The sequence below is a fragment of the Bufo bufo genome, chromosome 1 (assembly GCF_905171765.1).
Source record: "Bufo bufo chromosome 1, aBufBuf1.1, whole genome shotgun sequence".
NCBI classification, from domain to species: domain Eukaryota; kingdom Metazoa; phylum Chordata; class Amphibia; order Anura; family Bufonidae; genus Bufo; species Bufo bufo.
This window is the reverse complement of record NC_053389.1, coordinates 51,398,494-51,526,459: the sequence shown is the minus strand read 5'-3', so window position 1 is coordinate 51,526,459 and position 127,966 is coordinate 51,398,494. Positions and strand designations below refer to the sequence as shown.

The following is a 127,966-nucleotide window of genomic DNA, read 5'->3' as shown; positions in this document are numbered from 1 at the left end:
TTCTCCCAGCACTCAGGGCAGCTCTTGTATCCACTCCCTTCGCAGTGGCATTATACAGCTGGGACTTGTAGTCCTACACATACAACATGCTGCAGAGTCCCCCAGCAGGCAGACATGTCACTCAGGGCAGCTCTTGTATCCACTCCCTTAGCAGTGTCATTATACAGCTGGGACTTGTAGTCCTACACATACAACATGCTGCAGAGTCTCCCAGCAGGCAGACATGTCACTCAGGGCAACTCTTGTATCCACTCCCTTAGCAGTGTCATTATACAGCTGGGACTTGTAGTCCTACACATACAACATGCTGCAGAGTCTCCCAGCAGGCAGACATGTCACTCAGGGCAGCTCTTGTATCCACTCCCTTAGCAGTGTCATTATACAGCTGGGACTTGTAGTCCTACACATACAACATGCTGCAGAGTCTCCCAGCAGGCAGACATGTCACTCAGGGCAGGGGGAGGGGCAGAGATTGTTTTTATTGCATGTAAACAAAGGGCCAAAAAAGAACCAGGGAAATGAGGAAATATATATATATATATATATATTTTTTGCATAAAACTTGCTTAGCTCAGTTATATATCAGATATTCAGTGCTATATTATTTTTTTTCATAACTCGGATAACCCCTTTAATGAGAGCACTAAAATAGTTTTCTATTGGCTAACACGGTACCAGCCTTTTTTTTTCCTTTTTTTTTTGAATAAGTAGATTTTAATGGCACACTTTAAAGGGGTTGTCCGGGCTAAATTGCGCAGGGCACGGGCTCTTTTGTTTATCATAACACACTGACGGGCGGAAACTTCCGCCCGGCAGTGTGTTCGGTGACGTCACTGGCACTGATGGGTGGGCTTTAGCGCTGCCCTAGCCGTTTTACTGGCTAGGGCAGCGCTAAATCCTGCCCATCAGTGACTGTGACGTCACCGGGCTTCCTGGCAGCCCCACGGAGAGCCCCGGTACGTCACCGGATCTCCAGAAAATGCCTTTGCCCTGCGCGATTTAGGGCAGGGCAAAGGAGAGCATCGGACCATGAACTGCTCCGATGCTCAAGTCAGGGGGGCTGCCAGGAGGAAAATGGAGGTATGTCCGGGTTCAGCTCTGAACCTGGACAACCCCTTTAATTTACCATGTCTTTTATTGGAAAATCGGAAAAATTTATTTGTGGGGTGGAATTCTGCCAAGGTTTTTTTGGGTTTTGACATGATGTCCTTTTTCTGCAAGTCAATACAATTAAGGCGATACCAGATTTTGTTTTTATTTTGGTTTACTATTCTTAAAAAAAATAAAAACCTTTGAAAAAAAAAATCAAAATTTTCCTTGTGTCTCCGTTTTTTCTGAGAATTTTAAAAAATAATTTCTTTCCACAGAGCTGTATGAGGGCTGTTTTTTTTTTTTTTTAACAAAATTTTTTATTAAGATCTGGCATTTGGCAATATTGTACAGACATTAATATATTACATACAGTGGTCAGTACATTGCATCTAAATAGGGTTCGAAAAAGCAATAGAATGACAATTTAACATAAAGCAATGCATGTTGAAGAAGATTATGCCTAGATCTCTTTTTTTTTATTTTTAAACCCCCCCCCCCCTCCCTCCCTCCCCCCAGAAGAAAAAAATAATTAGAAAGAACAAGTCAAGTCCAGATCTGTAACATCCTGCATATGTTGGAATCTCTACAATGTAATTCTAAAAGATCTCAAGCATAAAGACGAGTGGTTTTGTTATACTTGACTTCCATTTTCCCATTCCCATTAAACAGTGTAAACCTTAGCACTACAGATAAGCTAAAACACCTCAGATTATACCAGTAGATCTCCCAAGCTACCTGCTACGAGGGCTTGTTTTTAGCGGAATAATCTAGTTTTTATTGGTTTAGGGGGCTAGAATTGTATAAATTGTATAAATACCACGGCACTCCATGGATCCACTGAATCTTGCAGTTCGCAGCACTGTGCGGGCCACTCATGTTCATGTGCATGAGCCCTGACAGATGGACTGACAGCACAGCGAACTACATGTTCAAAACCGCACTCCTGTTTTTCAGGAAGAGTAAAAATATTCCTCTTGGCACTTTTGAGGAGTATTTTTTAGCTGAGGAGAAGTAAATCTGGCATAAAGTACTCCATCACAGACTCAGCAAAACTGGGATAGATATATTGAACTGGTGTAAAAGAAAACTGGCTATGATTGCCCATAGCAACCAATCAGATTCCACCTTTCATTTTCCAAAGGACCTCTGGAAAATGAAAGGGGGAATCTGATTGGTTGCTATGGGCAACTGAGTTACTTTTCCCTTTTGCCCATAGCAACCAATCGGATTGATCCTTTAACCACCTCCCATCCGCCCATTAAATATAAACGTCCAGAGGTGGTCCTCCATCTCTGAATGGACGTTTTAAAACGTCCATTCAGAGATCGCAACTGCACGCTAATCGTGCAGCTGCTGATCGGGTTGCCCGCTGTCAGTGACAGCAGGGCAACCCTTAGAGAAGGCAGGGACAGTGCACTGCCCAGGTGTCCCTGCCTTCTAGATCGGTGAGCGCTGTGTATACAGAGCAGGAAGCGGGAGAGTGCAGGACCTGTGAGGTCTTTCACAGACCTCGATCAGCCCTGCTCTGAGGCTGTACAGTGCTGTATTGCGCTGTACAGCCTCTCTGGGGGGTGCATTTCTCCTGTAACTGGGGCTACTATGTCAGCCCCAGTTACAGGAGAAATCAACAGTGAAAAAAAAAGTAAATGTCCCCCAGAGGTCTTGTATGACCTGATGGGGGACGCAGTGTTAAAAAAAAAATAAAAAATTTTCACATGTAAAAAAAAAAAAAAAAAACCCCATCTAAGGAATAAAATATATATTTTTTAAAATAGAAAAAAAAGAATAAAATAGACATATTTGGTGTTGCCGCGTCTGTGAAGGTCGGCTCTATAAATATATAAATATATCACATGATCGACCCAGTCTGATAAACACCATAAAAAAAAAACTGTAAAAAAAAAAGCCATTTTTGTCACCTTACATCACAAAAAGTGCAACATCAAGTGATCAAAAAGGCGTATGTCCCACAAAATTGTACCAATAAAACAGTCACCTCATACCGGAAAAAATGAGCCCCAACATAAGAATATCTCTCAAAAAATAAAAAAAACTATAGCTCTCAAAACATGGATACATTAAAACATATTTTTTTTAGTTTTTTTTTGTTTCAAAAATGCTATTATTGTGTAAAACTTAAATAAATTAGAAAAAGTATACATATTAGGTATCGCCACGTCTCTAACGATCTGCTCTATAAACATGTCACTTGACCGAACCCCTCAGGTGAACGCTGTAAAAATAAACAAATAAAAACTGTGCTAAAACAACCAATTTTTTGGTCACCTTGCCCCACAAGTGTTATAATTAATGATCAAAAAATCCTATGTACCCAAAAATAGTACCAATAAAACTGCCACCTTTTCCCCTAGTTTCCAAAATGGGGTCACTTCTTGGGAGTTTCTACTGTAAGGGTGCATCAGGGGGGCTTCAAATGGGACATGGCATCTAAAAACCATGTGGCGCTCCTTTTCTTCTGCGCCCTGCCGTGTGCCCATACAGCAGTTTATGACCACATATGGGGTGTTTCTGTAAACATCAGAATCTGGGTAATAAATATTAAGTTTTGTTTGGCTGTTAACCATCGATGTGTTAAAGAAAAAATTGGATTAAAATGGAAAGTCTGCCACATTTAAAAATTTGATCTCCATTTTCCTTTAATTCTTGTGGAACGCCTAAAGGGTTAACAAAGTTTTGTAAAATCGGTTTTAAGTAACTTGAGGGGTGTAGTTTCTACAATGGGGTCATTTATGGGGGTATCCACTATGTAGGCCCCATATTGTGACTTCAGACCTAAACTGGTCCTTAAAAAGTGGGTTTTGGCAATTTTCTTAAAAATTTTAAGAATTGCTTCTAAACTTCTAAGCCTTCTAATGTCCTAAAAAAATAAAATGACATTTCCAAAATGATGCCAACATAAAGTAGACATATAGGGAATGTTAAGTAATAAATATTTTATGAGGTATCACTTTCTGTTTTAAAAGCAGAGAAATTTAAATTTAGAAAATTGCGAATTTTTCAAAAGTTTTGGTGAATTTGGGATTTTTTCATAAATAAAGGTGAAATATATTAACTCAAATTTATGACTATCAAGAAGTACAATGTGTCACGAGAAAACAATCTCTGAATGACTTGGATAAGTAAAAGCGTTCCAAAGTTATTACGACATGTCAGATTTGCAAAATTAGGCCTGGTCAGGAAGGGGGCAAATGGCCCAGATGTGAAGTGGTTAATTTTCCAAGAGAGCTCTGAAAAATGAAAGGTGGGATCTGACTGGTTGTTATAGGCAACTAAGCCAGTTTTTCTTTTTCACCATTTTTAATAAATCTACCCCACTGACTTCAAATATTCCCCTCATGATAAATTCCCCCCATATGTCAGAGCATAGTTACCAACTGTCCCTGATTGTCAGAGACAGCAAATTCGAAAGTCCTAGGCAGAGAATGGGCGGGGCTAACACAAACCCCTCCTATAAGGGCTGTTTCACACGAGCGGATGCCGTGCGTGACATCCGCTCCGTGAATGACAGCCAAGACCCGATGCGGACTGCAGAGGCACGGAGCATTACATGATTGATAATGCTCTGTGCCTCTCTGTGATCTCTTTACTACGAAATCACAGTAAAAAACTTTAGCTCACTGTGATTTCGTGGTAAAGAGATCACAGAGAGGCACAGAGCATTATCAATCATGTTAATGCTCCATGCTTCTGCTGTCCGCATCGGGTCTTGGCTGTCATTCACGGAGCGGATGTCACGCACGGCATCCGCTCGTGTGAAACAGCCCTAAGTGTTTGTTTCCGGACGGGGTCAGGGCGTTCCCAGGTGCGGGGCTTATAAACCCTGATTTTACCAACTTAAATGTTGATAAACATGTCAGAGGTGGGTCCTGAAAGCTGCTCCAATGACATGGTCCACGGCATTATAATGATTTACGACACTGGGGGTAATTTACATAAACCAGCATTTTTATGCTGGTTTTTTACTCCCCTTTTTAGCTGGCTTTGCTGGTGGAAGATGCGTCCAATTTATAATGAGGCGTGCGCTTTGTCATAAATTAGGTGAACCTTCAGCCGTCAGTGTGCCTGGCGGAAAAAAGATTTTCGCCAACATTTACACTTGTTTCCAGGTATAAATATTTGTAACTTTAAGTCCCTGGATGTACCCAGGCATGCCCCTGCCACAGCCTAGACACTCCTATCTATGAAACAAACATGGCGCAAAAACGCCTGTACGGCAAAATAGTGACGCACGTGTGTTCAAAAGGTCACAAAAGGGGATTATGCAACATTTTTACGACAAAAACTGGCGTAAAAATGTTTGTAATGACCCCCATTATGGGAGTACAAATCATAAGAATTGAGGTCAGGCAGAGACACGCATTTATCAAAACTGTCTAATCGGCAGCAACCAATCAGAGCTCATCTTTCATTTTTTCAGAACACTTTAAGAAATGAAAGATGAGCTCTGATTGGTTGCTATGGGCAACTAAGACAGGTTTCCCGTTTACTGATAAATCAGGCCCACAGAGAATATTTCTTTCATTGAATACGTTCGTGTGAAATTGGTCAAACCATGCTCTGCTGCAGTGCACCATGGGAAATGTAGATTTATCAAAACTGGTGTAAAGGAATACTGGCTCAGTTGCCCATAGCAACCAATCAGATTCCACCTTTCATTTTTCACGGCTCCTTTGGAAAATTAAATAATTAATCTGACTGGTTGCTATGGGCAACTATGTCAGTTTCCCTTTGCACCAGTTTTGATAAATCTCTCCCTACATGCACCCCCGTCAAACAAAAAATAAAAAATACAGCATATCCTATTCTTGTCCAATTTGCAGACAAGGATATGATATTTCCATAGAAGTGAAAATGGCGGCCGGGATCCGCACTGAAACCCCCCCAAAGTACAAGTGGGTGTCATCTACTCTCCCCTATAATCTGGACCAGCTGCCTATTTTATTTCTCAGGGGTCCTAGACGGCACCAACTGAAGTCCTGGCAGCCATCTTGTGGCCTTCTCCTGCCCTGCCATTGCATCAGTACTGAACAACTTCTCTTCCCTGCCTGAAAACACTGCATTATCAAGCATCGAGATGTTGACAGCTTCCTTAATAGATTGCACAAATTCCTATGCACCGAGCGCCCTCTAGTGGTGACTGCAGACAACTTTGTTAATAGAAAGAAGGAGATTTATCAATGTATTTTGCCAGTTGTCTGGTGGAAATACATTGAGAAATACAGTGCTCAGTATAAGGGCTCATGCACACGACAGTATGGCTTTTTCAGTGTTTTGCAGTCCGTTTTTTACGGATCCGCTGGTCCGTTTTTTGTTTCCGTTTGCTTTCCGTTTTTCCATATGCCATATACAGTATACAGTAATTACATAGAAAAAATCGGGCTGGGCATAACATTTTCAATAGATGGTTCAGCAAAAACAGAACGGATACGGAAGACATACGGATGCATTTCCGTATGTGTTCCGTTTTTTTTGCGGACCCATTGACTTGAATAGAGCCAAGCACCGTGATTTGCGGACAAGAATAGGACATGTTCTATCTTTTCACGGTACGGAAATACTGAAACGGAATGCACACGGAGACACTTCAGTATTTTTTGCTGAACCATTGAAATGAATGGTTCAGTATATGTACCGCATACTGAACTCAAAAAACGGCCAGTATACTGAACGCAAAATACTGTTGTGTGCATGAGCCCTAAGAGACATAATTTTGAAGCACCTGTTTCACTTTTTTGGTCTTGTTTGAAGTCCAAGCTTTCATACAAGACCAGTATGACAGCATTAGCACAATATTAGCGGGAGATATAGCTGATAGAAATCAAATCGGGAATAAAAGCGGCAAAACCTGCTTTTACTTTCACTTTCAGCTGCATTCACTGCATCCTGATTTTCTAACAATCATATCTTCCGATGTAGTGAAGATAACGCTGTGATTCTGGTATTGTTTAAAAAGCTTGGAATGCCAAATGAGCAGCTGCCCCCCCTCCTCTTCAGTCTGAACGAAGGGAGGGGGCAGTTGGTGAGCTGACAGCCTGCAGAAGGAAAGAAAAAAATATATATATACACTGCTCAAAAAAATAAAGGGAACACTTAAACAACACAATGTAACTCCAAGTCAATCACACTTCTGTGAAATCAAACTGTCCACTTAGGAAGCAACACAGAGTGACAATCAATTTCACATGCTGTTGTGCAAATGGGATAGACAACAGGTGGAAATTATAGGCAATTAGCAAGACACCCCCAATAAAGGAGTGGTTCTGCAGGTGGTGACCACAGACCACTTCTCAGTTCCTATGCTTCCTGGCTGATGTTTTGGTCACTTTTGAATGCTGGCGGTGCTTTCACTCTAGTGGTAGCATGAGACGGAGTCTACAACCCACACAAGTGGCTCAGGTAGTGCAGCTTATCCAGGATGGCACATCAATGCGAGCTGTGGCAAGAAGGTTTGCTGTGTCTGTCAGCGTAGTGTCCAGAGCATGGAGGCGCTACCAGGAGACAGGCCAGTACATCAGGAGACGTGAAGGAGGCCGTAGGAGGGCAACAACCCAGCAGCAGGACCGCTACCTCCGCCTTTGTGCAAGGAGGAACAGGAGGAGCACTGCCAGAGCCCTGCAAAATGACCTCCAGCAGGCCACAAATGTGCATGTGTCTGCTCAAACGGTCAGAAACAGACTCCATGAGGGTGATATGAGGGCCCGACGTCCACAGGTGGGGGTTGTGCTTACAGCCCAACACCGTGTAGGACGTTTGGCATTTGCCAGAGAACACCAAGATTGGCAAATTCGCCACTGGCGCCCTGTGCTCTTCACAGATGAAAGCAGGTTCACACTGAGCACATGTGACAGACGTGACAGAGTCTGGAGACGCCATGGAGAACGTTCTGCTGCCTGCAACATCCTCCAGTATGACTGGTTTGGCATTGGGTCAGTAATGGTGTGGGGTGGCATTTCTTTGGAGGTAGCCTGACTGCCATTAGGTACCGAGATGAGATCCTCAGACCCCGTGTGAGACCATATGCTGGTGCGGTTGGCCCTGGGTTCCTCCTAATGCAAGACAATGCTAGACCTCATGTGGCTGGAGTGTGTCAGCAGTTCCTGCAAGATGAAGGCATTGATGCTATGGACTGGCCCGCCCGTTCCCCAGACCTGAATCCAATTGAGCACATCTGGGACATCATGTCTCGCTCTATCCACGAATGTCACGTTGCACCACAGACTGTCCAGGAGTTGGCAGGTGCTTTAGTCCAGGTCTGGGAGGAGATCCCTCAGGAGACCGTCCGCCACCTCATCAGGAGCATGCACAGGCGTTGTAGGGAGGTCATACAGGCACGTGGAGGCCACACACACTACTGGGCCTCATTTTGACTTGTTTTAAGGACATTACATCAACGTTGGATCAGCCTGTAGTGTGTTTTTCCACTTTAATTTTGAGTGTGACTCCAAATCCAGACCTCCTTGGGTAAAAAAAAAATATTTGCATTTTTTTATTTTTGTGTGATTTTGTTGTCAGCACATTCAACTATGTAAAGAACAAAGTATTTCAGAAGAATATTTAATTAATTCAGATCTAGGATGTGTTATTTTTGTGTTCCCTTTATTTTTTTGAGCAGTGTATATAAATTTGGCCTTATCATTGTACTGACCCATATAATTAAAGTTTTTTATTAATACCACACAGTGAACTCCCTCTAAAAATAAAGTAATAAAAGTTATTTACTGCACTATATATACTTTTTTTAAGAATTTTTTTTACTGGTTCTTAGGCTACATGCACATGACAGTGAAAAACGGACATGTGATGAACATTTTTTTAACGGCCATCACATGTCCATTTTAAGACCAATGGTAGTCTATAGAGTTATTCACATGGCAGTTTTTTGACGGTCAGTGAAAAACGGACGTAAAAAAATAGAACATGTTCTACCTTGTCCCATACAATTGAATGGGTCAGTTTTAACATCCGTTTCTCAGGTCAGTCGTGTGCATGTACAAGTAGCCTTAGGGCTAATATTAGTTGTCTCTAAGGCTGGGTTCACACTTGAGCGCATTTTATATGCGCGTTTAACGCGTGTTTTTGTCGTGCGTTTTTATGCACGTTTTTTGCAATAGTAAACGCGCGTTTGTGTGATTGACTGCAGTGTCCTATGGCCACAAACGCGCGTCAAAACGCCCCAAAGAAGCTCAAGAACTTGTTTGAGCGTAGGGCGTTTTTCAGCGCGTTCAAACGCGCTGTAAAACGCTCAAGTGAGAACCAGGGCCATAGGGAAGCATTGGTTTTCATGTGTTGAGCGTTTTACAGCGCGTTTGAACGCGCTGTAAAACGCTCAAGTGTGAACCCAGCCTAAGGGTTTAAAAATGCAATTATGTCCCCAGAGTTGTGCACCAACAAGATTTACTTCAGACACATACAAAAAATCTGCAATAAAAAAGTCACATTTTTGGGAAGGTTTTTCCAATTTTAATGTAACTGTTATTAAATTAAGATTTATTCTGCAACATTAAAAAAAATTAAAAAAACAATGTAAATTTCGTCAGCAATCTGGGCGTTACTTGCTTTCTGCAGTGCCTGGGAATGACTGATGCATGCACTCTTGGAAACTGGGTGGGGAGGGGGTCTCATTCTAAGTTTTGGTATGGAGCCCCGTGAGATCTGTGCACGCCCCATTATTCTACAAGCAATACACAAGCAATTCCAAAGCATCTCTGGAGAATTAAACCAACAGCGTCACCAGGTGGTCAATTCATGTCATGACTATTAAGCTTGATTTTCTCGAATGTGTTCTACTGACTGTCCACACACTTGGTTGCTCTGTAGTGTGGGATGAGTGCCAAATTCTGACCTAATGTAACCTTGTGGATTTATCCTGCCTCCTCCTTTTTCTCCTGGTTTCATTCCCTCCTGGAATGGGCAAATATTTGCTCAATTGCTCCTCTGGTATGGTTAAAAGGGGAAAAGCATCGAAAAAAACCTACCTCATCATGAACAGGACTACCACCCAGATCCTCAACTAGAAAATTTGGGATTCCACAACGGTCCTCTCCAAGCTCCCCACAAATTATCCGACTTAGGTGCTACACCAGAATTTTCAAATCAATCCCAATCAGATTCTATTATTTCCTCAATGGAGGAGGACACATCTGCCACAAGAGGTCTCTCGACTTCTCATGCCATTGCTAGACAAATGTCTGGATCTTCATATTTCAATAATGTGGCATTGGCCCAGGTCACCAGCGATACCCTGAAAATCACTGAGCTTAAGACACGTAGAGAGGTAGGCCACAATTTCTACACTAACCAAAATAATTTTGGCCGTCCGTGATTTGGGATAAATTGTCTAGAAAAAAGAAAAATTCTGGTTGGCAAACGCCAATGTTTTTTTCTTTCTCTGTTCTCTTCATTCCCTCATGTTCTTCATGTTTTCAGTTATTGCATTTGTGATTTCACAGAATTCACTCGACTTACTGTATTATGTTTTTGTTTCTTTCCCTAACCCTTCTCTTCCCTTCCCTGTCCGTGAGTCCAGGAGTAATGGTTGCTCTCTTGTCTTAGTGGATCCAACTACTAGCTGGGATGGACCTCCCTTGCATCTTCTCATCTGAACTCCGCCACAGCATCCACTGGAGGAAGGATGAGTACTACTCTCTCAATAGGGGCTGACACACTTACCGCACCCTCTACAATTAGATTTGTGTTATGGAATGTGGCCGGCCTAAATTCACCAGTCAAGAGACACATCCAAAATGCCTCCCTCCTGATCTAGTGTTTCTTCAGGAAACTTACTGGAAGGCTGGAGATTGCCCATGCTTCGAGCATGGTGGATAGACACTTGTCTTGAGGCATTCTTTACATTCTCATTCGTAAGGACCTTCCACATTCCATCATCGACCATTACGCAGATCCGGAAGGGCACTTTTTGTGAGTGGACATTTTACTAGCAAACTCTACACTCTTCTAAATGTTTAGTACCCCTCAGTTCCCAACCATGAGTTTTATTCAGCCCTGTTGGAGTACCTTCTTACCAGACCAGGAGATCTTGATGTTCCTTTACAACCTAATATGGATAAATCCACTATGTCCACCATCCCCCCTTCGTCGCAGTCGGCTTTGCTAGCTCTACTCCAACAATTCTCACTCTGTGATCCATGGTGACTTCTTCACCCAGAAAACAGGGAATACACTTATTACTCACTTGTGCATGGCACCTATTCACGTATAGACTATTTACTAGCTTCTACCCCTTTGTTTGCCACCGTTGAGTATGGTGGAATACATCCCATGCTCATCATGCCACTATAACCTTGGATTTGAACCTGCTACCAGCCGCCCAGAGGAGTAAAATTTGGAGATATCCCTCCCATTTCTTGTCATTTCAAAACATTTAAAGCTATCTGGAGACCCAATGGGGTAATTTTATTGATGACATTATTGAACCTGTAGATGATGTTCCTCTTCTTTGGATGACTTTCAAGGCGGTAATTGGGGAGAGGTAGACATCTCAAAAAACACTATGCAACTCACTTTCAAGCTCTTCACAACAACGTTTGGACCACTCAACAAGCACACTAAGGCACTCCTTTAGAAGAAACCAAATGAAGGTATGAGGACACATGCTGCTTATTAACACGTTCTTGCAGGGCCAAGCAGAGCGGCATTATACAGCCACTCAGAACTGGTACTATTGCTTGGAGGAACAAGGTTGGCTCTTTATTTGCTTGACTTACCCATTCTATTAGGCCACAACACACCATAGTAAAGCTTCAGGATCCTGACACCAACAATGTACTCTTGTACTGAGCAGGATATACCTGACGTTATCTATAAGTCAATATATCATGCCCCACCGATGGACGTAAATGCCATTCATACTTTCCTGGGATCACGTTACCTGCCTGGCTTAACAGATAAGCAACGGGAGACTCTGGAATGAGATATAACAGAGGAGGAGGTTAGACAATCTATAAGACTTCTCCAAAAAACAAGACTCCAGGCACCGATGAGTTATCCACAAGCTGCATTCTTTAGAATTTATTAGATTGTATAATCTGGCACATAAGGATTCAATATTACCGCCCGGCTTTGATGATGCTCGTACTACTCCTTAAACCTGGCAGAGATCCAGGTCTCGCCCTCTCTCCATGCTTCTCAGCTTTGATATGAAAAAGGCGTTGACATGGTCTTGGTCTTTTCTCTATGCATCCTTGCCCAGGCTAAACTTTGGCTCAGTTTTCCCTTCTTATGTACGGTCGCTTAATGAATGAGCTAACGCTGTGCTAACGGTTAACGGTAAGAACTCCCTCCCAATAGATCTTATTTAGAGGCACCCGTCAGGGCGGTCCCCTTTCTCCCCTACTTTTCAACATTTCCATTGCCCCACGGCTTCACCATATAACATGTTCATCATTATACCAGGGGATAAAGGTGGAAAACCGGGAATTGAAAGCTATGGCATTCACAGATGATATCCTGCTTGTGCTTTCTGAACCCAGGAACACACTATTAGTCATTTTAACTGACCTTCAAGACATAGGGACTTTCTTGGGAAACACACTTTAGGCTACTTTCACACTTGCGTTAGGAGCGGATCCGTCTGATGTCTGCACAGACGGATCCGCTCCTATAATGCAAACGCTTGCATCCGTTCAGAACGGATCCGTTTGCATAAACATGAACAAAAAAAAAAAAAAAATTTTTTTTTTTTTTTTGTTCATGATAATGCAAACGGATCCGTTTTGACTTTACATTGAAAGTCAATGGGGGACGGATCCGTTTGAAAATTGAGCCATACTGTGTCATCTTCAAACGGATCCGTCCCCATTGACTTACATTGTAAGTCTGGACGGATCCGTTTGCCTCCGCACGGCCAGGCGGACACCCGAACGCTGCAAGCTGCGTTCAGGTGTCCGCCTGCTGAGCGGAGCGGAGGCTGAACGGAGCCAGACTGATGCATTCTGAGCGGATCCGCCTCCACTCACTATGCATTAGGGCTGGACGGATCCGTTCAGGGCCGCTTGTGAGAGCCTTCAAACGGAGCTCACGAGCGGACACCCGAACGCAGGTGTGAAAGTAGCCTAATTTGGACAAATGTCAAACTTTAGTGTTGAAGGGCCCATTAAAACTCTTTTGGGGCCGGAGTATACCAGTCTATTAGAGGGACCCTTCTTTGACATATTGGGGTGAAGAGGTCACTAGGTAAATTTGAGTCAATATGTTTTTATTATAAAAAAAAAATCCAAAAGTTTACGAAAATGTGAAAAAAATCACAGTTTTCTAAATTTGAATCTCTCTGCTTTTAAGACAGATAGTGATGCCTCATAAAATATTTATTTATGAACTTTCCCCATATGTCTACTTTATGTTGGCATCATTTTAGTAATGTAATAAAAAAAAATTAGGACGCTAGAAGGTTTAGAATTTTAGAAGCAATTTTTGAAATTTTTAAGAAAATTTCCAAAGTCAACTTTTTTAAGGACCAGTACAGTTCTGAAGTCACTTTGTGGTAGGGATCAACTGATTATCGGAGTTGGAGGCAGGGTGCCGGCTATGTGATTCTGCGCCGACACACCCTCCTCTTGTATTAACGTTAATTATCATTGGTGGCGCAGTGCGCCCTCCCCAGTATTAAAAACATTGGTGGCGCAGTGCGCCCTCCCGAGCACCCCCCAGTATTAAAAACATTGGTGGCGCAGTGCGCCCCCCAACCCCCCCCCCCAGTATTAAAATCGCTGGTGGCACTGGCCGCAGGGTGCCCTCCCCTCCTCTTCATTGGTGGTGGTGGCAGCTTCTGATTGGAGCCCCAGCAGTTTAATCCCGGGGCTCTGATCGGTTACCATGGCAGCCAGGATGCTACTGAAGCCCTGGCTGCCATGGTAAGCTCCCTGCTGCTGTGTGTACTATGCACAGGGCATCAGGGACAGTGTGAAGTCCTATTCACCCTAATAGAGCTCTATTAGGGTGAATAGGAAAAGAGATTAAAAGATCCCAGATTCTAGCCCCTAAGGGGGGAAATAGTTAATAAATAAAAAGTAAAAAATAAATTAAAAAAAAAGTTAAAAAAACACCTAAATATTAAGTATAAACCACCCCCTTTCCCAATTTTACATATATAATATATAAACAATAAATAAATAAACATATCACACATTGCCACGTCCGAAAAGTCCAAACTATTAAAATATAAAAAAAAAATCTATGTAGTGAACGCCGTAAGAGAAATGTTTTTTTTTTCAAAAATAAAAATGCACAGAAAATCGGTATAAGTTATCGGCTATCGGCCTGAAAGTTCACAGGTTATCGGTATTGGCTCTAAAAAATCTATATCGGTCGATCCCTACTTTGTGGTGCTTACATAATAGAACCAACCCATAAATGTCCCCATTTTAGAAATGGCACCCCTCAAACTATTCAAAACTGGTTTTAGAAATGTTTTTAACCCTTTAGGTATTCCACATGAATTAAAGCAAAATAGAGTTGAAATTTCAAAATGTCACTTTTTTTTATAATTTTTTTTCCTGGAACACATCAAGGGTTAACAACAAAACAAACCTCAATATTCATTACCTTGATTCTGCAGTTTGTAGAAACATGCCTTATGTTGCATTTCCTGAAGTAACCCCACAGTGAAAACCCCCAAAAAGTGACCACATTTTGTGAACTACACCACCCAAGGAATTTTTAAGTGGTGTAGCAAGCACTTCACTCAACAGCTGTTTCATAGAATGTTTAATACTTGGGTGTGAAAATGAAAAATTGCAATTTTTTTACACGAAAATTGTGCTTTAGGTCCAAACTTTCTTTTTCACAAAAGATAACAGGAGAATATCCCCCCCCCCCCCAATTTGCTACCCACTTTCTCCTGAATACAGTAACACCCCAATTGTGGTCGTAAACTGTTATTTGGGGATATGCCAGGGCTCAGAAGGGAGGGAGCGGCATCTGGATTTTCTAACATAACATTTTCTGTCATGATTTTTAAGAGCAATAACTTTTTTATTTTTTGTTGAATGAGCTGCGTGAGGGCTTATTTTGTGCAGCAGGGGCGGACACAGACAGCAGAGGGCCCCTGTGCAAAGAATGTGCCTGACGCCCCCCCCCCCCCCTCCCCCCCAAGCCAAATTCCCAACATAACCTATTCCGTCCTAACATTACTTATAGCAATACAAAACATACAGGGTAAGGAAACTTTCACACCTGCGGCTCTACGCTCCGGCCACCTGATCCGGCAGAGAATGCAAGGAATTGGCTGGACACAAAATCAGGCATGCAGCGGTTTGTGTCCCGCTGATTCTCTGCATTTTTGCCAGATTGTGGCCGGATCTCTGCCAGACTCCATTATAGTTAATGGGGCCGGCGGGCATTCTGTCTGCATCCAGCAGTGCAGGAGCATTCCAGCAGGCTGTTCTCTGCCCGAAGAGCCTGCCTACCAGAATCACTAACTCAGATGTGAAGGTAGCCTAATACAGGTCCACATACCTCTTACATCCAGTGACATCTCCTTTGATGTAGATGTTCTCTGTCCTCATCTTCTCCTTTCAGACCACACCGCCATGTTGATTTCTTAAAGCCATCTCTTTTCTCTGTAGAGTTTGACAGACAGACATCTTAGTTTCCTAGTTTTCCCATCATCCTCCCACCTTCTGAACATCTCATCCTGCCACCTCTAATATTGTGCCTGCTGTGCTCCCTATTCAAGTTACACACAGATAGTTCCTCTTCAATAATTATTGGCACACAGTGTCCTAAAAAATAACTGCGCCCAGGAAACAGTGTCCCAGACACTAATAGTGTAAACATATTGTTCCTCAAAAAAAATTGTGCTAAGCCGATACCGTGCCAGGGTGCCCCCCACAGTAACAGTGCTCCCCAAAGTCCCACCAATATAAATAACTATCTATCAGACAACATACAGTAGTAATAGTGCCCCTACAGTAATAATGTCCCCACTGGGTCTCAGAAGTAATAATGCTCCCATAGTGCTCATACTAGTATTCATGTTCCTCATAGTCCCTCGACTGTAATAAATCCCACCATAAAGCCCCCGGTAGTAATAATTCTCTTTATAATGTGCGCCAGTACATAAAAATGCCATGTTGTGCGGCAGTATAAAAAATACCTCCTCTTAGTGCCCTCTGTAGAGCCAATTTCCCCATAGTACCCTCCTAATGTGTGCCAATGCCCCCTTCTGTGTGCCCAAAAAACCCTCTTGGTGTCCCCCGTTGAGCCAAGGTCCCCATAGTGCCCTATAATTTGCGCCAGTATAAAATACTCCTATATCATGCACCAAAAGTGCGCCTCCCCTTGTCCCCATGGTGCCTGACAAAGTGCCAGTATAAAATGCCCCCATAATGTGTGCCAGTATGATGCACCTATATAATGACCCCAATAGTGCCAGTATATGGGGTCCAGTATATGGGGTCCATCTCCATAGTGGCCCCCATGTGTGCCAGTATATAAGACAGGGTCACTAGTGGATGCTAGTGCTCCCCCCTTCTCCATAGTGCTCCCCATGTGTGCTAGTATATAAGATAGGGCCCAAATAGTGCTCCTCCCCCTCCATAGTGCCCTCCATGTGTGCCAGTAAGTAAGATAGGGCCCCCCATAGTGCCCCAATGTGTGCAAGTAAATAAGATAGGGCCCCCCATAGTGCTTCTCCCCCTCCATAGTGCCCCCCATATGTGCCAGTATATAAAATAGGGCCCCAATAGTACTCCCCCCTCCATAGTGCCCCCCATTAGTGTCAGTATTTAAAATAGGGCCCCCACAGTGCTCCTCTTTCTCCATAGTGTCTCCCATGTGTGCCAGTACATAAGATAGGGCCCCCAGTAGATGCCCCCATAAGTGCCAGATAAGGCCCCTAGCAAAGTGTAAATAAAAAATAAATAAACACATATACGATATACTTACCTCCTTGCCGCTTTCAGCGATGTGATGCAGGCCTCTTCCGGCCTGTGTCCCGCGCTGTACGGCTGAGGCGACGCGATTACATCATTGACCGCCTGCGCCGGCCTCTGATAGGCTACAGGCACTAGGCCTGCAGCCTATGAGAGGACTAGGAAAGGGAGACGCCTCTCCCCTGCCCCACCGCAGCATACATCTGTATCGCCGTCCCAAAGACGGCGATACAGATGAATATAGAGAGATGAGCGCTTCCACAATGGAAGAGCTCACTCCCCCTGCCCGTAAGAAGGGGCCCCCTCCTGCACTAAGCCCCTGAGCAGCCGAACTGGCTGCTGGCACATAAGGGGGGCTACTGGCACATGATAAGTGGCGGCTACTGGCACATGATAAGGGGCGGCTACTGGCACATGATAAGGGGCGGCTACTGGCACATAAGGGGGGCTACTGGCACATAAGAGGGGCTACTGGCACATAAGGGGGGGCTACTGGCACATAAGGGGGGGCTACTGGCACATGATAAGGGGCGACTACTGGCACATGATAAGGGGCGGCGACTGGCACATGATAAGGGGCGGCTACTGGCACATGATAAGGGGGGCTACTGGCACATGATAGGGGGGCACTCTGGCTACTGGCACATGATATGGGGGGGCTCTGGCTACTGGCACATGATGGTGGGGGGGGCTCTTATTAATGGCACATGATTGGGGGCATCTATGGGGGCACATCTTATTGGCACATAATTGGGGGCATCTATTGGGGCACTTATTACTGGCAGATTATTGGGTGGCACTATAGGGGCATCTACTGAGGCTAAAAAGAAGGGGTATTTTATATGGGGGGCTCTGTATAGGGGCATTTTATACTGGGACACATTATGGTGGGTACTATGGGGAAGGGGGGGAGCACTATGGGGGACATCTACGGGGGCACTGAGAAGGGGTATTTTATATTGGCACATTATGGGAACATTAGCTCAACTGGGGGCATTACAAAGGGGTATGTTTTGCACATTTTAAGGAGAATTATTACTACTGGGGGGGGGGGGAAATTATGGTGGGCTTTATTACTCCCCCATGGTATGACCCCCTAGTAGCAGCACCATCCTCTCCCTGCTCTGCTATTCCTCTGCCCATTCTCCAAATCCTTATTATGAAATCTTTCTCATTAGGATAAAGCACAACATCAGCTCCACCGAGTGGTGTCGGAGAACCCCAAGGGCCAAGCCAAGTAACTGTAAGTTTTTATGTGAAAAATGTTTGTAGTTGATCTTTATTATCGATTTTACATTGCAGATTTTTTATTTTTTTTGCAGCATATGGGTGAGATTTTATAAATATTTGTATTATTTGGTCGAAAGGCTCATTGGGGGGGATTGTAACAGGACTGCCGTAGAATATCTAAAATAGCTGGTCAAGTAAAATGTTGCATGCAACAATCATTAAATAGGTGGCCAACAAAAAAGGGGCGGATCAAAGGGCGTGGTAAAACACTGTCTGAGCATGCTGAGAGTTGTAGTTTTGCAACAGTTGGAGGCATCCTGGTTGGGAAAACACTGTGATAATATGAACGATGGGGGTTCCACAAAAGAGCTATCGTGGGGCAAAGTTCATATTCGTGTTTACACACGTGTTTTAAAATGAACACTTTCTCCTATTATAAACAAGTAAATAATGACGCAATGCTGTGGGGCTGGTGTGCAACTTTTCCCAGGGCTGGTTTCTATCCCCAGTCCGGCCCTGCTCGGACTCTTGTCTCCACTGTGGTTCTCCAGGAGCATATACCGCTCATTGTCTGGTTTTGTGATGTTATTCAGCCTTTCTGGTCAAGGGTCCGGGACTTTACCCAACTCACACTTAAAGCAAATGTGTCATCAGAAAATGTCATATTCTTTAAATCACGCTTTTATGTTTAACATATTTTTTTTTTAAATTTGATGGTTATTTTTATATTTCCATTTCGGTTATGTTCAGTTCCGTTTTGTCCCCATTGACAATGAATGGGACAAAACGGAAGCATTTTTCTCCGGTTTTGGGATCCTCTGCCGGATCTCAATACCGGAAAAGAGAAATGCTAGTGTGAAAGTAGCCTTAGCCTAATAATAGGCTTATTGGTCTGTACAGATCACTTTACTGCAGTTATCTGCTTATCTGTCATTCTAATCCTGCCTGGAATGATATCACCTCTGTGTGTAGATAAGACAGGATCCTCTATTCACAATTCTTATCTATTCTCTCCTTGTACAACGACCTCTGCACAGGTCACAGAGCATGCCCAGAAAACTGTACCATAGAAGTCAGTGAGGTCCCCTTCAGTCTATATTGTATATATGAACCATGGGGCTGCCGTAAAGCATCTCTCTAAACGCTGTTAAGAACAGCCCAGGCAAGATAGCCGTCCCCATAATCATGCTCAGGAAATAGAAAATCTACGATCAGAAAATAAAAACAGAGGTGTTGCTATCTGGTTTTAACTGGCAGATCAAATTTCTTTTAACCCCTTAGTGTCCACTCATACATGTTTTTACGGCGGTCACTAAGGGGCCTTAGGCTGGTCTCCCGTGCAGTGGGGAACGGGGACCCGGCTCTCACATGAGAGCTGCGGCCCTGCTCTAACAGCCCGGACGGGCAGGAGTGCCGATCCGGGCTGTTTAACACTTTACATGCAGCAGGCAATGGCGCCCACCGCATGTAATGTGCTGACAGAGGGAGAAAACTCCCTCTGTCTCCCATCGGCACCCCGCAAATGCGATCGCGGGGTGCCAATGTGTGTGAAGGCTGCCTGGAGTCTGATGTAGGCCCCAGACCAGCCTTCAGTAATTTCCAGCAGGCTCTGGAATTTATTTGCATTTAATTACTTTTTTAACCATTTAATAGTCCCACAAAAAGGACTTTAATAGGCAATCATGTGATTGCTTCTATAATTCTCTGTATTGCATGTCAGTACTATACTGACAGTCACCAACAGGCTGCGGCAGAGAGCTAGGATATACTGCAGGCAGGGCTGGGGCCTTCATTAGGTCCCAGCCTGCCGTGCACGGACATCAGCACCCCGCATCTCATTCGTGGGGTGTAGACGGGAGACAGAGCAAGTTTGCTATTGAACATTGGCATCTAATGCCTCATTCACACGTCCGTGTCCAGGGTGAAATCAGTGGTCAGTGATGCATCAGTGAAGATGTCCGTGATTGGCCCGTGTGTCCGTTTTTTTGGCTCTCTGTGTGTCATCCATGTTTCATGGATACTGTACAGCTGAAAATTAGATTTTCATAGCATCTCCTCGTAATGGTCTGTGAAACAGGGATGAAACATGGATGGCATCCGTGTTTTTCACAGACCCATAGACTATAATAGGCGTGATGGATCCATGAACGCGGACAAAATAGAGCATGCTTTGCAATCTGCGCTAAAGCCATAAAACACTGATGTGTGAATACACACATTACAATGAGTGGGTGCGTGTGCTGTCACTGGAGAACACGTACAGCACACGTCTGTGAATCACTGACGCGTGAATGAGGCTTAGGGGGTTAAACGGACCGAATTGGCGCTTCTGCCGATCTGGGCTGTTAGAGCAGGAGCCCGACTCTCCGCTGCATGGGAGACCCATGCAGCGCCTATTCTAGGCTGCCGTAAAAAGGTGGCAAACTAGAATAAAGCCCATCAATGACCGCTGTAAAAACATGTATCGGCGGTCATTAAGGGGTTAATATGGATTGGGTTAACATAGAAACATAGAATGTGTCGGCAGATAAGAACCATTTGGCCCATCTAGTCTGCCCAATATACTGAATACTATGGATAGCCCCTGGCCCTATCTTATATGAAGGATAGCCTTATGCCTATCCCATGCATGCTTAAACTCCTTCACTGTATTTGCAGCTACCACTTCTGCAGGAAGGCTATTCCATGCATCCACTACTCTCTCAGTAAAGTAATACTTCCTGATATTACTTTTAAACCTTTGCCCCTCTAATTTAAAACTGTGTCCTCTTGTGGTAGTTTTTCTTCTTTTAAATCTTCTCTCCTCCTTTACCGAGTTGATTCCCTTTATGTATTTAAAAGTTTCTCTCATCTCCCCTCTGTCTCTTCTTTCTTCCAAGCTATACATATTAAGGTCCTTTAACCTTTCCTGGTAAGTTTTATCCTGCAATCCATGTACTAGTTTAGTAGCTCTTCTCTGAACTCTCTCTAGAGTATCTATATCCTTCTGGAGATGTGGCCTCCAGTACTGCGCACAATACTCCAAGTGAGGTCTCACCAGTGTTCTGTACAGCGGCATAAGCACTTCACTCTTTCTACTGCTTATACCTCTCCCTATACATCCAAGCATTCTGCTGGCATTTCGTGCTGCTCTATTACATTGTCTTCCCACCTTTAAGGCCTCTTTCACACTTGCGTTGTTGGGATCCGGCATGCACTTCCGTTGCCGGAGGTGCCTGCCGGATCCGGAAAAACGCAAGTGTACTGAAAGCATTTGAAGACGGAACCGTCTTCCAAATGCTTTCAGTGTTACTATGGCACCCAGGACGCTATTAAGGTCCTGGTTGCCATAGTAGTAGTGGGGAGCGGGGGAGCGGTATACTTACAGTCCGTGCGGCTCCCGGGGCGCTCCAGAATGACGTCAGGGCGCCCCATGCGCATGGATGACGTGTCCATGTGATCACATGATCCATGAGCTTGGGGCGCCCTGACGTCACTCTGGAGCGCCCGGGGAGCCGCACGGACGGTAAGTACACTGCTCCCCCGCTCCCCACTACACTTACCATGGCTGTCAGGACTTTAGCGTCCCGGCAGCCATGGTAACCACTCTGAAAAAGCTAAATGTCGGCTCCGGCAATGCGCCGAAACGACGTTTAGCTTAAGGCCGGATCCGGATCAATGCCTTCCAATGGGCATTAATTCCGGATCCGGCCTTGCGGCAAGTGTTCCGGATTTTTGGCCGGAGCAAAAAGCGCAGCATGCTGCGGTATTTTCTCCGGCCAACAAACGTTCCGTACCGGAACTGAAGACCTCCTGATGCATCCTGAACGGATTACTCTCCATTCAGAATGCATTAGGATAATCCTGATCAGGATTCTTCCGGCATAGAGCCCCGACGACGGAACTCTATGCCGGAAGACAAGAACGCAGGTGTGAAAGAGCCCTAAGTCTTCTGAAATAATTACTCCTAAATCCCTTTCCTCAGATACTGAGGTCAGGACTGTGTCAAATATTCTATATTCTGCCCTTGTGTTTTTACGCCCCAGGTGCATTATCTTGCACTTCTCCACATTAAATTTCAGTTTCCAGAGTTCTGACCATTCTTCTAGTTTTCCTAAATCCTTTTCCATTTGGCGTTTCCCTCCAGGAACATCAACCCTGCTGTTACATATCTTTGTGTCATCAGCAAAAAGACAAACCTTACCAGCGAGGCCTTTTGCAATATCACTTATGAAGATATTAAACAAAATTGGTCCCAGTACAGATCCCTGTGGAACCCCACTGGTAACATGACCTTGTTTTGAATGTTCTCCATTGACTACAACCCTCTGTTGTCTGTCACTCAGCCACTGCCTAATCCACTCAACAATATGGGAGTCCATGCTCAATGACTGCAGTTTATTGATAAGTCTTCTATGTGGGACAGTGTCAAAAGCCTTACTAAAATCTAGATATGCGATGTCTACTGCACCTCCACCGTCTATTATTTTATTCAACTTTATTCAACTGTTGAAACAACTGTTCATAAAGAAAGTTTTGTCAAATATGGGAACGTTTCATAACCACTCTCCATGACCGTAATCAAGTCCAAGATCCCTTCAGATATACTACTTGATACCCGTAAAGTGAATACAGGGCGAGCCTCCGATTTGAATCACTTTGCATGTTATACAGCGCCATTTATCGAAAGAGCAGCCTTGGACGCACGCGATTTCCCCCTTTTTCTTTGTAACGTTGCTTGTTCTCAGTATTAGGGCTCGTGCACACGACTGTATGTATTTTGCGGTTCGCAAAAAAACGTATCCGCAAAATATACGGATGACATCCGTGTGCATTCCGTATTTTTCAGGAACGGAACAGCCGGCCCCTAATAGAACAGTCCTATCCTTGTCCCTAATGCGGACAATAATAGGACATGTTCTATTTTTTTGCGGAACGGAAATACGGACATATGGAAACGGAATGCACACAGAGTAACTTCAGTTTTTTTTGCGGACCTATTGAAGTGGTCTTCAAAAAAACGGAACGGACACGGCAAGAAAATACGTTCTTAATGTAAATGGGACGGTGTTGCCTGACGTGTTGGATCACTGTTCCCGAGTGTTGTCCGAGCCTCCGCTGACCGGCGCCATCTTCTTCAGGTTGCACGACCCTGGGCTGTCATGTGATCATCCCAATCTTTACCTGCTTCAACTTCTCACATCTGCCTTACCCAAGACAAACTATTCCGCTTTGGTTGGTGGGCCGGAGACTGCGACAAATAACCCGCACCTCGATTTTGTGGGTTTTTTGATGGTTTAGTTTAGAGATGAGCAAAGCATTGAAAAATTGGATTTGGCTACATAGCCGAATTTTACAAAAACAATTTGCTTCGTGACAAATTACATCATCATGAAGCGCATTTCTTTCTAAGTAGTGGGTGCAATGACAGGGAACGGCGATCGCGGGGCCCTCCGTGATTGTACCGCTCAGATGGCGCGTTCATAGCGGATTGCGGCATTTAACAGTTATAACACAGTGCAATATGAAAGAAAAAAAATAAATACTTACCTCCTCTGTTTGATTGCGAAGAGCCAGCCGCCATCTTGCTTGAAGATCTAGCGTATCACGTCGACTGGTGTGGTGACGTCAGAAGTCAATCGCGTAGGGGATTTCGTGCAAAATCTTCAATCAAGATGGCGGCAGACGGCTCTTTGCGCTCAAATGGAGAAGGCAAGTATGATTTTTTTTTATTTTATTTTACTGCCATTCAGGGAAAAAACAATTCACAACCACGAAGCACGAGGAAATTCAGCTTTGCGGTGAATTGAATTTTCCCTGAAATTCGGATTGAAGTCCACTTTGTGGACTTCGATTCACTTAACACTAGTTTAGTTTAGAACAAATTGTTGAAAAAAATTGAATAAATACATTAAAAAAAAATGTGAATCCGTGCCACAGTCCATACAGTGCAGATTTTAACGTGGCGCAGATTTGGAATCCACGTCGTTGTGGGAAAAATGGTGAGCATGTCCATTTTTGCTGTGGTTTTCGCTCACGGATTAACATCATAGAATAAATGTAGGGGGGGGGGGAGTCTGTGGCTTGTAAACTGAAAAATCTGTGGCAGAAATCCGAAGGTCAGTCGTGGATTCCGTGGCAAAATCACATCTGCTCTTTTTACCACGTGAACTGAACACATCCTAATGTAACAGCAGAATTGGGACTGTAGCTCTCTGTGTGACTGGAGTATAAGATATGATGTAATGGCAAGATAGTGGCTGCAGCTCTAGATGTGACTGGAGTATAAGATATGATGTAATGGCAGGATAGTGGCTGCAACTCTGGATGTGACTGGAGTATAAGATATGATGTAATGGCAGGATAGTGGCTGCAGCTCTGGATGTGACTGGAGTATCATGTGATGTATTTCTGGATTATAAGCAATGACCTGACACTGGTCCGCACCTCCAGTGATGTTTTCTCAGAAATAAACATGAGATCTTTGTTGCAGCTTTAGACTACCAGCGCACGTTGCTGAATACATGTGGATTCTCGTGCAGAATAACCGCAGCGTCATACAGCACCAGCAAAGTGAATGGGATTAGACAAAAATCAAGCGCACTTAGATTTTTTCCTTAGGTGCAGAAATTGACCTGTGCAGATTTTAAAATCCACAGCCTGTCCATTGTTTGAGCGATTCCGTGCCTTCTGCAGAGTGCTTTCCCCATAGACTCCAATGAGTTTGTTTATATAAAAAGAAAAAAACGCAGAAAAAAAGCGCGTTTTTTTGCATACAAATCTGCACTGTGTGCATGTATCCTAAGGCCATTCCGCGCGGATGCGATGCGTGAGTTGAACGCATTGCACCCGCACTGAATCCCGACCCATTCATTTCTATGGGGCTGTTCACATGAGCTGTGATTTTCACACACGGTTGCTAGGAGACGATCGGGATGGAGACCCGATCATTATTATTTTCCCTTATAACATGGTTATAAGGGAAAATAATAGCATTCTGAATACAGAATGCATAGTAAAATAGCGCTGGAGGGGTTAAAAAATAAATAAATAATAATTAAACTCACCTTAATCCACTTGATCGCGCAGCCGGCATCTGTTCTGTCTTCATCTTAGCAGTGTGCAGGAAAAGGACCTGTGGTGACGTCACTCCGGTCATCACATGGTCCATCACATGATCCATCACCATGGTAAAAGATCATGTGATGGACCATGTGATGACCAGAGTGACGTCACCACAGGTCCTGTTCCTCCACACAGCTAAGATGAAGACAGAAGAGATGACGGCTCCTCGATCAAGTGGATTAAGGTGAGTTAAAAAAAAATTTAACCCCCTCCAGCGCTATTGTACTATGCATTCTGTATTCAGAATGCTATTATTTTCCCTTATAACCATATTATAAGGGAAAATAATACAATCTACAGAACACTGATCCCAAGCCCGAACTTCTGTGAAGAAGTTCGGGTTTGGGTACCAAACATGCGCGATTTTTCTCACGCGAGTGCAAAACGCATTACAATGTTTTGCACTCGCGCGGAAAAATCGCACGTGTTCCCGCAACGCACCCGCACATTTTCCCGCAACGCCCATGTGAAAGAGGCCTAATACACAGCGGTTTTTCTGCATGGGAATCCACACGTATTCCCCAACGTATGGAATACTGTTCACACGATGGCTTTTCCAGCATCATTTTGCCGTGGACAGCCACGTCCGCGTTCTTTCTGCCTCCCATACACCTCTATGGGTGGAAGCTCTGAGGATGGCAGAACGATGGCCTTGGCCGTGCCAAGAAGGGACATGTCCACTCTAAGCCTTAAGCTGCCGCTCCGCAATCCTCAGTTCTGCCTCACATTGAATTGAATGTGAGACAGAAAGGATGTGGCTGCTGGCAGGTTTTTGGCTATATTTCGTCATGGCTGTCTTCACCAAAACTGCACTGTAAAACACACCGTGTGAACAGGCCCTAAAGGTACATCCACACATTTGGGTTTCCAGATGAAGTTTTGGAAGCCAGAATCTTGAGTGGATCATTAGAAAACCTGACCGTGTGGCTGCACCCTTAGCTTGCTCACAGCCTAACACAGTCTATAAGAAATCAGATGGAAGCCTTGGCTTTCACATGTACTGCCCCCGTCTTGTCTATGGCCGTGTCTGGTATTACAGCTCATCTCCACTCAGATGGGAGAGTAGATGATTCTTCTAATCTCCTAGAATTACCCAGTGAGCATCACCACAACGCAGCACCCACAAGAGGAGTAGACCCCCCCGCCCCCCCTGTTTGGAAGTACAACTCCCCAGAGACACATGTTAGGCTACTTTCACACTTGCGGCAGAGTGATCCTGCAAAACGTATGCCAACTGATGGCATTTGTAAGGCCTCATGCACACGACCGTTGTTTTGGTCCGCATCCGAGCCGCATTTTTTGCGGCTCGGATGCAGACCCATTCACTTAAATGGGGCCGCAAAAGATGCGGACAGCACTCCGTGTGCTGTCCACATCCCTTGCTCCGTTCCGTAGCCCCGCAAAAAAAAAAATAACATGTCCTATTCTTGTCCGTTTTGCGGACAAGAATAGGCATTTCTACAATGGGCCGCCCGTTCCGTTGGAAGGCACACGGGCGGCTTCCGTTTTTTGCGGACCGCAAAAAACAGAACGGTCGTGTGCATGAGGCGTAAGACTGAACAGGACCCTGATCAGTCTTAAAAATGTCTGATCAGTCAGAAAAAAGCATTGAAATGCCGGATCCGTCTTTCCGGTGTCATCCAGCATTTATTTTTTTCACTTTTTTTTCGGTCTGCGCAACGGATCCGGCATTTTGAATGCCGGATCCAGCACTAATACATTTCTATGGGAAAAAATGTCGGATTCGGCATTCAGGCAAGTTTTTTGGCCGGAGATGAAACCGTAGCATGCTGCGGTTTTATCTCCGTCCTGATCAGTCAAAAAGACTGAACTGAAGACATCCTGATGCATCCTGAACGGATTGCTCTCCATTCAGAATGCATGGGGATAAAACTGATCAGTTATTTTCCGGCATTGAACCCTTTTGACGGAACTCAGTGCCGGAAAAGAAAAACGCTAGTGTGAAAGTACCCTAAGGAGATCAGAGCTCACCCCTCCGGTTACACAAAGAGCAGAGACTCCTGGGTATTATATGCTGCTGCTGCTGCTAATCAGTGTACAGGGCAGAGCATTGAGATCAGTGGACCACAGCATGGGTTAAATAATGGCACTGTGGGGGTGCTGGGTAATAGCAGGGGGCAGACCGAAAATGCAGCACGTATAAAGACCACCTGCACTGAAGCCCACCCCTCCTCCTGCAGTCATACATCAGAGGAGAGCGACTATTATACACATGTAACCCGTTTCCTAATCTCAGGAATGGGGGATGGTCAGCATCTCAGAAGTGCAGCCTCAGCATTCAATGCGTTTTTTTTCTCAATTTATTTCTTTTATCCCATAAATCTTTTATTTTATTTTTACAAATAATCTCTTTGCAGATAAATAATAATTTCTCTATTTTTTTTTCATTTACACAGAAAGACAATTACAGATCCAGACGTTATTTATGCCGAATGGAAAAATAGTGTTTTATCGTTCTTTGAAACGCGAGGACAAAGGACGGAGAACGGCGGTGACGTCATTACAACAAGAAGCCACAAGGGGGAGCTGGATGCTTCACCTACAAGTCCATAAAACAGACACCAAGCATGCTGACCACAGAGAGGGCACCCCATACCCCCCACCCTCGCTCGCTCCATGCCAACACACAGTTCTGCGGGTCAGTGCCGCTATAGTTATTCTTAAGGAATGACGTCAATGGAGTAGTTACCGATGATCCAGGCTGACGGGAGGTTGAGAGTAGTAGTGTCGTACCATGTAGTAATGTCTCGTACTGTATGACTTCACCCGCCATAAACGTGTTCTAAGATGATCACACGTGAAGTTATCGCGAACACACAGGGGAACACGCAGGACCACACGTGACATGCCGTAGACAATGCATAGAAGGGAGGGGGGTCGGGGGAGTTCAGGGTGCATTAACCCTTTCAGTTTCAATGTCCAGTCCGAGAACTTGTGCATTGATTGACATCCTGAGTTTGCATGAACTTTACGGCATCTGCAGATTATTTACATCACGGAGACCGCGCAGTATTCGCCAACGTCCAGGCCACAAGCGCCATATAAGTAGCGGTCATCCTTCAGCGGACCGCCACATGTCGTCTCATGGAGCTGCAGCTTCAGAACCCTCCCACCACTTGTTCATATCGCTGTGGGGCGGGGGGCGTGCAGCCTCCCTTATTATTAAGTGCTGGAGTCAGAGGGAGCGGCCGCAGGATCCGCTGTTCTTGTAGGAAACAAATGCGTAGAAGTCAGGTGGAAGGAGAAATCTGCAGGAGCCTGGGGGCGGCTTGGTCGCTCGTTTCAGAAGGGATCCGTCAGTCGCTGGGTCCTCAGGTGAATCAGTCACACTTGACTGAATCAAAGACTGGAGTTTGGCGCAAATCGCTCAGTTTTGGTCTTCTCTGCCACGGCTGAAGGGGGGAGAATCGAAAGAAAATATTTGAATATCTCATCCAGGAGCCCTACAGGTCTATCTATACCAGTAAGTCCACCTTCCCATAATTTCATGCTCTACAGCACTCTAGACCCTGCCCAATACTGATCTTCCTGGCTTGTGGATAAAATAAAATCATAGTAAAAAAAATAAAACAACAAGAGAAAAATAGGAGGCGGCACAGTTGCTAAACTCTGAACAGTCTCCACTGCAAACCAACTGGTCGATCCACCGCACGTCCGTGCCTCCAGTACAATATAGTGGTGCTCAAGCCCAACAGCAATAAATATAGTCCAATATGTAGAAAAAGATAAGGGCGGCACTCACCAATGTAGTAAAAAAAAAGAATAATCCTTTACTTTATCCGGGATAACATTCAGCAGAGCTCATAGGGTCGAGATGTCAGTTTCTCCAACATGATAGCGGCGATGGCCGTTTCGCGCGGCTTTGCGCTGCCTCAGGCTGAATGTTATCCCGGATAAAATAAAGGATTATTCTTTTTTTTTTTTTTTACTACATTGGTGATTGCCGCCCTTATCATTTTCTACATATTGGACTAAAATCCTAGTAAAGACTGACACAGGCACAGGGGGAATGTAACAATACAGCGTAATAGACCAGAGTCTGTGGAAAGTTGTGCAGTAAAGACCATTCATTAGTGGTTGTCACCCAAAGTAGGATGAGGATAATCATGAAATGGTGAGTGAGGAGGAGAACACAGGGTGGTGGGTACTGACCGTCGAAGACAGAGACTTATCCTTCAATGACTCGGGCGGGGGCTAGCAGCTCTGAGGAGCCATGAAAGAGAAGACAGGGTCAGTGCGCGGGAGGCAAAGGCATAGCCACACTGGCGCCATGTTTGAACGGCTCTCACCTGATTGGTTGCATTTGGATCATTTTCTTCCAGCTGGATTTTAATCTCCGGGTAGGCAGAGTCTCCACTCATTTTCCGAACGTCTGGGTGTGGGGAGCGCGGGAAACCTGGTGCACAAAGAATCACAATTACAGGAGGAACGGGGGCAAATAGTACTGCCTCTTCATGCTGTACAGACCTGTAAAGTCTGCTGTACAGTAGACTGAATTTTTATGCTGCACAGACTGCTCAACACTAGACTCCCACTCCATACTACACAGACTTGTATTATCTGATGTAGAATGCCTCTCATACTGCATTGACTTGTATCAGCTACTGTATAGTAGACTTCTCCTCTACGGTCTACAGAGTTGTATCATCCGCTTCACAGCAGACTGCCTCTCTTTGCTGCACCAACTTGTATTATATACTGTACTGTAAACTTCCTCTCTAGGTTCTACAGACGTATCATCTGCTGTAGCCTGCCTCTCCACACTGCATCGACTTGTATTCTCTACTATACAGTAGACTGTTCCTTATTGGTCTACAGGCTTGTATCATCATCTTTACAGTAGACTACCTCTTTCTGTTGCACAGACTTGTATTACCTGCTGAACAGCAGACTGCCTCTCTAGATTCTACAGACTTGTATCATCTGCTGTAGTCGGCCTCTCCATACTGCATCAACTTGTATCATCTACTGTACAGTAGACTGCTTCTGTACGCTCTACAGACTTGTATCATCCTATTTACAGTAGACAGCCTCTCTTTAGTGTACAGTAGACTGCCTTACTAGGCTCTACAGACCTCTTACTGCACCAACCTGTATCATCTGCTGTATAGTAGATTGCTCCTCTATGCTCTACAGACTTGTATTATCGCCTTTACAGCAGACTGCCTCTCCTTTCTGCACAGATTTGTATTACCTGCTTTACAGCAGACTTCCTCTCTAGGCTCTGCAGACTTATATCATCCTCTTTACAATAGACTACCTCAAATTGTTGCATGGACTAGTATTATCTGTTGTACAGCAGACTTATATCCTCCTTTTTACAGTAGAGTACCTCAAATTGCTGCACAGACTTGTATTATCTGCTCCTCCTTTTTCTTTTTAAAACATATATATAAAGAATGTAGATTGACTGCACCTGCGCTTCCTCCACTGGCTGTGCTTACGCTACTTGCGCTGTCCTCCAGCCACGTGCTGTAGATAAAGGAGTCTCGTTTGTGAGGAGTTCCTGAGGAAGAGACACTTTCCTGAAGACGAAAAAAAAAAGAAATCACATTTACGGCAGAGTCCGGGAAATGCACAAAAGTTGTGGTGTCAGCAAACTCAACGCCACCCCTCTCCACGCCCACCCCCAGTGGTGGGTTGTGGGTTATAGGAAGAGGCTGGAGCTCAACACTGGAGCCTCACACCTGTAAAACCCAGGGGTGGGGTTTTTACACAGAATACATTGGATTGGGTTGTCCATTACCATCCCGGTGTCCTCGTCATCCAATAGTTCGTTCTCCACCACCACGCTGGAAAAGCTGCTGGCGCTGGACGATGATCGAGAGAAATCTCTCTGGGCTTCTGGTCTAGACACTGAATCCATCCTGTGATGTAGAGATGAGCATTGAGACACGGGTTCTATGAGAAGCACATCCTCGCCACAGGACGCCTACCTGTTCTTTGTAGTGGGCATCTCCGGGGAGCTGTGATTGGACGAGTTCTCTGATTTGGGCTCCTGAGAGGCAGTGCCACTGTCGGGGGTTTTCAGGGGGCCGGTCGGACTTTCTCTGTATAACATGGCAGGAAAAAACCTATGTGGAATGACCATGAGTAAAGTCTCCCTCCTCCTCCAAAACGCAGCCCAGAACATCATCTCCACCAGAACAGTAGAAATCCTCCCGGAGGACCCACCTCTTCTCCTGCACCTCTTGGATGTTCTCGATTCCGATGGCACTGCTCCTGCGGGAGCTGAACGGACCAGACTTCTTCCTAGTTGGACTTTTTCCTGGTACGATCAGAGACTGGAAAAAATGTGGTTGTCTTTAATATAGGGCCACATTGCAGCATTTTTATAACTACACCCTGATCAGAATGAGATCTTCCAACAAATCAGTATGCACTTTCCACATTACTCTAGAGGGTTTGTTACAATGTGTCAGTGTAAGCAAACCTCTGCGAGCCAAACACTACAGGCTCATATCTGTTTTACCTGCACTGATACACTGTAACTAATTTTTAGCTGTGTGCAGGGCAAGGACAGGTTTGAAGCCCTTAATGTAAGCAATTGGCATTTCTATTCACTGACAGCAAGCACAGAAATTGTAAGTGGCGAGGAGTTAAAATAAAGTTGCAGAACAAAGGTTGAATATTTGACTGGAGGAAAGTGCATGTTACTTTATTAGCTATGGGAGATAAGTGGCTGCCCAATACCTCTGGTGCCACTCATCAAAGAACTGGACAGGAAATCCGGGTCTATCTGTGAGATTGGGTTATTGATCATCTTAACCATACCACACGTCATGTTATCCCCCCGGACTTGGGGAGGGTCACCTCCAGGGATGGGCAGTAATTATGTCAGTGCAAATCTGAACCCCAGTCATCATCACATACAGAAGGAGAAATTATCTACCTCTTCTATGGTTCCTATGCCTATGGCACTTCCGCGGCGTCCATGCCGACCGGGAGCTCTCCCTGGCACAAGCAATGACTAGTGAGCAGGAGGGAGCACGGCACAAAACATGGAGGCGGTGAGGATCATCACACCGAGGGCAGAGAAAGAACAAAGGAGCCAGGAGGAGAAGGTGCAAGAAATGTTCATGATACACAGAGAGAGGTAAGGGAACAATGGTTGGTTAATGATGGCGAGTCAGGAAGACAAGAGGGGACAGAAAGTAACAAGACGAGAAAAGCAAAGAAAAAAAAAAGAGAGAGAGAGAGAGAAGAAGTCATGCATAGAATGGACAGCTTGTATCAGAAATGGTTATCACAGAGCATGACCTCACTGGACTGTACTAATCCAATAGACTCGTCCTCACTGCACTCTGCCAACCCATCAGCTTCCTGGAGGACTTGTCACTGGACTTGACCAACTAATCAGCTTCCTGGAGGACTTGTCACTGGACTTGACCAACTAATCAGCTTCCTGGAGGACTTGTCACTGCACTCTGCCAACCCATCAGCTTCCTGGAGGACTCGTCCTCACTGGACTCTACCAATTTGACCAGTCTCCATGTATGTAATATAAGACTGCCCCTTCATATACAGTGGATCTAAAATGAGACAAAGATAAGTCATTTCAGAACTTTTTCCACCTTTAATGTGACCTATAAACTGTACCACTCCATCGAAAAACAAACTGAAATCTTTTAGGTGGAGGGAAGAAAAGAAAAAAAACAACCTAAAATAATGTGGTTGCAGAAGTGTGCACACCCTCTTATAACTGGGGATGTAGCTGTGTTCAGAATTAAGCAATCACATTCACAATCCTGTTAAATAGGAGTCAGCATACACCGGCCATCATGTAAAGGGCCTCTGATTAACCCAAAATAAAGTTCAGCTGCTCTAGTTGGTCTTTCCTGAAATTTTCTTAGTCGGATCCCACAGCAGAAGCCATGGTCCACAGAGAACTTCCAAAGCATCAGAGGGATCTCACTGTTAAAAGGTATCAGTCAGGAGAAGGGTACAAAAGAATTTCCAAGGCATTAGATAAACCATGGAACACAGTGAAGACAGTCACCATCAAGTGGAGAAAATATGGCACAACAGTGACATTACCAAGAACTGGACGTCCCTCCAAAATTGATGAAAAGACGAGAAGAAAACTGGTCTGGGAGGCGACCAAGAGGCCTACAGCAACATTAAAGGAGCTGCAGGAATATCTGACAAGTCCTGGCTGTGTGGTACATGTGACAACAATCTCCCGTATTCTTCATATGTCTGGGCTATGGGGTAGAGGGGCAAGACGAAAGCCTTTTCTTACGAAGAAAAACATCCAAGCCGGGATACATTTTGCAAAAACACATCTGAAGTCTCCCAAAAGCATGTGGGAAAAGGAGTTATGGTCTGATGAAACCGAGGTTGAACTTTTAGGCCATAATTCCAAAAGATATGTTTGATGCAAAAACAACACTGCACATCACCAAAAGAACCCCATCCCCACAGCGAAGCATGGTGGTGGCAGCATCATGCCAAGGGGCTGGTTTTCTTCAGCTGATACTGGGGCCTTAGTTAAGCTACAGGGAATTATGAACAGTCCCAAATACCAGTCAATATTGGCAGAAAACCTTCAGGCGTCTGCTAGAAAGCTGAACATGAAGAGGAACTTCATCTTTCAGCATGACAACGACCCAAAGCATACATCCAAATCAACAAAGGAATGGCTTCACCAGAAGAAGATTAAAGTTTTGGAATGGCCCAGCCAGAGCCCAGACCTGAATCCGATTGAAAATCTGTGGGGTGATCTGAAGAGGGCTGTGCCCAGGAGATGCCCTCGCAATCTGACAGATTTGGAGTGTTTTTGCAAAGAAGAGTCAAAATGTGCCATTCTGATAGACTCATACCCAAAAAGACTGAGTGCTGTAATAAAATCAAAAGGTGCTTCAACAAAGTATTAGTTTAAGGGTGTTCACACTTATGCAACCATATTATTTTATTTTTAATCTTCAATTGGGTGGTACAGTTTATAGGTCACATTAAAGGGAACCTGTCACCAGGATTTGGGGTATAGAGCTGAGGACATGGGTTTCTGAGGACATACCCAGTCCCCATAGCTCTGTGTGCTTTTATTGTGTAAAAAACCCCGATTTGATACATATGCAAATTAACCTGAGATGAGTCCTGTATGTGAGATGAGTCAGGGACAGGACACATCTCAGGTTAATTTGCATATGTATCAAATAGTTTTTTTTACACAATAAAAGCACACAGAGCTATGGGGACTGGGTATTGCGGTGATCTAGAAACCCATGTCCTCAGCTCTATACACAAAATCCAGGTGACAGGTTCCCTTTAAAGGTGGAAAAAGTTCTGAAATGATTTATCTTTGTCATTTTTTTTACATCACAGAAACCTGACATTTTAACAGGGGTGTGTAGACTTTTTATATCCACTGTAACTGTCCCTCAGCACAGTCTCTACCCAAAATTGCTGATTATGGGGGAGTGTATTGGCTGATAATATAATGTCTACGGTAGCTGCCAGGGGACAGAAGATCAGACATAATTGATTTCCCCACACAGTCCTGAAAAAAGGGACAGTGGGATCTGAAGGGGTTCAGAGGGGTCTGGAGAGGCTCATTGGGGTCTGGAGAGGCTCATTGGGGTCTGGAGAGGTATAGTGGGATCTGTAGAGGTTCAGAGGAGTCTGTGTAACCCTTCCAACCCAACAGCCTGGCACTGTCCTCATGGAACAAGACAAACTTTGCACCTCTATGACTTTTTGGTGTATTCTATATATCATCTCCCTACATCTGACGGTACCCGCTGACTTCTTTCGGGCTCTGCTGTCCATAGAGCCACCGTAGGGGGTGAGGTCTATGCCAGTGCGTTCAGCCTCAGAGCCCCCCCAACACCAGTAGGAGACACCCTAAATCTCCATACACTGCACCAGAGATCACATCTCATCTTCATAATTCTATTAGCTTTTCCCTCTATATCTATAAGTAAATTGCCATCTGTACCCACATAAATCTTCAATGCCCCCAACAACAAATCAGATCAGTCTGAATATATATATATATATATATATATATAGTGACACTTACTATTCCTGGTGGCTTAGGCATATCCTGATTGTTGTGCCCAAAGCTGCCACTGTGACTGGTGGACACTGTGTGTTGCTTCTTATTGCTGAGGCCCATAGCGTCCATGGATTGACTGCGGCTTCTGATTACTCTCTGCAAGGAAAAAAGTTGATGTTACTCTCTGTGTGACGATGCATCATGGGGTCTTTTCTAGGAGTAACCAGCCCTGTGTGATGGCGGCGCCTTATAATCTCCCAGACCATTATATAAAGTCAGTAAGAACCTCGCTAAAAGCTTCTGGTTGTGAGAACGGATGTAGTACTAACGTACAGCCACCGGGGGTCACTGCTGTCTTGGGAAATGATGGACACAGGGTTTATCTCTGTATATAAGGGGATTAGTGGGGGAAATCAGATATCCTGCTTCAGACATGGCTGCTGCTCAGATATAATCGGTGCGCCCCCATGTTATTAATATCTCACCTTAAAAGACTCAAAGAACCCACCACCACCGCCCCCATTCTCGATCTTATCGTCATCCCCACCGAGGCCCATCATGGACTGGCTGTTTATGTGCAGCTCCTCGTACAGCGTCTCCAGTAACGCGACGCGCGTCCGCTCCTGAGGGTGTTAAGAGGTAAGACATGCCAATCGAAGACGTGACTTGCGACATTTTGGGGTCACACAGCACTCACCTCCAGTTTGGCAAATTTTTCAGCTTTATAACAGGCGTATTCAGCATTGATCAGTTTAGTCAGGAGGAATTCATGAAACTCTGACCCCTGGGAAAATACAGAACATGTTCAGGACTGCTGGGCCTTGTAGTTCACTGGGCAACCACAGAGAGCGACACAGGGAAGGTACAGATCTAGAAAACATTCTCATCCTACCTTACGGAAAACAGCAGGGTCTGGAAGTGGTGGACCGAAGAAAGGCACGTCATCCCGGGCAGTGACCGAGACCTGAGAGAAGAGGATCACACATTATAAGGCCGGTACAGCGTCAATCACACGACCTGATATAATGAGCAGGTGAAGACGATGCAGCTATTGGAAAGACTCATCCGCCATCAGCGTAATAAGGTCTGACATGGGTGAGACCGGAGACCGTCTGCTGTCACTGCTGATCACCATCACCAGACGATGCAAGGAACTGATCCCCAAACACAGGGTTCACCGGGCACATGGAAGCAATAACCAGCGATCATCTTGGAACTGCACACCTAGGGATTATCAGGTACCTAGCAAAAGGGATTATCTGGTACCTCGCACCCAGGGATCATCAGGTACCTAGTGCCCAAGGATTATCTGGTAGCTTGCACCCAGGGATCATCAGGTACCGCGCGCCAAGGGATCATCAGGTACCGCGCGCCAAGGGATCATCAGGTACTGCGCGCCAAGGGATCATCAGGTACCTAGTGCCCAAGGATTATCTGGTAGCTTGCACCCAGGATCATCAGGTCCCGTGCACCAAGGGATCACCAGGTACCTAGTGCCCAAGGATTATCTGGTACCTAGTGCCCAGGGATCATCAGGTACCTCGTGCCCAGGGATCATCAGGTACCTCGTGCCCAGGGATCATCAGGTACCTAGCGCTCAAGGATTATCTGGTAGCTTTCACCCAGGGATCATCAGGTACCGCGCGCCAAGGGATCATCAGGTACTGCGCGCCAAGGGATCATCAGGTACCTAGTGCCCAAGGATTATCTGGTACCTCGTGCCCAGGGATCATCAGGTGCCTAGTGCCCAAGGATTATCTGGTACCTCGTGCCCAGGGATCATCAGGTGCCTAGCACCCAATGATCTAGCTTGCTCCAGGCCGGTCACCTTGTATGTAGCGGTAAATGACATTGCGTACCTTGTATACAGTGTTGTCGGTGCAGGCATTCTCCACTTGAATCACAATGTAAGCGTGCAGGAAGTTGGAAGCGATCATGTCCGGGACAAATGGCGTGTTCTCATCCTGGAACACTATGGCTACGATGTCATTGCCGATATGACGTTTACGCTGCAACTGAAAAAAATGAAGAATATGATAAGTGCAAGATGGGGGAGGGGCTGCAGAGGTGACAGGCGACAGCCAAGGTCAACTTTCCATCAGGCAAGGGTCTCTACAATGAGCATCAGGAGGAGGGCAGGGGTCTCTACACGAGGAGGAGGATGAAAGCCTTTGTACTAAGGATTAAACGGAGGGTGAGGATCGCTAAGCTGACCATTAGGTTAAGGGCAGGGGTTTCTATACTAAGTATTAAGCAGAGGGCAGGGGTTTCTATACTGAGTATTAAGCAGAGGGCAGGGGTCTCTATACTGAGTATTAAGCAGAGGGCAGGGGTCTCTATACTGAGTATTAAGCAGAGGGCAGGGGTCTCTATACTGAGTATTAAGCAGAGGGCAGGGGTCTCTATACTGAGTATTAAGCAGAGGGCAGGGGTCTCTATACTGAGTATTAAGAAGAGGGCAGGGGTCTCTATACTGAGTATTAAGAAGAGGGCAGGGGTCTCTATACTGAGTATTAAGCAGAGGGCAGGGGTCTCTATACTGAGTATTAAGCAGAGGGCAGGGGTCTCTATACTGAGTATTAAGCAGAGGGCAGGGGTCTCTATACTGAGTATTAGGCAGAGGGCAGGGGTCTCTATACTGAGTATTAAGCAGAGGGCAGGGGTCTCTATACTGAGTATTAAGCAGAGGGCAGGGGTCTCTATACTGAGTATTAAGCAGAGGGCAGGGGTCTCTATACTGAGTATTAAGCAGAGGGCAGGGGTCTCTATACTGAGTATTAAGCAGAGGGCAGGGGTCTCTATACTGAGTATTAAGAAGAGGGCAGGGGTCTCTATACTGAGTATTAAGAAGAGGGCAGGGGTCTCTATACTGAGTATTAAGCAGAGGGCAGGGGTCTCTATACTGAGTATTAAGCAGAGGGCAGGGGTCTCTATACTGAGTATTAAGCAGAGGGCAGGGGTCTCTATACCGAGTATTAAGCAGAGGGCAGGGGTCTCTATACTGAGTATTAAGCAGAGGGCAGGGGTCTCTATACTGAGTATTAAGCAGAGGGCAGGGGTCTCTATACCGAGTATTAAGCAGAGGGGGCAGGGGTCTCTACACTGAGCATTAATCATAGGTTGAGGGTCTCTATACTAAGCATTAGGTTGACAGCAGGAATCTCTACACTGAGCATTATGCAGAATGCAGGGGTCTCTATATTAAGCATTAGGTAGCATTAGACAGGGGGTCTCTATGCTAGACATTAGGCATAGAATGAGGGTCTCTAGACTGAGCATTAGGGGTGGCCAGGGAGCACTATATGGTGCATTAGGCAGAGGGTGAGAGTCTCTCTACTGAGCATATCTGGACATACTCCTCATAAGGACAGCACACCATCACTCCCATCATCTCTAGCCGCTATCTATTTCCTTTGACTGAACAAATAATGAATCTTCCCATGATCTCACAAACCCCAGTCTGCTGTAAAGCATCTGTTCCTGGGAAAGCTGGGTAACACCAATATGACATTAAAACTGTTATAGGGCATCTTATATAGTTTTAGGGGTAGGTAACTACCCTGTATGGTGGGTACAGGAGACGCCCGCTATACTACCTGTTGGGCATCGCCCTCTGTGTACGGCAGTTTGGTGGAGATGTGGAACATGATTTCTTTGCCTCGGAAGTTGCAGTAGACGGATTCGGTCCCTGTCTGTCCATGAGTTACGTCCAACCCTCCCCGAAATCTGTAAGCATCACATGTGTCATTAGTGTCAGACCATGAGATGAGGAGCGAACCTCCTACAAGACCCCAGACTCACCCCTTAAAATCCTGCAGGAGGACTCGCTCACCCAGCAGCTCCAGGAACTCCACAAAGGCTGCGCTCTCCTGTATGGTGCTGAATAATTCCTCCTCCGTGGTCTGAAAATGAGGGAAATGGACTATTAATAAAGACCCCAGGATCCGTGAGACAGATACCCCAATAATCTCAAAACAAAGACCCCAACTCTTCCAGACAGAGAACCCAAACCCTGAGACAGATACCCCAATAACTCCAAACAAAGCCAAACCTTTTCCCCACTGATGCCTGTTGTGAGGGTGCTTTATAGATTGTAAGCTCCTATGGTCAGGGCTCTCACCCAATGTATCTTGTCACTGTCACTTGTGTGATTGTTACAATGTGTCACCCGCATATTCTGTCATGTACAGCGCAACCGCAGCTGGTGGCGCCATGCACATAAGAGTAGTACTGACCTGCCCAGTTCTCTGGTAGATGACTCCAAATTTAAAGTTATTGCTGATGACGTGTTCATCAAAGGTGACGATGAGACGCGAAGCCTGTAAATATGAGAAGCCATCACCGTTATAAGAGGTCACCGCCATTATAAAGGAAAGCTGCTGTTACAAGAGTTTGTCACCACATGGCCGTGTGAACTGCGGACTCATTGCCTTCAATGGGCCAATGATCCGCAAGATACGGCAAAACATAGGACATTTCCTATTTTTGCGGAGCGAAGGCATGAAAGGGCTTCTGGGTCTGTGCCTCCACTCCGAAAAAATAGGAAATGTCCTGTCTTGTGCCGTATCTTGCGGGTTGCGGACCAATTGAAGGAAATGAGTCCGCACTGCGATGCAGAGTTCACACAGCCGGTGCCCGTCTCCTGTGGACCCGCCGTTCTGAGGTCCGCAACACGAACACGGCAGAACTACGGCGGTGTGAATGGGGCCTTAGGACGGTGACTTTCCTTTATAAGACGTTTTCACTGTAATAAAACGCCAGCACCATTGTGATAGAAAGTCGCCATTATAAAAGGTTGTCACTATTATAAAGCTGTATAAGCAGAGAAAAAGCAAGCACACCACCTTCTGGAATGTAGTTGAACACTTGGAAAATTTAATCAATGGTAAAATATCACACTTAAAAAGGCCAATACATAAAACATTCAATACAATAAAACAGTATATAAAAAATAAATAATAAATAAGGCACCACTATATCTACATTCAGCGAGAAACAAAAATAATTTTCAGCTGAATAAGTATATGAAGAAAGATGTGTATATAAAAAATATATGATGAACACTGTTTATAGATTGGGCCTTTTATAACAACTGAGAAAGTATATGGGAAAAAAACGCATAGGAATACATGTGTGCACTGAGACCGAATACTATGAAGGAATTATGCTAATACTAGTCACACTATAAATATCTTTTCGCGATTTTGGATATCTAGAGAGAAAAGAACAAAGAAGATATATATTTAGTTTGTGTGGTATAGAAAAATACTAGATATTTTGATATTTGTCTGTTTTTACGTTTGTCTCCATTCTATAATCCATTTCATGTTTTACTCGATTTCTTAACCTGACCTCAGGTTGCATCAATGATTTTAATTATTTTAATTGTGTACCCTATAAAACATTTGGAAAAGCGCAGTCTGGTAGCTACTGAGGAAGAGACAGGTAGTCTCGAAACGCGTCTAGCGGACTACGCAAATTTCCACATCTAGTACTGGTCCGGACCCCAAGTACAAAGGATTTCGTGGAGAAAGAAAATTATTCTTTGCAGCAGCTATCTGCCAACATAATCATTTGTTGCAGTATAGGACCTGGACCCATGCTATGCCATATTACCACTACGGTATAAGGACCTGTGCAGCACGTAATTGGGTGATTTGCACCAGCTGACCTGATCATCTGACTCAGCCACAGAGGATCACCTGACCTAGGTGTGCATCTTCTGAGCGGAGCGCTCGGCGTCTGGTGTTCAGTGTTTTTGTGGCCGCACCTTTCACCGGACCACCTGACTTGGCGTGCGTCTTCTGAGCTGAGCACTCAGCGTCCAGCGCTTTGGTGACTGCATCTATCACCGGTATGTGATTACTTATCCGGAACACGTCCTCCAAGCTGCACGCTTCTTACTTACCCAGCATCCAGGATCCAGAGTCCAGAGCTTTGGTGACTACATTCTTTCACCAATTCATGCAAGCAGACCATTCACTGATATCACCGATACTACTGAGTGGTAAGAGTCTCATGGAGACGATTTTATTTGGCAACAATTGACTGGTTGACTGCATATTTGCTACACTCTATCTCAAGAGACATTATCTCAGGAGACTATATAACAGTTTGACATCATTCAGAATACAGTCTCCAATTGGGATATATATTCATTCGATTTTATTTATTATTTATTATTATTTTTTATATACTGTTTTATTGTATTGGCCATTTTAAGTGTGATATTTTACCATTGATTAAATTTTCCAAGTGTTCAACTACATTCCAGAAGGTGGTGTGCTTGCTTTTTCTCTGCTTATACACTTTTATTCTTGATTGGGTGAGTGACCCAATTGGCAGTGAACCCACCGCTATCCGTTCATCAGGGTGTTGAGCCTCCCTATTTTGTTACTTTTACTATTATAAAGCTAAATCAACATTATAAGAGGTTGTTGCCGTTATAAGAGGTCACCATTATAAGAGGACATCACCATTATAAAGGGAAGTCACCATTATAAGAGGACATCACCATTAGAAGAGGACATCACCATTATAAAGGGAAGTCACCATTATAAGAGGACATCACCATTATAAAGAAATGTCACCATTATAAGAGGACGTCACCATTATAAAGGAATGTCACCATTATAAGAGGACATCACCATTATAAAGGGAAGTCACCATTATAAGAGGACATCACCATTAGAAGAGGACATCACCATTATAAAGGGAAGTCACCATTATAAGAGGACATCACCATTATAAAGAAATGTCACCATTATAAGAGGACGTCACCATTATAAAGGAATGTCACCATTATAAGAGGACATCACCATTATAAAGGAATGTCACCATTATAAGAGGACATCACCATTATAAGAGGACATCACCATTATAAGAAGACGTCACAGTTCTAAGAGGTTGTTGCCGTTATAAGCGGTCACCATTATTATATGAGGTTGTCACAATTATAAGAGGACTCCACCATTATAAGAAGACATCACCATTATAAGATGTCACCATTATAAGATGTCACCATTATAAGAGGACACCATTATACGAGGTTGTCCCAATTATAAAGGAAAGTCACCACTATAAGAGGACATCACCATTATAAAGGGAAGTCACCATTATAAGAGGACATCACTATTATAAAGGAAAGTCACCATTATAAGAGGACATCACCATTATAAAGGAATGTCACCATTATAAGAGGACTCCACCATTATAAGAAGATGTCACAGTTATAAGAGGTTGTTGCCGTTATAAGTGGTCACCATTATTATACGAGGTTGTCACAATTATAAAGGAAAGTCACCATTATAAGAAGACATCACCATTATAAGATGTTACCATTATAAGAGGACACCATTATAAGAGGACACCATTATAAGAGGAAACCATTATACGAGGTTGTCACAATTATAAAGGAAAGTCACCACTATAAGAGGACATGATCATTATGAGAGGACGTCACTGTTAGAAGAGGTCGTTATATAGTATATATCAGCTGACGCGGGGATTACGTGACTTATACGGGATGGAGCAGAACCCGGCCTGTAATGAATACAGACACGTTGCAGGGAGCGGCCGGTGTCCTGTGTCACATCGTGGATCACATGTGGCACTACTGAGCACTGCTACGGCTCATGTTACCCCCACTCACCTTTGGGTAGAGGACGGGGTGAAATCGATCCACGTTGACATCTTCACAGACCAGCTGGAAAACAACAAAATCGCTGGTTATGGGGGAGGGGTGGGTAGCAGAAAAAAACCAATATGGTGGCCATTAGAAAACCGTATGGTGCGGGGAACTAGAGCAGGGGTATGTAGAATCAAGCACAAAGCACAATGCCCCGATCAGCTGACCACAGGCGGTTCCGCTTACCTTGGCCATTTGCACCACGTTTGGGAACTCGGTGAGGCAGGATATGGGGATGACATCGTGGTACGTCTGGTTCTTTGTCCTGGAAGAACATGTAACAAACCATGAGCGGCCACAGGACACAAATCAGAGCGTTACCACCAGACCACCGCACCCCCCCATAATGCCATACAACGCTGCACTCCCCTATCTAAGAGGGACCTATTGTTGTGTTCAGCCTGAGCTTCCTGGTGTATGAATAAAATGACAGAACAGCAGTGAAGACGGACACGCAAGCAGGGGAACAGAAGAGCAGCAGGGATAAGCGTACTGATATATTGTCCAGGGTCTATAGAAAGCTGGGTGGTTATTACTCAGTATCAGTTCTGTGCAAGAGACCAGAACCATTTAGAAGTGGCTACACAGCGGATTATAACCCTCAACATCTGACACCTAAAGGGCTGTGGGATCACTCTCGGGCCTCTTCGCCCAGCACACACAGGATTGGGGAAGAGTAAATCTCACCGCAGCAGCAGGCGGAGGTGCTCTTGATCTCCGATGACGTCATACTTCAGCGAGAAAACCAAATGACCGAGAGCAGCGTCCAGAGAGTAATAGTTAAAGTGTTCCTGGAGTATAAGAAAACTGATGTCAGGTCCCGAAAAATGTCTGGTCGGTGTGTCTGCATATACCGGGGGTCGGTGTGTCTGCATATACCGGGGGTCGGTGTGTCTGTATATACCGGGGGTCGGTGTGTCTGCATATACCGGGGGTCGGTGTGTCTGCATATACCGGGGGTCGGTGTGTCTGCATATACCGGGGGTCGGTGTGTCTGCATATACCGGGGGTCGGTGTGTCTGCATATACCGGGGGTCGGTGTGTCTGCATATACCGGGGGTCGGTGTGTCTGTATATACCGGGGGTCGGTGTGTCTGCATATACCGGGGGTCGGTGTGTCTGTATATACCGGGGGTCGGTGTGTCTGCATATACCGGGGGTCGGTGTGTCTGCATATACCGGGGGTCGGTGTGTCTGCATATACCGGGGGTCGGTGTGTCTGCATATACAGGGGGTCGGTGTGTCTGTATATACCGGGGGTCGGTGTGTCTGCATATACCGGGGGTCGGTGTGTCTGCATATACCGGCGGGCGGTGTGTCTGCATATACCGGGGGTCGGTGTGTCTGCATATACCGGGGGTCGGTGTGTCTGCATATACCGGGGGTCGGTGTGTCTGCATATACCGGGGGTCGGTGTGTCTGCGTATACAGGGGGTCGGTCTGTCTGCATATACCGGGGGTCGGTGTCTCTGCATATACCGGGGGTCGGTGTGTCTGCATATACCGGGGGTCGGTGTGTCTGCATATACCGGGGGTCGGTGTGTCTGCGTATACCGGGGGTCGGTGTGTCTGCGTATACCGGGGGTCGGTGTGTCTGCGTATACCGGGGGTCGGTGTGTCTGCATATACCGGGGGTCGGTGTGTCTGCATATACCGGGGGTCGGTGTGTCTGCATATACCGGGGGTCGGTGTGTCTGCATATACCGGGGGTCGGTGTGTCTGCATATACCGGGGGTCGGTGTGTCTGTATATACCGGGGGGTCGGTGTGTCTGCATATACAGGGGTCGGTGTGTCTGCATATACCGGGGGTCAGTGTGTCTGCATATACCGGCGGGCGGTGTGTCTGCATATACCGGGGGTCGGTGTGTCTGCATATACCGGGGGTCGGTGTGTCTGCATATACCGGGGGTCGGTGTGTCTGCATATACCGGGGGTCGGTGTGTCTGCATATACCGGGGGTCGGTGTGTCTGCATATACCGGGGGTCGGTGTGTCTGCATATACCGGGGGTCGGTGTGTCTGCATATACCGGGGGTCGGTGTCTCTGCATATACAGGGGTCGGTGTGTCTGCATATACCGGGGGTCGGTGTGTCTGCATATACCGGGGTTCAGTTTCTGCATATACCGGGGGTCAGTGTCTGCATATACCGGGGGTCGGTGTGTCTGCATATACCGGGGGTCGGTGTGTCTGCATATACCGGGGGTCGGTGTGTCTGTATATACCGGGGGTCGGTGTGTCTGTATATACCGGGGGTCGGTGTGTCTGTATATACCGGGGGGTCGGTGTGTCTGCATATACCAGTATATAATATATATATACCAGCATGTCGATATATACTGGAGGGTGGTGTGTCGGTATATACCGGGGGTCAGTACAAGCTGTGTTCACTTTGCTGCCGTACACTTACCTTCCCCAGGAAGTGCTTGCGGTAGAGCCGCGCCGTGTGGTTACTCTCCAGCTTCACTTTGGCGCTCGGTGACTGGTTGTTCTCGGCGTCGAGGAGCGGTGAGAGGTTGTGGTTGTTTCCCTCAATCCAGTATCCCCCAAACTGAGGCAAAAGGATGAGGGGGAATGGCCCTTCCCTTCCCAGGACCTGCAGGACAGTGAACAGGATGGGACCCCCACAATTCTGGGGGTGCAGATGCAGTAATAAACGGCGCTCAGGTCTGTGCACTTACCTCGTGGACGCTGGGGTACGGGATATAATCCTCTTCTGTCTGTAGTAAGAAGTGACATCATTATATGGTGGCAATGAGGCGCAGTCCGAAACACTAATATCATTGGGGCCCCAACAGTGATAAGGCGAGAGCAGCGGGGGCCACAGGGCAGCTCCCCCTTACAGATTACATAACTTCTACTCCAGTCACATCCAGAGCTGCACTTACAACATGTCTTACAATCTTGTCACATCCAGAACTACAGTCACATCATGTCTTATACTCCAGTCACATCCAGAGGTGTAGTCATACGAGTCTTTTTCTCTAGTCACATCCAGAGCTGCAGTCGTGTATTATCCTCCAGTCACATCCAGAGCTGCAGTCATATCATGTTTAATTCTGTCGCATCCAGAACTGGAATCACATTACATTTTATACTCCAGCCACATCCAGAGCTGCAGTCACATCATGTCTTATACACCAGTCATATCCAGAGCTGAAGTCACATAATATGTTATGCTTTAGTGACATCCTGAGCAGCAGTCACATTATTTCTTATACTCCAGTCCCATCCAGAGCTGCAGTCACATCATGTCTTATACTGCAATCACAATCCTGCTTGTTTCCTATTAGCCCACATTTGACTCATGCCTCGTTGCTGCCCCCTGCTGGTTCAGTGTCTCTATGGAGCATGCCCTGCTGTGCTGCATTGTGGGGGTGCGTCCACCAAGCACCCTACGGTTCTGACGTCAGACCCCCTCCCTGCAGCGGGGCAGGACTGTACAGTTCATGGGACGCCGGGGATTTTACCTTGAGGGGGGGAGGGAGCGAGTATCTCTGTTCGTCCATTCTGCAGCCCTGTAAAGACAAAGCACATGGCTGAGCACTAGTGACTGCGCACGACAGACTCTGCTACATAACGCTCATCATCACAAGGGAAGAGACCTGTCCTGCTCACAAAGCTGGGTGTGTGCTACAATGTATCAGTGCAGGTCAGAGCCTGGCTTCCAGCACAGGAGAGAGATAGGCGCTGATAATGCGGAGGACGGCTTACGCTCCCACTGATACACTGTAACGAACCCTCAGCTGATCGATGTGGGCCCTGGGCACTCACCTGCATCTTCTCAATCATCGCAAACAAGTCTGAGTTCTAAAAGGGGAAAAAAGACACAAATTAGCGTCAACTCAAAAAGGACAGCGGGAAACGACATTACAAAGAACCAAAGCTGCAGCTCTGCTCAGTCACGTCTATCAGCGAGGCATATGGCGCCTCATGCCTCACAAGTGCTACTCACAGAACTGATATATATATATATATACTGGGATTGCACGCATCCATGTCTACGACATCGCGATGAGCATTAATACATGCCGGTTATTATAATCCCCCCCCCCGGAGGATTATACGGAGCAGCTGCAGCCAGATGAGACGTCTCCCCTGATAATGAGATCTGCGCAGAGATTTCCATATGGAAATGTGAATTAGCCTTGTGTCACTTACGATATGACAGGCGCCTCTGGCGGCAGCGACAGTCGGTCACAGGCGGTATATGTCACATGCTGCGGCCGGGGTAAGGGGGATTCCTGTGAGGTCCACCGCACCCCTAGACCGGCGCAGAGCGCCACAAATCACGGCAGCGGTGCGCCAACGCAACACTCACACATTATTGGAAGCAAAACGCTCTGCAACATTCAATTTCTCATCCGTATCATTGGGGGACACAGGCTTGACCATGGGTATAGCTGCTGCTGCCACTAGGAGGCGACACTAAGCACAAAGGTGTCAGCTCCTCCCTTCAGCTATACCCTTCCTACAGGGACTAAGCTACATCCGTTTTTAGCTTAGTGTCTGTAGGAGGCAGACCTCCCTGCTTTGCAGGTCTGCAATAATTTTTTTTCCTACAGGGTTTAACCTACCCCCCATCCCCCCATCCTCATTATGTCCGAACCCAGACCCCAGGCCCCAAAGCAGGCGGTCACTTGGGTGCACCATTTTGCTTGTGCGTCGTGTCGCTCAAAATTTCCATCCGGTCAGTCAGATCCCCTCTGCTCCACCGTCAAGTGGCCCTGCCCCTGACCCAATCGCCCCTACTGTCCAGCCTATGGTAGAGCCGGAGTGGGCGCGCTCCCCGTCAAGGACATCTCCCATACCAACAAAGCTATTGTGGAAATATTGGGGCGATTGTCAGCAAGGCCGTCCTCTGACCAGTTCGACTCTGGGGATCCTGGGGCTCATTCCAATCGCGGCCGTCCCGCTAAATGGGCCAGACCATCCTCGCCCAAAAGGGTGTCTGCGTCTCCCGTTTCCTCTACCTCCCCCCCCCCCCCCCCCACCTACCAGGGAGTCTCACTCCTCCGTGGAAGAGGCATGTTCCGAGGAGAGGTTTTCAGGTGAGCTTTTCTCTCTCCTGAGGGTCCACCTCCATGGTGGACAATCTTATTACAGCGGTGATAAGAGACTTTACAGGTTGAGGACCCCGCACCTTCATCGGCCGGCTCGGGTTTTTCCTTTAGGAGGTCCCGTCGCTCTTCCAAATGTTTCCCCAACTACCAGGATTTTGATTCCTCTCTTTCCAAGGAGTGGAGTTTTCCTGATAGACGTTTTATGTTGCCAAAACGCTTAAACGTCCTTTATCCATTTCCGGAGGATTTGACTAAGAAGTGGTCGCCCTCACCTATAGTGGACCCGCCCGTTTCCCGCTAGGCTAAACAAACTACCTTGCAAATGGCGGATGGGGCTTCTTTCTCTGATATCGGGGATAAAAAATTGGAAGCTTTTGCTAAATCTTTTGAAGCAGTGGGCACAGCACTGTGTTTGCCTCTACATGGGTGAGCAGAGCTATGAGTGGGCAAATAATTTACGTCAGGGTCTCTCTTCGGGGGTCCCCTCTGGGGAACTGGCCGATATTGCCTTGCAGTTCTCCAATGCCAGTACGTATATTTGTGAACCAGGGCAGCACCTGGCAGCCATGGCGGAAACAGCTCTGATCTTTTGCTGGGTGGAGAACCATGTTCCGGCGCTGTCGGCAGTCCACATCCCCGGCGTCAACAACTGGATCGCCGACTTCCTCAGCCGGGAGTGTCTCGATCCCGGCGAATGGGCTCTTCACCCGCAGAGTTTTCTAGCCATCTGCGAGCAATGGGGTCGGCCAGACGTGGATCTCATGGCCTTCCGCTTCAACCACAAGGTCGAGGACTTCGTCGCGCGGTCCAGGGATCCCATGGCGAGTGACGCTCTAGTGATTCCATGGAGTCAGTTCACGTTTCCTTACCATGTTCCCTCCTCTTCCTCTCATTCCGCGTCTCCTCTGGAAAATCAGGTACGAAGGTCTGCCAGTCATTCTCGTGGCCCCCGATTGGCCACGTCGAGTGCGGCACGTATCTCTGGTCACCCTCATTGCCGACGAACCCTGGCTTCGTCTTCCTCTTCGGGAGGACCTATTGTCGCAGGGAGCGATCTTCCACCCGAATTTAAGGTTGCTACACTTAACGACATGGCTGTTGAAGCCGCCGTACTAAGGGCTCGGGGTTTCTCGGATGCGGTTGTCCAGACCATGATTCGTGCCAGAAAGCAGTCGTCTTCCTGAATCTACCACCGGACCTGGAAGTACTACTTTAGTTGGTGTGAGCATCATCAGCTGTCTTCCGTTCGTTTCTCGTTGCCGAGACTCTTGTCTTTCCTGCAGTCGGGCATGGACTTGGGGCTGGCTCTGAGTTCCCTCAAAGGTCAAGTGTCGGCTCTCTCCATTCTTTTTTAGCGGAACTTGGCTTTGCTTTCTGCGGTTTGGACTTTTCTGCAGGGGGTTGCGCATGCTGCGCCCCCTTTCGGTCCTCCGTTGAATCCTTGGGATCTTAATCTAGTGCTCTGCGCTCCCAAGTCTTCACCGTTTGAGCCTTTGCAGCTTCCTGTCCTACAAGGTGGCCTTTTTGGTGGCAATCACTTCCATCCCTAGGGTGTCGGAACTCGCGGCTCTTTCCTGTCGGTTGCCTTTCCTGTTCCTCCATCAGGTTAAGTAGTCCTTCGCCCTGTCCAGTCGTTCCTTCCGAAGATCGTGTCGCATTCCATCTAAATGAAAAGATTATTCTCCCTTAATTTTGTCCTGACCCGTCTCATCCTCAGGAGCAGTCGCTCCACACTCTGGATTTGGTACGATCCGTTCGCATCTATTTCTCCCAGACGTCATTCTTCTGGCAAACGGATTCCCTGTTCGTCATTCCAGAGGGGCCGAGACGAGGGCTGGCTGCGTCTAAAATTTCCATTTCCCGATGGATTTGTTTGGCCATTGTGGAAACGTAACGCGTCAGTGACCGGGACTCGCCCTTCCGGGTGACTGCTCATTCTGCTCGGGCAGTGGGGGCCTCTTGGGCGGTGCATCACGGGGCTTCGGCCCTTCAGGTATGCAAGGCGGCTACCTGGTAGTCTTTGCACACTTTCGCCAAGGTTTACAGGGTGCACACCTTTGCATCTTCTGACGCTTCTCTGGGGCGTAGAGTTTTGCAGAAGGCGGTTCTCTGATTGGCAGGAGGTTTTCTGGTTATGCCCACCCTTGGAGACTGCTCTGTAACGTCCCAAGTACAAGCCTGTGTCCCCCAATGATACAGATGAGAAAACTAGATTTTTGTACTCACCGTAAAAATCTGTTTCTCTTCCGTTCATTGGGGGGGGGGGGGGAAGGGACAGCTCCCACCCATTGTCTTGTTTACGGGTCTTTTCTTGCCTGTGTGGTCCTGGGTTGGACATAGTTTGGTTTTCCTGTTTTTATCTTCCTTCTCCTACTGCTCTTGCCCTAACTGATTTAGCTGAGTCCCTGTAGGAAGGGTATAGCTGAAGGGAGGAGCTCACACCTTTGTGCTTAGTGTCGCCTCCTAGTGGCAACAGCTATACCCATGGTCAAGCCTGTGCCCCCCAATGAACGGAAGAGAAACAGATTTTACGGTAAGTACAAAAATCGACTTCCGCTTGCTGTCAATGAATGGAAGTTGTTTTAAAAAAACAAAAACATTTGGACCCCAAAACAGGCACTGGCCGAATCCTGTTCACACAGCTGTAGGTTTGTTACAATAGATACGGGCAGATAAGAGACCAGGACAGAGATTTGTGCTGCTACAGGTCACAGGACTCTCCGCTTGTGGTACCCATCCGGAAAGCTCCAGCGACTAACGGAAACTAAAAGGAAAGTTACAGCCACAAGATTTCAGCAGGAGGAAGAGTAGAGGAACATCTAGAATCCAGGACACCGGGGTGTGTGCGCTCATGGGGGCCTGCAGATAACAAGAGAGAAGCCCCCGATCCTGAGCAATCGCCGCAAATGGCGAACCACGTGTAACGTGTACGGAACGCCATACAGCCTGCTGCTGACAATACATGATCTAGGGGAGGGTCCCCTCACCTGATCTTATACCGGGGCCCCTCGCCCACCACCTGTTCTTATACCAGGGCCCCTCACCTTCTCTTATACTGGAGGCCCTTCACCCACCACTTGCTCTTATACCAGGGCCCCTCACCGACCACCCGCTCTTATACCGGGGCCCCTCACCCACCACCGGCTCTTATACCAGGGCCCCTCCCCTGCTCTTATACCAGGGCCCCTCACCTGCTCTTATACCAGGGCCCCTCACCTGCTCTTATACCGGGGGCCCCTCACCCACCACCTGCTCTTATACCGGAGCCCCTCGCCCCATCACCTGATCTTATACCGGGGCCCCTCGCCCCATCACCTGATCTTATACCGGGGCCCCTCGCCTTCTCTTATACAGGAGGCCCTTCACCCACCACCTGCTCTTATACCAGAGCCCCTCACCCACCACCTGCTCTTATACCGGGGCCCCTCACCCACCACCGGCTCTTATACCAGGGGCCCATCACCTGCTCTTATACCGGGGCCCCTCACCCACCACCTGCTCTTATACCAGGGCCCCTCACCCACCACCTGCTCTTATACCGGGGGCCCCTCCCCCATCACCTGCTCTTATACCGGGGGCCCCTCACCCACCACCTGCTCTTATACCGGGACCCCTCACCCATCACCTGCTCGTATACCGGGGCCCCTCACCCATCTTATTCTCTTATACCGGGAACCATCACTGATTCTTAAATTCATCTTACTCCCCCATCACCAATCCTTATAGTGGGGCTCCTCACCCATCACCTGCTCTCATCAGAGGGCCCCTCACCTGTTGGACGCCATTCTGGATCCTATGGCCCTGCTGTCTCCCAGCCTTGTGTTGGTTCACATGGGTTCTGCTCATCCTAGCTCCGCTGGCCATCCGGGTCACCACTGACTGGACTGTTGTCTGCGGTACATGTGATATACCTGACGGTAGGTGCTGCACATATAATTAGCCTTCAGTGATGTCACGTCATAAATCTGGGCGTGTGCCTCTGGAAATTGGTGCCTGCCATCAGGGGACAGCTCGTCCTGACAAACCTGCACTAGGCGCGTGACACCGAGGACAGCGGCCTAATCCAGGATCCAGGACGCTCCAATCACTGTGGCAATTACCAGCAGATCCTCCCTGGCCGAGACCCCCCTCCAAGACCAGAGCCCCCAACCTGGGGTGAGGGGACACCTCCGCTGCAACCGAAACGGCACAAGGTATCAGACAGGCGCAAACATGGCCGCTAATATAAGGTTGTCCAACTAGGGGCAAGGCAAATATCCTGAAAGTGATTAGAGTATCAGACAGGACATAATTGCAGGATTCTGACAGCAGCTCTGGATGTGACTGGAGTATAAGACATGATGTAACCACACGACTGGGACAGCAGCTCTGGATGTGACTAGAGCATAAGACAAGATGTAACCACAAGACTGTGACAGCAGCTCTGGATGTGACTGGACAATAAAATTATGTAACCACAAGACGGTGACAGCAGCTGTGGATGTGACTGGAGTATAAGACATGATGTAACGGCAAGACTGTGGCGGCATCTCTGGATGTGACTGGGGTATAAAACATGATGCCTGTCATCAGTAACTCGTGACATCAGCTCTGGATGTGACTAGAGTATGAGATATGACATAACAGCAGGTAAGTGACAGCAACTCTGGAAATGACTAGAGTATAATACATAACCACAGACTTGTGAAAGCAGCTCTGGCTGTGAGTAGAGTATAAGACAAGGCAGGTTTATAACAGCAGCTCTGGATGTGACTGGAGCATAAAACATGATGTATGTCACCAGTAACTTTGTCACCGGCGCTTAGAAGTGGAGTTCTCCTTTAAGGACGATGACCACCTATCAGTACGCTGGCTGCTGATGACACCAGGAATGTTGGCGGCTGTTCAGCTCGGAGATAAATCCAGTAGAGTTTGCCCCAGGTGTTTGCTCTGCGAAATTAGCGCCAATGCCCGGACTCCTGCCAAGAAAAACACTGGGCACAACTGTAAATGGTGTCTGCGACAGGTGAGGTAAAAGCTGCCTGGGTTGGAAGACCTGGCCAAGGGGACAAACCGGATCCAAGGGGGCAAGGCAGGAAGGATGATGAAACCGTCTGCATCACCATACACCTGAAATACTCTGTGCTGCTGCAGAATTATTTGGAGGGACAATGATCACAGGACGGGGTAACTTCAGTAGAGGATTTATCTGTGCCAATATCTAGATATTGCGAGGAGGAGGTGTTATTCATCATGTCTAGTAGGAGTAGTCACTATCCCCGGAGAGGGGATGTTGGGGATTACGGTCCCATCACATTCAGAGGTTCACCCTGTATATAATGTGATTGGGCTCTGACCCAAGACCCCGGTTATCCCACAAATCATGAGGAGCACTTGGGGCTGGAGACCCTGGAGAAGACGCAGCCCAGTATCTTGGTGGAGAAGCCCCCAGCCCGGGATCCTGCTGACCGCACTGACCCACTGCCTCCAGCTGGTAACATGGCGGCAGGAGATCCCACAGGTTCAGAAGGGAAGGCTGCAGCACCACAGACTCCTCTGTGTGCCCTCACATAAAGGGTACCGTCAGCAGGTGACCACACAGGGGCCACAGCTGTGTCCAATACAAGGGCCACACTAAGAAAGCAGGGCTGAGGTCACTGTTCGGGTGTCCAGAGGAAGACTGTATAAAGATCAAGTGTAAGAAAGCACTATGGCTGCCACCATTATGGGGGCACTGTGGCTGAAACTATTATGGGGGCAATGTGGCTGCCATTAAGGGGCATGTGCCATTGTTATGGGGGCCCTTTTTGTCGCCACTCTTGTGGGGACATTGTGGCTGTCACTGTTATGGGGGCACTGTGGCTACCATTTGTCATGGGGGCACTGTGGTTGTCACTGTTTTGGGGGCACTGTGAGTACCCTTAGATATAGGGGCACTTAGGCTAGCATTGTTACGGGGCACGGTGCTGTCTTTGTTATGGGGCACTGAGGCTGGCATTATAGAGAATAGCGCTGGCTTTGTTATGGGGGCACTGTGGCTGGCCTTGTTACTAGTGCACTGCAGCTGGTTTTGTTATGGGGGCACTGTAGCTGCCACTATGAGGGCACTGTGGGTGCTATTTGATATAAGGGCACTGAGGCTGGCGTTATGGGGCACAGTGCTGGTTTTGATATGGGGACACTTTGGCTGCCACGCTTGTGGGGGCATTGTGGCTATCACAGTTATGGGAGCACTGTGGCTGTCACAGTTATGGGGGCACTGTGAGTACCATAGGGGCACTTAGGTTAGCATCGTTACGGGGCACGGTGCTGTCTTTGTTATGGGGGCACTGTGGCTGGTCTTGTTGCTAGTGCGCTGCAGCTGGTTTTGTTATGGGGCACAGTGGCTGCCACTATGAGGGCACAGTGCTGGTTTTGTTATGGGGCACAGTGGCTGCCACTATGAGGGCACAGTGCTGGTTTTGTTATGGGGCACAGTGGCTGCCACTATGAGGGCACAGTGCTGGTTTTGTTATGAGGCACTGTGGCTGTCACTGTTAAGAGGGCACTGTGAGTGCCAACTGTTATGGTGGCACAGTGCCTGCCAATTTGTGTGTCTCGTCTCCATCTGGGGCAGATGTCAGCGGGCAGGAATGCGGTAGTGGAATGTGGTGATGGCAGCGGGCAGGTTGAACGACATTGTGATATCATAAATAATCTGCAACGTGTAATAATCTCCCAGGAACAACGCCTTAGGGGATGTGGAGATGGGGATAAGGTTAGGTTTACATGACTGGACGGATTGCATCGCCTCAATGGTAAGGGGGGGGGGGGGGGGGGGGTGGAATAGGGGCCTGATTGCTTGTATTCCGTTGTTTTTCAAGAAAAATGTTTAATAAAAATTATCCGATTTAAAAAAATAAGCAGCCTGATATCATGGGAACTGGTGCCTCCAGTTATACCAGCTGTCCTATATCGTAGCCATGGATGTTACATAAATGTTATATATACACTCCCCTAAAGAATTATTAGGAACACCATACTAATACGGTGTTGGACCCCCTTTTGCCTTCAGAACTGCCTTAATTCTACGTGGCATTGATTCCACAAGGTGCTGATAGCATTCTTTAGAAATGTTGGCCCATATTGATAGGATAGCGTCTTGCAGTTGATGGAGATTTGAGGGATGCACATCCAGGGCACGAAGCTCCCGTTCCACCACATCCCAAAGATGCTCTATTGGGTTGAGATCTGGTGACTGTGGGGGCCATTTTAGTGCAGTGAACTCATTGTCATGTTCAAGAAACCAATGTGAAATGATTGGAGCTTTGTGACATGGTGCATTATCCTGCTGGAAGTAGCCATCAGAGGATGGATACATGTTCTCATTCTGTTTACGCCAAATTCGGACTCTACCATTTGAATGTCTCAACAGAAATCGAGACTCATCAGACCAGGCAACATTTTTCCAGTCTTCAACAGTCCAATTTTGGTGAGCTCGTGCAAATTGTAGCCTCTTTTTCCTATTTGTAGTGGAGATGAGTGGTACCCGGTGGGGTCTTCTGCTGTTGTAGCCCATCCGCCTCAAGGTTGTGCGTGTTGTGGCTTCACAAATGCTTTGCTGCAGACCTCGGTTGTAACGAGTGGTTATTTCAGTCAACGTTGCTCTTCTATCAGCTTGAATCAGTCGGCCCATTCTCCTCTGACCTCTAGCATCCACAAGGCATTTTTGCCCACAGGACTGCCGCATACTGGATGTTTTTCCCTTTTCACACCATTCTTTGTAAACCCTAGAAATGGTTGTGCGTGAAAATCCCAGTAACTGAGCAGATTGTGAAATACTCCGACCGGCCCGTCTGGCACCAACAACCATGCCATGCTCAAAATTGCTTAAATCACCTTTCTTTCCCATTGTGACATTCAGTTTGGAGTTCAGGAGATTGTCTTGACCAGGAGCACCCCCCTAAATGCATTGAAGCAACTGCCATGTGATTGGTTGACTAGATAATTGCATTAATGAGAAATAGAACAGGTGTTCCTAATAATTCTTTAGGTGAGTGTATATACTGCGGGTGACACCAGCAGCAGCGGGCACCAGGTCAATCCCATAATATGACAGCTGTGCGGGCACTGCCAGCCCACCCTGCACATTATATATACGCTATATGGGATACTTCCACATGCCACCCACAGGGGCTTCTATGCCCTCCCATTCTAATTCCATAGGCTTTGCTCCTCTGGGAAAGCTTTGTACATGATTTTGGAAATTTTTGCCCGTTCACCCAGAAGAACATTGGCGAGGTTAGGCACTGACGTTGGACAAGAGGGTCTAAAGGGTCACACTCTCTGTTCTACGTCAGCCTAAAGGTGTTGGATAGGATTGAGGTCCGGGCGCTGTGTGGACCAGTCAAATTCTCTGAACCAAGCCTTTATGGACCTTGCTTTGTGCACTGGGGCACAGTCATGCTGGAACAGAAAAGGGTCTTCCCCAAACAGTTCCCACAAAGCTGGAAGCATACAATTGTCCAAAATTTATTGGTCTGCTGACGCATTAAAAGAGGTTTTCCGAGACTTTAAAGGGATATTCCGGTAGGTAAAAGATATCACCTATTCTACCATTGGGATCCCCACTGATCACAAGAATGGGGGCCACGTACCTCCTGCCCCATAGAAGTGAATGGGTCTGAGAGCGATACCAAGCACGGCCACTATACAATGTACGGCGCTGTGCTTAGTGAGTGCGGAGAAGGCCGCGGCGCTCACAGGAGCACCACTGCCTTCTTAAACAGCTGATCAGCGGGGGTCCTAGGTGTCGGACCCCCAAGATCAGATAATGATGATCTATACCAGGGATGCTCAACCTGGTCGGCCTCTGACCCTTAGTTCCAGTGAAGGTATATTTTAAAAGGGTTTTCTTTTCCAAGAGTTATATACTGATGACCAATGGATAGTATAGGGCAGGGATGCTCAACCTGCGGCCCTCCAGATGTTGAAAAACTACAACTCCCACCATGCCCTGCTGTAGGCTGATAGCTGTAGGCTGTCCAAGCATGCTGGGAGTTGTAGATTTGCAACAGCTGGAGGGCTACAGGTTGAGCATCCCTGCCCTATACTATCCATGGGTCCTCAGTATATTACTCTTGGAAAACCCTTTTAAGATATCCCTTCACTAGAACTAAGGGTCCGAGGCCGACCCCTGAAGACACCCCATAGCATTATCCCTCCTCCACCAGACTTTACAGTTGGCACAATGCAGTCAGGCAGGTAATGTTCTCCTGGCATTCACCAGACTTGTCCATCAGACATTAGATAGAGAAGTTTGATCCATCAATCCACAGAAGATATTTCCACCACTCCAGGGGCGACGTGCTTTACACCACTCCATTCCACACTTGGCATTGTGCTTGGTGATGTGACGCTTGCATGCTGCTCCTTGGGCATGGAAGCCCATGCCATGAAGCTCCTGGAGCACAGATTTTGTGCTGATGTTAATGGCAGAGGAGGTCTGGACGCTGCAGTTATGGAGTCAGCAGAGCGTTGGTGACTTAGGCACTATGCTCCTCAGCATGCGGCAACTCCGCTCTGTAACTTTACGTGGTCTCCACTTTGTGACCGGGTTGTTGTGGTTTCTAAACACTTCGACATTACAATAATGCCGCTCACAGGTGATGGCGAAATATCAAGGAGGGAAGAAATTTCAGGAAGAGAGTTGTGGCAGTGGTGACATCCTATTACAAGACAACGCTGGAATTCAGTGAGATCTTTACAATGAGCCTTTCCGTCACACATGTCTGTAATGGCAGACTGCATGCCTGGGGGCTGGATGTTATACACCTGTGGTAATGGCAGACTGCATGCCTGGGGGCTGGATGTTATACACCTGTAGTAATGGCAGACTGCATGGGTGGGGGCTGGATGTTATACACCTGTGGTAATGGCAGACTGCATGGGTGGGGGCTGGATGTTATACACCTGTGGTAATGGCAGACTGCATGGGTGGGGGCTGGATGTTATACACCTGTGGTAATGGCAGACTGCATGGGTGGGGGCTGGATGTTATACACCTGTGGTAATGGCAGACTGCATGGGTGGGGGCTGGATGTTATACACCTGTGGTAATGGCAGACTGCATGGGTGGGGGCTGGATGTTATACACCTGTGGTAATGGCAGACTGCATGGGTGGGGGCTGGATGTTATACACCTGTGGTAATGGCAGACTGCATGGGTGGGGGCTGGATGTTATACACCTGTGGTAATGGCAGACTGCATGGGTGGGGGCTGGATGTTATACACCTGTGGTAATGGCAGACTGCATGGGTGGGGGCTGGATGTTATACACCTGTGGTAATGGCAGACTGCATGGGTGGGGGCTGGATGTTATACACCTGTGGTAATGGCAGACTGCATGCCTGGGGGCTGGATGTTATACAGCTGTGGTAATGGCAGACTGCATGTCTGGGGGCTGGATGTTATACACCTGTGGTAATGGCAGACTGCATGGCCGGGGGCTGCATGTTATACACCTGTAGTAATGGCAGACTGCATGCCTGGGGGCTGGTTGTTATACACCTGTGGTAATGGCAGACTGCATGGTCGGGGGCTGGATGTTATACACCTGTGGTAATGGCAGACTGCATGGGTGGGAGCTGGATGTTAGACACCTGTGGTAATGGCAGACTGCACGGTCAGGAGCTGGATGTTATACACCTGTGGTAATGGCAGACTGCATGGGTGGGAGCTGGATGTTAGACACCTGTGGTAATGGCAGACAACATAGCTCAGGGATGTATGTTGTACAGACTGCATTGCTAGGGGCTGGATTTTATACACCTGTTTTACTGGCAGACTGCATCGCTAAGGGCTGGATTTTATACACCTGTGGTAATGGCAGCTGCATGGCTATGGGCTGGATGTTATACATCTGTGGCAATGGGACTGTAAGAAACGGCTGAATTCAATGGTAAAGAGCTGTGTCCCAATACTTTTCTCCATATGGTACCCAATGACCCATTCAGGTATGGACTTCAAGGTGTCTGGTAATATCTGGCACCAAGATGATAGCAGCAGATCCTCTAAGTCCTGTAAATTGCGACATGCGGCCTCCATGGATCGGACTTGCTTTCTTGAGAGTTTGGAGACAAGTCATCACTTTGCTCTCTTTATAATGTCCCTTATTCCTGGACAGTTTTTGCAGTTTGGCCAGGATATTATCCTGCGGAAAGACGGCCACTACCAACAGGGGGCACCGTTGGAGGTACTTGTTTGTACAGTGTTTAGGTATATGGTACGTGTCACATCCACATGTTGTCCGGACCCAAGGTTTCCAGCAGAACATTGCCTACAGCATCACACCGCCTCCACCGGCTTGTCTTCTTCTTATAGTGCATTCTGGTGCCATCTCTTCTCCAGGTAAGTGACGGACACGGACCTGGCCATCCACATGATGTAACCTGATTCATCAGACCAGGCCACCATCTTCCATTGCTCCAGTTCTGATGCTCATGTTTCCATTCTAGGCACTTTGGACTGTTGTCAGCATAGACGTTCTGAAGAGTCTGCAGCTAACCGATGCCCTGTGTGTCCTGACACCTTTCCATCATGGCCAGCAATAACATTTTCAGAAGTAGATCTTCCATGGGATTGGACCAAATGGGCTAGACACCCCCCTTCCCCCCATGCATCATAAATGAGTCTGGAGAGGACACTTTACCGGTTGTCCTTCCATAGACCACGTTTGGAAGGTACTAATCACTGCGTACCAGGTACACCCCACAAGACCTGCCATTTTGGAGATGCTCTGACCCAGTCATCTAGACATCAAAACTTAACCCTTCATGAAAGCTGCTCAGATCCTTACATTTGCCAATTTTTCTTGCTTCCAACATATTAAAGCCACGAACGGACTCCTCACTTGCTGCCTAATATATCCCACGAAGAAAAATAAACACAATGCAACATCGCTCTGCAAACCTAATAAAGTACAATAATGCCATAGTTATAGAAAATATTCTGGTGCTGATGCTACGCTTACTTTGTAAATTAGAGATTCTTGGCAAATACATTTTGTACAAAATTATTTGCGCCATTTTTGGTGCCATAATGGCCTCCATTAAATCCAGGGAATGCAGGTACCAACATGCATGCTTAGCGCACTCTATACCTTTCCTGGTGCCAGACGGCTTCCAATGAATGCAATGAGAGCATTTTCTGTGTGTTTCTAGCCATGGCGGCGTGCACCTGCGCATTGGGATGTGCTGACTGACCCCCATTTTTTGCACTAATATATCCCATCCCCGACAGGCGCAACTGAGGGAAGCAGGAAGTCTTACCAATAAATAATAGAGCAACAGGACTAGAGTAATGAAAGGACTGCGTACATAACAGGAGTGCGTACATAATAGGACTGCTTATATACTAGAGTAATAGAAGCACTGCGTATATAATAGAGCGAGGGCTCATGCACACTGCCGTTGCCCGACTGTGGCCACATTGCGTCCCGCATACAGCGGGTTCACAATACAAGGGCACCGGCAGTGTGCACCCCGCATCGCGGATGCGGACCCGTTCACTTGAATGGGTCCGCAATCCGGGAAATGCAGTGCGGAACAGAGGCACGGATCAGAAGCCCACGGAAGCACTACGGAATGCTTCCATGGGTTTTCTGTCTGTGCCTCTGCACAGGTACTAGAAGGACTGTGTATATAATAGTAATAGAAGGACTGCATATATAATAGAGTACTAGAAGTACTGCGTATATAATAGAGTACTAAAAGGACTATGAATATAAGAGTAATAGAAGGACTGCATATATAATAGAGTAATATAAGGACTGCATATATAATAGAGTACTAGAAGTAGTGCGTATATAATAGAGTACTAAAAGGACTATGAATATAAGAGTACTAAAAGGACTGCATATATAATAGAGTAATATAAGGACTGTGTATATAATGGAGTAATAGGAGGACTGTGTATATAATAGAGTAATAGAAGGACTGTGTATATAATAGAGTAATAGAAGGACTGTGTATATAATAGAGTACTAGAAGGACTGTGTATATAATAGAGTACTAGAAGGACTGTGCATATAATAGAGTACTAGAAGGACTGTATATATAATAGAGTACTAGAAGGACTGCATATATAATAGAGTAATAGAAGGACTGTGTGTATATATAGAGTACTAGAAGGACTGTGTATATAATAGAGTACTAGAAGGACTGTGTATATAATAGAGTAATAGAAGGACTGTGTGTATATATAGAGTACTAGAAGGACTGTGTATATAATAGAGTACTAGAAGGACTGTGTATATAATAGAGTACTAGAAGGACTGTATATATAATAGAGTACTAGAAGGACTGCATATATAATAGAGTACTAGAAGGACTGTGTATATAATAGAGTAATAGAAGGACTGCGTATATAATAGAGTAATAGAAGGACTGTGTGTATATATAGAGTACTAGAAGGACTGTGTATATATAGAGTACTAGAAGGACTGTGTGTATATATAGAGTACTAGAAGGACTGTGTGTATATATAGAGTACTAGAAGGACTGTGTATATATAGAGTACTAGAAGGACTGTGTATATATAGAGTACTAGAAGGACTGCACATATAATAGAGTACTAGAAGGACTGTGTATATATAGAGTACTAGAAGGACTGCACATATAATAGAGTACTAGAAGGACTGTGTATATATAGAGTACTAGAAGGACTGTGTATATATAGAGTACTAGAAGGACTGTGTGTATATATAGAGTACTAGAAGGACTGTGTGTATATATAGAGTACTAGAAGGACTGTGTATATATAGAGTACTAGAAGGACTGTGTATATATAGAGTACTAGAAGGACTGTGTATATATAGAGTACTAGAAGGACTGTGTATATATAGAGTACTAGAAGGACTGCACATATAATAGAGTACTAGAAGGACTGTGTATATATAGAGTACTAGAAGGACTGCACATATAATAGAGTACTAGAAGGACTGTGTATATATAGAGTACTAGAAGGACTGCACATATAATAGAGTACTAGAAGGACTGTGTATATATAGAGTACTAGAAGGACTGCACATATAATAGAGTAATAGAAGGACTGTGTATATAATAGAGTACTAGAAGGACTGCACATATAATAGAGTACTAGAAGGACTGCGTATAATAGCATCTTAGGTAAATACATAAAATCTAGATGCTCCCTGAAGAACTGAATATCTGCAATTCATAAAGTATATCCAAACTATATCTGTGTAGATGTAGCAGAGCTGAGTTTCTAATTTTACATAAATAATAGTTAAATCACTATATCATCTGTACAGTTATCACTGTGTTATCTACTGTGCTACACAGGACTGCAGGTGACATCTACTACATTATCTGTAATCAGAGAGTTCCCACTGTGTTTATCTGTGGTGTTACATAGGACTGCAGGTGACATCTACTACATTACCTGCAGTCGGATAGTTATCTCTGTGTTATTACACAGGACTGCAGGTAACATCTGGAGGGTACACGGTCTGTGCGCTGTGTCTGCCTCCTCTAGTCCCTGATAAAGCTGCAGGCTGGTGGTTACTCACACAGGACGCGTCCATGGCCAGTGAGGTGCCGTCCTCCTCCTCCTCCTCCCCCCGGCACACTCCGCCGCTGCTCCCGGCCATCCTGCAGCGCTCCCCGGATCCCGGCTGCAGTTTGTTCCGCTGCCCTCCTCCTCCTCCTCCCTCCGGATGGGCGGGGGCCGGGAGGAGGCAGGTACAGTGCGGGCACCCGGCTCACAGGGCGCCTCTCCGGGGCTGGATACCCAGCTTTCCGGGGTTCCTGGAGCTTACAGCCTAGCAGGGGATGGCCGTCGCTCACCTTGGCTTTTCTGCATCGGCTTGTGTGACTGCTGACGCCACAGAAACGATATCGGGCGATCAGATCGGACAGAATTCGCAGCAGACGGGCGATGCTGCTTTAATAGTTCGGCCTATGCAAGTCTTGGTCCCTAGTTGGGTGACATGTTGTCACTGATAACCACCCAAGGATACCCTGTGCCATGGTTGATTCTGTGCCTGGGAAAGTTGGGTGACATCAAATATGGCCGACATAGAGGTGTGCTCACACTTTCCCAGACTCCAGTATAATGTGGTCACCCAGCTTTTCTAGGAACAGGTGTGTGTGACCCTGGGACTGGTATTTCCTAGGGTCTGTGGTTTGGGGCGTAGGCGCAGAGGATCGGGTTCCCTCTCGGCTCAGGTGTCAGCGCGGCTCTTGTTCTAAGCTCCCATTGTACTTCCTGCGACAATAGAAGCGACAGATGAGCCCCCGCAGCCACTGATCACATGACAGACAGGGGGCGACAGCTGGGGGGATAGAATGGGCCAGCACCAGGGCGGGATGGTAGAGCGGGCCAGCACCAGGGCGGGATGGTAGAGCGGGCCAGCACCAGGGCGGGATGGTAGAGCAAACCAGAACCAGGGCGGGATGGTAGAGCGGACCAGAACCAGGGCGGGATGGTAGAGCGGGCCAGAACCAGGGCGGGATGGTAGAGCGGGCCAGAACCAGGGCGGGATGGTAGAGCGAACCAGAACCAGGGCGGGATGGTAGAGCGGACCAGAACCAGGGCGGGATGGTAGAGCGGGCCAGCACCAGGGCGGGATGGTAGAGCGAACCAGAACCAGGGCGGGATGGTAGAGCGGGCCAGAACCAGGGCGGGATGGTAGAGCGGGCCAGCACCAGGGCGGGATGGTAGAGCGGGCCAGAACCAGGGCGGGATGGTAGAGCGGGCCAGAACCAGGGCGGGATGGTAGAGCGGGCCAGAACCAGGGCGGGATGGTAGAGCGGGCCAGAACCAGGGCGGGATGGTAGAGCGGGCCAGAACCAGGGCGGGATGGTAGAGCGGCACAGAACCAGGGCGGGATGGTAGAGCGGCACAGAACCAGGGCGGGATGGTAGAGCGGGCCAGCACCAGGGCGGGATGGTAGAGTGGGCCAGCACCAGGGCGGGATGGTAGAGCGGGCCAGAACCAGGGCAGGATGGTAGAGAAGGCGAGAACCAGGGCGGGATGGTAGAGCGGACCAGAACCAGGGCGGGATGAAAGAGAAGGCCAGAACCAGGGCAGGATGGTAGAGAAGGCCAGAACCAGGGCAGGATGGTAGAGAAGGCCAGAACCAGGGCAGGATGGTAGAGAAGGCCAGAACCAGGGCGGGATGGTAGAGCGGACCAGAACCAGGGCGGGATGAAAGAGAAGGCCAGAACCAGGGTGGGATGGTAGAGCGGACCAGCACCAGGGCGGGATGGTAGAGTGGACCAGAACCAAGCCGGGGTGGCAATGTGTTCCAGGGCGGGATGGTAGAGCGGACCAGAAGCAGGGCGGGATGGTAGAGTGGGCCAGCACCAGGGCGGGATGGTAGAGCGGTCCAGAACCGGTCCGGGATGGAAGAGCGGGCCAGTACCAGTCTAGGATGGCAGTGTGTGCCAGGGTGGGATGGCAGAGTGGGCAGGCAAGGATAGCAGAGCCGTCGAACACTAGGGTGGGGTGGTAGAGTGGGCCAGCATCACCAGTCCAGGATGGCAGTGAGTGTGGGTCAGCACCAGTCCAGGATGAGAATTGGGTGAACCAACATGAGATGGGGGTACAGTCGGCCAGCACCAGTCTGGGATGGGGGGTTTTAGTGGACCAGCACTAGTCTTTGATGATGGGGGGGTTGGAATATAGTGGACCAGCACTGCTTGGGAATGGGGGAGGGGGGGTATAGTGGACCAGTGCTTGTCCGGGATGGGATTATAGTGGGCCAGGGATGGCGTTGACTCTTCCCCAGAGATGCCAGCGCAGGGGGAGAGGTTTCTTCCTCTTTGTGTCACTTGAGGCGATTTCTTAAAATACCGGATGGAAAAGTCACAATCACATCCATCTCGTCTGAGCAGAAATGAGGCGTGAAGGACGCAGAGCGAAGATGAGGCATCGAGGCGCAGGGTTCACAAAGGACACGATCCATGTGACCCCAGTTATACGCCAGGAGGGGAGCGTCCATTATTACAGATAGAGTCACCCAGCTTTCCCAGCCTCCTGAAGGGCACGTCTGCTCAGCATTGGGAGCCTCTGTGGGTGCTGCAGAGGTGGCCATATCGGTGGCGATAAAGAAGGGATCAGAGCTGCAGGGGCCAAATGACCATAACCGATCGCGTTGTTGCGGTGAGGACATCAAAAACGACAGGATGGGGTCCGAGCCCCACATTACAGGGCAGGCCCGAGGTTAATACCTTATGGCCTGACATCTTCCACTGGTTACCAGTCTGAAATCTTACTGGTTGCTACACAGTTCGACATTGTCTCTTTTGGGGCTTTTTTTTTACTCAGTGCAGACGTAACGATGCAGTGTTTAGTTGGCGGTTAGTGGTGAACTTTAGGCAGTTAGCGCAGTTAAGGCGACAGAACCTGATCGGCAGTAACAACACCTGTCAGCATGCAGTACTGTCTGTGCAAGCCAGGGGGCAGCATGCAGGGGTTCCTCTTACCTTAATATGAGGAGCACTTTCAAGGGGGGTGGAGTTGGCTCTGGATAGATCTAGGGTGTAAGAAATGAGCTGACTCTGCCCGTCATGACGCCTGGAAATGAAGAGGAGAGGAAAGAAGATGAGATCACAGGATGGAATGATGACATCATCAAGCCCCTCCCCCGCAGAGCGCAAAATAAAAGTCATAATACAGCAGATCAACAGAGCAGGGACTGTGCAAGGTCAGGGGGCAACGCTGCGAAGGGGACAACTCCCCAAGTGTAGGCCAGCTCCTTATCTTAACTTTGGAACAGTATGATGAGCAGTGCGGCACATGCAGGGTTAACCCCGAGCACATTCCGGGATTGGGGAACACTCCGCTGCTCCCGGATGTGGACATCCTGCTCGCTCTTGTAAAATGCGACTGGCAGGGAGTGTTGCCTGAGATTAGATAACAGGCCCCACACCTGAGCCAGCTGCAGCCAGTCCTGAACACGGCACTGAAAGTATGTGCCCCCCGAGAGGGGCGATATGGAGGACAAAGGAGGCTGGGGAGGTTCTAAACCGGGGCACTCTCTTGTGATGAAGGCTGCACGCACCCCCCACTGTCCCTTATGATGGAGGCTGCACCCCCCCCCCCACTGTCCCTTATGATGGAGGCTCCATGCACCCCCCACTGTCCCTTATGATGGAGGCTCCATGCACCCCCCACTGTCCCTTATGATGGAGGCTCCATGCACCCCCACTGTCCCTTATGATGGAGGCTGCACCCCCCCCCCCACTGTCCCCTATGATGGAGGCTGCCCCCCCCCCCACTGTCCCTTATAATGAAGGCTGGACGCACCCCCCACTGTCCCTTATGATGGAGGCTGCATGCACCCCCCCACTGTCCCCTATGATGGAGGCTGCACCCCCCCCCCCCCCCACTGTCCCTTATAATGAAGGCTGCACGCACCCCCCACTGTCCCTTATGATGGCGGCTGCATGCTCCCCCCACTGTCCCTTATGATGGAGGCTGCACCCCCCCCCCCCCACTGTCCCTTATGATGCAGGCTGCACGCACCCCCCACTGTCCTTTATGATGCAGGTTGCGTGTGCCCTGCACTCTCCTGTGAGGGAGGTTACACATGCAAGTTCTGCTCTCTCTCGCTCGTCAGGGGGGCCGTTTGCGTCCCATGCTATCTGTCTTGTGATGGTGGTTACACATGCCCCATAACCTGTGCCCCCATTTGTGATGGAGGCTGCATGCACCCCATGCTGTCTCGCTTATGATGGAGGCTGCACATGCCCTCTCTTGTGATAGAGGCTACACATGCCCCCTAGCCCTGGAGACTGTATGTGGCCTGTGCTCTCTCTTCTGTGATGGAGGCTGCATGCACCCTGTGCTCGCTCTTCTGTGATGGAGGCTGCATGCACCATGCACTCTTCTGTGATGGAGGCTGCATGCACCCTGCGCTCGCTCTTCTGTGATGGAGGCTGCATGCACCCTACGCTTGCTCTTCTGTGATGGAGGCTGCATGCACCCTGCACTCTCTTCTGTGATGGAGGCTGCATGCACCCTGTGCTCGCTCTTCTGTGATGGAGGCTGCATGCACCCTGCGCTCGCTCTTCTGTGATGGAGGCTGCATGCACCCTGCGCTCGCTCTTCTGTGATGGAGGCTGCATGCACCCTGCGCTCGCTCTTCTGTGATGGAGGCTGCATGCACCCTGCACTCTTCTGTGATTGAGGCTGCATGCACTCTGTGATGGAGGCTGCATGCACCCTGCGCTTGCTCTTCTGTGATGGAGGCTGCATGCACTCTGCACTCTCTTCTGTAATGGAGGCTGCATGCACCCTGCACTCTCTTCTGTAATGGAGGCTGCATGCACCCTGCGCTCGCTCTTCTGTGATGGAGGCTGCATGCACCCTGCGCTCGCTCTTCTGTGATGGAGGCTGCATGCACCCTGCGCTCGCTCTTCTGTGATGGAGGCTGCATGCACTCTCTTCTGTAATGGAGGCTGCATGCACCCTGCTCTTGCTCTTCTGTGATGGAGGCTGCATGCACCCTGCGCTCGCTCTTCTGTGATGAAGACTGCTTGCTCCTTCCACGATTGCTTTTGTGATGGCAGCTACACACTCGCTGCACGCTCCTCACTCTCTCTATTATGATGGAGGCTGCACGTTCCTCACTCTCTCTATTATGATGGAGGCTGCACGTTCCTCACTCTCTCGATTATGATGGAGGCTGCACGTTCCTCACTCTCTATTATGATGGAGGCTGCACGTTCCTCACTCTCTCTATTATGATGGAGGCTGCACGTTCCTCACTCTCTCTATTATGATGGAGGCTGCACGTTCCTCACTCTCTCTATTATGATGGAGGCTGCACGCTCCTCACTCTCTCTATTATGATGGAGGATGCACACTTAACACTCTCTCTATTATGATGGAGGCTTCACGTTCCTCACTCTCTCTATTATGATGGAGGCTTCACGTTCCTCACTCTCTCTATTATGATGGAGGCTGCACGTTCCTCACTCTCTATTATGATGGAGGCTGCACGCTCCTCACTCTCTCTATTATGATGGAGGCTTCACGCTCCTCACTCTCTCTATTATGATGGAGGCTTCACGTTCCTCACTCTCTCTATTATGATGGAGGCTTCACGTTCCTCACTCTCTCTATTATGATGGAGGCTTCACGTTCCTCACTCTCTCTATTATGATGGAGGCTGCACGTTCCTCACTCTCTATTATGATGGAGGCTGCACGCTCCTCACTCTCTCTATTATGATGGAGGCTTCACGCTCCTCACTCTCTCTATTATGATGGAGGCTTCACGTTCCTCACTCTCTCTATTATGATGGAGGCTTCACGTTCCTCACTCTCTATTATGATGGAGGCTGCACGCTCCTCACTCTCTCTATTATGATGGAGGCTGCACGCTCCTCACTCTCTCTATTATGATGGAGGATGCACACTTAACACTCTCTCTATTATGATGGAGGCTGCACGCTCCTCACTCTCTCTATTATGATGGAGGCTTCACGCTCCTCACTCTCTCTATTATGATGGAGGCTTCACGTTCCTCACTCTCTCTATTATGATGGAGGCTTCACGTTCCTCACTCTCTCTATTATGATGGAGGCTTCACGTTCCTCACTCTCTCTATTATGATGGAGGCTTCACGTTCCTCACTCTCTCTATTATGATGGAGGCTTCACGTTCCTCACTCTCTCTATTATGATGGAGGCTGCACGTTCCTCACTCTCTATTATGATGGAGGCTGCACGCTCCTCACTCTCTCTATTATGATGGAGGCTGCACGCTCCTCACTCTCTCTATTATGATGGAGGCTGCACGCTCCTCACTCTCTCTATTATGATGGAGGTTGCACGTTCCTCACTCTCTCTATTATGATGGAGGCTGCACGTTCCTCACTCTCTATTATGATGGAGGCTGCACGCTCCTCACTCTCTCTATTATGATGGAGGCTTCACGCTCCTCACTCTCTCTATTATGATGGAGGCTGCACGCTCCTCACTCTCTCTATTATGATGGAGGCTGCACGCTCCTCACTCTCTCTATTATGATGGAGGCTGCACGCTCCTCACTCTCTCTATTATGATGGAGGCTTCACGCTCCTCACTCTCTCTATTATGATGGAGGCTTCACGTTCCTCACTCTCTCTATTATGATGGAGGCTTCACGTTCCTCCCTCTCTCTATTATGATGGAGGCTGCACGTTCCTCACTCTCTATTATGATGGAGGCTGCACGCTCCTCACTCTCTCTATTATGATGGAGGCTGCACGCTCCTCACTCTCTCTATTATGATGGAGGCTGCACGCTCCTCACTCTCTCTATTATGATGGAGGCTGCACGCTTCTCACTCTCTCTATTATGATGGAGGCTGCACGCTCCTCACTCTCTCTATTATGATGGAGGCTGCACGCTCCTCACTCTCTCTATTATGATGGAGGTTGCACGTTCCTCACTCTCTATTATGATGGAGGCTGCACGTTCCTCACTCTCTCAATTATGATGGAGGCTGCACACTTCACGCTTTCTCTTGCGATGGAGGCTGCATGCTCCCTATGCACTTTTTCTTGTGACTGATGTTGCATGCTCTCCACGCTCTCTCTCGTCATGGAGGCTGTACCCTCCCCAATGCGTTCTTTTTTGTGATTGATGCTACATGTGCCCTGCGCTCGTGTGATGGAGGCTGCACGCTCCCCGCATTCTCTCATGATGCAGCCTCTGTGCCCACGTGTAGCTAGAGGCCTCCATATTTAGGCCACAGATTCAGCGGCTGATTTGTGTATTTGCCTTTTCCCGGATATTCCTTCCCTTTGTAAATAAACCTACATGCAAAGAGGCAGTGTGCGGAGCTGTGCACACTGAGCTCTGCTACATGCAAACTGCAGATTTCCTGCCAAGGTTCAGTACAGGAACATCTTCAATGACCAATATTGTAAGGAGGCTCGTCTGTAGCACTGGCTGTGCTGGGTGGCATCAGGAGGATACATGGGCATACAGAGTGATTAGCAGACATGTGGGGGGCACACAATGGGGAAGCCTGACCTAATGTGGGCATCAGTCACTGAACTAGAACCCACCCCAGCTCAAGTGAACCTCAGTCATCAGCTGCTCCCGCCTTACCCAATGTGGTCATAAAGGACCCACCGGGGACCAGCCCCAAATGTTGTTCTTCAATAACACCCTCCTGGGGCAAAACGTATGACGTTCAAATTGAGTGTACGGTTATTGAGCGTCTGCCCCTTGCCACCATCTTTTAAGGAATTATTACAAGAAGGTTATACAAGAATAGAAATCAAAATAGAAATTGGAATAAACTCCTCAAATAGAGCCAACTCTATACCACTGCACAATACCTACAAAAAGACACCGGAGTCTTTTACGGCTCAAATATAAAAAAAAAAATCTTTATTCAATGATTAAATATGATCTAACATGATTCTCAGAGATATAGAAACCACAAAAAAGAAAAGAGAAAAAGTGAGGGATGGTATGGCAGTATAATAGGGATATACATTAATATAATAGTAACAATAGACGTTGGTTGTCCTGTAGATCATAAGCACATACAGTTGTGTTCAAAATTATTCAACCCCCACTGAAATTGAGTGTTTTGGCCAGTTTGACATTGATTTTGATCATTTCAGTCATCTTGTTTACAATTAAATCAAAGAGGCACTTATAAGTCAGACAAATGTAACATAACATTTATAATGAAATAACCACAAATGTCTTTTCTGTGCTCACATCATTATCAGTTTTATTCAACCCCCAAGTGACATTCAATCTTAGTACTTAGTACAACATCCTTTTCCAGTTATAACAGCTTTTAAACGTGAAGCATAGCTTGACACAAGTGTCTTGCAGCGATCTATGGGTATCTTCGTCCATTCTTCATGGGCAAAAGCCTCCAGTTCAGTCACATTCTTAGGCAGTCTGGTGACTGCGATGGCCACTCCAAAATGTTCCAGCCTTTAATCTGCAACCATGCTCTAGTGGACTTGGAGGTATGCTTGGGACCATTGTCCTGTTGAAAGGTCCAACGTCTCCCAAGCCTCAGGTTTGTGACGGACTGCATCACATTTTCATCCAATATCTCCTGGTACTGAAGAGAATTCATGGTACCTTGCACACGCTGAAGCTTCCCTGTACCTGTAGAAGCAAAACAGCCCCAAAGCATGATTGACCCCCCGCCATGCTTCACAGTAGGCAAGGTGTTCTTTTCTTCATAGGCCTTGTTCTTCCTCCTCCAAACATAACGTTGATCCATGGGCCCAAACATTTCTAATTTTGTTTCATCAGTCTACAGAACACTTTAGTGGTTTGTCCACATGACTTTTGGCATACTGCAGTCGACTCTTCTTATTCTTTGGAGACAGCAAGGGGGTGCGCCTGGGAGTTCTGGCATGGAGGCCTTCATTACGCAGTGTGCGCCTTATTGTCTGAGCTGAAACTTCAGTACCCACATCTGACAAATCTTTTTTCAGTTCCTCAGCAGTCACACGGCGACTTTTCTCCACTTTGCGCTTCAGGTAGCGCACAGCAGTCGAAGTCAGCATCTTCTTTCTGCCACGACCAGGTAGCGTTTCAACAGTGCCCTTTGCCTTGAATTTGCGAATGATGCTTCCTATGGTGTCTCTTGGTATGTTTAACATCTTTGCAATCTTCTTATAGCCATTGCCCTTCCTGTGAAGAGAAATCGCCTCTTCTCTTGTCTTCCTGGACCATTCTCTTGACTTCACCATGTTTGTAAACACACCAGTACATGTCTAGAAGGAGCTGAGTATCACAGTCCTTTTACATCTGCCTAATTGGTGCTTATTATGCTTGATTGCTGCTCCTTGACATCCACAGGTGTTTTCAATACCTGATCGAAAACACTTGAATGAACCTCTGTTCTTAAGAGTGGTAGTCTTTAAGGGGTTGAATAATTGTGTCAATGAAGAAACCACAAAAAAAACATTTAATACTGTATTACAAAAACAATTGATGTCATTTTAGTTGCATTTGGTTCTTAAAAAAGTCCTTGTAAGATTTCATTCTGAACACAATTACAAATGTACACTAAATTCCCTAAAACCCTTTACAGCATTGGGGGTTGAATAATTTTGAACACAACTGTAAATACTAAATACTAATAAAGTTTATTAGTATTTAGTAGTATTAAAGATTTTTTCACCATCTTTTAAGACCTCACGGATGTAAAGAGGGGGGGGGGGTTCTAAGGAATAGGACAGGGGCATAAATTTTACGGCCCATGTGCCATTTACATTAGCACTGTCTTGTGATGTGGTAGTGGGGCCCAGGAGTGACTGCTACTTCTGCGTCCCAAACTGGCGTGGGGAGCAGGTACTGATATGACAGGAGGAGTGCTCTATCTATATAACAAGCCTTGAGGAGTCCTAGCTCCTGGTATTGAAGGCGTCAGGGCGCCACCTAGTGTAAGTGCAGGGACAGTGCAGGAAAAACTATGCATCCAAGCTGTGTCACCTGGTGGGAATGATGAAGCCAAGACAATGGGACATGCTAGGTCGGGTATGGAGACAAACCTCACTACGTGAGTGGTGAGACGACAACTCCCAGGATGCCCCGACACAGAGATCACTGTATACACAATAGATGCCTACACAAGCCTGTCAGAATAAATGTGGTATAGCGAGGGTACACAAAGACCAGCATGGCGTCTGGCTTAGCGATACGAGACTCCCCGACCAGCCTGACATCCGTCATTTGTCTCCATTACCAGAATGTCACCTATTACATAATATGAAGATCGTGAAAAAGAACATGCAGCGGCACCATAGACAAATAAGACCATGCGGCTATCCTGCGCCCACGCGTCTAACGGTAAATGCCCACAGACGACATAACCCGCGTGTAGATCCGCTCTATAACCAAAAGGAAAGAGGCCATCTCTCCATGGCGGACGCTCTACACATGGAAGATACGATGCAGGATCAATAGGAGAGGGAGTTGGGGTCTCTAGGACTTGCTACCTATAGATGATAACATTGTATAAGGGGCACTGACCTGGTCTTCTCCTGCAATCTGTCTCCCGCACATTATATCATGCCGTCGCTCAGCTCCTTGTTTTATACCAGTGTATGTTTTGCTAAAGTCTTAGCATCCCTGAGGAGCAGAGCAAGCAGCAAGGGCACCAGGGAGCAGCCAAGAGAGAAACTTCAGTGCATGGAAGCCATGCCAACAAGCCCAGAGGAGGATGACTTGTAACCAGGGGTGCACTCACTTATCTGGTGGTGTAGGTAGACCTGGCACTGCCATGTGGATTGCTGTCTTGCCTGCTATCTTCAATTATATAATCCTGCAGACTCTGGACCCCAAATTATAACCTGCACCTCAGTACTAGACGTTCTTAGTCAGCAGAGACATCGTTGGCACTGAGCATTCATGACTCGTGCCCTAGTTATGCCCGTTGCCCTGGATCGTCACCAAGTGTGGTGGAGCTCAGGAACCATTAAGCCCAGTCACCCACTTTTGTATGCCATGGGCCACTTTAGGCCTACAGAGTACAAAAGGGCACCCTTGTGTGCCATCTTGTGGGCCATTTTGGCTACAAGAGGCCCGTAGTCTGTATAGATGGGTGCAACATGCGAATAAAGTGGCCAAGTATTAGAATTTAAGTTTTTGGTGCAGGTATGCTCCATTGAGGGGGAAACTCTTATTATTTTGCGGGACACATTGGATCACTGTTATTATTGGGAGCATGCTGCTTTCTTTCTGGAGTACAATTATTTGGGGGGGGGGGGAACTATGGGTGCGCGAGGCTTTGCATAGGTATTTGGGGGGACATTTACACTATTACTGTTGAGGGTACTCTTATTTTGGGGACACTAGGTTGGCCCCTACTGCTGTGAGGACGCTTCTAGGAACAGTGACTGGTGCACTTATTATAGAGGCATTGCGTGGGCACTATTATTGTGAGGGGAACCATCTGCTTTGCCAAAGTGCATTTGTTCTTGTGGGCAGTGTTACTGATTGAGACTGTGGAACCATTACTATCAAGGGCAATATCTACTGGCCACCATCAGCAATATCTGCTTAGTACAAATATTATTGAGGGCCACTGTGTGGTACTAATTACTGTCAGGGGCACTGGGCAGTACAGCAGGCACGGTATTAGGGTCAGCAGCGGGAAGACACTGTTAGGACACCTGGATGAGGAGGAGGATGGAAAAGTGAAGTTGTGGTTGGAAGAAGTTGTCATGGTGGTCTGGGCTGAATGGAGAAAATGAGAAAAACAGACCACCAGAGAACTGTAAAATGTTTTTGTTTTTTTTCTTGTAGGACCTAGCAATGCCCCTGTCAGATGCTCCTGAACGTTTGTGGTACGCTCAGATTGTGTGGGTTCTGAAGTGAAACAATATGTCTCTGTTCCTCTGAGGGGCCCCTAACAGGCCAAGTTATATGGCCAATATTTTAATCCTATAGATGTAAATCAGGGTTTAACATTTACAAGGGGGGGGTTGTCATATGAAGACTGAATCAATCTATCCGCTGCTGGATCTCCGCATATACTCTACATGTGGTGTTGACCTGATCGTAACGTTGACCCCTGCACTCCAGGCTGCAGAGATGATGCGCTCAGTGCGCCGCGCTTCTCAGAATAATGCAGACACCGTGTTATTTCCAGAAGAAAGGAACGATCCGCTCACGCTTAACCCTCGCCTGCCCAACAATCAGTAATCACACGCCATCCCAGTGGGGAGGTTAAGAGCAGTGCAGCTGTTTGAAGTAAGATTCTTTTAAGTCCTTCCCCCTCCCCTCTCCGTATCATGAGACGTCGTGTTCCTCAAGTGATGAAAAAGACCAAGAAAAAAGGGAAGAAGATAAAAGAACCAAGTGGAGTCTGAGAGCGAAGACTGAGATTCCGCCAGTGAATAAGGAAGACCCACATCATGGGATCCTATATAGTCTATAAAGCCAAAGCTCCTACTACGGACCCATCTCACAACTCATCAGTATGTACCCAGAGCTCTGTCATAAATACAGCTCATATAATTCATATGTACCTATAGCTTCATCATAGCACCTTCTGAGATCAACCCCGGACCATGCAATCATGTGTATCACGTTATGGAGGACTCATGCTATTATGCCTGCAAGGGTAGATTCCTTCTGCAGAAGGCAGAGACACAACATCCATATAATGAGAATCTAATAGGATTCACCACAAGCATCAACCATAAATATTTCACAAGGTGCGAATCTGATTAACGGATTTATAGATGGAAGACATTAGAGCAACTAGAGGATAGAAAACTAGAGGCCAATAACAGGGAAGACATCTGCTACATCAAGCCCGAATCCTCAGAACAGTCTATAGAGGAAACATCTACCATACTAGGCCATAATCAGAGCAGTCCATACAGAAGATGTCTACCATATCGAGCCCAATCATCACAGTAGTCTACAGAGAAGACACATTCTATACTAGACCCTAATCATAACAGCAGTCTATAGAGGAGGTGTCTACCATACCAGGCCCCAGTCTTCAGAGGAGATATTACCATACCAAGCCTAACCATCAGAACAGTCTACAATGGAGACATGTACCATTCTAGGCACCAATGATCAGAGCAGTTTATAGTGCAAACATTTACTATACCAGACCTCGGTCATCAAAAGGAGTCTACAAAAGAGATCAGGCCGCAATCAGAGAAGTCTAGAGCCACTCTATAGAGGAGATGTCTACCTAACCAGGCCCCAGTCATCAGGGCAATCTATAAAGGAGACATCAACCATATAAAGTCCCGATCAGAGTAGTTTATAGAGAAGTCTCCAATACCAGGCCCCAATCATCAGAGTAGTCTATAGAGGAGACGTCTACCATAGCAGATCTCAATAATCACAGGCGTCTACAGAGCAGATGTCTACCATCTATGCCTCATTAATCAGAGCAGTCTATAGAGGAGATGTCTACCATACCAGGCCCAATCAAGAGATATCTACTTACCAGACCCCAATCATCAGGTCAGTCTAAATATGAGACATCTACCATACTGGCCCTCAGTCTTTAGTCCACAAAGCAAATGTCTACTGTACTGGGCCCTAACCACCAGATCAATCTAAAAGGAAATAAAAACATATACCATACAGGGCACATCAGCACTGTCCATAGAGGAGACATCTACCATACCATGCCCCTATGGTCAAAGCATTCCAGAGGAGCGACATCAGTCAACTTACAGGGACCGTCTATAAATTCAGAGATAATCAACGCTGGGATGTCCCAGTTTGAAATTTGCGTGGTTTATGTAAGCACCGCTCAGCAGTGGGTTCCAGCCAAGTTTTGGGTGTCCCGCCGGGGGTAGTTCTTAAAACATCCTGAATTTAACAACAAGAACGCTGGTAAATATGCCGACGGCTAGCCTCTATATCAGGACGTTGTCACAGCCCTGCCCCCCGTTACGGACATCTTTGAATATAATATATAGTCAAGACCTTTTGAGATGATCAACCAAACTTGTGAAACTGTCTTCTACGTTGTTTTAGAAGAAGCCAGTACATACAATAAGGGAATCTGTCAAAGAACGTTCTTTTCTAGATGGTTGGGTGGACTTCAGGAAAGGTTCCACTGTAATATAATTACATTGTGATCAGACGTCCATGAGCGCCACACACCTTATCCTCCTTTCTCCGTAATCACTTTCCCATCAAGTTCTACTGTCATTTATCATGTGATAATGGATGGAGCCGCTTCACACGACAGGACATGTAGCTCATTACACGGCTCTGGCTCTTTTGCAGTCATTATCTTCTCATTTTCTATCAGGCCCATAATCTACGGCATTATTGCATTTAATTAGACTATTTGATCAAATGCACTTAAAGGATTCTCGATTTACTGGAATGGCGGTGGATTATAGGACATAACACCCGTTAACTCCACTGATGGGCCCCAGAGTAAAGGTGGCCATACACCTAGCAAGAGATAAGGCTTATTCAGGTGAGTGATGTTAAACTAGTCTGGCCTGTGAACATGGACGCATTTTTTTATACAGACCACTTACAGAGGATGTCCGTATCCTGTTTTTCTTGCAGACCCACTCGAGTGAATGAATTTTTAGGGACAATCAGGGCTGGATGGTGCTTGCTATCATTTTTCCAATCATAGCATTCACAGTAAAAACCAGGTAAGTTTTCAAGAGTTTTTCTCAATACATGGCAAAAATCATTTTATGTAGCTACTGTATACCCTCAGGTCAATAGGCACGAATGAATAGGGGGTGTGAGAACTAAACGTGCCTAGGGCAGTATAAACCCGAAATACAACCCTGCCAGGATGAGCTGCTCCTTTGGATGGCAGGTGAGGGCGGCTCCATTTTATTTTTCTGGTACACTGTGTGCTATAAAGGACCCTCAAAGAAAGTGACTTATGGCTTCCGGCATCTATTCCTGACTGTGATATAAAAGGACTGACTTTATCTTATGTCTTGTTATCTGATTATTTTTCTTACATCCTTTTTTTTCTCTCATCTTGGGATGACATACTGAGGCTTTGGAACCAAGATCTGGTTTTCCATAGAGTTATGGACTCAAGTTACAATGGTTTCAACTTACAAAGGTTGTCCCGGAACCAATTAATATTGTAACTTGAGGGACCACTGCTCCTATGTACAAGAATATAACTACTATAATACTGCTCCTATGTACAAGAATATAACTACTATAATACTGCTCCTATGTACAATAATATAACTACTATAATACTGCCTCCTATGTAGAAGAATACAACTACTATAATACTGCTCCTATGTACAAGAATATAACTACTATAATACTGCTCCTATGTACAAGAATATAACTACTATAATACTGCTCCTATGTACAAGAATATAACTACTATAATACTGCTCCTATGTAGAAGAATACAACTACTATAATACTGCTCCTATGTAGAAGAATACAACTACTATAATACTGCCTCTATGTACAAGAATATAACTACTATAATACTGCTCCTATGTACAAGAATATAACTACTATAATACTGCTCCTATGTACAAGAATATAACTACTATAATACTGCTCCTATATACAAGAATATAACTACTATAATACTGCTCCTGTGTACAAGAATATAACTACTATAATACTGCCCCTATGTACAAGAATATAACTACTATAATACTGCTCCTATGTACAAGAATATAACTACTATAATACTGCCTCCTATGTACAAGAATATAACTACTATAATACTGCTCCTATGTACAAGAATATAACTACTATAATACTGCCTCCTATGTACAAGAATATAACTACTATAATACTGCTCCTATGTACAAGAATATAACTACTATAATACTGCCTCCTATGTACAAGAATATAACTACTATAATACTGCCTCCTATGTACAGGAATATAACTACTATAATACTGCTCCTATGTACAAGAATATAACTACTATAATACTGCCTTCTATGTACAAGAATATAACTACTATAATACTGCCCCCTATATACAAGGATGTACAAGAATATAGAGTGGCATGCAATGTTTGGGCACCCCTGTGAACAGTTAAAGGTGTTGTTAATATCAGTCCGGCACCCCCACCAATCAGCTATTTGAAGAGAAGGCCGCTCTCTTCTCTTCTGAGGATAGGTCATCAATATAAATAAAGCAGGCAACCCCTTTAAGAAAGTTAAGATTCAATAATCTCCAAAAGGCATAAAAGGTAAAGATAACACATTCCCTTTGTATTTTAAGCAAAAACAATTTTTCAATTCATCTTTTACATTTTCAAAATAAGTAAAAAGGAAAAGGGCTGAAGCAAAACTATGAGCACCCTGCATGGTTAGTACCTACAGTAGTAGCACCCACTTTGCGAAGTATCACAGCTCGTGAACAGTGATGGCCAGTTCGCAGACGAACACATGCGATCTGCCATCTTCACTCCCAAGCCCGGCGCTGCAGAGGTAAGTCCTTACCTGTGCCTGCGCCGTGAGCCGCTCTGAAATACATGCGGTCACCGGGAGCAGGCAGTTTCGAGAACAGCCTTCATCGGGCTGTTCTCGGAACTGCCTGCTCCAGGTGACCACATGTGTTTTAGAGCGGCTCAGGCACAGGTAAGGACTTACCTCTGCAGCGCCGGGCTTGGGAGTGAAGATGGCAGATCGCATGTGTTCGTCGGCGTACACTACGAACTGGCCATCACTGCTCGTGAACGCTTTTTGTAGCCAGCCAAGAGTCTTTCAATCCTTGTTTGAGAGATTTTCATCCATTCTTCCTTGCAGACGTCTTCCAGTTCTGTGAGATTCCTAGGCCGTCTTGCATGCACTGCTCTTTGGAGGTCTATCCACATATTTTCAATGATGTTCAGATCAGGAAACTGTGAGGGCCGTGGTAAAACCTTCAGCCTGTGCCCTTTGAGGTAGTCTATTGTGGATTTTGAGGTGTGTTTAGGATCATTATCCATTTGTGGAAGCATACTCTTTTCAACTTTTTTTTTTTTTTTTTTTTAACAGTTGGCGTTATATTTGCTTCCAGAATTTGCTGGAATTTCATTGAATCAATTCTTCCCACTACGTGTGAAAATGTTCCCTGTGCCATTGGCTGCAACACAAACCCAAAGCATGATTGATCCACCCCCATGCTTAATGGTTGGAGAGGTGTTCTTTTCATGAACTTCTGTGCCCTTTTTTCTCTAAACATACCTTTGCTCATTGTGGCCAAACAGTTCTATTTTAACCTCATCGGTCCACAGGACATTTTGTTCCAAAATTTTGTGACGAGGTCACAGGAGAGGTTTGCTTCTGATGACTCTTCCATGAAGGCCATATTTGTGCACGTGTCGCTGAACAGTAGAACAATGTACAACAACTCCAGATCTGCTAATTCTTCCTGAAGGTCTTTTACAGTCAAGCAGGGGTTCTGATTTGCCTTTCAAGCAATTATACAAGCGTCAGTCTCTAAAGTTTTTCTTGGTTTTCCAGACCTTCTCTTGACCTCCACTCTTTCCTGTTAACTACCATTTCTTAATTACATTTTAAACTGAGGAAATGGCAACCTGAAAACTCTTTTGTATCTTTTTACAGTGTTCTCCTGCTTTGTGAGCCTCAACTATTTTCATAGTGTTGGGCAGCGGCTTACCCATGGCTACTATTTTTTGGGACAAGGTTAGAAGAGTCTAGGTATGTATAAAGCTTTCAATTTGAATCACCTGGTCTTTCCTAACGATGATTGTGAACAAGCCTTAACCCTAACAGGCTATTTAACGTCTGAGACCTCGGGCAAAGTTATCTGAGCACTCAAATGTCCATGGGTCCCTATACTTTTGCAAGCTACTCCCTTCTTTTTTCACTTAAAATTGTACAAAACCAAAATAATACTTATTTTGCTTTAAAATGTTGAAAAGTGTGTATCATCTTTTGGAGATCATTTCATCTTCAACCGGGTTAACTGTTCACAGTAAATGTAATTTTGACCAGTGGTGCCCAAACCTTTGCATGCCACTGTAACTACTATAATACTACCCCTATGTACAAAAACTACTATAATACTGCCCCTATGTACAAAAACTCCTATAATACTGCCCCCCATGGTCAAGAATATATAACTAGTATAATAGTGCCCCCTACAGACAGGTAAATGAAGTTTGATCTCGGTCTGCTGTGCAGCGATCTGTAGTGAAGGACTTTCCACGTCCTTCTGTGTGACCTTAGAGCCTCTATAATGTCGCTGTACTTTATAAATTGCTGAGGCCGCACACTTGGGACTACAAGGTCACAGCTGCATCAGCTCAGAGTGTATTCAGCATTGGGTAGACATACAAGATGTAGTCACGTGTAACATTATATAAGTTATATTATATGGCACAAGTGTTCACCGACAGCTGAAGAGAGAATCCTGGTCCAGATCTACAGAAAGGTGGTACTGGTGCCAGTTCAGGCTACATGTGGGCAGGAGTGTCAGTGTCACCCATCATGCATATTACAAAGGGTTAAACAGGTTGTCGTCTTCATAAAACTATTTCCTAAAAGCAGTGTATTGTTGTGGCACATAAATGGGTAAACGTCCTCATGCGTCATCTCAGCTGCTCAGTAGAAGGTCCTCGGCTGTCAATTTACGGGCTGTTTTCTCTGTGTCCAGGGGATTGCTTTTTCAGCTGTCTCTCTCTCTGTGCAGGCGCTAAACAGTAAGTGAAACCCATCAGATGGATCCTTTATTTTCCAAAGGTGCACTAAAGAATGATAAAGCGCTCATGTGTGTAAATCACGAGACCTGCGTTCTGTGGACGACGAGACTAAAGCCTCTGCCTACCAAAGGGCCAGATATTTATAAAATGGTCAAACTTTCTAACCTGATGTAATGATTTTGGGCCAAGGAAGATGGGAGTGATACACGGTGTGTGCCGCATCACGGTATACCTTGCCGCTTTGTAATATAAAAAGACATTGAGGAAAGCTTGGTCTGATCTTCCTTCCAGTAAAAGGATCTGCCCCAATGCAGGTGGTGCAGCTTGCCAGACACCAGAGCTGGACCATACAATCATGTTCTATGGCCATACTTGAGGTCTAGAAGAAATTTTTCCTGTAATATTGGTTCATCGGTAACCACTTCATGGGAAGGGGGGGGGGGGGGGGGGGGGGGGGGGCGGGATGTTGCCTTCTTCTGGATCAACACAGTAGAATTATAGGTTGGATTTTATGGAACTGTGTCTTTTTCCAACCTCATTAACTATGGTGACATTTAGGAACCACAACCCAAATTATAAACAAACATACACTAACAGAAAAAAAAGAAGAAAAAAAACTCCTTCTAGGTGAAAATAAAAAGCCTATTTTACACTATGGCAGTGCTGGAGGCTGTTACATGTAGGGATCAAAGTTCCAAGATCCTTCCTTTTTGACTCCGTTAGGAGATTTGGTGTTCCAACCAGATAACATCCGTCTACACACTGCCCGTGCTACACAATGTGCTCTTCATGGTCTCCAGCAGCTACCCTGGCCAGCTTGATCCTCAGATCTCTCCCCCATTGGAGAATGTCTGGGACTGGATGGGGTGGCAGATTTCCCACACACAGAAGACAACAACCACCTTGTCTGAACCATGGGTCCAAGTTGAAAACACGACATACTACAGGAGTATTTACAACATCTGTATGATGGCACCATGTCACAGTGGCCACCTGTATCGCAGCAAGGGGAGATGCCACCCAGTATTAATGGGACCTCGTCCTACACCCTGCTGCAGAACCCAAAAGAAAGGGGTCACCACCTCAGTTGTGTGACCATTGACCGAGCTCCACTAGAAGGTTATACTTTGTCAGTCTCGACTCAATCACATTATGTGTTCCAGGTGTTCTTTACTCATTTTCCCCTAGTGTACAGTAGGTACAAAAAAATAAAAAAAGAAGGTCTCCTGCACCAAGACCCTGGCCGCGGGTCACATTAGAGGAACCTTCACATTTCAGTGGTAACAATTTGAGGCTTTTCTGGCCGTCTGGTTCGATCTGCATTGTAATGCAAATCATTTGTATGGATTTTCACCCTGGACTCGTGCCATCAGTGCAGCGTGCCCGTGTTTACGCCTGTCGGGGAATCTGGGGCTGCCAGAGCTCATTGTGCAAAAGCAGAAAATTGTAATGTGTTCTATGGCGCTGGCGGAGAGGAATTCTGACACCCAATGGCGCCAAGAAGCTGCTGCTCTGACTTACAGATTCCCTGCTTTAGTTTTAGGAACTGAACCACAGTCTGACACCTGGCAAAACCTCTCGTCTCCTCGGCGCATGACCTGAAGAGAAGTGGTCGAAGAGAGAATCCACCAACGAGAGTTTAGGTCTCTCAGACAAGGGTCAAAATCAGCTGCCGACTCCACAGAGGGGGGGCACGATTACAGAACAGGGGTGTCCCAGAGACCGCCATTTTTTCAGTTTTATAGACCACGCTTGAGTATAAATCAGTGACCCTCGATACTGGCGGTCAGACATGGAGGACCTTGTAATAGATACAGTATATTATAGCATCTTCTGGATTAAGCTAAATTCACATCTGCCTTCGAGGGACTTTACCGGAGATTTTGTCTAAAAACGAAAAACTCCTGCATGCAAGGCCACATTGTCGAGTAAAATGACGGACTCCTTAATGGAAACCTGACCCATAATAGACCATGGGGTCCATCTGGCGCCGTTAGTTTCTGCTATAACGGAAATCATTAGCGCCAATGTGAAAGCAGCCTAGGGTCTGAGCTGGAAATATGAGCTTGTCAATGGTGGGATCGATTGGACATGACATGGCATGGTCACCTATATGGTAAGACATGGTATCCAGTGCAGCCCCCCCCCCCCTATCGATGAAGTGTTAGCTCTTTGGCCACAGGACCAAAGCCGACACCTGGGAGTCCTGTCTGAAGGTGACATATACACAAAGAGAATCCTCTGCAGGATGCGGATGCTGCACTGGAAGGTCATACACACGGTGCAGAAAGACCGGCACCCCCGATCAATCAATGATGAATACCCCCCATGTAAATAGAACTCACCGGAGTCGGCGCGCTGTTAACCGTTACCGTCCCTGCTCCGCTGGATTATCCAGGCTCTGCTGACAATCAGACGCTGTTAACCATTGCTGTCCTGGTTCCAACACTGTCCCCACCTGACACAAAGCTTGCCCCGGAGAACAAGGATGAAGGGGGCTCACTGCGCCGGCGACAGACGCAGGAAGACTATTCCCAAATCTCCAGCCCCGCAGCCCTTACAATCCCAGCGAGACACCGAGCCAATCGCAGAGATCCAGGCGGCCTTCTCTGCAGCTGCACCGTACGGATGAGAGAGAGGGAGGAAAGCTGCCCTGATCCTACCCTCCCCCTCTATCCCACTCCTCCAGGGCTCCCAGCCGGCTTCTTACTGGGATTTCCAATCAGTTCAGGCTGGGAGAGGCGATGAACTGCACAGATCCCGTCCCCCTCGCCCTGGGGCTGATGGTGTTACATTATAGTATATTATAGTAGATTAACGCCCCTCCTCCCAAAAGACGAGACCCCAGAACTCTAAAACCTAAGTGGAATGAAAGGGTTAAGTGAGGTGGCCATACTGGTGACAACTGGAATCAATTTAACTTGCTCCCAATAATTGTCCCAACTCCGTTAACCCTTCCCCCTCATTTCACGTCACAATGTACCGGCCGCTTACGTCAGAGACCGATCCTCACCTGCAGGGCCATTCATTTCAATGGAGACGCAAAAGATGCGGACAGCACAACGTGTACTGTCCGCATCCGTATGTCCTTTCTGCGGACCCCTAGCCAAAATATAGAACATGTCCTAATCTTGTCCGTTTTAACAGAGGGCAGGACGTAGTAGCGATCTGTAAAATGCAGAACGCACACGGCCGGCATCCGCGTTTTGCGGTTCCGCAGACTGCAAAAAACGGCTATGGCCGTGTACATGAGGCCTAAGGGTGCATTCACAAAAAAAACGGATCACTTCCATTTTGCATCCATTATTTTGCCCACTGTAACAATGTCTATTCTTGTTGGCAAACGGACAAGAATAGGACATGTTCTATCTTTTTTGCGGGGCTGAGGAACCGACATATGGATGCGGATGTGCTGTCCGTTTTTTTTTTTATGGACCCATAGAAATGAATGGGTTCATGTGCGAACCTCAGATAATGTGGATCAGATAAGGACCCAAAATACGGTCGTGTGAATGGGGCCTAAAGGTCAAACCACAGGGAGCAGCCTGCAGCATTTTACCAGATCCCCATTGACTAATGAGGTCTGGCGGAATTTCTAGCTATACACAGATTTAATTTTTTCTCTTCCCGGCGGAAAGCATAACGGATAGGGTCAGTTCACGTGCAATGGCGGTTGTTCACAGTCGGAATGGGCAGAGCCTAAGTAGCGCAACATTTCTCAGACTAAAACTACTCAGACCTGTCCCGATGACGTGCGGTGGTGCAGTGGCGGCATCCGCGTCTCGTCTGCGTTTCTCCATATCATCCCGCTTTTTCAATAACCAAGGATTTTTGTCAAGTGTCTCCCCCTGGGGTGGGGGGAATTTACATGTTGTCATAGTAACCGGATTAAAGCCTCACAGAAGGAGCCGGCGATTACGAGCACAGCGGGGTGCCCGGCGCCGACTTCTTTGTACATTATGTGAAATAAAAAACAGGGAGCCTCCACTGCCCCCCGACAACAAGCCAAGGCGAGCGACGTGACCCCCCTCAGCTCCGGAGCCGCCTCAGTATCTCCAGGACGGTCATTTTCCCACCTTCAGGAGAAAGTGTGAAAATCTAATCCATAATGAAGATGAATCTTCTGACTGACAGGAAGGTATCAGTCTCTGCAGCAGAACGGCTGGACGCAGACACCGAGAGATCTGCCGACAAAGTGTCGTCAGAAGATCAAATATGGCGCCACTAGGAACGATAATGTGATGGGTAAAGATTTTTATGGAACCCAAAGACATAGTCCTCCATGTATTGAAAAAAATGCCTGGAGAATACCAGATGCTACCCAAAGCGTAAAGCCAAAAATAGATGGAGAACAATGGCAGATTCCGGATTCCTAGGCACTTAGATGGTCCAAATGTGCCTTCAAAGAGTAGTCATATGGGGACCACATTCTGACTAGTGTTACAAGTGGTGGACCCAGGGGTTTCTACTGGCACCATCACGGTTTATCCTGTTCATGAATGGTGCAGATGTTTGACTTTTTCTGTATTCACGGATGACAGATCTCCGAAGCTTTGCAGCATGGTGGCTCAGTGGTCAGCGCTGGGGTCCTCGAAGTTCGAATCTGACCAAGGGCAACATCTGCATGGAGTTTGTACATTCTCCCCGAGTTCGCGTGGGTTTCCATCGGGTTCTCCGGTTTCCTCCCACACTAAAGGGTGGGCGACCTAGATAAACTGGCAGCATGTCAGATGACGTTCAAGATTGACAAATGTAAGGTGAATCCCAATTGGGCGAGTCGACAATGGAGAAGGATTTGGGTGCAATCCTAGCATACAATGCCAGTCTGCTGCCTCAAAAGCCAGCAAGATATTGTCCGGTATTGGGAACGGAATGGCGTCTGGAGAAGAAAGTATTATTTTTCCCCTTCAGGGCGCTGCCACACTAAGGGGCAGGGAAAATATTATTGGCGCATGCCATTTTTCTAGAGTACAAATGTAGTAAATCTTGTTGCACGTGCTGTTCCCTTTTCTGCCACTTTGACACCTATGGCCCCCCTACCCATACTCTGCCCGCTTTTTGTAATTGTCACAAGATTTGCATAATGGCTCATTCAGACGGCCGTATGCAAAAATTCGGATCCTTTTTTTGCGGATTAGATGCTGACCCATTAACTTCTATAGGGCCCTTTTCTATTCCACGGTTCCGCAAAACAAATGAAACATGTCCTATACTCGTGAAAATCAGGACATGGCCCCATTGAAGTCTATGGGTCCGCAAAAATACTGAATGCTATCCGTTTTTTTTTGCGGATCCGCAAAAAAACTGATAGCATTTGGTATTTTTGCAGACAGCATACGGCCGTCTGAATGAGCCCTTAGAAAGGTTAATGTGGGGTGTCTGGATATTCAAGATGACTGCTCCCTCTCATCTGCCATCTTTCCATTCCCCTCTGATGATTTTTCTGTTCTTGCACCATTTCCCCTTAGGCCTCATGCACACGACCGTTGTTTTGGTCCGCATCCGAGCCGCAGTATTTGCGGCTTGGATGCGGACAGCACTCTGTGTGCTTTCCGCATCCGTTGCTCCGCAAAAAAAAATATAACCTGTCCTATTCTTGTCCATTTTGGGGACAAGAATAGGCAGTTATATTAATGGCTGTCCGCGCCGTTCCGCAAATTGTGGAACGGACGCCATCCGTGTTTTGGGGATCCGCAATTTGCAGAACGCAAAACACACAACGGTTGTGTGCATGAGGCCTTAGTCTGATTTCCATCACAATCCCCTCTACCTCCAGCAGAACATACCAGAGTGTGCATCACTTGGAGGTAGTCTACTGTACAGCAGATCATACGAGCCGGTGAGGCATGGAGAGGCAGTCTACTGTACAGCAGATCATACAAGCCCAGGCATCACTTGGAGGTAGTCTACTGTAGAGCAGATCATATGGGCCCATGCAGCATGGAGAGGCAGTCTAATGTACAGCAGACCATACAAGCCCATGCAGCATAGAGAGGCAGTCTACTGTACAGCAGATCCTACGAGTCCATGCAGCATGGAAAGGCAGTCTAATGTACAGCAGATCATACCAGCCTGTGCAGCATGGAAAGGCAGTCTACAGTACAGATGATCATAGGAGTCTGTGCAGCAGGAAGAGGCAGTCTACTGTAGTGCAGATCAATTAAGTTTGTGCAGCATGGAGAGGCAGTATATTGTACAGCAGATAATACCAGCCTGTGCAGCATCGAGAGGCAGTCTACTGTAGTGCAGATCAATTAAGTTTGTGCAGCATGGAGAGGCAGTATATTGTACAGCAGATCATACCAGCCTGTGGAGCATGTAGAGGTAGTCTACTGTACTGCATGGTGGGACACTATTGTACAGCAGATAGAACTTCCTGTGACCACTCTAGTACTTGTATGGCAGTCAAGTGGTCGCTAAGCATCCCGAATTCTCAAAATCTGCAAAATTCACTAATGGGAATGTTAGTATCTAAAAGCTGGCAACAAAACTCTCAGCCGGGATGTGTGGACCCCCCTCCAGTAACCCTCCCCTCCTCAAAGACGAAAATACACAAGCGATGTAAAAGTCCAAGAGTATCTAACCCTCTCCCTCTAATAAAGGGGGCAGGCTGCGGATCAGAGTATCCTGCACCGTGTGGAGCCCGGGATCCACAGAACTGGAGAAAACAGATCGTGCCAGCACGCGCCCCAAGGATCTCTCCCACATGATTTCCCATAATCCACCGGTGAACGCGGCTATGACTCCAAATTGAAATAACATTGTCAGGTGTCAGAAACTCTCTACATAGGCATTATAATCGACTGCACGACTCTACTAGGCAGCCCCCGTATTAACCCCTTCACAGCAGGAAACCTTATTAGGTGCCTTTCCTGCTCTCCTGTTTGTCCTCCCCAGATCAGCAGAGCTGCACATTACACCTCATCTCACCCTGGTACTAACAGCCCCATATCTGACACCCAGAGCTCCAGACCTTTCATACTATGCAGCCCCTGATCACCGTGCGCCACCTGGTGGTCACCGCATGTGAAGCGCCATGTAACAACAGGTGACACAGATACCACTGTGATAACTCTTAGTGCAGATGATGTAGTAGAGGTTACCTGCAGTCCCATGTAACACCACAGATAACACAGCGATATCTCTCTTAGTGCAGATAATGAAGTAGAGGTTACCTGCAGTCCTATGTAACACCACAGATAACTTACTCAGTACAGATGATGTAGTAGAGGTTACCTGCAGTCCTATGTAACACCACAGATAACACAGTGATAGCTCTCTGAGTACAGATAATGTAGTAGATGTCACCTGCAGTCCCATGTAACACCACAGATAACAGTGATAACTCTCTCAATACAGATATTGTAGTAGATGTTGCCTGCAGTCCCATGTAACACCACAGATAACACCGTGACAACTCTCTCAGTACAGATAATGCAGTAGATGTCACCTGCAGTCCTATGTAACGCCGCAGATAACACGATGATAGCTCTCTTAGTACAGATAATGTAGTAGATGTCACATGCAGTCCTATGTAACACCACAGAATATAAAAATGTTGTCTGTCCATGATTATCCCTCATTAACAGCCCAGCTGCCTGATGAACAGAGGAAAACCCAACTTTCCCAGACTTTTCTCCCTCACCCAGCTTTCCATGGGAGAGAGACAGCATTCCAGTGGCACCAGTATGTCACTATCCACTGCTACCCAGCCCCCGTACACTGATCCATCATGTTGTGCCCACCACACACACATACCCATTATGCTGTGCCCATCACATACCCATTAAACTGTGCCCATCACACACACATACCCATTAAACTGTGCCCATCACACACACATACCCATTATGCTGTGCCCACCACATACCCATTATGCTGTGCCCACCACACACACATACCCATTATGCTGTGCCCACCACAGACACATACCCATTATGCTGTGCCCACCACACACACATACCCATTATGCTGTGCCCACCAAACACACATGCCCATTATACTGTGGCAACCCACACACCCATCAGGCTAAGCTCGCCTTGCACCCAAATACCCATCACTCTGTGCCAGCCTCACACACATACCCATCATGCTTGCCAGCCTCCCACACACACATACCCATCACAATGTGCCATCCTCACACACATATCCATCATGCTTGCCAGCCTCACACAAACATACCCATCACTCTCTTCCAATCTGACACACATACCCATCACATTGTGCCATCCTCACACCCACTTACCCGTTACACAATTTTAATGAGTGTTAAGAGATGAGCTGCCATGCAATGTATTACATACAGATCTGCTGGGGCAGTCTACACAAACAGGACAGAAGATGACCCTCGCCATCCCTATAATGCGCTGGTGAGAGTATGTGAGGGTATTATACAACTCTCATCATCCACATGACTGCACCCATCAGCATCAGACTACACAATGTGGCGCACATCTCTATCCATGACTCCTATAAGCCTCACACACGGAGGTCTCTCCACCATCGCTGAGGGGACCCTGTTCCCCGATAGGTGCAGGTCCGCACCTTCAGAGCCCTCATCTATCATCCACATGTGCCCAGGAGTACCCCTTAACAAACTGAAGGTTTCTGTGGGAACACGAATCCATAAAAAAATGTTACGAAAATCTGGAAAAGAAAATTATGGACATGTGGATGGACCCTTAAAATCCCTTAGGCCCCTTGCACACAAGTGTTCCTCCCACAGCGATTCCATATCGCAGCACCCGGCCTGACCTTCACTTCAATGGGTCTGCGAATCCGGAGATGCGGAACTGAAGCACGGAACGGAACAATACGGAAGCACCACGGAGTGCTTTCTGGGGTTCTGTTCTGTGCCTCCGCGCCGCAAAAAGATAGAACTTGCTCTATCTTTTTGCGGAATGGACGGATCGCGGACCCAATCAAGTGAATGGGTCTGCGATCCCCATGCGGCTGCCCCATGGACAGTACCCATGCATTGCGGACCGCAGTTTGCGGTTCACAGCACGGGCACGGGCTTCACACGGTCGTGTGAACAAGCCCTTAGGGTTACATAGCATCATAAATCAATATAATGCTATGTGACCCCCGGCAGCGCTGGGAGGTCAGGCTGGGAGCTACTTGGCGGACTCTCTGCCGGAGGAACGCTCGTCTGCAAGGGGCCTTAGGCCTCGTGCACATGACTATATGCATTTTGCGGATCCACAAAATACGGTTACCGTCCGTGATGCCTTACTGACCTTGTCCTGATCCAGAACTCCATTAGGTCTTATACACCAGACACATCCAGAGCTGCATTCACTATTCTATTCTTACATCATGTCTTATATGCGAGTCACACCCACAGCTGCAGTCATTATTCTGCTCTTATATGGTGTCTGGTACTCTAGTCACATCCAGAGCTGCATTCAGAATACTGCTGTTACAGCATGCCCCATACTCCAATCACATTACAATTATTATTCTGATGCTACATAATCTTATACTCCAGTCACTTCCAGAGGTGCAATCACAATACTGTTGGAATATTATGTTTCATACTGCAGTCACTTCCAGAGCTGCAGCTACCTGTTGTCAGATCATGTCTAATACGCTAGACACATCCAGAGCTGCGGTCACAAGTCTGCTGTGAGACCATGTTTTCTACTCCAGTAACATATGTTGTGACATCATGGCTTGTACTCCAATCACATCCAGAGCCACAGTTCTGGTGGATTGTGCTGCAGTACATGTTGTTGGGTTTTTTGACTACTTTAATTTTAATTTAATGAACCATAGGAGAGCACACTCTGTACTGACACTGAACCTGCTGGGGGTAGTAGTGAAATATGAGGTTGTACAACCTGTGAGCTTGCACACACCAGTGCAGCTTTGGATGTGACTGGAGCATAAGACATCATATGATTCAACAATAGTATAGGATAGCATGGATTCTCACAGTAACATTTGGTAATCGTTTGTTTTCATGTTAAATTTTCCAAAATTTATAATAGACGCCCCAATGTTCTGCTGGATATGTCGTACCACAGTTACCAGAGGTGCCCAAATTTCCCTATTGGCTTATAATGTGGCCCATGAAAAGTCGCCTCGCAGCAAGAAGGGTCCCACTGTCCATATCAGAGATACAAGATCCCAAGCCTCTGATGGCTTCCCCGGACCACGAAACAGGAAAGCCTCCATGATGTTGGGGTTCACCCCGAGGTTATCTCTATAATACCGGCTCATCAGGTGGCACCCACGGACATCAATCTCCTTTGCAGATACCCATTATATGGTATTGAGAGCTAGCGGGGGCACCCGGTACTGACTACAATCTGAGGAACTGATCAAAGCCCCCACTTTAGGGATTAGATCATACCCCACCTGGGGAAACAGCTGAGAATCTGAGACTTGGGCTCTCCAACCGCAAGAACCTCTGTAGACACTTACAAAAGCCAAGATGTTTACTCAAGACAGAACCCAAGAACTTCATCAGTAGGGTTCACATCCTCAGAGGTCTTCAGAACCCTCAACAGAAGCCAAGAGCTACCTCATAAGACGTCTTCAGAAGCAATGTCTCACTGTATTGTGGTGGACCCCAAACCTCCAATAACAGGTCACCTCATCCCAAGACTTCACAGAAGCTTCCAGAAGCCAAATGCAATGACTTATAGAACCCAAATCGCTAAACTTACGACCCCCACCCCCCAGAGGGATACACAGAACCACAGCCTCAGGTTAAAAGTCCAAGACCAGGAGGTAGAGGGCCCTACAAACATGTATCATGCGTGATACTGACTGCCGAGGTGGTGTATCTAAGCCTATTGTGTGAGATACTATCGGCTGAGCCGCTGTCTGTATGTGTCATATTGTCTGATATATGCTTCTGTCTGCTGAGCTGTGTATCTAAGCCTATAGAGTGTGATACTGTCTGCTGAGCTGCTGTGTATCTAAGCCTGGTATTGCATGTGATTCTATGCGGAGCGGCTGCATCTTATCCTATAATGTGTGATACTGTTTGCTGTATCTAACCCTATTATGTCTGATACTGTCTACTCAGTTGTATCTGTCTACATTTATCATACTGTCTGCTGAGCCGTTGTATCCGATCCTATCATGTGTGATACTGTCTGCTGTATCCAATCCTATCATGTGTGATACTGTCTGCAGAGCCGCTGTATCTAACCTATCACGTGTGATACTATCTACTGAGCTTTGCATCTAAGCATCTCATGTCTGATACTGTCTGCTGTATCTAATCCTATCTCATCTGATATTGTTTGCTGTATCTAATCTTAGCATGTGTGATACTGTCTGCTGAGCCACGGTATCTAATCCTATCACATGTGATACTATCTACTGAGCCGTGTATCTAAAGACTGTATTACACCAGGGGATTGTCGGGCCAATCATTGCTAACGAAAGTTCGTATGAACTCTCGTTAGCAATGATCTGGCAGTGTAATACTGCCGCCGATTACCCGATGAATGAGCGAATGCTCGCTGATCGGGCAATCCAAATCTTTTGACAGGTTTAAAAATGATCGTTTGCCGGTGGCAGATCGTGGTGTCTAATCACAACTGGTCAGCATGGGGACGAGCGATGGTATAACTTCGCTCCTCCCCATGCTGTGGAGGAGATCGTTGCATGTAATAGCAGAGGTCTCCTCCACCAGCGAACAGGCGATTGCCAGGAAGGAGCACTTCCTTCCAGACAATCGCCGGCAGAATCGGGCTGTCTAATGCAGTCTTAAGCCTCTCATGCGTGATACAGTCTGCAGAATAGTTCAGCTCTCCATATAACATTACCATCTCTCATTATCTGTATATAATGTATGACGCAGATTTCCTTGGAGATTATAACCTTCTGCACGTTGTGTTATATAACCCTGCAGCTTTTTAACATAACAATGTCAACGACGACTACGATAATGACGGCAGCGATTAGGTGACTCACCGAAGGCGTCTCTGGGAGACAGCTGACTGATCCAGCCTGTGAGGAAGAAGAAGGGAAAGTGATCAGTCCAGGGTAACAAACACTAAACCCAAAGTGCACCCCCCACCCCAGATCTGCATCACATGGGGCAGATCAGATCGCCTGCACTCACACATCACATCAGGCATCAAAGCAATAACACAATGACCCTAAACCAGGTGATCCTGAGGCGGCCACTATCAGTCTGGATCCTCAGGGGAGGAAAAAATTATCAGACTGGATCCTCAGGGGAGGAGCTGCAAGGGGAGGAAAAATCTTAGCCAATCACAGTGAGAGGCTTTTTCATTGGTTGGTACAGTGGAGATTTCTGTAAATACTCTGGGGCATCATCAGTAATTTAGGGTCAGAACAAGTACTTAGAATGTCAGATCTGAATGTCTCTGTTGTCCACAGTGGAGATCTATGTCCAGTGGGATCCCTGGGGATCATTATCGTAAAGAGATCACCTGATCCCATATAGATAATCTCCAGCAGCTGCATAGCCAGGTGCAGATGACACTGGGAGACTGATTTCTTTTCCTGCCGCCTGTCTATTATCAAATGCATCATAATTCCCAGAATCAGATGAGTATCCAGGCAACTAATGTGCCGACGTCTCATTTATCTCCTTTACAGTTTAGGACGTCCTGGGCCAAGACTGCACACACACTCCTTGTGACAATATAATGTTATAATGGGGCAGCGGTTCCTGGATGTCACCATTAGGCTACATGCACACGACCGTATGTGTATTGTGGTCCGCAAATTGCGGATACGCTAAAAAAACTAAAAAAACGATGCCATCCGTTTTTTTTGTTGCAGATCCATTGTAACAATGCTTGAAACGGACAAGATTAGGACATGTTCTATTTTTTTGCGGGGCTACGGAACGGACATACTGATGCGGACAGCAAAATGAATGAAATAGATGGGTCCGCATCCTATCCGCAAAAAAAAAAACGGAACGGACACGGAAACAAATAACGTTCGTGTGCATGTAGCCTTATCAGAATAGATTTCACAGGAACGACTACCATTAAAATCTAAAGAAAACACAGAATAAACACGCATCTACGGAAAACAGGGGGGGGGGGGGGGCGCAGTGACAAAATTAGGAGGGGAAAGCCTATGGGGGACTTTGCCTAAAGCAGGGCTGATCACTCCAGGCTTAGAAGTCCAGTGGGTGGTCCTATCAGTGATTGTGCATGATTACAGAGATAGCTGCCAATTAAAGAGTAGGACCGCCCACTGGACTCCGAAGCCGACCATAAACATGAGATAATAGCTGGCCAACAACTAACTCAACTTATTGTGAAGGGAGAGGGGGGGAAAGCTGCTGCTAAACACCTGAAATCCAGCATGCCCAACCCTTCTGTTCTGAACAATCATTCGTCCGACAGCTATTGAATATATATGGGCGGCTTAAGACTTCAATTAAATAACCAGGGTTGGACCCGGTCCACCACCCTGGTAACCTAACCAATCTGTCAGTTTTGATCATTTATTGCTCATGCATTGCTATTAGCTATACATTGCGCATATAGAAATAAGGGCTTTAGCAAGCAATCACAACATTTAATTCAGCAACATTAAATTAACCCTTCTATCAGTAATTGACCCTTCGCAGTCATCCTCTGGGGCACTGCACTAATACTACAGTAGCAGCTATTCATCTACTGCCGACAACCAGGCTCTATATCATGTCTGAATAGTTGTCACAGCCCCGCCCCCTGTAGAAATCAGTGAAGCAGAGGGCCCAGATTACATAAATTGCTTGTTATGGAGATCACACTGTCCTCCGGAGCAGATATCCAGGGGCCTAGTATCCTCAGGGTATATTCAAATGATTAAAATCTGTCATAGAATCTGTTGCAGAATCCGCTATCAAAACGCCACCTATTGACGTCAATTTAAAAAAAAAAAAAAACGCCACAATATCCGCTTCAGAAGTGGCATGAGAGTGGTTTTTGCATTCAAATCAATGGGGAAACAGAAAAAAAAAAAACGTTGGCAGCGTTTCTGCCACCAAAAACGGTAGAAAAGCGCCAACAAAAACTCCTCCAAATCCTCAACCAAAAACTTCTAAAATGCTTTTAAAAACTCCTCTAAAACCACCACCCAATTAGAAATCTGCCACCAAAAATGACCTTATCTATCTGCCATGGATTTTGCTGTGTGAACATAGCCTCAGCCTGGTAGATGGTTGGCATCGGCTGTGGGTGCACTGTGGATTGGTGACATGCTAATGCATAGTTGCCAACTGTCCCTAATTTGCCAGTCCTAACAAATTCAACCTGTGCCGGGCTGAAAATGGTCAGGGATAACAATAGCCCCGCACGTAAGTGGTTGTTCCCGGATGGAGTTGGGGCATTCGTAGGGAAGGGTCTAGATGCCCCGAATTTACCAACTTGATGGGCATTTGTCAGCAGTTTTGTACCTATGACACTGGCTGACCTGTTACATGTGCGCTTGGCAGCTGAAGGCATCTGTGTTGGTCCCATGTTCATATCTGCCCGCATTGCTGAGAAAAATGATGTTTTAATATATGCAAATGAGCCTCTAGGAGCAACGGGGGCGTTGCCATTACACTTAGAGGCTCAGCTCTCTCTGCACCTGCCATGCCCTCTGTACTTTGATTGACAGGGCCAGGCAGTGAAAATGTCATCATGCCTGGTCCCATCAAAGTGCAGAAAAGTTGCAGAATGAATTGAACCTCTAGGTGTAACGGCAACGCCCCCGTTGCTCCTAGAGTCTAATTTGCATATATTAAAACATCCTTTTTCTCAGCAATGTGGGCACATATGAACATGGGACCAACACAGATGCCTTCAGCTGCCAAGCGCACATGTAACAGGTCAGCCAGGTACAAATCTGCTGACAGATGCCCTTTAAACCACCTGCAGCTGCGGAGGGATCAGGCAGGAGCGGGACTCCAAATTCACGTGACGCGCCGACCTTCTCACCAGGACATGCTGATAACAGAGAACAATTGTGCAACGGTCATCATTAGAGATGCCAACCGGTGCAGTCCCATGTAAACATAGCTTCCTCCATGAAGGAAAAGCCCTGCAACTTTCAGCTGGCCTGTGCCGTTTCGACAATCTCTGCTCGTTGTCAGTGAATGGAAACATTCAAATGGAAACTGGCCCTGACCTAGTCCTCCGCACAGCTGTGGGTTTGGTACAATCTCTCCAGTCTAGCTAATCCTCTGTGAGGGTAAAAGACTGATCCATTTTACCTGCACTGATACATTGTTACAAACGGGACAGGGGAGATGTGTTATCCTCACTGTGGATTGTCGGAACAGATATATTATAGCAAACTCGTGACGGTGAGAAGTTTAAGGTCACGGCAGGTTCCCCATTCACTGACAGCAAGCAGAGATATTGACAAGAGTGAGAAACTAAAACAAGAAGTGGATAAGAAAGTCGCAGAACTTTTGCACTTCATCTTGGCGAAGGCAGCACAGACCTGGACTACCCGCTTCCCCCCCCTCCCAGACTCACGTCTCTGCAGCTCCGCCACCCCGGCATGTCTCCCGAGCTGGATACGGCCAAGATTTTAATGGCGCAGCATAAAGCAACGGCAGGTGCCCGGGGCACAGGACAGATGTGGTGTAATGATGTCAGGGAGCTAGAGAAGGAAACAAATGCCCTGTGGTGCCCACACCGCTCCTGCCCTACTTTCCTAAGCCGTGCCCTGCTATGAGGAGAGTTAAGCCCAGTCTGCCACCGCGCTCATCATTAGAGGCCACGTCCGTGGGAGACTCGCTCGCTGATAAGACCCCCGGCTCGCTACTAATCCTTGTAATCTGGACAATGAATATGTTCACCCCCCTTAATGCTGGGTACATGGATATGATGAGAACAGCGACGGGCAATCACAAATGGCGTCTGAATAGCTAAATATACCATGCAGGAGCCCAGGAAAGCTGGGTGACAGAGCGGTAAGGGCAACCCGGGAATATGCCAGGTGAAATTGTTGCGTTCAGCCAACATTTATCTGATGTGTATGGCAGCCTTAAAGGGGTGAGGATTAGGTCCCATTCACACAACTGCATTTTTGTTCCGTATCCGATCCGCTTTTTTATTTTAGTGATAGAATTAACCCCTGAGTGACAACAATCTTTGCAATATACCATCAGTGTCTGAGATGAGCCAACCCCCTTTAAGGGTCCATTCACACGACCGCCTCCATATTACCGATCCGCAAAACACGGACAAGAGCAGCGTGTTTCCCACATTTTCCAGTCCTGCACATTCCACCCTGTGTTAGAAACGCAAAACATACAAGAATAGGCATTTCTAACACAGGGTGGAATGTGCAGGACTGGAAAATGTGGGAAACGCGCTGCTGTTGTCCGTGTTTTGTGGATGGTATATTGCAAGGATTGTTAGATAGGTGCGGGTCCCACCTCGAAATGAACGGAGAACAGAAGCGCATGCGCGACCACCCGATATTCACCGCCATAGGAGCTCCGAAAATAGACCAGCGCTGGTTGGGCGATTTCCTGTAGTCCCATATTGTTGAATGGAGCCGTGGCTCTACGTCTCTATTCACCGCTATGGGACTTCCGAAAAAACCCGAGCAGCATGCTCTTCTTCACTTTAGGGGCCCAGTTCTGGAGAAAGGAACGGGTCCTAGAGGAGGGACCCGCAGCTATCTGACATTGATGGCATATCCTAGCAATAAACCATCCATGTCTGAGGTGGGAATACCCCTTTATTCCTCACATTGTACTTGCTTTCTCCTGAGGCGGGGAGAGAGCAGTCTCCGGATGTCCCGTGCATTTTTAGACATTTTCCAGTTATCATGTTGTCACTCAGGGGTTAATTATCTGTATTAGACAGGAATGAACAGAAGATTTGAGGAGGAGAGCGAGAGATGTCTAGATGTTCCATAAAACTCCCAAAAATTTGAGAAGCGACAGAGGGAAGCTAAAAGCGGGATTTATGAAAGTGACAGAAAGTAAAGAGGCCTCTGTTGCCAGTAGCAACCAATCAGAGCCCAGGTTTCATTTCATATTCTGTGTTAGAAAAATGAAAGCTGTCCTGTGATTGGTTGCTGGGGTCACACACAGAGAGGATCATGGGAAATCTCCAGGTCTGAAGTCTGATTTCAGGACGTTCTGACTTCTCGCGCTTTCTTTTCTTGTCTATTTCACAAGTTCTGGATGAAGAAATAACCTGTTATGTCTAAATTCTAACTCTACCCCCCCCCCCCCCCCCCCCCACACACACACCATTAACAGATAAGAGCAACGTTCTGCAGACTCTGCAGAGGCCAGTGGTGTAATAATCTGCAGAATATATCACTATGTATCCGTCAGGAGGGAGAGAGGACAGAGCAATGCTCTGCAGATCTCTAGAGAGGTCACTGGTGTAATAATCTGCAGAATATATCACTATGTATCTGTCAGAAGGTAGAGGGGACAGAGCAATGTTCTGCAGACGCTAGAGAGGTCAGTGGTGTAATAATCTGCAGAATAGATAACTATGTATCTGTCAGGAGGTAGAGAGGACAGAGCGATGTTCTGCAGGTTTCTAGAGAGGTCATTGGTGTAATAATCTGCAGGATATTTGCACGTTATCCTGCAGATGCTCTGGTTCCTGAAGAGTTAATAGTCTTCGCTGTGGTCGGGGGTCTTGGCCACACTTACCCCGTGTAACCCCCAAACGTGAAGCTCCTCTTCCTGTGGTTCATGGTGGTGCTCGGTGGCGCTGCGCCCTGTGACTGAAGGCTCGCCCCAGCTCTGTGCTCGTCGCTGACAGCTGGGACCTCCCCCCCCCCCCCATCTCCTTCCTGTGGGTCCAGCTGTGTGTGGGGGGGGGGGGGGACGACAGAGCGTCGCTCCCCAGATTCCTCCAGCACTGATTATTGATCAGGCGATTAGTTTGGTTCAGGCTGCGTTCACACACGGCGGCGGAAGACATGCGGCGGACGCTGTCAGCGCAGTGCGTTGTGGTTTTTGCGGGGAGCCCCCTACCCTAGAATAACCAGCGTAGGACCGAGCACACACCCCAACATGCAGCTACACCTCTAGCAACAAGTTGTATGATGGCTGATAACAGGGAGCAATAGCACGTGCTCCCGTCTGCAATGGATTTGGGTGATGGGGATCGCAGCAAGCGAAATTAACCCATTCTTCTAAGTGCACAAATGTCAGATGGTCATGTGACTGCGCGGAAATTGCGGCACAGAGGGGGCAGTGTGAACGAGGCTTTGGAATTTAGTGTCACTACAGTCGCTTTGTGTCTCCGGCTCCGGGGGCTGACTCCACAGACCGGGGGCGACTGAATGACCCCATTGTCCGCTCACAAGCTCCACAAACGCCACATCCCGCTACAGAGCACCATTCAATAGAGCGCCGTGCTGGGGTGTGTGGGGGGGAGGAGCTTACAGATACCCCATTGTTACTGACCGCAGGGTTATTATCTATCATGGATTTATCTTATTTATAGTCACTGTGTCCTCTCCTACGTGGGAGGAACCTTTCTGTTTCATGAATAGAATGCCAGAACGACGGTGAAGACTGACACTTACACAGTGCTTTAGAGTCCATCTGTCAGCAGTTTTGTACCTATGACACTGGCTGACCTGTTACATGTGCGCTTGGCAGCTGAAGGCATCTGTGTTGGTCCTATGTTCATATGTGCCCACATTGCTGAGAAAAATGATGTTTTAATATTTTTAATATATGCAAAGGGACCTCTAGGAGCAACGGGGGCGTTGCCGTTACACCTATGGTCTCAATTCTCTCTGCACTTTGAGAGGGCCAGGCATGATGATGTTTTCATTGCCTATCCCTGTCAATCAAAGTGCAGAGGGTGCAGCAGTTGCAGAGAGAGCTGAGCCTCTAGGTGTAACGCCAACGCCCCGTTGCTCCTAGAGGCTCACTTGCATATATTAAAACTTAATATTTCTCAGCAATGCGGGCAGATATGAACATGGGACCAACACAGATGCCTTCAGCTGCCAAGCGCACATGGAACAGGTCAGGCAGTGTCACAGATGCCCTTTAAATAATAATGTCATTCAGGTGACAACCACTATGGACAGTGTAATCATGGCCATCTATGGTTGTCAGCTTCTGCTGTTACAGCTAGAGGGGGCACTGGGAGTGAGGGGCTATGTTCATCTGGCTGCTGTGGGTTGGATATATTACACACGAGCGCCCCCTGCCTGTGGCTCTATGTCACTCCAAGGTCGGTGTAGCGTCTCCCCTGTCACCTCGGCTCAGAGAGGACCGTGAAACCGTCCAGCCCCGTATAACATAATGTCATTGCCTGGGATGTGTGGCGGCCTCTAGTGGTAGATCCCTGTAATGACATGATTCAGCACCAGAGACAGGGCTCGTTGTCTATTCCCCCAATATGTTACAATATTCAGGGAGAGGATGGGCATCATTTCAGGGTATAATATTTGGGTTATCGCTGCCCCTCGCACCACAGTACCCATCAACGCGATACATCAACCATGCAAGTCAATGGATGGCTGAGCTGTGTGGTGGCCCTCTTCCCTGCACTGATCAATGGGGGTCACAAGTTAGAGGAGCTGATGAATGGTGGACCCCAAAAAAGCATTGAAAGGGGGAGGCCAGAGAACAAAGTGCTGACAGGGCAGCAGCACAGGTTCCAGTATTGTGCTAGACTGGATACAACTGTAACAAACCCCCAGCTGTAAGCAGGTCTGTAGAGTTACAGTCTTTGGATGTAAAGAAGGATGTTCTTTCTCATTGACAGCAAGCAGAGATCTTGAAAATGGTGAGGAGTTGGAGCACAAAGGCTTTTAGAAAGTTGAAGAGACCATGGTTGTCGACCATGGAAAATAGAAGTGATTATTTCTCTGATTGGCTGATGGAAGGACGAATGGATGGATGGACAGACGGTCGGATGGATGTATGGATAGACGGACGGATGGATGGACGGGTTGATGGACAGATGGATGAATGGTTGGACAAATAGTTGGATGGTTGGATGAATATATGTCTGTATGGACAGATGGATGACTGGATGGACATACCCATGGATGAATGGATGGACGGACAGATGGATGGAGGGATAGATGAATGGATGGATGAACAGATGGATGACTGGATGGACAGACACATGGATGAATGGATGGGAGGACAGATGGATGGGTGGCAGGATGGGCAGAAACATGGATAGATAGATGGATGGATGGATCAATGGATATACATAAATGGATGGAAGGATGGACAGACAAATGGATGGATGGACAGATGGATGGATAATTGGACAGATGGATGAATGGATGGAAGGACAGATGGATGAATGGATGGATGAATGGATGGATGAATGAATGGTCGGATGAATGTATAGGCAGACAGATGGATGAATGGATAGATGGACTAAGTGACGAGTGGACAGACAGACAGATGGACGTAGAAAAGGATGAATGGATCCACATCTGGCTTTGAGTTTCTGTGTTTAGAATTCGGCTCAGGCTGGGCTCAATCATATATTCAGCCTCACACACACTGGGCACAGCTGGCACTTTCCCTGGGCACAGCGAATAAAAGTCGCACTCGCCGCATGGTGCTCACCTCAATGTAAGTAAACAACATCTGCCGCTCTGCAGCGGTTAACCCTCCGCCTCCTGGCCCCACTTGTGCAGCTCATATCAAACCTGCAGGAGACTGGCAGTGCCCGCTATGGCTGCCCCGATGTGAACTTGCCCCTGAAGATACTTGATTGATTTCCAATTGTAAACTCTTAGGTGGACAACTCTCATCTTCCCTCTCACTCCTGACAGCCCCTCTGTCTAAGGTCTCTTGCACACGAACGGTGTGTGCCCGTGGCCGTATTGCGGCCGCATACGGCGGGTCTGCAATACATGGGCACCGGCTTGTGTGCACTCCGTATCACGGATGTGGACCCATTCACTTGAATGGGTCCGCAATCGCGGAGATGCGGAACGGAAGCACGGTTCGGAACCACACGGAAGCACAACGACCCAAGTTAAATGGGTCTCGATCCGTCCCGGGCGCCACACGGACGTTGCCCGTGCACTGGGGACAGTAAATTGCGGTCCCCAATGCATGGCACGGATGTACAACTTTCGTGTGCAAGAGGCCTAAGGGTGAGTTTTTCATGCAAGAGCGGCACTTGGAAGGTCTGGGGGTCTTAAGAGAGAATGATGATGATGGTGGTGGTGGTGGGAATCCCAGATCAGGAAGCTGGCATCTGCTCCCTTTAAACTCTAGTTTTGGTATCGCGCCTGTGGTCTACGGCTACGAGGGATAAGCGCGAGAGATCTTCCAGCGCCGCATCCATGTTTATTCTCAAAATCCAAAAAACAAACACAATTTGCTGAGATCGTGGCACCTCTCCCAGGGACCGGCTCCTTCCATCTGTTCAGTGTATATGTGGCGGCTCTTTCGTGAGGCAGAGGGTGTCTGTCTCTCATACAGGGGGCTCACGAAACATGATGGTGACTACGGCCTCTTTAATATCAGGGGTTTGGGTTATTCCTCCCCCATTACTTGCCCCATGGTAAGAAGTCCCCATAATAATCCCAGGTCCTAAGAGTTATATTGCTATAGGAGGCATATAATAATGTCACAAGGAGGTCACCTGCCCGACACACACGAGAAGCAGAAACTGCAGCACCAGCACATGTTATGTAAGCTGTGCATCGCTGGCATCTGCAGCCGAATGTTCCCCGGGGCGACAATATGTGCCACATCTACAGCTGGATCCACAAGTCACAGCACTGAGGCAGCATCCTCCTCCTCCTCCATGACAGGGATCATCATCATCTCCTGATACTGGAGTCATCATCCTCTGGGACAAGGAATATCATCATCCTCTAGGAAAAAGATGATCATTATCCCCTGCAACTGACTGAAATTATCATCATCCTCTAGCACACATAGTCATAGAAATACTGTGTCATAGAAATCATGATCAATCGGAATAAGGATTATCATGATCCACTAGGACTAATATTATCATCATCCTCCAGGATAAGGATTATCATGCTCCAGGACAAGAATAATCACCACCTTCTGAGAAAAGGATCATCATTATCATCTAGGACAGGAATGATCATCATCCTTTGGGACAGGAATCATCATCCTCCAAGAGAAGGATCATCATCCTCCATAGCAGGGATCATTATCTGGGAGAGGAATGATCATCCTCAAGGACAGGGATCATCATCATCATCCCATGGGACTGGTATCAATCATTCATGGTCACAACAATCATCATCCACCAGGACAAGGATCATCATCCTCCAGCATAGGGATCTTCATAAGCCTCTGAGGCAGGAATCATCATCATCCTCTGGGACAGGAATCATCCTCCTCCAAGACAAGGATCATCATCCTCTAGGACAGAAATCATCCTCATCCTTGGGGACATGAATCATCATTATCCTCTGGGACAAGACTCATCATCTTCCAGGACAAGGATCATCGTCCTCCAAGACAAGCATCACCATCCTCTAGGACAGGGATCATGATCCTCCAAGACAAGGATCATCGCCCTCTAGGACAGAGATCATCATCCTCAAGGACAAGATCATCTTCATCCTCTGGGACAGGAATGATCATCTTCCAGGACAGGGCTTATTATCCCATCCTTCTCCACCAGAGAATTCATACCACTCAGAATGAGCCCTAGACTGGGAGCACAGTAAAGTGGTCATAACCTAAAAGTCAAAAGACAAGAAAATGCAGGAGAAGATACGGGGCAGGTGTGTGGCCCCCGACCCCCTTGATGCCGATAGAGTAGTGATAGAATCATGTTACGTGTGTACATGGCTCTCAGGGGTTACTGCTTTACCTTGCAGAGACCAGCAGAAGTCATAGGGACTCTTACAGTCGATGGATCCTGGAAAAGTTATGCAAATTAGCTCTCCTCTAGAAGAAAGAAAATTGTCTCTCTAGGGCGATGCACGGGTAGCTACCCTGTAGGTCAATGCCATGAAAGATGACTGGAGATTTTATCCAAACCAGAGGTTCTCCAAAAGGAAGAGACATCCATCTGTGTACATATGCATGCTTATCCTGGGCCTCCTGATTCACGTACACAGGCAGAGCAGGCGTGATGATACACAGAATAATGGCGGCCAGTAGTGGCCAATGCAGAGGAGACGACAGAGGGGCTGCGATTATAATAACGAATCTCCATTCAGTCACCAGCCCCCCATAACACCTGAACCCCATCTTGTAGCAGTTTATTGGGGGCTTTATTGGGGGTTGAGCCCTCGCCGTCTGCAGCACATTCACTAATAAGGTCACTGACTGTTAATAATCAGCCTCTTAGCTACAATTAACAGAATCAATTGTTCTCGGATTGTAGACTCAGCGTCACACGCACCGCAGCCCGCCACGTGCAGAGCATCACCAGAATGGCAATTAGCCGTGTCTGCAGAGCATTGCTCTATCTTCTCTACCTCCTCCACACGTAGTGCTATATTCTGCAGATTATTACACCACTGACTTTTGCTGCAAAACATTGTTCTGTCCTCTCTACCTGCTGACAGATACATAGTGATATATTCTGCAGATTATTACACCATTGACCTCTCTATATATATGCAGAACATTGCTCTGTCCTCTCTACATCCTGACAGATACATAGTGGTATATTCTGCAGATTATTACACCCCTGACCTTTCTAGAGATCTGCAGAACATTGCTCTGTTCTACCTCCTGATACATAGAGATGTATTCTGCAGATTCTTCGCTGCGCTTCCTGTCACTCATCCCATTGAAGAACACTACAGCCTCTCCCGGCATGACCTGCCTGATAACAGGGAACAATAGACTGTACTGAGCATGGAGAGAATACACACTGCAGCTGGGTCAGGGTTAGCAAGACACGTCATATATCTTGTCATTGTACCCCTAGTGCAGACGCGAGGGGTGTCAGGGGGTGACAGACAGTACATGCTGGGGACATATTGGGGTGTGGGGTCCACTATAGATTGGGGCGGGGTGCTGGTGGTGGGTGGGAGGCACAGACTATACACATATATATATATAACTGCACAGACAATAGAGGGAGGATACATTGTAACGCTGGCAGGCTGTGAACATTGACCCTGGGGTGAGAGCCAAGCCATTGCAGTGATCAGACATGACTTGGGCCCAAGAGCTGACAGTCTAAGAAGTGATAGCTGACACCAGAGACCTTATATATATCATCCCCGCCCACCGTACAGTATATTTGGTTTTACCTGAGCTGCCATATACATACATACACACACACATATATATATATATATATATATATATACATATATATATATATATATATATATATATAGTAGATAGATTAGACAGATGTTAGCTAGATATGAGATAGATGGATAGTAGATGTGAAAGAGAGATAGATAGATATGAGCTAGATATAACAGTATAATACACATAGCATACACACACACTGATATATATATACACACACCTATAGGTATCTCTGGATATACGTGCCCCGTACTCACCGCACTCCGAGGACACACAGATTTTCTCCTTAACACAGAGCGCTCAACATGTTCATCTCCTTCTGTCTATCCCATGTCTGAGAATCACTGCAAGGCAATCTGGGAATGCTGGGAGAGGATGAGGCAGGTGCTGTATTTAGTGATGATGAGACAGGTTGTGAAAATGGTAAGAGTGCTGGAGATGTTGAAGATGGGGCAGGTCCTGGAGATCATGAGGTGCTGACTCTAGTGATCATGTGACAGGTTCTGGACATATGGGGTGGATGGGGTGCTAGAGTTGATAAAGCAGGTTTCTGAGATATTGGGCTACTGGATCTTGTAATAGTGGGGTGGATTCTGGAGATGTTGGGATGCTGGAGATGATGAGGGTTCCGTGGGTAATGGGCTTCTGGATCTAAAGGTAATGAAGCAGTTTTTGGAGATAATGGGGCATTGGATCAAGTGATTATAAGAAAAACTCTGGAGATTATGGGGTGATGGATCTAGTGATGTTGAGGCTTGTTCTTGAGATGATGAACTGCTGGATTCAATGATGATTAGGCAGGTTCTAGAGATGGAGCACTAGACCTAGTGATGATGGAGCAGATTCTGGAGATGTTAGGGGACTGGAGATGATGACGAGACTGGTTCTAGAGATAATGGGGGGCTGGATCTAGTGATGATGAGGCAGGTTTTGGAGAATGGGGTGCTAGATCAAGAGATAATAAGGGAAATTCTGGGCATGATCAGGAGCTAGATCTATTGATGATCTGGAGCTAACGGATTGCCGGATCTGATGATGATTAAGCAAGTTCTAGAGATGCGGTGCTGGATCTAGTAATTATAAAGGCAGGTTTTGGATCTGATCTGTTGCTGGATTTAGCAATGATGAGGCAGGTTGTGGGGAGACGATGTGGTGCTGGATCTGATGATGATTCTCCAGGTTCTATAGTTTATGAAGTGCTGGATCTAATGATGATTGGGCAAGTTCTGGAAATGTTGCGGTGCTGGAGATGATGAGGCTGTTTCTGGAAATGATGCAGCGCTTGGATCTAGTGATTATGGAGCAGATTCTGGAGATGATGTGGTGCTGGATCTTGCAATGATTAGACAGATTTTGGAGATGATGGGTTACTGGAGATGTGGCAGGTTCTGGAGATAATGGGACAGGTTCTGAAGATGATGAGATGCTGGGTCTGGTGATAACAAGGCAGATCGTAGAAAATACAGGGTGTAAGTTCTGGAGGTGTTAGGACAGGTTCTGAAGATGACGAGACGCAATGTCTATAATGAGGTGGTAGAACTACCTAAGATAAGGTCAAGTTTTTAGTTTATAATGGGACACAGGTCAAAGTAATTAGGGAAGAGGGTTTCGGATGGGTGGGGTACAGCAGAAAACAATGGGTTAAATATGTTAGAGGTGGTGGGCTGGACTTTGTGGAGATTTCTTGAAGTGATGGGGTCCAGTTGGAGATGATGGGGGCAGGTTCTGCAGAAGATGGGTACAGGTTGTGGAAATGATGGGGTTCAAGTTATGGAGATGATGGAAGTACAGGTTATGCAGATGACAGAGGTGCAGATATGGGTGCAGATTCTGAGGATTATATGGTATAGCTGGGGGAGATAAAGTAGATTTTGGAAAAGATGGGGGTACAGATGATGATGAGGTGTTCTTCTAACAACAAGTGATGTGAAAGGCTCCAGCTTTGCAGGTGGTGAATGTTTTTTTAGCTGATTTTAGGTCTCAGTCTGGAGAAGGGAACCCTTGAGATGAAGATTTGGGAAGTATTTTGTCCTGGCAATGCCCGCTCTCTACATCTACACTGCTGGTTGATGGGAGGATAGAGCAGAATTGTATGGGATGAGGAGGGATGTCTGAGGCTTCTTATAAGGTCGGTGTCGCTGAAGCCTGCTGGGTGATCCTCAGTGCCAGGGAGGGGGAACAGATGCAGCTTTAGAGATGCTCAGTTCATGTCTGGAATGAGAGACGAGTAATCCAGAGATTCTCCGGAGATGCCAGCCTGTGGGGCAGATAGAAGGCCGTCCTTAGATGCCAGGCGGGGGGAGGGTGGCAGAGATGCCAGTCTGTTAGATTGGGGGGGGGGGGGGGAGAAATGAGCCACAGGGGGGGATTCCAGGCTGCCACAGACATAGACGAGTCTGAGCAGATAGAAGGAGCAGCAAAGAGTCACATGGTGCTTCTAGCACAGCCTCAGCTTCTCCACTGGAACAGATTTACCCAGGATTAACCCTTTCATGCACGTACAAGAACAGAGAACACTATGCACCAGAGGATGCGCTGTCCAAGGGATGAGCCATAGTTATCAGTGTATTGTGCCAACCTGCAAACATTCTGATGCGAGGAATGACACCTGTGACACCAGCTCCAATCATGTTGAAAGACATTATCATCCCCTGTGGGAGCTGTAGTGCAATCTACTATATAGCATATAATACAAACCTTCGGACCATGCTGAAGTAGTCTGTTATACAGCAGGTAGTACAAACCTGTACAGTATTGAGAAGCAATCTATCGTACATTAGATAAAACAAACCAGTGCATCATGGAGAGGCAGTCTATTATATGGCAAGAAATGCAAACCTGTGCAGTATGGAGAGACCGTCTATTGTACAGCAGGAATGGCAAACCAGTGCAGCATGGAGAGGCAGTCTATTATACAGCAAGAAATGAAAACCAGTGCAGCATGGAGAGGCAGTCTATTATATGGCAAAAAATGCAAACCTGTGCAGCATGGAGAGGCAGTCTATTATACAGCAAGAAATGAAAACCTGTGCAGCATGGAGAGGCAGTCTATTATATGGCAAGAAATGCAAACCTGTGCAGTATGGAGAGGCAGTCTATTGTACAGCAGGAATGGCAAACCAGTGCAGCATGGAGAGGCAGTCTATTATACGGCAAGAAATGCAAACCTGTGCAGCATGGAGAGGCAGTCTATTATACGGCAAGAAATGCAAACCTGTGCAGCATGGAGAGGCAGTCTATTATACGGCAAGAAATGCAAACCTGTGCAGCATGGAGAGGCAGTCTATTATATGGCAAAAAATGCAAACCTGTGCACTATGGAGAGGCAGTCTATTATATGGCAAGAAATGCAAACCTGTGCAGCATAGAGAGGCAGTCTATTATACAGCAAGAAATGAAAACCAGTGCAGCATGGAGAGGCAGTCTATTATATGGCAAGAAATGCAAACCTGTGCAGCATGGAGAGGCAGTTTATTATATGGCAAGAAATGCAAATCTGTGCAGCATGGAGAGGCAGTCTATTATATGGCAAGAAATGCAAACCTGTGCAGCATGGAGAGGCAGTCTATTATACAGCAAGAAATGAAAACCAGTGCAGCATGGAGAGGCAGTCTATTATATGGCAAGAAATGCAAACCTGTGCAGTATGGAGAGGCAGTCTATTGTACAGCAGGAATGGCAAACCAGTGCAGCATGGAGAGGCAGTCTATTATATGGCAAGAAATGCAAACCTGTGCAGCATTGAGAGGCAGTCTATTATACGGCAAGAAATGCAAACCTGTGCAGCATGGAGAGGCAGTCTATTATACAGCAAGAAATGAAAACCAGTGCAGCATGGAGAGACAGTCTATTATATGGCAAGAAATGCAAACCTGTGCAGCATGGAGAGGCAGTCTATTATAAGGCAAGAAATGCAAACCTGTGCAGTATGGAGAGACCGTCTATTATATGGCAAGAAATGCAAACTTGTGCAGCATGGAGAGGCAGTTTATTATATGGCAAGAAATGCAAACCTGTGCAGCATGGAGAGGCAGTCTATTGTACAGCGTGAATGGAAAACCAGTGCAGCATGGAGAGGCAGTCTATTATACGGCAAGAAATGCAAACCTGTGCAGCATGGAGAGGCAGTCTATTATACATCAAGAAATGGAAACCAGTGCAGCATGGAGAGGCAGTCTATTATATGGCAAGAAATGTAAACCTGTGCAGCATGGAGAGGGAGTCGTTTATACAGCAGGAAATGCAAACCAGTGCAGCATGGAGAGGCAGTCTATTATATGGCAAGAAATGCAAACCTGTGCAGCATGGAGAGACAGTCTATTATATGACAAGAAATGCAAACCTGTGCAGCATGGAGAGGCAGTCTATTATATGGCAAGAAATGCAAATTTGTGCAGCATGGAGAGGCAGTCTATTATATGGCAAGAAATGCAAACCTGTGCAGCATGGAGAGGCAGTCTATTATACAGCAAGAAATGCAAACCTGTGCAGCATGGAGAGGCAGTCTATTATACAGCAAGAAATGCAAACCTGTGCAGCATAGAGAGGCAGTCTATTATACAGCAAGAAATGAAAACCAGTGCAGCATGGAGAGGCAGTCTATTATATGGCAAGAAATGCAAACCTGTGCAGCATGGAGAGACAGTCTATTATATGGCAAGAAATGCAAACCTGTGCAGCATGGAGAGGCAGTCTATTATATGGCAAGAAATGCAAATCTGTGCAGCATGGAGAAGCAGTCTAATATACAGCAAGAAATGAAAACCAGTGCAGCATGGAGAGGCAGTCTATTATATGGCAAGAAATGCAAACCTGTGCAGTATGGAGAGACCGTCTATTATATGGCAAGAAATGCAAACTTGTGCAGCATGGAGAGGCAGTCTATTATATGGCAAGAAATGCAAACCTGTGCAGCATGGAGAGGCAGTCTATTGTACAGCATGAATGGAAAACCAGTGCAGCATGGAGAGGCAGTCTATTATACAGCAAGAAATGGAAACCAGTGCAGCATGGAGAGGCAGTCTATTATATGGCAAGAAATGGAAACCAGTGCAGCATGGAGAGGCAGTCTATTATATGGCAAGAAATGGAAACCAGTGCAGCATGGAGAGGGAGTCGTTTATACAGCAGGAAATGCAAACCTGTGCAGCATGTTGAAGCAGTATACTGTACAACAGTAGTATAGTGTACAGCAGACAATGCAAGCTTGTGTAGCATAGATAAGTAGTATACTGTACAGCAGGTAATACAAACCTATGCAGCACTGCAAAGCAGTGCGCTGTACAAAACATTATACAAGCCTTTGTAGCATGAGGAAGCAGTATACCGTACAGCAGATAATACAAACCTAGGCAGCATGGAGAAGTAGTATATTGTACACCAGATAAAACAAATCTTTGCAGCATTATGAAGCAGTATACTGTACAGCAGATCATACAAGCCTTTGCAGAATGGAGAGGCAGTATACTGTCAAATATAATAGAAGTCTGCACCACATAAAGAGGCAAAGTAAAGTAGAGAGGATTATACAAGTATGTGCAGTGTGGAAAGTAAGTCTAGAGTATAGCATAGCTTATGGAGCATGAGAAGGCAGTCTACTGTACAGAGGTTAATAGAAACCTGTGCAACATGAAGATGCAGTCCAATTTACAGAGGATGAAACAAGCCAGTGCAACATGTACAAGCAGTCTACTGTACACAGAATAATACAAGTCTGTGGAGCAGGAAGTTACAGTCTACTGTACAGAGGATGTCTACTGTACATCAGTAACAATCCGTGACCTCTTCAGTACCTAAAGCTACATGTACTCACATGGTGGTCACCCAGACAAAAAGATAAGTGATCCATAAGAAGAAAGGCCAGAAGGATGTAATAATTATACTCGTTGCAGCCTGCAGTAACTAAAAGGGGTTGTCCAAGTAAAAAAAAAAAAGAAAAAGCTAAATAGCAGGGAAGGTGTTAAAATAATAAAACAAGTTATACTTACTGGTTCAAGTTCCCTCTGCTCCAGCTCCACTGCTCTGATCCTTCCCACTGCTGCAACCATAACGTCATTGTCTTCAGTGCAGCGATGACATCACATTACCACGTGTGACTGCTGCAGCCAATCATTGGCTTCAGAAGTATATAGTGTGGTAATGTGAACAGTGCTGGAAGGTGTGTTGTCCCACTTCAGGTACCTCAGATGGGTAAGACAGATAAAATCCAGAGAGTGGCAGTAGTCTCAGCAAAGCATAGTTTGCTGAGACATTTTTGTATACATTTTCTGGGCTGGATTTTACTTGGACTGGTGGCTAGGCTTGGTAGAGGGAGTTGCCAGTCCACACCCTTCCAGTACGGGTTTTCCTTTCTACCTGAGGTGATCGCAGGTGAGGCCTGCTGTAATCAGGCTGGCATAAAGCGCCTCAGAGTAGGTCAGTCTGGGGAGAGATACGCTGTGAGATACAGAGACCCAGAGCAGAGGCTCTGTGTGTGGTCTCAGCTCGCCAGGCTGAGAGACCCCGGGGCACTGTGACAGCCCGAAGTTTGGGGAACGCCGGGATTCAGGGGTCACAAGGCCGGAGTCGGGCCACACTTCCCCATACAGGTACGGGACTGATTACAGCCGGAGAGGCGCCTGGGGAACGACGGGCTGAGAAAAAGCCGCATATGGGTTCCGTGTGTGAACAGGGTTCTGTAGCTGAGTCAGGGCCACGTTAACAGGTGTAGTGAGAGCCCAGCCGGGCAGGTATTTGTTTTGTTTTGATGTATGTGGGAACCTCACCACCCCAGTGATTATTAACTGGACTGTTCCGTGTATGAAAAATGTCCCAATAAATGCAATGTTTGGCCTCGAAAGCTGCGGTGGGCGACGATTCTTGTGAGAATGACCCCCCAAGTACAGCGATCCTTTACAATAGCATTGGTGAAGCTGGAGAGGAGGGGTTTGTACAGGTAAGTATAGCTTGTTTAATTATTTTAACCCTTCCTTCTCTTTTTGCAATTTTTCTTTTAACTCTGACATACCCTTTAAGAAAAGGAGGATAACTTAAAGCTCAAGATTTAGTCACTCCAATTCTACTGGTGTCTACTCCTCGTTCACGACATGATTTCCATATTGTCATAATTGACCTAATTACATTCAGTGCAGGGATCGCTCCCCTCCACCCGCCGCTCTAATCCGCTGATCATTCTATTACGATGGGTAACCCAGAAAACCCCTAACTGTAATTTTGTAAGTGTGTGGAGCAACACTCTCTAGTTATCTTATGGAATGTTCCTCTCATAGAGACAGCATTATATTATGTATGTACACTCACTTGCAAAAAGAAGTGCAGTACCCCATACCGGGGGGTATCTGCAATTGTTTAATGTTTTATATGTAATGTATTGTAACTTTATGTTTTGGTCATCCCTTCCAGCAAAGGAAGTATAGTTGGCAGGAACAGGGCTAATCACCCAGTTCCTCCCCTCTTGCTAGGAGAGGGCAGGTCCTGCTTCATGCCAGGGGAAGGGGGAGTTCAAGAGCAGCTACGGGAGGGAGAGGAAGCACACTGCAGAGCTCCTACTCCTTGGAAAGATTCTCCAGAAAGACCAACTCATGTGAGCCTCCACAAAGCACTTCAAAGATTAGACAGCAGAGTGAACAGCAAAATCTTGAATTTCAGACACTGCTGCAAGGTGAGGGACTACGACTCAGACACCCATCACCCATATCACCACTTGGCCAGGTTAAGTTCAAGTCTGAACCTGACAGTGGACATCTACACCTACAAGTGATCATTTGGGGTCATCCAACCTGCCTTCATGCCTCCTTAACTGGTGCCAGAAACTGCACTTTAAAACCACAAGCTATAAAAAGAGACTGTTATACATTCATTTCTTGCCTTGTTCTTCAAACTACATTTCCACCGCACCGATCCCCAAGTAGCAATGGCCAGAGGGAGTACACCTTGACACAACACTTCATCAGGGCCTCTACCACTCCCATCCTCTGCACCAGCTCCTCAGGAATTGAATGAAGCTTTGTGTGTGTGAATGTAATGATGATATAAGTAAGTGATTATAATATTAGAGGAAAGGAGAAGTTTATTGTGGAAAACTGTTAAATTGAAAGGAGACTCTAGGACCTTGTCGGTTGCCTCTAGCCTGGATACAAGATGAGATATGGCCTCTAGTCTGGATACAAAATGAGAAACGGCCTCCTCTAGCCTGGATACAAGATGAGATACGGCCTCTAGTTGGATACAAGATGATATATGGCCTCTAGCCTGGATAAAAGATGGGATACAGCCTCTAGCCTGGATACAGGATGAGATACGGCCTCTAGTCTACATACAAGATGAGATACAGCCTCTAGCCTGGATACAAGGTGAGAAACGGCCTCCTCTAGCCTGGATACAGGATGAGATACAGCCTCTAGCCTGGATACAAGATAAGATACGGCCTCTGGTCTGGATACAAGATGAGATACAGCCTCTAGCCTGGATACAAGATGAGAAACAGCCTCCTCTAGCCTGGATACAAGATGAGATACGGCCTCTATCCTGGATACAAGATGAGATACGGTTGGATATGGAGGCATACAGGTTCTGTATGGGATCCTGCGGCACAGTTGCCCACAAATGTTACAGCTGGGCCTGTAGATTCTACAGACTCATGGGTTGCCAAAGCTGGTATCCCAGCTGGTCCCATAAATACTCGATTGGAAATAAATCAGAAAAATCCCAGTCGGAATGCCTGCCATGAGAGGAAAACATGTGGCCGCAGGATGTTCTGCACATATCGAGGAGCTGTCAATGGCAGGACACATAATGGACGCTGTGACACTAAATTTCCCTCTGCTAAGTTCCTGGAAATGGTCTGGGCAGAGACAGGGAAGTGTAATTGTAACATCCTGAAGTATGTCACTAAACTTCTGTTTCCCTGCTACATCATGTCAGGTGTATATGCGTATTGTCACTTTGTGTAATTTAACTTTGCATTTGCCATTATATGTATTTTTAGGCCTGTATTATATATTTGCTGTGATGTGTAGCAGACCATAGTCAGTTAGTATCTAGTTCATTCCAGCCTAGTCTCCCCTGTGTGAGCAGAAGTGGGCTGGTCCCATGTCCTGTCTCATGAGGAGGAGAAGGAAGTTAGTTAGTGTGTACCAGCCCCCCGGCTGGAGAAGGTTGTGTTGGTAGGAGCTCCCAGTTACAGGGATCTCAACCTAGGATCCAAACCTCGGCTGAGGTTAAAGATCACTCTTCCCAGCCTGAGTCATCTACCTCAGCTGGTGACAAGCAAGCAGCCCTCCAGAACTATAGATCTCCAGGAAGAAACCACCATCCCCTGCGAGCAGTCCTGTGAGTACTTATCCAAAGACCAGGAGAAGCTAAGTCCCTCCTCAGCTAGTCAGGCCCAAACCAAGCAGACTACAGACAGAGCAGAAGATAGATACCTGCCATATCTACTAGGCGTATGACAAGAAGCAGAATATATATATTAATTCCTGCCACATATTGCCAATACCTGCTATGACCCAAAACTATTGCTGTATCTTGTATGGATCAAAGCTGCCATTCAGTAAAGACAAGTTGGATCATATAACCTGTTTGGATCTCATTTACTGCTATCAAAGTTCCTCAATTACTCCTACTGACCACACTCAATTTTATTGGAAGTGAGCCAGGATACAGGAGTCCAGCCGTACCCAGGTAGGAGACACCGTTGACATTACACAGAGACATTACCCCCCTCTGGCATTCCTCACATGGTACGTGAGCTTTAACATCTTAAAGGGCCCTGCTACAGTACCTGCGCAAGCTGCAATTGGCGTCACAAACTACTATACATATATCCCGACCCACTGCATAGCTGACCCACTGACCCAGTGTCCTGCTCGTTGCATAATGAAGGGGGCACCTGTGTCTGGATGGTGGACCATGAAACTGTGGGAGCTGCTCATGCTTGTCACCAGATCAAACAATCCTCTCTACTGGTGGTTTGGCTGGGCCATCCAGAACCTGTTCACCATGTGTGCTTGCCTTCACGTAACCACTGCTCCCAACACCGCCTAACAGCTAGGTCAGAATGGCCTAGATGGCTGAAATTCCGAGAAACAACCATCCTGCGCCTCTCAGTCCAATGATGCACCCCCTTTTCAAAGTCTGTCACATGGGCAAAAAAGTATTTTAGTGCATCATAGAGGCACGTCTAGCAGTCAACGATCTCTCACCAAGAGGTTCACTACCCAAAGGTATCCTCTGACAGATTTTTTTAGGGCAGCAAGGGAAGCACTTTTATGCCCTCTTGTGGCAAGACCCAGCCAGTTCCGTTTCAAAGTCATACTACTACTGATATTTTCCATAGATATTTGTATTGCTTTACTGCCACCTAATGGTTAGGCTGCATAATGATTATTATTGTTGTAGAAACAGGACCTGTGATCACATCACTGGAGCCCTGCAAGTACTCAAGCAGGCACAGTACACTGCTTATTATTGTAGTTGAATTTGGTGGTGACTCTCCCTCAGTAGGTATGGAACTGGCCAGCAAAAAGTACCTTGTTATAATTGTAGTGTCCCACTAGGTAAATGTGGGCACTACACAAGGGTCAATTGGGCCACGTGGTACTCTTACTCCTGAGGGACAGTGGCAGTGTATTTCACAGTACATTTTAATGCATTTTAATATGTATTGTATGTGTATTTTCCCTGTGATATGTGCAGCAGGCCTATTATGGTGTAGTTTAGCATCCTAGACACTAGAGGGAGCTAGGGAACACCTAGTATATATATTCAGACCCAGACAGGGAGGGGTTTTTAGTCTGTGTAGAAGTGAGAGGGCACCAGCCAGAGACAAGCTGAGGGCCTCCTCCTGACATGCGGCTAGACAGCCCAGGCTTCTAGTTGACACCAGGAGGCTAGTGAAGGATTATAGCCTGCCTGAAGTACCCGAGCCTATGTTAGCTCAGAAGATTCACCCGAAGAGAAGAGTTGCCTCCTGGGAGAAACCTGCAGTTCCCTAACCAGAGCAGAGCAGAGCCAGTGTTCCAGCTATTCAAGTAAGCTGAAGGGCAGAAGGATCATTAACCTAAAGCAAGGGATATATACCTGAGGAGGATTGCTACCAAGGATAAAAGCCAGCATTAGGGCATACGGGCCTTGGGATACAGACAGCCAGGACATCTGAGGAATAGTGCAGCCTGGTCTGTGCGTGTTGATTTTACCCTCTGAGTATCTTGCAAAGAACATTACCTGCCATTGATGTAAAGCCTGCTATTGATTACTGCTGCAAAGTGGAACTGAATTCAAACTGTATAAAGTTGAACTGTTTCCAGTAAAGAAAGCTTTGGTTCACCACAACAACGTGTTCCTCACTTATTACCACTATCATCAACCGGTGTGCCACCGTTACAGGCACTGGCGTCACGAACCTTAAAGGGACCTTGCCCTAGGCACATTAAACACCTGCAACACCCAGGGCACCTCACCCACCATCAGGCCTGGTCTCTATATACAGACAGTGCCCCAGAGGACTTCTGTGCCAGCCTCTCCATCACTGCTGTACGCTGCCCAGGGTCATCCTAAAAACTGTGAGTAACCCATAGCAACCCTCGTTTGCCTAAGTAACCGTGACCTTACATCACTATACCCTGCAGGTCTGCATACTGCATAATGTAAGTCCAGTAAAAATAATAGCCATTGTGGTGTGTTGCCCGTAATACGTTGCTATGTGTGAGGACCTCTGGTCACATGACCAAATTGACAGTTCCTTTAGTCAGGGAGAGGCATCCTCTATCCAGATGAGTGCTTAAGTACCTTGTTATATTGTGAGTCCAGTTCAAATGATACTCATTGTGCCATGCTTCATGTGATACGCTGTTGTGTGTTATGTGTGTGAGGACCTCCAGTCACATGATCATATCAACGGGTCCTTCAGTCAGTGAGGAGCTGACTTTATAAATACGAGTTGTTAAGTACCTTGTTCTATTGTGAGCCAAATAGAAACTCATGGCCATTGTGCTGTGTGTGCTGTGATATGCTGCTGTGTGCAAGGAACTTTGGTCACATGAAGGGGTTGACAGGTACTTCAGGCACTACCTCAAAAAATAGGAGTTGTTAAGTACCTTGTAATATTGTGAGTCCAGTCCAAATGATGGCCACTGTGCTGTTTTTCCTGTGATGTGCTGCTGTGTGCTGTGTGTTTGAGGACCTGTGGTCACATGACCATATTGACAGGTCCTTCAATCAGGGAGGAGCTGTCTTTACAAGTAGGAGTGATTTTGGTGCTACAAGGCCCACACAGTGTGCAACTTACCCCCCTGCCCATGGACACTTCTGCAGACAGAGACCCGATGCAGCATTTGAAGTGATATACCATTTACTGTATAACTCCCTTGTGGCCAGATCAATCACACAGCTCCTGTGGTCATGTACCCCAAGTTAATGTCCATACTGCAAGTCCCCTTTAAGGCCTGTAGCACCCATCAGGGATATCTGTAGCTTTGGCTGCCATCACATGGGTTCTGGTACAGGCTGGGAGCTGTGTGATGTTCGCTGCTTTCTCTACACATGATTAGCAGATTTTTGCTTTCTTTGCCACTGTTGGTTAATTAACGGAGTAATTTGCAGATTTCAGGATAATTAGGGATTTACGCTTTAGCTGCCAGGAAACGGTGGATGATGCAGGATTTATACGTGCAGACAGAAGGAGCCTATGTAACAACATATGCAGCGTCCTGTCTGCAGAGACCGGCCATCAGGGTGTAGACGGCGGCCGCAGGTGTCATCATGCAGTGACTACACCGTCCAGCAGGGGGTGCGTAGTACGAAAAAACCACACTGATTTCAGATCTGGATGAAATGAAATCTATTGCTCCCTGTTATCAGCCAATTCAGGTTGGGGAGTGGCTGGAGGTACAGTTCCTAAATACTGAAAAACTCTGTATGTGTGACTGCTGTCAGCTCCTCTTCAGACTGTGAAGGTTATGGGCCCTTTAACCTACTACCGGACATTGGGCGGATACTTTCCTTCATGTCATGTACTGATACTGTCTCCATCTCCTCCTTCTACGCTAGAAATTCGCTGTCGTTAATTTTGTTCCTCTTTTGCTATATATGATTCGAAAACCGCAAGTCAGATCCGCCTCCTCGCACTGATTCACTGCCAGTAATTGCGGAGGTCGGGATAGATGTGATCGGCGGCGTGTTCTCAGGTCAGAGCGACAGGCATCGCGCAGTGAGAATTAACGCACAGGGGATTGGGGGTCAATGCCAAATAATTATTAGATAATATGTTTTTTCATTCCCAAGAGGGAAGCGCGGTTGTGTTGCTATAGAGACGCCATTGTCAGAACTAGAGGAATTGTCTGCGCTCGTTCTTCATCTTACATGGACCATAAAGAACCTCCAAAAAATAGTGTCTACAGTGCACATATAATAGTGTCATACAGTGCTCTCATAATAGTGTCTACAGTGCTCTCATAATAGTGCCATACAGTGCTCTCATAATAGCGCCATACAGTGCTGTCATAATAGTGCCATACAGTGCTCTCATAATAGCGCCATACAGTGCTGTCATAATAGTGCCATACAGTGCTCTCATAATAGTGTCTACAGTGCACATATAATAGTGTCATACAGTGCTCTCATAATAGTGTCATACAGTGCTCTCATAATAGTGTCTACAGTGCACATATAATAGTGTCATACAATGCTCTCATAATAGTGTCATACAGTGCTCTCATAATAGTGTCTACAGTGCACATATAATAGTGTCATACAGTGCTCTCATAATAGTGTCATACAGTGCTCTCATAATAGTGTCTACAGTGCACATATAATAGTGTCATACAGTGCTCTCATAATAGTGTCATACAGTGCTCTCATAATAGTGTCTACAGTGCACATATAATAGTGTCATACAGTGCTCTCATAATAGTGCCATACAGTGCTCTCATAATAGTGCCATACAGTGCTCTCATAATAGTGTCATACAGTGCTCTCATAATAGTGTCTACAGTGCTCTCATAATAGTGCCATACAGTGCTCTCATAATAGCGCCATACAGTGCTGTCATAATAGTGCCATACAGTGCTCTCATAATAGTGTCTACAGTGCACATATAATAGTGTCATACAGTGCTCTCATAATAGTGTCATACAGTGCTCTCATAATAGTGTCTACAGTGCACATATAATAGTGTCATACAGTGCTCTCATAATAGTGTCATACAGTGCTCTCATAATAGTGTCTACAGTGCACATATAATAGTGTCATACAGTGCTCTCATAATAGTGTCATACAGTGCTCTCATAATAGTGTCTACAGTGCACATATAATAGTGTCATACAGTGCTCTCATAATAGTGTCATACAGTGCTCTCATAATAGTGTCTACAGTGCACATATAATAGTGTCATACAGTGCTCTCATAATAGTGCCATACAGTGCTCTCATAATAGTGCCATACAGTGCTCTCATAATAGTGTCATACAGTGCTCTCATAATAGTGTCTACAGTGCACATATAATAGTGTCATACAGTGCTCTCATAATAGTGTCATACAGTGATCTCATAATAGTGTCATACAGTGCTCTCATAATAGTGCCATACAGTGCTCTCATAATAGTGTCATACAGTGCTCTCATAATAGTGTCTACAGTGCTCTCATAATAGTGCCATACAGTGCTCTCATAATAGCGCCATACAGTGCTGTCATAATAGTGCCATACAGTGCTCTCATAATAGTGTCTACAGTGCACATATAATAGTGTCATACAGTGCTCTCATAATAGTGTCATACAGTGCTCTCATAATAGTGTCTACAGTGCACATATAATAGTGTCATACAGTGCTCTCATAATAGTGTCATACAGTGCTCTCATAATAGTGTCTACAGTGCACATATAATAGTGTCATACAGTGCTCTCATAATAGTGTCTACAGTGCTCTCATAATAGTGCCATACAGTGCTCTCATAATAGCGCCATACAGTGCTGTCATAATAGTGCCATACAGTGCTCTCATAATAGTGTCTACAGTGCACATATAATAGTGTCATACAGTGCTCTCATAATAGTGTCATACAGTGCTCTCATAATAGTGTCTACAGTGCACATATAATAGTGTCATACAGTGATCTCATAATAGTGTCATACAGTGCTCTCATAATAGTGCCCTACAGTGCTCTCATAATAGTGTCATACAGTGATCTCATAATAGTGTCATACAGTGCTCTCATAATAGTGCCATACAGTGCTCTCATAATAGTGTCATACAGTGCTCTCATAATAGTGTCATACAGTGATCTCATAATAGTGTCATACAGTGCTCTCATAATAGTGCCATACAGTGCTCTCATAATAGTGTCATACAGTGATATCATAATAGTGTCATACAGTGATCTCATAATAGTGTCATACAGTGATCTCATAATAGTGTCATACAGTGATCTCATAATAGTGTCATACAGTGATCTCATAATAGTGCAATACAGTGCTCTCATAATAGTGTCATACAGTGATCTCATAATAGTGTCATACAGTGCTCTCATAATAGTGCCATACAGTGATCTCATAATAGTGTCATACAGTGCTCTCATAATAGTGCCATACAGTGCTCTCATAATAGTGCCATACAGTGATCTCATAATAGTGTCATACAGTGCTCTCATAATAGTGTCTACAGTGCTCTCATAATAGTGTCACACAGTGCTCTCATAATAGTGCCATACAGTGCTCTCATAATAGTGCCATACAGTGATCTCATAATAGTGTCATACAGTGATCTCATAATAGTGCCATACAGTGCTCTCGTAATAGTGCCATACAGTGCAAGTATAATAATACCACACAGTGCCATAAAGTGCCCACATAATCTGTTTATACAGTATCACATAATAGTGTGATACGGTAGTCGCACAATAGTGTCATACAGTACTTTCATAATAGTGTCATATAGTGCTTACATAATAGCGTTACACGCTGCTCATATAATAGTTACACAGAGTGCTCGCATAATAGTGCATACAGTACTCACATAACATAAGGTGCCTACGCCTACATGATAGCATCAAATAATAATGCCAAACAGTGCCCACATAATAGTGCATTACAGTGCTCTCATAATAGTGCATTACAGTGCTCACATAATAGTGCATTACAGTGCCCCCCATAGTAATCCCAATTAGTGCCCACATCATAGTGCAATACAATGCTCACATAACAGTGTTGTACATGCCCACTTAACAGTGCCCATATAATAGTGAAATATAGTGCTCATGTAATTTCTCAAATAATACCACAACCCTCACTGTGATATCGATATAAATGTGATATGACGGATTATAGTAGACTGCTTTACGTGGGGATGGGGTGGTGGAGATACTAAATGATGGAGGCCTGACTGTGACCCCTGTGGCCCCCCTATAGCTACCCCCCTATCTCTGACCCTTGCAGCCCATCTTGCTAAATACTCGTTTAACCCTTCCCCCTTACACATGCACACGTGGCTTGGATCCTGTAGAGAGTGACAGGAGATGATGCTGCAGACATAAAAGGAGAAGTCTCATCCTCCAGCACGTGAGGCTACGGGAACATTGCGGCGCCCGTCAATCATCAGCTGAACACAGATCACACGACAATGAGCGGCAATTATCTAGTCGTGTGGGATGAGTGGAACGACTCCACGTGGGCAGACAGTGGAAGGTGAGTGCCAGGCAACAAGAGGCATCACCAGGGGGAGGGGGCACAGACTTCATCATGCAGATTCTTCTCAGCGGCTGATTCTTTCATCTATAACTTTGTTGGGCCTTTTTCACTCATGCGTTGTGGCTTTCCGGTTTTGAGATCCGGCACAGGATCTGTGCCATTTAATACATCCGGATGCATCCGTTTTGGTCTGATCCGGTTGTATTAAATCTAAACTGAACAAACAGGATCCGGTATGAAAATCATTGTAAGTCAATCGGCGCCAGATCTGTTTTTTTCGTTAACCAAAAAAAAACGGATCTGTCACCATTGACTCACATTGATTTTCATGACGGATCCGGTTTGTTCCGTTTCGCAGACCAGGACACAAAACCGCTCCTTGCAGCAGTTTTGTGTCCGGTCAAAAAACGCAACAAAATGTAACTTTTTGTCCATCTGGCCGTGAAAACAGCAAAAAAAAAAATTACATGTCCTATCTTTTGACAGCCAGTGGCCACACAAGTATACCACTAAGTCATGCAATCATTGGTTGCCGCAATCAAAAGCCGCCATGTATTTTACCGCAGAAACCGCTGCGGTTTCTGCCACATTTTTTCCAATGTGCAGTACCCCAGTACGGGGGTATCTACAAATGATTGGTTTGTAATGTTATTTAATGTTTGGTGATGTACGGTTGGCATCAGGAATGGGGCTAACCACCCCATTACTCCCCTCTGAGTAGGAGTGGGATGGTCCTAGTTCCTGCTAGAGGCGGGGAGTCTTAGATTGGATTCTGAGGAGTGAGGAAACAGGTCATATTGCTTCTACTCCTAGGACCTTAGAGACGAGAGAACCAACTCATCTGTGAGACCGCTACTCCAGACTTCAAAAACAAAACTACAGATATTCTGCAAAGCTAGCAGCAACCATAGCCATCCAGAGCCTGCTGAAGGTAAGGGACTACGACTCAGACAGCCATCATCTTACATCACATCCAGGCCAACTCAAATAAGCCTGCATTACACAGTGGGTACCTTCAGCCATAAGTGCCAGCTCACAGCTCTTAACCAGAAATGCAGGGGTGCATACCAGAGGTGCCATCATTTGTCACATTCAACCACCATACCTCATCATCTGTGAAGAGAAATTGGCCTATGTACAAATGTAACACCCCAGAGTTGTGTTACTAAACTCTTTTACCCCGCTACAATCTGCTAAGAGATGTAATTTTACAGTATATCCTCACAAATGTGCATAAAACCTTGCTAATTGTATGTTGCTGTAATTTCCATGTTCACCAGCAGGTGGCAGCAATGTTCTGGCAAGGACTTAAGTTCAGTTTCGTGTTTCTAGGCTGGAATAGTTCATTCCAGTTTAGCTCCCCCCTTCTGTGAGCAGAGTGGGCTATGCCCACATCCTGCCTCATGGGTGGAGAAGGAAGTTAGTGTCAGTGTGCCAGCCACCCCTGCTAGGGGAAGGTTGTGCGTGTAGGATATCCCAGATATAGGGAATCAAGCCAGGATCTTGTCTCGGCTGAGGCATTGATCATCATCCCCAGCCTGAGCCCTTCAGCCTCGGCTGGATGAAGCAAGCAGACAACTCCAGTTCCAGGAAGAAACCATACCCTGTGAAGATAACTGTGAGTCAAGTTCCAGAGACCCAGGAGAAGCCATAATCCTCCTCAGCTAGTCAGTCCCCAGACAGCAGAAGATAGAAAGTGCAGAAGCCAAATTCCTGCCACAGTTTAGAGCTACAAAGCAGACGTCCTTTCCTGCAAGCTCCAGGTAGGTGAACGCATTGCACCCGCACTGAATACCGACCCATTAATTTCTATGGAGCTGTTCACATGAGCGGTGAATTTCACGCATCACTTATGCGTTGCGTGAAAATCGCAGCATGCTCTATATTCTGCGTTTTTTTACGCAACGCAGGCCCCATAGAAGTGAAAGGGGTTGCGTGAAAATCGCAAGCATCCGCAAGCAATTTTCACGCACGGTTGCTAGGAGACGATCGGGATGGAGACCCGATCATTATTATTTTCCCTTATAACATGGTTATAAGGGAAAATAATAGCATTCTGAATACAGAATGCATAGTAAAATAGCGCTGGAGGGGTTAAAAAATAAATAAAAATAATTAAACTCACCTTAATCCACTTGATCGCGATGCCGGCATCTCCTTCTGTCTCCTTTGCTGAACAGGACCTGTGGTGAGCATTCATTACAGGTAAAGGATCTGTGGTGACGTCACTCCGGTCATCACATGATCTTTTACCATGGTAATGGATCATGTGATGGATCATGTGATGACGGGAGTGACGTCACCACAGGTCCTGTTCCTGTAATAAATGCTCACCACAGGTCCTGTTCCTGTAATAAATGCTCACCACAGGTCCTGTTCAACAAAGGAGACAGACGAGAAGCCGGACTGCGCGATCAACTGGACTAAGGTGAGTTAAATTATTATCATTATTTTTTTAACCCCTCCAGCGCTATTTTACTATGCATTCTGTATTCAGTTTCCCTTATAACATAGGGATAATAATACAATCTACAGAACACCGATCCCAAGCCCGAACTTCTGTGAAGAAGTTCGGGTACCAAACATGCGCGATTTTTCTCACGCGAGTGCAAAACGCATTACAATGTTTTGCACTCGCGCGGAAAAATCGCGGGTTTTCCCGTAACGCACCCGCACGAACAAACAATAGACTATTATACTGACCCACTGCATAATTTGGCGCCCGTGTAACCGTACCACGGTCCTGCTCATTGCACAAACTACTGCTGGATGTATTACAACTACTATTTTCTCAGTAAAGAGAGACATTTATTCCTCTACTTCTGGCCTGATTACTTTAACCACCTTTTCACTGCACCGATCCCCAGGGAGCAATGGCCTGAGGCCTACTACCACTCCCATCCTCTGCACTGGCTCCTCAGGGGCTTGCTGCATTAACAGGATTGTGCCTCTGTACCGTACTATCATTTGCCTAATTGCTGTGTGGACCCTAAAAGAAACTTTATTGCCTAGCTGGAGGGAATTCAGTGGAAGCTATGGCCACATCGTGTTGACAAGACTACTTGTGGTTGTTTCACACTCACCACCGCCTGGTAGCGAGGCCCAGAATCACGGCATCAGAGACGCACCAGCACGCCAGAGCCGTTAATCTGCAATCTTAGATCCACGCTACTTACGCCAAAGCTCCACTCCTCCAGAGAAGGAAGTCAGAGAGAACGCCCAGCCGAGGGGCAGGCAACATGTGTATGCGCTTCTCTCCGCTGGGTGTGGGGGGGGGATCGGCACGTGGTTTGATCTGACATGTTTTCCGTTTGGATCAAATGACGTCGGTGTTGTTTCTGGTGCTTGCCGCACCTTCTTTCCCCAGGTGTGGCTATTAGGGTCATTAACCTTCTCTATTTATAGTTGCTTCTCCCACAATGCTGTGCGGTTTATAGCTTCTGTTTGGACCTTTTGGATAGATTGTGGTTGGATCTCGGCTGAGTTCCTGGGGCTTCCATTGCTCCTTTGAAGTTACGTCTTTCCTTTCCCTTTTGTTTGGGTTCTGTGTGTTGCATTTTCCTTTTGTTTGTATTAGGCCTGTAGGAGACTCCTGTTCGTCTTTCCTTTTGGAGGAACAGGTAGTCTCGTCCCTGCCATTAGTACCAGGGTTCTATAGGGATTGCTAGGACTCTAGGTATTCCTGCGTATGAACTCCACTACCTTTGGGGTCTGTTCATACTGGTAGTCAGTCAGGATTTTGGTTAGGGTTTTCACTAGGAGGTGTCCATTCTCCTTCCCTGTTCCCCCCCCTTCCCTCCTATGCTCGGTGTGGTGTTTCCCTCCCACACAGAAGCATGACACTAGGTAGGTCAGTGCCTGAAGAGCGCTGCATACCTATTGGCTTATGCCGATGACTCCTAGCGCTACAAAACCCCTCTGGGAGAGTGTGTGATCAGGGTCTTTGATCACCCCCATCCTGGGGTCCCTAAGCAAGAGCTACTTGACTATGGCCCTCTATAGCCTTTACAAGGACAACCACATGGAGTATACCCCCATGGTCGATTTGCCACCGAGGTTACCTTGCTATCTAAACCCCCGTTTCCTGACACTCCATCGGAGGTTAGGCCCAAGGATCAGCTGGGCCCTACTGCTTCTCTCTGTCTATAGGAGACTGCATCTGGGGCCCTTCGCTTTGGTCCCTTGCCACAGCCCAAACCAGAGGCCTTGATCCCAGGGTTACTGAAGGCTCCAAAAGCAGGTATGCTTGCCACTAATGTGATCATCAGCCTGACTATAACCATCCATACCGGGTCCACCTACAAGTATGAGCTTCCCTGGAAGCTACCACCAGAACAGCAGGCCCAATACAAGGAGGCATACAGCACCATCCTGCCCCCTGGCGTTTACCTGCTACCACCACGGGAACTCATGCTCTCCTACTCTTATGCTCCAGCAGGACCATCTGAGTTAAGGGGTCCCTCATCATCTTCGCAAGCAGTTTAGGATTCTGCAGGCCTGTCTGTGGTCACTGGAGGTCAACACAACCCCAGTTTAAGCTTTAAAGTGACTGCCACAGAACCTCCAGGGGAGGACATCCTCATGGATCTTGGAGAGGAGGAGAAAGAGGAAGAGTTCACACTAATCTAAGCATACTGGAGAAATCTGGCGGGAAATAATGCATGGGTGAGGTGAATTGGCCCCTGTTGTATTTTATATGTTCTGTTGGCCCTATATAGTCCGCCAGGGGCAGACTGGGAACTTAAAGTGGCCCTGGAGTACCATATTGTGGCACAGCAGTACCATATTGTGGCACATTATACCACCCCAGCAGAGCCAAATACCACAGTCCATCAGAAAATACTGCCTCAGCAGCACAAAAAAAATCCCCAAAAACTTCCACTGGCCGGCCATGAGGAGGGCTCAGGCTGCCCCCTGGGCATCGGCCCACTGGGAAATTTCCCTGTAAGGTCTGTGGCCGATCCGCCCCCGTAGTCCGCCCTATATTGCCCTGCTATACCTACAGAACTCCATCAATCAGTCAATCCCAAGTTGGGCACTTTGCACTTTCCCTTCCATTCTCAGGTTAGGCCAGATCTCAAGGTTTCGTGCCTAAGGAATAGACTCGAACGTCACCCGAGCTCCTTGTGACCAAATTGTGCTACCAGGACTACATTTTACAGAGCAGAAAGTTGGAGATTTGTTTCATCTGAAGGTTTGTTACAATTGCATCCAGTCTAGACAATCCTCTGTGAGACCAGACTGGACTCCAAACCGATCTATTTCCTTTGCCCTAATATATTGTAACAAACCATCCGGAGAGATGAATGATTTGTGGTGCTGTCTGCAGCACACTGAGACATGGTAACAAACCCTCCCCTGTGAGGTTGTAAACAGAGATCTTGAAAATGGTCCCAAATCGGAACCCTTGGTCTAGATGTAGTGTCCCACTAGGTAGGGGTGGGCACTACACAAGGGTCTATTGGGTCACGTGTTACTTCTACTTTTAAGGGACAGTAATAATATATTTAACCATGTATTTTAATGTATTTTCTATGTGCTTTTATGTGTATTGTTCCCCTGTGACATGTACAGCAGGCCTATTAGGGTGTAGTTAGGCATCCTAGACACTAGAGGGAGATAGGGAGCCCCTAGTATAAATGTTCAGGCCCAGACAGGGAGGAGGTAGTCTGTAGTCAGGAGTCTGTGGAGACAGAAGTGAGAGGGCATCTTAGCCAGAGATATGCTGAGGGCCTCCTCCTGACATGCAGCTAGATAGTCCAGGCTTCTAGTTGCCACCAGGAGGCTAGTGAAGGATTATAGCCTGCCTGAAGTATCATTGAGCCCATGATAGCACAAGAAGAATCTACCCCAGTAGAAGAGATGTTCCTCCTGGGAGAAACCTGCAGT

At 46.7% G+C, this 127,966-nt stretch overlaps 1 protein-coding gene across 3 annotated transcripts; it reads right to left on the bottom strand.

The window, feature by feature from the left end:
- Positions 1-27,651: 27,651 nt before the first annotated feature.
- Positions 27,652-98,909, bottom strand: LOC120994803 (RAP1 GTPase activating protein). 3 transcript variants are annotated; one of them, XM_040423643.1, is made up of 25 exons: positions 98,842-98,909; positions 93,165-93,200; positions 65,577-65,667; positions 46,819-46,854; positions 46,515-46,562; positions 45,726-45,764; positions 45,455-45,640; positions 43,733-43,836; positions 43,232-43,310; positions 43,010-43,063; positions 39,594-39,677; positions 39,160-39,260; positions 38,955-39,084; positions 37,218-37,373; positions 36,251-36,322; positions 36,056-36,142; positions 35,844-35,981; positions 35,383-35,514; positions 31,533-31,642; positions 31,295-31,432; positions 31,105-31,225; positions 30,775-30,883; positions 29,648-29,754; positions 29,511-29,561; positions 27,652-28,750 (listed from the first exon to the last, which is right to left on the bottom strand). In XM_040423643.1, exons 1-24 carry the CDS (start codon positions 98,883-98,885, stop codon positions 29,553-29,555), a joined length of 2,211 nt encoding a protein of 736 aa, XP_040279577.1. In that variant the 5' UTR covers positions 98,886-98,909; the 3' UTR covers positions 27,652-28,750; positions 29,511-29,552. The 3 variants fall into 3 exon arrangements, with proteins under 3 accessions (XP_040279577.1, XP_040279563.1, XP_040279571.1); XM_040423629.1 differs by lacking the exon at positions 29,511-29,561; XM_040423637.1 differs by lacking the exon at positions 29,511-29,561 and having other exon boundaries at positions 31,295-31,408.
- Positions 98,910-127,966: the final 29,057 nt, after the last annotated feature.

Excerpts from the sequence above, each read along its gene's own strand:
- LOC120994803 (XM_040423629.1), bottom strand. The coding sequence starts at position 98,885 with ATGAACCACAGGAAGAGGAGCTTCACGTTTGGGGGTTACACGGG. Across the intron at positions 65,668-93,164 it reads GTCTCCCAGAGACGCCTTCG|GCGTCATGACGGGCAGAGTC; the intron begins GTGAGTCACCTA and ends CTTCATTTCCAG. Across the intron at positions 36,143-36,250 it reads ACCCTGCTGTTTTCCGTAAG|GGGTCAGAGTTTCATGAATT; the intron begins GTAGGATGAGAA and ends GTATTTTCCCAG.